Source organism: Rhinichthys klamathensis, unplaced genomic scaffold, assembly GCF_029890125.1.
Source record: "Rhinichthys klamathensis goyatoka isolate OS25496 unplaced genomic scaffold, OSU_Roscu_1.1 h1tg000074l_1, whole genome shotgun sequence".
In the NCBI taxonomy this organism is placed as follows: Eukaryota; Metazoa; Chordata; class Actinopteri; order Cypriniformes; family Leuciscidae; genus Rhinichthys; species Rhinichthys klamathensis.
Genome location: NW_026606617.1, coordinates 318969 through 463147, shown reverse-complemented (window position 1 = coordinate 463147; position 144179 = coordinate 318969). Strand labels below are relative to the sequence as shown.

Here is a 144179-nt window from a genome sequence, read left to right as displayed (position 1 = left end):
TCTAAATCTTTAATGATTCATTTTTATTTTATTTTATTTTTCAAGCAAGGTATTATAATATAATTGAGCAAAATCACACAAGCAAGCCTTCAACAGTATAATAATAATTAGAATGTTGCACTTTACAACAGTTCAATAAACAAGAAGTTCATATTGGCTAACTTATATTTATATTTTTTCATTTTTGCTGCACCAACAGGGACCAAAACTAAAAAAAACTACAACGCAGAAACATGATAAACTAAACAGAACGTAAACCTGACACATAGATGTTCTATATTATATATGGGTCCTTCGGCCCAAATGGACCCGAAGCATTTAAATAAAAAATTATTAAAAATCATAGCTTCATCGGAATGGTCTGACATTTGGTGACTTTGTTGGTACTTGGTATATGAACACCCCAAAATATTGGGGACAGGATTTGAATAGTCTAAGTGGTTGTAAAAAAAATAGTAACACTCAGGACTAGGGGTGTAATGATATTTGAACCGAACCGAAAAACCGCGATACACCACCCACGATACGTATCGCGATACTCTCATGGCGAACCGAACACGCCCCGCCCCCTGCTGCCCCGCCCAGCCCCGGCTCATTGCACCTCATGTGTTATGTGTACACAACGAATACAGGGCTGTTGCCTAACCACCATTAACCACATATAATCGCAATAAGCTCAGTGTTTTGTTACTTTTGATAATAAGCAAGGTGTAATCTTTCAAATTATGTCTATTTGATCACGAAATGCAAACAATAAATGCCGTTTTGGCGCTCTTAGATGTGGCGTGACAGATATCACTGTATGCATGCGGCAGCGCGGAGCGCGATCATCTCTTCCTCAGTTACAGAATAAACATGAATGGACACCCGAAGGTATGTTGAAAGATACAGTACTTACTGAAAGGCATCATAACTCGTGTAAACACTCAATCAGTGTTTCAACTGCGGAAATACGTCAATAACACGCTTAGTTTTTCACATAGCTTTATATTTACCTCAGGCAAGTCATTCAGTGTCCACTAGGGGTGGAACGGTACACAGAAGTCACGGTTCGGTTCATACCTCGGTTCAGACATCACGGTTCGGTACGATTTCGGTACAATGGAGGGAAAAGCAAAACAAAAATGCAGAAGGCATTGTATTTTTTAAATAAGTTTTATTAATAAAGGCATAGAACCAGTTTATTTGTAGTGCACTGACAATAGTTTTATATAGTTTATTAATTAAATTAATAAAAAGACAAAAAGACCTTGCGATATGTTTGGTAATTGTACCTGAATTAATTTAAAATTATTTTGCTATATTTCAGATCAATATATTTGTTATATATTTGTTTTCCTTAATTTTAATTAACATTATTAATTGACAATGTAACATTATTCTCATCTGAAATATAAATAATTGATTTCTGTATAAAATAATACTACCATTAAAGACACATTCGATTCTCTTTTTTTAATCAATGTAGAACGTGTAAGATTAGTGCTCCGAGGACAAGAAATGAAAACCAATGCAATATGATGAATGTCCAAAAGATGGAACACAGACTGTTTTAAAATGGAGTTGTATAAATATATTTTGCTTTTAAAACAGTGTGTGTGTGTGTGATTTTGGTTGGGTGACAGACAGTTGTAGGTTACAGTTTGACAAGAGTTTACAGTGTGACAAAAGCACAATGTTGTGTTTTATTGCGAGTGTACACAAATATAAGTAAACACTTTGCAGGTTTAATGATCTGTATGAACAAAATGACGGAGTATGTTTTTTATGTTTCCACTGTTCGATCGCGCCCGCGTCTCTCTCTCTCTCTCTCTCTCTCTCTCTCTCTCTCTCTCTCTCTCTCTCTCTCTCTCTCTCTCTCTCTCTCTCTCTCTCTCTCTCTCTCTCTCTCTCTCTCTCTCTCTCTCTCTCACACACACATACACACACACACACAGAGTTAGATCGCGCCCGCGGCTCTCTCTCTCTCTCTCGCGCGCGCACACACACACACACACACACACACACTCACTCCAGCATTGCAATCTTGACATCGCAGCCTGTTCATTGTGCGGTCACACCAAACGCGAATAGAGCGTCTAGTTCGACGCTAGTCCAAAGCGAATAGGACGCGCGTATAAAGCCAACGTTTGAAGTGAACGCGCGTCGCCGTTCATAGCTAAGCCGATGGTACAGATTATGTGTCCCTAAAGAACCCGGGTATCTAACAGTAGTTCCGCATTACATTAATTAATTTGCACGCGAGTTTTATTTATTTTTATACCGTGTATTCTCCGTGTAAATTCGTGCACCGAACCGTGACGCCCGTACCGTTTCGGTTCAATACGAATACATGTACCGTTCCACCCCTAGTGTCCACAGCTTGCTGGTTTGCTAACTCTTTCACTAAATAAATGCTATATATTAGCCTATATATTATATTTTACTTAACCTGTTTATGATATCTTGATTATTTAATGTATGTTTAAAATAGTTGTCATGAAAATAACAGCAACTGTGTAAATTATTATATAACAATAACAAATTAGAGTAAAAACATGTTAATGCAAAAATTGCCTCATGTGCAGTTTACATGTTTTCATAAAATTTGTTATTTGAGTGTTGATTATTATTATATAATTTAGGCTAAAAGTCTAGGCTCTGTTGTTAAGCTTTAATGTTATAGTAATGTGCAAGTAAGGGCTGTAGTTTACAGCATTAGCAGATAATTTTGTTATCCTTGAGAAACGTTTACTTGTAATTGAATTAATTTAAAGACAAGGACACAATTTGTTCATTAAAGCACTGTTTAATAAAAAATAAAAGCAATTTTAGCTTTCTAAACCCCCCCACCCCACCGAAATGAACCGAACCGAACCGAACCGAGACCTCAAAACCGTGGGACGAACCGAACCGTCAGGTTTGTGTATCGTTACACCCCTACTCAGGACCTTCGGGTCCAAATGGACCCCCATAGGAAATGAATGGGAAATTGTCAAAAATTTGAAAATACAGAGTTTTTTTGTGCGTACAATCTACAAATCAGCCACGATCCAGAAAAAAAGTACACAACAGTGAAGGGATGAATCTATAAAACATCAAGAGTGCAAAACAGACACATCCACACACACACAAACACACATACACACTAATAAATTCAGATTACACATATCTGTTTTGAAATTTTAAAATGCTCAGTGTGTCCACCAGATGGCATCCATCTCATTTCAAAAATTGCTTTCATGAGGCAAGGCTTGACTCTAAAATGAAATACAGCTTTAATAAAAAAAAATAAAAAAAAATAAAAATTATATTATATTCAGGGTTTGTTCAAAATGAACAAATCTTTTTCCGAGTCAATTCGTTCATTTCGGTTGTTAAATGAATCAAATGACTCGAAAAAAGATTTGTTCATTTTGATGAACGAGTTCGAACAGGAGAGTTACACAGAACAGAGAAAGGCGAGCATGTGAGCTTATAAAACTTAAACGTTGTTATTTATTTTTTAAATGAGCGATCGTTTCGCATGATAAGACCCTTATTCATCGTCTGGTGTCGTTTAAAGACATTTTAAGCTGCATCTGAAACTGTTATTAAAGGGATAGTTCGGCCAAAAATGATATTTAAACCATGCATTACTCACTCTCAAGCCGTTCGAGATGCATATGTCAATCTTGTTTCAGACGAACACATATTCAGTTATTTTAGAAAATGTCTTAGACCCTTCAGTGGATATAATGTGAACCAATGGGGTCCACCTCCTTCAAGTCCCAAAATGTGCATATATCCTTCACAAAAGTAATCCATCCGGCTCCAGGGGGATAAACGAAGGCCTTATGAGGGTAATCCGTGCGGTTTTGTCGTAAAAATATACATATTTAAAACTTTATAAATGAAAATATCTGACTTCCGGCAACGATCGACGCGCGTCCACGGGTGATGGAAGTCGGCATACGAGGTAGGACGTAGCGTCGTGACGTAGAACGAACGCGCCCGCGCAGCCAGAGAGCTATGCAGAGAGCAGAGCAAAACATCACCCGTGAACGCGCGTCGATCGTTGCCGGAAGTCAGATATTTTCATTTATAAAGTTTTAAATATGTATATTTTTACGACAAAACCGCACGGATTACCCTCATAAGGCCTTCGTTTATCCCCCTGGAGCCGGATGGATTACTTCTGTGACGGATATATGCACATTTTGGGACTTAAAGGAGGTGGACCCCATTGCTTTACATTATATCCATTGAAGGGTCTAAGACATTTTCTAAAATAACTGAAAATGTGTTCGTCTGAAACAAGATTGACATATGCATCTCGAACGGCTTGAGGGTGAGTAATGCATGGTTTAAATATCATTTTTGGCCGAACTATCCCTTTAACTGTATTTTGGACCTTGGACCGTATGGTTCCCATTTAAGTCCATTATATGGAGAAAAATCCTGGAATGTTTTCATCAAAAACCGTAATTTCTTTTCGACTGAGGAAAGAAAGACATAGGCATCTTGGATGACATGGGGATGAGTAAATTATCAGCAAAAGTTTTTTCAAAAGTGAACTACTCCTTTAAATGATATGTTGTGATTCATATTAAAATTAGAACTGAACTTATTTGCTTGTGCCCCAATGGCAGTTGGTTCTTAAACTGTACCATTTATGTATAGATTGAGAGTGGCTGATAATTTTTTAGGATTATGCATGTGTAACAATGCAAAAATCAATCTATCCTCTCTCCTTCGCTGCAACAACATCATCAACATTCATTTGAGCAGTGTTACATTTTGTTAAGGCAACAGTAACAAAAGTAGCATTGGTTAGAGTGATTAAACATCAAGGAGATTTGACTTCACAAATAAGGCACTTTAATTTTATTTTCCTTGCATTGAATTACTGAACTTAGGCATCATTAGTGCTAAAGGTAAACAAAGCAAAATGAATGCACGCTTTGGGATTCACTAAACAAACAAAGCCAAGACTTAACTCCATGGTGTCTATTTGAATACACAGACAACACAAAGCTTCTCTTTCAGCCGGTCTTTCAGTGTTAGACTCTTTTGGCACAAAACTTCTCCATAGCACGTGAGCATGCTGAAGGCATTGGGGTGTCAGGGGAGACTCTCAGGTTTGATATGCAGACCCAGCTCTCTGAAGCCAGGGGATTTCTCTGAGCTATCTCTCTGAAAGACAGTGATGGTAGAGGCACCAAACAGGTCTCAGCAGACCCTCTCTGAAGGGTGATGAACAGTGTTCTTTGGTTGAACTGGTAACAAAAACTGGTAAGGAAGTGAGTACCAACTCCACCCCACCTGTGAACCTTTAGGGCTTATGTTTCTCCAGCTAGTTTCAGACAGACTGATATTTGTCAAAAAAGGATGTTTCTCAATATTTCATTTTGTTTTCAGCCTTGTTTTATTCCCTATATTCCTCCCAACAGAAAAAAAAACCAGGACGGAGCTCATGAATCTAATAGTAAAATTAAAATTAAAATTTCTAAAATTAAAAGAACAATGCAGAAAAACATGTTGTTTTGTGAATAATCATTCTAGTATTCACAGCAGATTATTTCAGTCTTTGAAACAGCCTCTTTCATTTTGTGAGTATTATTTTTCATTCTCTGTTTGAAATCCCAAAAGCAAAGCTGCACAATCTGCTGTCTTTCCAAGAAGCCCTAAGCCCTTTTTGAATGGGACTAAGTTTCCCCGAGGAGGTGACGCAAATTCGAACTTCAGAAATCTACTTTGTGACTTTATTCCTTTCTGAATCTAATACATCACATTTTCCTTGCACAACCTTTGAAATTGAGGATAAGAATCTCTCTCTCTCTATTTCTCTCTCTCTCTCTCTCTTACATGGGAAAATACAAGTGTTTCCATATATATATACAGTATATATATATATATATATATATATATATATATATATATATATATATATACACACACACACACACACACATACTCTAGGCTACAGTACAGTATACATCAGTGGTCGCGTTTACTGGCCATCCGTCATTTTGACATTACACTGACAGTGATCTATTGTAACTTGTAACTGTAATTCCCATACCTGTCCAGTTGGTGGCGAGTGTGCAATTGTAAAGCGGTATTTTTACACCACCAAACCTGTCCCTAACCTTACCCATAGCCCACCTCAATGCCAAGTGTTTCCCAATATAAAATGAACGCAATAAGTACATTGTACTCAAAAACTATTATTATTATTGATGTAAGTATATAGTAGTTATATAAATGTGTGACCAACTTTATTTGTAGCATGTCACATGTACTTACAACAGTAATAATAGTAAATCATGCATAATTACAAGCAATTAACCAAACCAATACCCTAACCCCAGTTAGTACATGTAGTTGAATATAATTACTGAGCACTTGTGTAATTACACTGTAACAACTTCACCTGAAAATAAAGGGTTACACTTTGTTTTAAGGCGTCTTTGTTATAGTGTAATTATGCATTTAAGTACTATATAATAATAATTAACTACTTACTATATAGGCTTGGTTTAGTGTTAGTTGCATGTATAATTATGCATAAGGTATAGTTATTACTACAGTTACTACATGTAACAAGGACACTGTTAAATAAAGTGTTACCAAATAAAGTGTTACCTTGCATAATAACATTTTAGTATCACAATTAAATCAGTATATGACACGAAAGACATCCTAACTGTAACCCAAACTTTGTTAAGAAAATTAAATATTTCCTAATGTAGAGAAGTGGTCCAAGTCCCCTCCAAATGATAGCAGAGACAAAAAAACAGGGTTTATTACACTGGAGCAATGAGGGCTTGTAAAGTTGTGTGCTGCTGACACTGCTCTTTCTGATATCTCGTTGTCAGCCCTTTTTCAGTCAGTCTGGGAACATCCTCATTCCAGGGTTTATGTGAATGGATTTGTTTTATTGTGCTTATAAAACACCTTTTCACTTTCAGGCTAATTCATTTCGCTACTCCTTGTTGAATATTATTTTGGCCGGAACAGTCCTGCAAGTTTGGGAAAGCCATGTTAGAATGGCCTAGGCTGCCAGAATCGTTCAATAAACTCTGCTGCTGTCATGACATTTCAGATACAATTTGGAGACGGGCAATAACCATGACAGAGCTTGTAACAAAGGACTTTGACATCTCATTGAAGTCCTTATTGACGTCTAGCTAGAAACTTTGTAAAAAAAAAAAAACTAAAAACATGAACTACCGGTACTTGTGCCCTCTCTTAGAGAAAAATCAGTGATGAATACAATGTGAGTGAAGAGCCAAGTGGTTTCAATGATAGTGAGAAATCCTTGTTTTAAAACAAGATGCGACTGTGTCATGACGTTCTTCCCTTTAACAAGCAATCAAATTGGAGTGTGTTGCCGGCACTTCAGACATACTCCAAGAAGTGTGGAGAGGGGTAGGGTAGCAGGGTGTGCTAATTGAAGTAGAGAAGCCCTGCACCCTGTAAGTCTGCCGTAAACATGGATCTTGGATTAGAAGTACTGGGTAGGGACCGACATGGAAAAACTACAGCATTAAAAAGGTGATTGTCAATGTGAAGATCAGAGTGAATCATGGACTATGTCTGCAACTGAAGGCAGACGCCCGGCTGCCCATTTAGGCCCTATTTACACCTGGTATTAAAGGGATACTTCACCTCTGGAAAGATTAATGTGTATTTAAAATGGGTCATTTATGTAGAAGAAATATGAAATTATTTTTGAATTTGGAGCTTTCTAGACTGAGAAAAGCCAGAAAATGTATTTTTGGCTTATGTGGATGAAAGACAACAACTCCCAGAATGCACTTGCTTCGCTGCCCTAGGAGGCCACGCCTACCGGTAACAGAGCGCAGTCGTTAAACAACAAGTCTAGGCTACTAGTGAGTCTCCGTGATGAGTCTGCCCGGCATTTCGAGATCGCCCAAAATGTCCGGGATTCGGCTTTTGCGTTCTACAGTCGCAGAGGTGGGTAGAGTTTCCAAAAACTGTACTCAAGTAAAAGTACAAGTACTTATAGAAATATTTACTCAAAGTAAAAGTAAAAGTAATAATCTCAAAAGTTACTTGAGTAAGAGTAAAAAAGTATCCAATGAAAAAACTACTCAAGTAGTTAGTTACTAGTTACTTTGGATCACATAGGCATATATATATATATATATATATATATATATATATATATATATATAAATAATATAGCCTATATATCATGATGTTATTTAGATATTTTTTTCATTTAAATGACTATTATCATCATAATTAGATAAGCTATCTTTGCAACAAAAACAGAAGAGACAAACATTATTTCTGTATATCTGTATATTATAGCCCGAAAACCATTGCCTGTCCTTTGGTTTGTATAATAGTTTAGTAACTTATACAACTAGATTTGGAGTATTAGACAATGTCGGAATAAAGTGACTCTATGGAGTTTTGCATTCATAAAGGGGTGGGAACCATTGACACAGATTAGAAAGAGTTACAACTCTTCACATGGGCTCGCAGTCATTGCAACACAAACAACGATTAAATACACGGATCTTCTTCTGTCTGTTCTCCAAAATGTATTTAAATGAAGGCTATATTTATGAAAGCATCTTTAAACTGGTTAACTGAGTCTAATAAGGCGGGCAAAGGCATTCGTTTTCAAGTCGAGTTCGCACAACACTGCGCAATACACACACATTGTGTGTGTACACTACACACATTCATAAACTGAACGATGATAGCTTATTTAATGTATAAAGTAATGTATATGTCCAAAAAAAGGGTAATGCCATACTTTGTAGTAGTGCAATATGGCGTAATAATCTGTTTGGTTGTAAAATGTGTTACCTGAATGAAATGAAATCGAATCGTCGTGTGGAATAATTCATTCACAGACAGCTTACGAAGTAACATACGAAGATGTTCAACTAATAAAGATCTTCATCGCTGGCAAAAAATATGATGCATTTGCAGATTTACTTTCTAGACTGTACTGTAGACTGTGGACCGCCACTTCATACAACGCTCTTGATGTTCTTAAATCTTCCTGTTACGACTCCGAGATGATTCAGTGCGTGCAGGAAACTGAACAGATCATTCAAACTGATTCGCGAACCGATTTAGACAGATCTGCCCAACTTGTTTGATGAAGTCTTTGAACAGAATCGACTCAAAAGAGTGATTCATTTGTGAATTGAGCATCGCTCATGCCCAGAAAAAAGAGAGCGCGCGCTTAGAATAAACTACGCTTTTAACAACATAATTTGCATTAAAATAAAGCAACGAGAGGAACATCGCCCAACGTAACGAAGTAAAAGTACAGTTTTTTCATTAGAAATGTACTCGAGTTAAAGTAAAAGTACCCACAATTAAATCTACTCTTAAAAGTAAAAAATTTCCAAAAAACTACTCAAGTAAATGTAACGAAGTAAATGTACTTCGTTACTACCCACCTCTGTACAGTCGTCATTCATTATGTTTACTGTGGCGAGCAGGACGAGGCCGAGGGCGTGATTACTGATGAGAGACACCTGTGAGACGCACCGGTCTCGCATCTCTCACGGAGGAGCGGGAATTTTCTTAGCAATGTTATGCCGCGTTCCAGGCAACCTGTAACCCGTGTTTTTCCAACCATATACCCGTGAAAGTGCACAGGAACAGCAGTCAAACCCGTGACTTCCCACCCGTGAACTCGTACTAGATCGATGTACTCCCAGTTACGAGCTCTGACGTCAGCTAGCCCACGAAACCATAGAAAACAACAATGGTTTGTTTACATCTAGCTACCACAATTCCTTGCGCTCAGGTAGTTTGGCGTGACTGGCCTGGAACGCGACAAAGTCGTGATCACTTGTTTAGCGTTCATGTAAACACTACATTCAGATTCACCAATCGGAATGAATTCATTTAGATTGAAACAAAAGGTGTGCATGTAAACAATAAAGGGCGACTGTAGAAAGCAAAAGCTGAATCCCAGACATTTTGTATGATCTCGACGGTCGGACATGTCCGGGAAAAAGAGGATGTATGGTAACCCCTACTACTCAGCTTTCTCCTACTAAGTTACTCAGCTTTCTCCACAGAACAAGAGCCTGCTAGCTTAGCTTCCAAAAAAAGATGTCTGACACTATGTGTACATTCTGTGAGTGAGATCCCACCCTCTATGGGCGGGTTGAGAACATGCGGGACAGCTCCTTCTACTGACTGTAGTCTTTAGCCTCTGGCCAAAAAATCCACTGATGACGCAAAATGACGATTTTTGCGTCATCGGAGGATTTTTTCCAGACAAAAAATACATAAATCTCTCGTCTCAGGGGGATATGAGGGTGGAAAGCACGGTAATTTGAAAATACTACAGGTTTTCTACTAATACAAAGCTTAATGCTAAATCCTGAAGTATCCCTTTAAGGTGTGTTTTGGTCAATTGGATCACAAGTAGACGAGGGAGACGCATTCCTGTTTACACCTGGTGTCTCTTTTGTCCACTTTCAACCACTTCTGTCCTGATTTCTTCGAGGGGAGGGTCTATAGGCGGGTAAATGTATGGGCGTTTTCAGATCTTTCAATCTAATGGACAAAATAAGCTCACGCAATTTACATATGAACACGACCAGAGATGATGGAAAAACATACGGAGAGCAGCAGCTTTCGTTTCTGCTCTGACAGCCGCAAGACCAGCTGAACACTGTGAGTGTGAGTTAGATATCAGGAATGGTGAGAGAACATTGTGCTTTGTTGGTTTTTAATTTCAAACCAAACTTGGGTCTTCAGCTGACAGAGTTTAAATCCCATCTGTCTGGCACACTTCCCATAATGTTTAGGCATTAAGTCAGTAGACTGAGAGTAGACGGCCTTTTGTGGCTGTTTGAATTCAACATTCGACCACATGAGCGTTTACATTACGAAAGCAATCCGGTCGAGGTGTTTTCGACTACCTTTGGAAGTGGTTGAAAGTGGACAAGCTCAACATTTTTTAGACCCTGTTTACACCTGTATTTAGCGTTGTCCACTTGTGATCCGATAGACCAATATGCATCTTAATACCAGGTGTAAACAGGGCCTTAGTCACAGACATATACATAAGTGCCAAAACCAGCATTTTAATTATGCAATGTCACCTAACCAACTTCACATGCGGAAATACTGAAAACACAAGTGTAAGGACTGGGCGAGGGTGAATCTGAAAGGACTAAATACATCCTGCTAAAGACCCAAAAAGCCTGGAATGTAAATTTACACACACACACACACACCCACACACACACACACATCCCCCACAAGTGAAGCCTGCTCAGGACAGAGCGTGGTTTCCAGTTACGAGACACTTTTATGACTGACTTGGAATTTGATGTTCAAGAGAAGGAAACTTCTCTTTTTAAAAAGACATTTAACCAGATATATTCGATGTGTTTTTATGTGTGTCCATTTGCCCATGTCACATTGAATGTTCACAGAACTGTGGCTCTCTCTGAATTCTAACCAAGGAGGAGAAATGAATCCTGTATTCATATATATATATATATATTATTATATATCCACTTGAGAATTGCATGAACAATGTATCTAAGTTCCCTATTTCATGAATTGCCTTTCTGTGGTTTGGTCTATGTTTCTCGACAACTCTAATGGGATAATGTTTCAAACTTTGCCAACTAAGGTTTAACCAAATCCATTTGTGGCAAGTTTGGTCTCGATAAACTCCAATCTTCGTTCCCCATTTGTTAATTGACATTACATTTTGCTAAACTTTGTGACACATTAGTATTATAAGAATTGTGAAGATTCTTCTCTTAAACAACCGACGAAATTAGGGTTTCAAATGTCTCTCTCTGAGACAAAGAGCAATAAAACCCAAAGTCCCGCCTGTAAACTTCCAACCCTCTAATTGGCCAAGCCAACAGGAAGAGGCTGGATTTCTCCAAAAGTGATAAATGACGCTTCCCCCCTCCGCTCGCTCTCTTCCTCCCTTGTCCTCGTGTCATAATGTAACGTCTCGCCTCCGGGCGAGCTCTTCGCCTTTCTTTTGTTTGTTTCTAGTTTAGTTTGTGTTTTTCAGTTGTAGATAAGTCTCTGTGTTTAATTCCAATCGACGATTGAAAAGAAAATCCCGTGACATATCTCTTCAGCAAATCCATCTACAAGGGACCTTTAAACGAGCGCGCGCTCGCTTTGAAGGAGAAACACGCGCACGTGACCGCGTGGCGCGCCGGACCGAGCGACGCACGCGCTTCTTCACCAGCCATGCAAAGATGTAACGTTAACTCCGCGTGATTTCCCCGTAGAGATCTTTATTTCTTTTTTGTTAGTCAAAGTTTTGTTTTCCGTAGTTGACTCAGTTCACTTCCATGAAGTGAAACGAACTTAGCCGAACTATTTCCCTTTGGTAATGTTACCCCAAAGACTTTGAACCTCCGTTCAACACGCGCGCCAAGCAGCCCACGTGACGCTTCCTCACACACAAAGGACTCAGCTCACGCGGCCAGACAGGGCCGTACAGGAATGCCTCGACATACAGAGAGACCATAACATAACTTGTGCAAGTATAATCTCTTTATAGAGCTTCTAAGAAGCTTCAAGATGATGTTTCGTGTTGTAATCGGAGAGGTGAATGTCTTAGGTAAAATTCTGCCACTGTTCTCTCTCTCTCTCCCTCTCTCTCTCTCCCTCTCTCTCTCCCTCTTACTTGCTCACGCCTGTAAGTTATCCATTGTCCAAACTTTACGCATTTCTCGTTCATTGATGTCTTATCGTGTGTTGTTTGTTTATTATGTTTGTAAATACATATATATCCCGTGTAACCGTAGTAAATACATAAGTAGTCATGCCTCTATTAAATTAATTATATATTCATTTGATTGATGTACTGTCTCTTTGCTCAGTTTCAAGTCCCTTAAGTGCCAAAGATCTTATGCTACAAGCTTACTAAAATTAAATATACCTTAAAGAGTATGTTTATAGGGCGGGAAACCCAATTCTTCTGGCCAGAGAATTGCGTTTCCTGAAATCCTATAAAGTAAGATGATATTGTGGATCCCCACAAATATTATCCTGACAATTGAGCTAATTCATTTTACCTGTTTTGTGAAACGTGGTCCGTGTAATTAATTGCAATCAACTTGTGCACTGTAAAACCTGATGAGTTAGTTCAACTCAAACCGTTTGAGGAAACCGATTGCCTTAAATCATTTAAGTTTATTAACTCAAACAATTTAAGCTTAAAAAAATATTTGATTTGTGTTTAAGTAACTCAATAACTTATTGTTAAGATAACTTGGGTAAATAAAGTTAATAGTACTAATATAACTTAAATCTATGGAGTACATTGTAAACCCAAATAAGTTGGCAGAACTCAAAATACTTTTATTAGTATAAACTTAGTTAGCTTTAAAAAGCTAATCTGCTAACATAGTAAATGCTAACATATTAGCAATAGTATGTTATACAGAAACACTTGCTGTATGAGCACAGCAATATAAATGGATTATTTGCTCTCAAATCAATCTGCACGCACCACTTGTCACCATGATGGTAACTATCCTAAAGCCAACATTAACAGAAATTCTTCTAAATTAGCATAACAAAACATGAATCACTACTAAATCTCACATATAACATTAATCTTACACACAAAAAAACATTATATTACACTTAATTTTAGCATTTACTCTCCCTTTCGAGTGCCATCGGCAAAGCATGCTGGGAAATAGACATCCCAGCTGTTTCAGTTAAACTTAAGTTCGTCTAAATTAAAATAAATAATTTCATAAAACTCAAACCAATGAAACAGTTCAGTTTACTTAAAATATATCAGTTCAGTGAACTTGAAAGAAAAAGAAAGTGCTAAATACTCATAAAAGTTAATTTGACTGAACTAATTTGTTTAATTTAAGTTTGTCCTACTCAAACCAATTAATTATTTTGAGCATTAGGGTTTACAGTGTGGTTAATTTCAAGGATTCACCTGCATGCATGCAGGTAAAATGACAGATCCTCCCTTATCGAGAGATTTATTAATATGTAAGACTGATCTAATCCAAACATGCATGAATAATTATTAATTACCAATTATTAATTATGATATGCAAATTCCCCACGGATTAGATCCGCCCTTGAGTCTTTACACAAGGCTAACCAGGGAAATATGGGGATGCATAATCACCAATAGGGGGTTCTGCAGCTGCAAATAATTGCAGGAATAGAAGGGCACAATTAGTTGCACTCCCATGCATCACTGGTGGAGAGAGATGGAGAACAAGTCCTGAATAGCTTTTTCCTTAAGGCCTCGTGTTTTAACACATTGTTATGCAGTTGCTAGGATGTTGTGTGTGGATGCTAAAAAGACCACCACCAAGTCTCTGTGATATTCTGTTACCTAGAAATGGCTTGGGTTCCACTTCAATAGCTACATGTACTTGGACCCAAATAATTCATTTATAATCAGATTGATGGCTCAATCAGACTGAAAATCTTGATTGAGCTCGATCCAAATGAAATTTTGGTAGCTTTGAACACGGCGTCTGGGTTTTGTTTGGAATACATGTAATGCACATGTGAACTAATATGTTAATCAGATTGCAATGTTTAAGGTTCATGTATAGAGCACTTTCAGAATCTGAAATCTAATTGGATTCATTCCAATTGTTGAAATTTGTCCATAACTATTTGAGTCAATGGATTTTTTTCAACCATTTTCTTTAATGATCACTTAGAAAAGCAATAAGAAAAGTTCTCCTAAATAAGTTGCACTTGGGGGATGCACAATTTGGGGTATCATTCATGTTTGCAACACAGGACTCCAGTGCTTAATATTTAGCGTTTGGAGTTTATTCAAATCCCCAGTCCTAGAATTAGCAATAGTAAAAGTGATACTTACCTTAGCAATATGTTGGCTCGATGATATTCTAAGAATCTCCAGAATTTCATTTAGTCTTTTACTTGGTAATGTGCAGACATCTGTTGGAGCAGACGTTTTCCCTAAACTTCCTGCTTGGGAAGATATGACTGCAGAGAACAAATCCCAAAGGTGTCGCAAAACCCAGCTTGCATCCGGAACAAGAATATTGAGGGAAAACAACACTGGTTAATATATATTACATTGATGTATTTATCAGTTCTGTTTTACAAATAACCCAATCAATATGGCAGTTAGCATATTGATAAGTAAGGCAAACACACTGATATCCATGAACGATTCCACAGAGAAAACATTATTCAGAGTCTGTCGTGAGATTTTGTAACAATCCCACCATAAAATGTGAGCTTCAGCAATCCTTTTTCTCCTGTGATCTAAAATGGACTGGCTGACTATGGATTGACTATGATTGGACAAGCAATTGTAATCATATGTCAGCAAACCAATTGACTCAGTGGACATTATATTTAAAAACACATAAGGCTAGGCAGGGAAACACTGTCTTAAGGGAATAAAAAATCTCCAATGCTCTTTTTCTCGGGAGAAGGTTCTGCAACCGCAGATTATTGCAGGAGTAGCGAGGGAACCATTAGCTGTGAACTGTGCCTACACCCCCATGCATCACTGCAGGAGAGTGATGGAGAACTAAAAAAAAAGCCAGCCAGCAGAGATCTGGTTCTGATGAGAGCATACTGACCCCCTGCAAACATTCACCATACCTCACTGGAAATGGAACTTCGGGACGCTAAAATGTAAAACTTTTCAAAGGTGATCCTGGAATTGCTTCTGTGGACAGCTTTTTAAAAGAACCTAAGGCCTCTGAAAATTGCAAACAGGACTTTCTGTTTTGCTCCATCTCCATTAAGGACTGTTTTGTGCCTCTCCAAATGACCCATGCTGTGCATCATCAATGGGATGGAGTAAGACATATCTTTCCATTAGGATGGTGTTATTTTAATTACTCTAGAAATTACAGCAGATGGTCCATATTTGCCGGGAGCGGAAACAGAAGTCGAAGATGCAGTACATTGGAGAATTGTCTATTGAATAATGAATTAATTTGAGCTTCACACCTCCCTCCTTCGAGATTTGCCCATTTTGGAAGTGACAGGCTGGAGCTGCGTAATTAGATGCGGCTCTACAAATGGTGAATATCAAACATGCCGCATTCTCCTGATTTCTTCCCAAAGTGCCTGTGTATCTGACCTTTTGTAATACATTTGGAATGGTATGCTACCATACGCATATTTTTTGCTGATTTTGCACTGTGTCAACGTGGTACTTCAATTTCATTCAGCCACAACAAATAAATCCAAATACAATTCTTGGTGTAATTGTTGGTATCAGAGCTCTTTGCTACATGTATTCTGGGAAGCTTAACTCAAAAATGTCCCCTTGGAATAGTGGTGCAATTTACAGAAATGGCAATTTCACTAAATGGCTTTCTTTTATGTTTGCTGTTTAGAGGCACTTATCTTGCTGATTCATTTTTACTGTTCCCCTGGTTTTCTCCGGTCAGGACACTCTGTTCTGTTACCTTCCTGTGTTGTGATAAAAATAAAAAAGGACAATTACTGTACGTTGGTGAAGGTCATCAATCTGTGTAGTAGGGAAGGGACAGATTAATCTTCCCAAATGTCAATACAGCATCTAAGGCCACATGTAGCCATATCTTCTTATGCACCTGATGCAGTGTTGACTTGTGGTGTGTTATCTGGTGTTTTGCCAAATTTTTGTTATTCTAAGAAATTTTGGAACATTGTTTCTTGACAAGATGTTTTCTACAAGTCCATATTTCAACAAAGGTGAATCTGAACTGATTGATACTGCAGACGCATCTTTATGTTTTAAATCAACACACTCTGTATTAATTTCAGCTACACTATAGAGTGGTCATGTCCTAACAAGGTGCGGTGTAATAAGATTTGCACAACAAACCTGTTCTCACCAGATGTGACAAAATCAATCAAATCAGAAGAGCGTGGCCAGGCTCTCACTCGAAATGAATATGTACAATCTAATAAACAAATATTTTAAATTTTTTTTTTTTAAATGAATACAAATACTGAGTGACTGATACAATCTTTGTCATAGAATTGACTTGTTTGTTTACATCTAGAGTTCATAGTTTGAGCAATCTTGTTTCCTTTCATTTATTTTCAGGATCGGATGTAAAATATCTATTGTCACTCTGTTTACAGGTCAGGCAAAATTATATTTGAACTCACATTAAATACCCTTTTAACATAAAAAACACAATCAGAACCTGAGATTGTAATATGTTTGCATGTTCTTGTTGGTTAGGGCAAAAACTTAACATGATTAACATGGAAATCATAGGCCTTTATATTGCCGCAGGACATAGTGTTAGTGATCACATCTTCCCTCCCCTATCCATCTTAACAGAATCCTACAGGATCATGGATCATCCTACAGTGATGTTACGGTGTTAAGCTCAAGTTAAGCTCTATGGACCACATCTGAGACATGCTACCGATTACAAAAGAAAGAAAAAGGACTCATCCCTCAGTTTGTTAAAACAAGCTCAAATCACGTGTACTGTGATGCACTTGGAAATAAAAGTAAACTTTTTTAAAGGAGTGAATGCACTGCACGTTTGATTGCCTTCTTCAGAAGAAAGGTAGGGGATGATTTCACATCTCAGCTTATACAGTATGATCCATTTACTTGGTTCAGAGTTTAGAGTCTGGCTGAGTGGGTTGTTTTCCTGAGATAAGACTTAAAGGTAGGGTAGGAAATCTTAGAGTACTGGTTGAAACTCTCTTCACATCCTGATAGCAATCAATAAAAGGAGGAGACTAAATATTAAAACATGTACATATATCTTCTTTGAAAGATAAAAAAACATTCGTCCAAACAGTGCATTTGGTTCGAATGCAATGATACAATGTCCTACCTCCCTGTCAACATGTATGTCCATACCTCCACACACCTGCTCGCGCACACATCACACGTCATCAGTGTTTTCCGTAAGGCTATGCAGAGTTGTAGACAGACGTCAGTCACAGAGAGACACAAACAAACAGCAGCCACTTTTACAGTTCCTCCTGAACCAAAACAATGAGCTTATGCTGCGTTCATGCCATGTTGATTGTATGTATGCTGTAATAACGAGATGGCAACCTGTGCGGGTCTACTCTGAGCTGTTCCTCACGTCCTCAGATTTATGTGTTTCTATGTCAACACTATCAAAGCCGAAATGAATCTGCAGCAGTCAGGTGGTACAATTACAGCACTGCAAGTTGTTTACATTCATTAATATTGTAAAGTTATGTGCTTTGAGACATGAGGAAATTTAACGGTGTGTCTCTGGCAGACTCTGCTTCGAGTGTTCATGTGATTTGGAGGAGGCGTGGCTTTGGAGACTCTGAAGGGAGGGTGGGATCTCATGCTTTCAAAGCTAGATCGTCTAGCCTCTCCGAAATTGCCAACCCGACCTTTAATATGGTAAATGGACTGCATTCATTTAGCACTTTCACAGACCCAATGGCCACCAAAGCGCTTTACATTTTGCCTCGCATTCACCCATTCACTCACTCATTCATACACCGACGGTGGTGTCAGCCACAGGCATAACTATCGGTAAGCAGGGTACGCGGTTGCTTACGGGCCCGGACCAATCAGGGGCCCGCGCGTGACTGGAAGATATTGATTGACAGCCGGGCCCCAAACGCATTTTTACTACTTTTAGTCTGATCGCATTTTACTTTATCGCAAATTTATTTAAATAAATAATGGCAACAACATAGTGTACTGATCATTAGATACAAGTATGAAAAGACCAATGATGGATTTTGGTGTAATTTGTTTCGAATTGGGACTGGGGAATCCCCGGGTTGGTAAGTGAACATGCGTATTGCGTGCAAAACAGTAAAAACGATGAACTTGAGACAGACAATATCGACAGGCTACTCCTGATTTTGTCAGTCATCTCATCTCTTATATGCTGTGTCTCTATGATCATATTAGGCGCTTTCCGACCAAGTAGTTACAGGAACTTAGTTATAGGAACTGTCCACTTCTAAACAGTTCTAAGAACTACTCTCCCCCAAACTCGGTTTTGCTGTTTGCGTTCGCACTGGCCAAGTGGCTATAGGAACTGGTAGGAGGGGTAAGGGAGTGACGCAAGCACGGCGGCGGCGGCTCCACATACAACAACAACAAACCAGCATGGAGGAGGCTATCGGAATGTTCCTGTTCTGCCTTGCCGGGAGCTTAATAACTAGTACGAACGGCGGCGTTTAAAGACTATGCTTGAGTTCTGTACAGAGAAACAAAGAAGACGAAGGCTCCAGCGTAATATGATCTTAAGTAATATAATGGAAGAAGATAGAAGAGCAGAGCGCAGGAGACAAACAAAACGACGGGTAAGTTTAGCAAGCATAGCAATTAGCTGGTTGAATGCGTTATGTTATGAGTTAGCATAGCATACATAGGCGAATTGCAACAGACAGTGAATAAAATGTGTTGACACTGGACTTATAAGTTGAACCAATCAACGTAGACCTAGGAAAAAGGGAACTAAAAAAGTCCTCGCTCTAGACTAGGTACTGAAAGAGTTATAGGAACTACGGTCTGAGGAACTAAAAAATCCCCAACTTAGTCCGGTCGGAACACGCGAAAAAAAAGGGTTATAGGAACGTTAGGTTCTAGGAACTGCAAAAGTCCCTCCGGTCGGAAAGCGGCTATTGTCCCATTCATGGTAGCCTACTCGTGGACATTGCGTCATCATGTGCTGTAGGGGGGCCCGCCTTGATAATCCTGCATAAGGGCCCGGTGTTGGCTCGTTACGCCACTGGTGTCAGCCATCCAAGGCGCCATCCAGCTCGTCGGGAGCAGCTGGGGTTAGGTGTCTTGCTCATGGACACCTCGACACTTGGTCAGGTGGAACCGGGGATTGAACCACCAACCTTCCGGTTTGTAGACAACCTACATGAACCACTGCCGCCCCTCATGTCTTTCAGGTAATAATATTACCTGAAAGACATGCTCAGATCTTGGTCATGATCAAATTTTCTGGGCTGCTATTGTATATTTCGGTCTGTCTGTCTATCTGACAATTCTTCTACTGCAACAGGAGGCTAGACATCATTTTGGTCAGAAGAGTAAGATGTAAGCTGTCACTGTCTAGGAGCATGTGCTGTCTTGCAAGGTAAGAAATGCTTCAATCCTCTTAGCAAATACAAATACTGCAAAGACCTTTACAGACAAAAAAACACATTTATTGAATGCAGTGAAAATAAGAAAAAAGAAAGTATGAACAAATATTTCAGATATCTTATTTCCTTAAAAAATCAACCATTCTGGGGTGCGCTTCCCAAATCGTTAGGCAAATACTGTCGCAAGTTCCGTCGTTACCAACATAGTTGATAGATTTGCCGTTTCCCGTAACCGTAGTTCCAACAAACATTCTCAAACAGCTTCACAAATATAGCGTGGTTGGAACTACAGCTCTCGAGCTGCAGTCACAAGCTCAGTTTCTTGTTAAAATGATATGTTGACTTAAATAGTCATGGTCTTGGGCACAATAAGCAAGCTAACATTCAGTACATTCTATATCTTTCATCTTATTTAAATATAAATACATTTTAATCTATACATTTTAGCGTGTCAACTATCAACGCCGTTTTTGAGGAGTGCGCATGTGCATAAATGCATACGGGAACCCCACAGTATGACATATGAGGAAACCCGCGATAAATCCAACATTAAATAAAGCAAAACGAAAGGGATCAAAAACAGTGAAGTAGTCCTCGGTTAGTTACAGCAGCATGTCGAAAGATTTCCGTTGTGGAGAAAGCGGTATGCCAAATACTGCATGCTAATGTGATTAAAACAAAAAAAGAATGGCTTTATGTTGATTTTGAATAATAATTTTAAACACATTAACTGCAATTTATTACTCCACCATCAGCATGTGACGTCATTAATGACAATCCTATATTGTGAACTAACGTGGTTCAGACGACAGAGGTGCGAACGGTTTTGGGAAACAGTCGTGACTAGCTAATTAGTTCCAGCCCGTTCTCATCCTTTGGCGTCATACATGTGACGCTTTGTACATTTCGTTGAAATCCGACGCACATGACATCCTTTAGCATCAATATGAGACGCAGAACCCAAGGCGTCACACAGGTTACGCTCGTCTAAATCCGACGCACATGGCATCCTTTAGCATCAATATGAGACGCAGATCCCAAGGCGTCATAACCGTACCCTACCCCAGACCTAAACCTACCCATAACAGTGCGTGTTATATTGACGCTAAAGGATGCCATGTGCGTAAGATTTCGACGAAATGTCATATGGCGTCACCTATATGACGCCAAAGGATGAGAATGCGTTGTTAGTTCTAACAGAAAGACTCGGGAGCTATTCATTTATTAACAGCCCAGCAAGCAATTATTTATAAAGTTATTTTGTCCGTAGTCCATAATCCGAGGGGAGCGGATCTGCATTTCCTGCCTGAAGAAGAAGGCTTGAAGAAGAAGGTTTGGACAGGACCATCCTGCTGGTGGTGGTGAGGGTGGAGGTAATTGTTGCGTCAGCATCTGCGAACTCAAACATGTGTAAGTGCCGCTCTTTTATACAGCAAGAATTAGGACATGATTGGATAGATGTGAAGGTAATAAGTGATGTAGTAATTAAGTCTTCCGGGCAGAACTTAAAAGCTTTCATTTCTACAACGATGCAATGTACCATTTTGGTTAAACAGCAAGCTATGTCGATGTATGGGAAATGCACCCCGGGATGTTAGGAGTGCTAGTGTCTGAGAGTGGATATTTTAGGAACAGACAGAAAAGAAATGTTGTTATTCATATCAGTGCATCTGTATGCGATCTGAAAAGAAAGACACTGTAATTGGTATAATCAGAATTGGCCACACATGCAGCTTTACTCAGCCCCACGTTTTTCCAAAAAGTACTTTTCCATGTAATTGAAGTGTGTGGGGACTGGAAGAAAAAAAGGTAACCTGATTATGTGATAACGAGAGAACGAGTTTAAATGAGTTTTAATTTTTGACTGACTATTATTATTTAATTCAGACTGAACTCACTCTCTCAAGCCTTTATAGCCTTGTAACTTTTCTCAAATGTTTCCTGCAAGCAATTGTGCACATTTCTGTTAAATGCTCACACAGGGAACATTAAATTAAGACCAGAACATCAACAAACACAATCACTACAAGCCAAAGTGAGCAGTTAAATTGGATGAAAAGTAACTATTGATGCATATTTGCCTCTAGCTGCCATTACTGGCATTAACTTAATTTAATAAAAGTGAAGTGAATGGAAAGATGGCGAGGTCCGCGCCCCCGCGACCGGCTTTGGTTGATTGATAAAGAACACCTCGAGCGGGCATGTCGGAGAATAGCGCGGACACGCGTAAAAAACATACCGCGAGCGGGCATGTCGGAGTCGGAGAATAGCGTGGACACGCGCTACACGCCGCGAGCGGGCATGTCGGAGAATAACGCGGACACGAGCTACGTCGGAGAATAGCGCGGACACGAGCTACACACCGCGAGCGGGCATGTCGGAGAATAGCGCGGACACGCGAGCGGGCTGCGGGCACCCAACAGATTTTTTGACTATCAATAATCCCTCACATCACTAATTTTTTTAAATTATTGTATAGGTGAAAACTAGGGATGTCCCGATCCGATCACGCGATCGGAAATCGGGCCCGATCACGTGGTTTCAGACTCGATCGGAATCGGACGTTACCTCCCGATCAGGACTCGGATATGTGTAAATTAGGGGTGTAATAACGGTACATGTATTCGTAATTATTGAACCGTTTCGGTACGAGGCTTCCGGTTCGGTACGCATACAAACCGAACGATTCCTAGGACCATTTTTCCTGCAGACAAAATCCGCGCTGGCGCGATTACCACAACGTTGCGCAACATCAAATGGCAAACGTAATGAAAGCGGAACGAAACGGCGCTACTCATTATATTGTGCTTCACGGACCATTATCAGTTCGGACCAGCAACATCTGTGCAGCGCGAGATCAAGCGAAGAGATCCAGGGAAGAAAACATTTGAATTCGCCACTGAAGTAATAACATCGCTGCGAGATCTAGTGAGAAGCATTCACATTTCTCCGTTATTAACCGTAGATCTCTATTAGATCAAACAGCGCTGACGTGGGAACCAGGAGAAACATTGTGCCGTGAATGAACATGGATTTAATGTTGCACTTCAAAACTCAAATATTATATAAATATGTATTTAAATGTTATTTTTAATGTGATTACCAAAACATTATTTGTTCATCCTTCAAAGATTACCCCCATTTATAAACCTGAAAGTTTCAAGATGTAGGAAAACTCAAACTTATTTAAAAATAGTTTTTCTTTTAATGAATAGGACATTTCTCTGGCATTTCTTTCTTTTTGCTGTGTCGTATCGAACCGCAAACTTTGTGAACTGTTACACCCCTAATGTATATATTCTCATAATTTCTTTAGACACTTTTAAGACATTTTTATTTTTTGTTTACATGCCTGCCGGGTATTTTAAGTTGAGGTGCTATTTGTTTTTATATTAGACTTTTCCTATATTTACTGTTGCACTAAAGTCCAAAAGTGAAGATTTTATGTTATTTATTACTTGATTGTTCAAGCTACCTCACAGAAGTGCTCTGTTTGTTAACAGAGTTGTTAAATGTTAAAATAAGGTGAATTAAATAAAAAATAAGGAACATCCTGGATCTGTTTTTTCTCTCTTCTTTATTCTTTTTTTATGTATTATATAAGTATCGGATCGGGACTCGGTATCGGTAGATACTCAAAATCAAATGACTCGGACTCGGACTCGGACTCGAGGGCAAAAAAACCTGATCGGGACATCCCTAGTGAAAACAGACTTAAGGAACAGGCTCCAGGGGTATAGGCTACTATTTAGCAGCATATGCTCAGCATCAGGGGTGTTTGTTGTTTGGACAGACCTGCCCCCACTGCTAAAAAAAAATCCTCAAGGAAACACTGTAACTCTTCCCATTTGAACTTTTCTGAAACATTAACCAAGATGGCCTAGTATTGTTGTTGATAAGAGTCTGTGTTGTCTCGTTTTAATTCTTAAAGTTAAGATAATCTGACTGAGGAATCTTAGACAAGTAAATATTGTAACTGTGGTCAAATGTAAATTAACTGGTGCCTATTTAACTTTATTCAAAAATTATTATTTAATTCTGCAATTTTCCTTCATTAGCTATTATCATCAATTTGATTACACAGATATTAATTAAACTAAACAGCTAGACAATGGCATCTCTAAATTCAATAATGACATGCCTTTAACTGAAAATTGAATGTTTAATCTTATTATTATACACTGACTCTCTATCCTCCAATTTGATACTGTTAAGTGCTTTTTTGTTACAGTATATTTTAATCTTTGATAACAGTAGGTAATAAAAATACATCATGTTAGCTCTGGTCCAATTAAAAAATATAAACAAATAGAACTCAGGACATTTTTGTTCATGTAAAATATACCTCATTGTCATGTTCTAGACTTGTTATATTTAGCTTTAAATAAATAAATAAAACCTTAATATTGTGGCAGATTTTCTCCGTGGTATCGAAAATGGTATCGAATATTGATATTTTTCAAGGTATCGTATCGAAGTTAGAAATTCTAGTATCGTGACAACACTAGGACAGAGAGCAGCAGCTATTATTGCAGCAATTATCGGTAAGTATTGACGCATAATGTCCATTGCTTACGTTGCCACTAAAATGACTTGCATATAATAGCTTTTTTTTTCTGGGGAGTAGCCTAGCAGAAACACTGCATTAATACGTTTTTGTGTTTAATTTTGGAGGGAAATTGGCTGCTCCCATAACATAGAATATAGAATATATATATATATTTACAGTATATATATATATATATATATATATATATATATATATATATGTGTGTATGCGTGTGTGAATATATGTGTGAATATATGTGTGAATATATGTGTGTGTGTGTGTGTGTGTGTGTGTGTGTGTGTGTGTGTGTGTGTGTGTGTGTGTGTATGTGTGTATGTGTATGTATATATATATATATATATATATATATATTTACATTTAATGGCGTTGTGCAGGTTTATGTGAATGTATCATAACATTAAGATGTTAATAATTATGACCATAGGCGCTGGAGAAAAATATATACAGTAAATACTGTAAATGTTTTTATACCTTATGGGAACAGTCCCCTTCCCTCCAAAATTAAACTCACAAAAAATGAATTCAATTGAAATATATATATATATATATATATAACATTGAAATTAATTGTGGACTATGGGGAGACTCTTCACCCTCAGCTTGTGGAAGTGGAAGAAACATTGAAGAAACTGAATGCATACTTATAGTGTATGGTTTTTGTTCTCATCATTTACTTCCTAACCATGAGCATTTCCCTCATACATCATCATAAAGTACCGCTCACACCAAATTAGTATTATCTCGAATGCATTGTCCCCCAGTTATGTTCACCTCACAATTCCTACAAGGTTTCATGACTTAATTAAACAAATCAAGCTTATGAAGACCATAGTATTGGTGAGAGGAATTTGTTTAAATAAGCCAGAATAAATGGCTTAGTGTTTTGTTAGCCTTATCACAGGTTTGCAAGGTTTACAATTCAAAATGAGAAAATGGATGCATGTGAAAACATGTTAATATTTGTTCACCTGGGACTGTGAAACCGTTCCACTGAACAGGAAACAAAGGTAATTTTCAAAAGCAGACAAAGCCAGCATTAACAGTCATCAATTATGTCCACCAAAGCTACCTGAGATGAAGGAAGAGTAGTGTCATCACTAGTATTTTGAAAGGACGTACGAGGTATCGCTTAAGACTGTTACGGGTGTGGTGCAGGTTGAAGGAGAGGCAGCAGTCAGCAGATCAAATACAATAATCTTTACTAAATAACTCAGACCAGGAATCCAGAAAACACTAACACACCATATACAAACGTACATACGAACGAGAACCGACAAGGAGTGAGGGAGAACACAGGGTTTACATACACAGAGAACAGATTAGGGAAACAAGGCACAGCTGGGACAAATTAACTAAACACAGGTGAAGGAACTGAACACAAACAAGGAGCGGGAAAACTGGAACACAGGACTGAACCAAAAACACTAAGAACGGGGGAAACACAGGACATACATGTAACATTAGCCCCCCCTCCTGCAAGGCGCGTCCTCGCGCCGAGTAACATCAATAAGGGTGGGGGGGTGGGCGCCCTGGAGGCTGACGAGGGAGTGGCCTACCCGGAGCAGGAAGCCTCCAGGGCGGAGCAGGACGTGCAGGAGGCCAGGGCGGAGACTTTCCCTCGGGCGGCCAGGGTGGAGACTTTCCCTCGGGCGGCCAGGGTGGAGACTTTCCCTCGGGCGGCCAGGGTGGAGACTTTCCCTCGGGCGGCCAGGGTGGAGACTTTCCCTCGGGCGGCCAGGGTGGAGAGGCCACTTCAGGTGGCCAGGGTGGAGAGGCCACTTCAGGTGGCCAGGGTGGAGACTGTCCCTCGGGTGGCCATGGTGGAGAGGCCACTTCAGGTGGCCAGGGTGGAGAGGCCACTTCAGGTGGCCATGGTGGAGACGCACCTTCGGGCGGCCATGGCGGAGACGCACCTTCAGGTGGCCTATATCCCCCCCCCCAAAACTTTCTTGGGGGGAATCACAGGCTCTGGGACAGGCTCTGGGACGTGGACAGTCTCTGGGTGGGCAGACGGGACGTGGAAAGTCTCTGGCTGGGCTAGCAGTGAAGGCCCGGCTATGCTGGATGGAACCAGCGGTGAAGGCTCAGAAGGGCTGGACGGGACCAGCGGAGAAGGCTCTGAAGGGCTGGACGGGACCAGCGGAGAAGGCTCTGAAGGGCTTGACGGGACCAGCGGAGAAGGCTCTGAAGGGCTGGACGGGACCAGCGGAGAAGGCTCTGAAGGGCTGGACGGGACCAGCGGAGAAGGCTCTGAAGGGCTGGACGGGACCAGCGGAGAAGGCTCTGGTTCGGCCGGCATGACGCGAAGCTCCGGCCCGGCAGGCGTGACGCGAAACTCTGGCTCGGCAGGCGTGCAGGTAAGCTCAGGCTCGGCAGGCGTGCAGGTAAGCTCAGGCTCGGCAGGCGTGGAGGGAAGCTCAGGCTCGGCAGGCGTGGAGGGAAGCTCAGGCTCGGCAGGCGTGGAGGGAAGCTCAGGCTCGGCAGGCGTGCAGGGAAGCTCAGGCTCGGCAGGCGTGCAGGGAAGCTCAGGCTCGGCAGGCGTGCAGGGAAGCTCAGGCTCGGCAGGCGTGCAGGGAAGCTCAGGCTCGGCAGGCGTGCAGGGAAGCTCAGGCTCGGCAGGCGTGCAGGGAAGCTCAGGCTCGGCAGGCGTGCAGGGAAGCTCAGGCTCGGCAGGCGTGCAGGGAAGCTCAGGCTCGGCAGGGCTGCAGGGAAGCTCAGGCTCGGCAGGGCTGCAGTGGGGCTCAGGCTCGGCAGGGCTGCAGTGGGGCTCAGGCTCGGCAGGGCTGCAGTGGGGCTCAGGCTCGGCAGGGCTGCAGTGGGGCGCTGGCGGGCAGGCGACGTGAAGCTGCTGTGCAGGCTTGGCTGGGCTGGACGGAACCAGCGGTGAAGGCTTGGCTGGGCTGGACAGAACCAGTGGTGCAGGCTTGGCTGGGCTGGACGGAACCAGTGATGAAGGGTCGGCTGGGCTGGACGGAACCAGCGGTGAAGACTCGGCCATCTTGGGTGAAGTAAGGGACACGGAGTTCTTGGAGAGGTATGCAGCGGGTTCCGGATCGAGGTGAACTGGGGCGTCTACATACTTCCGGATGGGGACTGGACGATGATTTTGACTATCCTCTGCATAGTCAACGAGGAAATCAGAACCATGAAATTCTAGGACATAATTAATAAAGTCCGGGACAGATTTATAACAATTCTCCACGGAGATGAAATGGAATAAATTATCATCGTCCAGTCCCAACCGGAAGCAGCCGTTAATAGTGGAATCACCCCAGTTCACTAGATGGGAAACCTCCAGGAACTCCTCTACATACCTCTCCAACGAACGGCCATTCTGCTGCAAGTTGAAGAGTCTGTCTTCAGCCATCACGCTTGTCTTAGGTCGGTTCTTCTGTTACGGGTGTGGTGCAGGTTGAAGGAGAGGCAGCAGTCAGCAGATCAAATACAATAATCTTTACTAAATAACTCAGACCAGGAATCCAGAAAACACTAACACACCATATACAAACGTACATACGAACGAGAACCGACAAGGAGTGAGGGAGAACACAGGGTTTACATACACAGAGAACAGATTAGGGAAACAAGGCACAGCTGGGACAAATTAACTAAACACAGGTGAAGGAACTGAACACAAACAAGGAGCGGGAAAACTGGAACACAGGACTGAACCAAAAACACTAAGAACGGGGGAAACACAGGACATACATGTAACAAAGACACACTGATTGAAAAAATAAACTAAAAGACGGTCTTTTTGCATTGACTGAAGATTATCATAGATATTATATTTAGCGTGCAGACTGTAAATTGGCTTTTATGTAATTATAATACAAAAAAAATTCACATTTTATTACAATCAATTTATCAGCGTTGTTCAACTGCAGCAATGATAATTTCAGTTAAATGATGACAGATCTGTCAAACAATATTCATATCTATATTGTTTGTATTTGCAAAAAAAAAAAAAAAAAAAGATCGATGCACTGGGACTCGTTAATTGCATTGGGGAATCAACTGAGCACAGACATTTCCATATGTTTCGTTGAAGATTGTCTAAACACTGCAATGTTTGAGATGGGGTCATCAACCTATTTGCTGTGGCTAAAAAAAGAGTCATGATTGGCTGGAGAAGCAATGAAGCTTAAGCAGACCAAATAGCCAAGTTATTAAAAAATGAAATGCTTTTTGCTTGTCTGGTGAAATTCACATCTCACAACAGATACCTTAGTGGCTGTCAGTCCCTTGAGGCCCAAAATCCAATTTAATGGAAGTATTCACTCCATAAACGGCAACAGAAAAAAGGGTAGGCAAGGTCTGGGAAATTTAAATGAAAGGCTTAACCCTTTCTGGTCGTAATAGTGTTGATGGTAGACTCGAGTGAATTCAGGACTTCACAAAGAGGTTAAAATGTTCACTGGAGTTTGCAGTGCTATTGATAGATTTTAGTCATGAGACATACACTATGCATTTGCACAACTCAGAGTATTAACAGAGAATTGCTGGAACTGAAGATATTGTGTTGTCAAAAAACACATGTTCCAAAGAAAATTGTAAATATTGATTATGACTCACTGCTGAATGATCGATTGACTTACTTGATTTTGGCTCAAATATAAGCTGTGGAATTCTTTTGCAAAAAGAAAACACACATGCTGGAATGGATGGCTTTTTATCCATTGACCTAGAAGTGACCTACAAATTGAATTGAAATGCCTGGTTTTCCCCACAGGAAAATCCTTGTGTGCGTGTGTGCATGTGTGTGTGCGTACATGAATGTGAGTGAAAGCTGAAACATGACTGATGCATGTACATCTTGACTGCATTTTTAACGTGAAGCCGTTTCACCCAAACATGCAACGGCATTGATGTTTCAGCACTTTGGACAGGGACTGCACAGATCTTATTAAAAGCGACTAGGTGTGAAATGACTAAAATCCTCCTGCCAGATCCACCTGGAATTATAAGAGACTGAGGCTGTTCACTACTCAGCACACATGCACCACCGGCTCAAAAGCGTTGTCTAACATCCAAAGCAGACCTGATACCTGGAGAAAACATTGGACAAATGCTATTAGTCACCCGAACCCAGACACAAAACAAGGTGCGTTTACCTCTGGCGCTATAGCTCAACAAAATAGCTCGTGGGAATACACTCTATTTGGATGCCACAAAGACAATTGAGACCAGACCTAAATCTTTAGTCCACCAGCATTTGTCTCAACTACATAACAATTCATTATGTCTGCCACAGCAGTCAATAACAGCGATTTTTCTCCCTCCCCCTTGTCCTCGATCCAGGGGAAGTACCATTGACACAATTCACAGCGAGCCATTTATAATGACCGTTTCATCTCACCTGACCCTCCGCACACATTTTTCATTTCCTGGTTGGACAGGACAATCTCGAACCATCCAAGAGCATTTTGCGCATGATGATAAATCCCAGAGTTAAAGACAATAACACTTCCCTATTTCAAAGGTAGAGGCCGTATAGCGTGACAGCGGACAATAGTGAGATGGTTTATATGGAGAAATTAATAGATTGGTTTCGAAACCAGAATCTACAAATCATACATTACTTGTTTGCTGTTTTTAAACGAGAACTGTCAGCAAATAGTGCTGCCGAGGATGAGATAAATGCATTCTTGAGTTAAGTTTGCTCTGTTTTCCCAAACTTGTAAAGTATGGAACATGCTCAGAGTTTGCAAAAGTAAGATCTGCTTTCACATGAATGAAACCGCAGTCAGAGTTTAAAAGAACATATCAAAAGTCAGAAAATTGCTTATGCTAGCAAATTTCTGGAAAGTGTGACAACAAATCTTGGACCAAACAGCAATGGAAAAGATTGACATGATTTCTGACAGTTTAATACAGAGATTAGTATTTATGAAATGGCGTAAGGCATACTACCATAAATCATAGAAATATCATCAGCACACAATAAGTATTTTTGTTTGGGAATAGACAAACGCCATATGGCATGAATAAATTATACACCTTTTTCACTATGTGTTTGTTTATTTTGCTGTTGTAGTTTTTAGTATCATGTTAAGCTTATCTTTCTAAACAAAGAAGTTCTAAACAAATCACCACAAATGCAATGTAAACAGAATTACAAAACAGATTTCCCAAGATCCCAACAGTATTGTATTATTATTATCCTGCACAGCAGTTGTTGTTGTGTTGTGTGATGACCAAAAATTACCTAGCCAACTTAAGGGAAAGTTCACCCAAAAAAGAAAATTATCCCATAATTGAGTCACCCTCAAGCCTTCCTAGGTGTATATGGCTTTCTTCTTTCAGCCAAATACAATCAGAGTTATATTAAAAAAAATATCCTGGCTCTTCCAAGTTTTATAATGGCAGTGAATGGTACCATAGATTTTGAAGCTCATATAAGTGTATCCATCCATCATAAAAGTAATCCGTACGACTCCAGGGTCTTCTGAAGCGAAGCGATGGGTTTTTGTTAGAAAAACATCCATATTTATAACTTTATAAACTATAATCACTGGCTTCCGGTAACGGCTGTACACGAGTATAGTTCTGTCCAGAGTGACCTTTGACCCGACGAAATGAAAACAGAAAATAAGAAAATATAGAAATAAAAACTAATACAAAATATAAAGGAAAACTATAATAGTATCACAATTAAACAAAAATAACTGCTTTGACAAGGAAAATGTGTCTTCTAAAAATATGTTTTTAAAATGTGGTCAAGTTTCAAAACATTGCAATGCCTCTAAAAACCTTAAATCTAAAATATAATGACCAGAAAACACATGCTGTACCAAGCAGCTTAGAGTGTTTGGATTCTCCTCTTATTTGAATATGTAAATGAGCTGGATCAGAACGTTAAATAATCACATGAGCATTCACACTTAATTCACAGCATTAGCACATCTGTGAACATACATCACCTCATGTGGAATTATGTCAACATAATTTATCCATAATGTAGCTGCTTTGTATCTCCAAGGTTGTTCCCTCTTCATATAAATGATTTGATCAAAACAACTCTCTTACCCAGGGGGATCTTTAGCTCGGCTTGTGATGCATGTCTGAAACAGCCATGGTGTGAGTGCATTTAGCCTGCTCAACATTCAACTGGAGCCAGACTCTGGGGAACACTTCATTTGGAAGCACCACAGAAAAACGCCTGGGTCCTTGACCTAAAAAAAATGTACTCTCTTAGTCTCAGAGCTGAAGTGTCCCAGTGCCATTATATTCTGGTGACTGGTTCTGAAGTCCCAAGAGGTGAAATCGGTTTCTTCATGGTTTCTGTCAATGGAACTTTGCAACAGGGCCATTGCTGGCTGGTGGAAAGTTGGTGATGATGTAGGGGCCTTAGGCCCCCGCGATTTCATTTCATCCCCCAAAGTTTAACCATTATTGTTACGGAAGCAGACTCAAGAGATGGTTAACGAAGATTTAACAGGAGTTTTTTGACAACACAGAGCGGAGACATGTTGCAGGGAAGTGATATGAACAAATATACGTTGGAGAGCGGTGTGCAGGCGATGAGTGGAATAGTTCTTCTTACAGGTATGGAGATTGATCGTGTGTGAGACGGATGATGGAACGAAGAACACTGGAGACACACTGGAGAGACGAGACGCTGGAGATAATGGTCGTTTGGGGAATCAAGGTTTGTGATAGCAAGGTAGTCCTCTTCGATTAAACGAGACCGGACAGTGAACAGAGTGTGTCTTTATAGTGCTGGTGATGATGAGGTGCAGGTGTGTGTGATTAGAAGTCAGGTGAGGGAGTGCGCTGTGATTGGCTGGTGTGAGAGCCTGGCTAATCTGTAACAATTGGCTTTATGCACAGCTGCACTACATCCTGAACTTCAGCCAGCTCCTTTGTTTCCTGTCTGCCATTATTGGACAAACTGATTAATCGAGGTGTGCCTGGCCTCAGTAACAATAATCAGGCACACCTGGATTAATCAGTTTGTCCAATAATGGCAGACAGGAAACAAAGGAGCTGGCTGAAGTTCAGGAAGTAGTGAAGCTGTGCATAAAGCCTTTTATGGAGCGAAAGTTTAACCTTTACACGTGTTTTACGTCCTGTCCGTTTAAACATTAAAGCGATTTTAAACCATTTCATAGCAAGAAGACGCGAATTTCAATTCAGAACTAGCGGGCTGTTTTCTGTGTGTGAGTATACCAGTAAACACAGTCGCTTGTGGCTTACGTGAACGTAAACAATTGGGGGAAAAAACAGATGCGTATCATTATATTGGATCTGTGCATTCGGTCTTAAAGTGACAGCAGCCTAATATTCCTGTCGCTGCCTGTGTCATTAATGTAAATCAAACAACAAATACAAAGAGAATCACTTTTAGCTTTAACAACGATTAATTCTATTTAATTTATGCAGTGAAAACTACGCAGTGATTTTACATTTGATTATTCAATTTCTGTTCCAGAATACTGTTAGAATTAACTGAAAAACATAAAGCACTGTTTATTTTATTTGTATATTTGTTCTTTTGTATTTATCTATGCAGATTCACTCCTCTACAAAATCACCCCAATCATTCTAGAATGATTTTTTTTTTTTTTTCAAATAGATCTATTCAAGTCATCTGGTGAAATTGTTTTCATATTGCAATATATATCACAATGTCATTTTTTCCCAATATCGTGCAGCCTTAGCTCAGATCCAATTTTTGTTTGGCTGTTTACAATATTTTTTTTTAAATGTGGTCAATATCAGGTCCTGGTCACAGTCCTGAACTGACCCGCATGCATTAAAAAAAAATAATAATAACAAAGACATCAAGAGGCGTAAACATGGAGGCCACTGAAGTCAGCATTTATATGAGGTAGGAAATAGTGACTGAAATTTATTTTTTAGCAAGATCCCTGATCATTTCAGTCTGAACAGTGTGTGTGTGTGTGAATAATTTCAGTGCATATTGTTTTTGAAACTGCCACAATGTGATGCAAAGAAGCTGTTGTTGAAGGATGGGAGAGCCTCAACAATATTGCATTTGACAGCTAACTCGAAGCCAGTGAGTAAGCTTGGTTAAACTTCAGGAATTGTCATTTTAGAGCTATATGGTGATTTAGGATTGGTTCCACCAAACATATTCGAATAAAATGGCTCGTCGGCCTTCTACACCCAACCTGATAGCAATTTGTGAAAACCCCCCTTTCCCCACTAGTTGATGAATGCTGAGTGGAAATGTGGATGAAACCCATAGCTTCATTTCTAATGGCCCCTCGAAATTCTTCCAAGTGATATGAAAGTCATCCAATTACTCAGATAATTAAATCTGTGGAGTGGTGACAGTGGAGAGGAGCAGGTGGCCATCATGCCTCAGCGTTATACAATCCGGCCTGCAGTTAATGAGCAGCGAGCAGAGAAGTGCCTTTATGCGGATCTCAGGCTCTATATCGGATGGGATGCATTGCATACTGTCTTACACCCCTATTCTGATTGAGAAAATAAGATTGAACATTCAGAAAGAAACAGGGCAGAAAGAAATCAGAAGTTAAATTCCGTCAGTATTGACTCATCATTGCTGTTCCAAACCCGCATTCGGTTATTTTTTCCACGAAACATCAAAGTCTCTAACCAGGCACGACTATGGTGTGTTAATACAGGATTTGGAATCAAATATAATTTATAAATAACTTCATCAGATGATTTTCTTCTTTTTGCTGCAAAAAGCTTAACGTTGAAGCACATTGTTAGCGGCACCTCCCTCAACCCCACAGTTCTCAGTCCCCAAGAAATCTCACGAGCTTTACCAAATGTTAACCTTAAATGAACCAGAGAGGAAGAGAAGAGATTTCAGCCTCAGCTGACTAACCTTGTGGATTCATGAATATAAAATAGGATTTGCTCAGAGAAATGTCAGACCATAGTCATTAAGATAGTGTCCCTAAACAGTCTATTAGCAACCAAGGCTTTTAGCAATTAAAGCATATCGCTTTATTTAAAGGGAATTAATTAAATGAGGGTTGAATATTAACAGACTAATGATATAAATTGGGCAGTGCTGTTAACTCTTAAGGAATTATGTAATTACTGAACACCTAATTCCTCAACAATTAAGAGCTGGATTATAGAAATGTGATGAAATTGCTACTACTAAAAAGATCATCACTAATCATTTGCACAATAAGGAACAAGATAAAGTCAAGACATATTTGCTTCATTGCACCTCTAAACGTTGTCAGCTAGTTCAGCTAATATAACATTCATTTAAATTGTTATTGCAATATAATTTTACTTATTAATAAAGTGTGATCTAGACATTATATGTAAATTGTATTTTCCAGCCTGACACCCATGGGTTGTTACTGCAGAATAATGTGAAACTGAGAAAAATGTAGGTTCTGTTTTTTCCTCAGGACTGGATTACTGTAATGCTTTGATGTTTCTCTGGATCTCCGTATAAATTAGGCTACAGTTTATTATTAAAAACAGCCAAACTTTTCACTAAATTGTCAGAAAATGTATACACATCACGCTCATCTTTATGCGTCGTCATCATAAACTGACTGACTAAAAGCTCATTAGACTACAAAATTGTGCTTACAATACCTAAAAGATTTCCTAAAACTCCCAACCACGTCTGCTTTGATAACAGAACATGGTTCTGATAACCATATTTACAATAATAATCTATATATTATGTAAAGAACCTAACTGAACAAGTTTTTAATGACAATTAAAAGTACATCTGAAATGTGTGTCTTTCTGAAGTCCAAGTAAATGACATGACACTTGGATTTATCATTAAGCACAAAATAATAAATTAGGGAATTCCCTTCATTTCAATGCAGTTCTCGCTGCCAAAACTTTGCCGTGTGTATGTGATGATTGTCATGAGACATGCCAGTAACACATATGCATGCGGACTGACAACACTATACTCACAGTTATATACTCTTTAAGTGGACACAAAAAAAAAAATATGAAAATAAAATTCACATTATTTTAGACATGGAGGATCTACTTATTTAGGTCACAAAGGTACTAAATTTACTCATTAGGCAACACTATTGTCATTGTTTATTTTTATTTTTTTTAGAAATGGCAAAAAATGAGCTTGACTGCTCGGTAACACTTTATTTTACAGAGTCCTTGTTACATATGTTACATGTACTTACCATATTAATAACAGTAAATTATGCATAATTACATGCAACTAACCGTCAACCAAATCCTAATCCTACCCTATATAGTAAGTACATTCAGTACTTAAATATATAATTACACTGTAACAGCTGATACTGTGTACTAACATTCTTCTCCATCATTTGATCACGATGTTAGAAAATGTACACGCACATCTCTTTTAAATAAAATTGTTGTCGCATTGTATTGTGACCTTGTTAGAGTGTAATGAAACTGAAACAATGTGTTGATTAATTTATTAACAATGGTCAACTTTAGACATTCTACTGACTAAGTGACAACGTATTCTACTAACCCGAACCTTACAGTCTACTACTAATACTCTGAGTTAATTGACATGTAAGTTATAGTTAGATGAATGTATAACAGGTACCATCAAAATAAAGTGTAACCGTAACAAGGACACATAAAATTCAACAATGTACAGTACATACTATGTACTTTTTATAGTAATTGCAATAACTAGGTTAATAACTAGGTACTGACCCTGAACCTATACCCCTAAACCTAACCTTAACCCATGTAGTTACCTTATATTACCCAGTACTTTCTTAGGTAAGTGCCTGTACTGTAAAATGAAGTGCAACCTAAAGTCTACCTACCGCAGTTCGTAATAGCACACCAGTTAAACAGCGCTGAGTGTGTGAATAAGATATTCTAATATGAGCCTAAATTACATAGAAAGAAGTTGTGTTCATGCTGAAAGGTAAAACTTAATTTAAAGCACAACACTATTTCAGTACATTTAGATCCTCGGTAACCTGTCCTTGACTGCAGGAGGTGGTTAGTGAATAAGACTAGGAATTTTTACTGAAATACCATCTGTGGTGCAAATGGTTTAGTGGATTTATGTTTTCATTTTAACGTAACCCATGTTGTACATACAAACACACACACACAGAGATCCTCCTTCAGCTTTGAGTCAGAGTTTAAGAAAGCTCAGTCTCTTTTTATTCCCTCTTCAGGTGAGTAGACCAAGAGCTCAGAGTGGAAATAAAAGAGTGGGCAATTTCGGGTTTCGTTCCATCGTAAAATTTGACAGTAGCTGTTTGGTCAGGTCACAGGGTGGGCTTCGGCGTAATGCTTGTGGAGACCTGCACCCCGTTGCACTCGCACCTGTCATAATGGAGTGCCGTGTGCTACTGATCTTGACCCACATCGAATCCTAGACTTCCTGACTTACAGACCATGAACAAACCTCACAAACTGTCAGTATTGGTGTTCAATTCAGTTCAGTACAGTACAGTATTTAACAATGTCAGACACAATTTACACGTGTTAATTCATTTGTGCAGCCGAATGAAACCAAGACGCATGTTGAGTGTGATGTACAACTACTGTTATTCTGCTACCTTGGTATGTCCTTAAGGAAATGCAAATTTAGTTGTTTAGAAGTTAGAGGTTGAAATATTCAACACGTTCTTCATACATATTCATGGGTTCTTGGGGCTTCATATCATTTATGACCTGTCTTACAAATTGAATATCTCCCTTATGAATAAGCCACGACCAGCATTTCCTCAAAAGGGTGAAATCTGTGTGAAGACAGACATGCTCAGAGGGTTTGTGGATGTTTAGAAGCTGCTCCACCTCTGACAGGAAGGACCAACAGCTAGTTAAGACTGTACAGCATAGTATTGGGTCTAGTATTGATTGATGAAAGTCTCCACCCTTGGCCTATCTGCCCTTCCTCTTTCTAGGAAACAGCTCCACCGTGTTCATTGCAGAATCACTAGTCAAGCATAGTTTCTGCCCACAGGCTATCAGAGTATAGCTTTGCTCCCTACCTCTCAATCTGGAGATCATATAGGCACTGAGGAGACCATTTTTACTGTATTGCTGTGTAATATTATGCATCATTCTATTACGTTTTACAGTAAAAAAAAAAAAAAAAGTACACTCTAAAAAATGCTGGGTTGTTTCAACCCAAATTTGGGTCAAATATGGACAAACCCAAATGTTGGGTTAAAAAATAATTAAAAAATTTACAGTTGAAAGTGAAAGCTTAAGTTGGGTTAAAATTTGTAATTACATTTTTAACCCAACATTTGGGTTTGTCCATATTTTACCCAAATTTGGGTTAAAACAACCCAGCATTGTTTAGAGTGTATGCACAGTTTTGATTCTTACCATAAATTCAAAAGCATTCTGAGTTTCATCTCTTTCCTTTAAGAGTAAAAACCTCCTTCCAGTCATTGCCAAGGTGTGTTCAAAATTACTAGTGTGTGAGCCAGTCTTTGTGGCCTAATCTAATTGTATTAACACAATAAGATAAAAAAAAAATTGTATGAGAAATTCACATTTGTTCTAGGATATTCCCCTATTTAATAAATCAAATATGATGATACTTATTTAATAGGTAGGCATCAGCTATTTTCACTAAGCGTAAATAGTGATAGATGATATTTAGGCTAAAAAGCAACAAAAAGTATTTTTTGTACACTAAAGTGACACTAGTTCTTGTGTTTAGGACTACTTTCTTTTATGCATCTCATCCTACGCCTACTTTGCTAATACCAAAACGTCATTTTAGAGCTAGTAACAGAGGCTTGAACCATTGATAGCAGTCTAATGCAGTTATTAAAGCTGTTATTAAAGCAGTTATTAGAGAGAGAGCTTGTATGAATTACCTGAGTCTGTGCATCTCTCAACAGTGTTCAGCTTTAATAGTGAAACTATACGTTTATCTGCTTCAAGAACAGCGCCGGTATTACCTCGCTAGTGAGAAATGTCATGTAGCTTTTAAGTTGTTTTACTGATAAATTCATCAGAGCTGCTGACAACACGTTTCTGTGTGTGTCCGTACTGTATTTGACTGGGAAAGACAGCGGGAGAAAGAGAGTATGTGCTTTCCGTACATAATAAAATGTAATTTTGTCGCAAAAAACGTGGAAACGATTTGTCGGTTTTATCCTGTTATTTACTATATTTATTTGCTCGGTCAGTGTCATTGTGGGTTTTGGTTCTTTTGCTGTTGTCGGCTGTAAAAATCTTTTGGAGATAACTGAATTTTTTTAGCGAAGTAAAATGAAACTGTAATGCGGTCAAGACCTGCCTGAACTACTTTAGACAAACTACTTTTCCATGAAAATAATTGCACACCTTAGAATGTTTGTCAACCAATCAGATTCAAGCATTCAACACCCCCGTATAAAACCATTTAGTTAAACCTTAGTAAGTAATGTATAACATGGTTGCAAAATGATTATATATATATATGGTTGCAAAAATTATCTCATTTTAATATATATATATATATACAGTATATATAATGTGCTATATATATGTTTATACTACAGGGCTGTTGAATGCTTGATTCTGATTGGTTGAGAACGTTCTAAGGTGTGCAATTATTTTCAGGGAAACGCACGGCTAAAGTAGTTCCAGGCAGGTTTGACCGCATTACAGTTCCATATCACTGCGCATAGTTAACTGTCATAACGGAAAATAGGATACAATTCATAACAATAAAAAACATGCAGCCCATGCGCTTGATCTGCCATTTTCGATGTCTAACTTCACAATCAATGGACACATGCAGTTTAATTTGAATTAAAAAAAAGTATATAGTCCTATCTATAATCAATAGAAAATTAAACTGAATATATAAATAAATTGATCAGTCCTGCTGCTGCATGGGTTTTCGTAATTATTCCAGATAATATACAAATAAATAATTATTGATAGGCCTACTTATTAAAATGGCTTTGTGTTTATTTTATTAGGCTAGTCTACTGTCAATAATAGAAAAAAAAAGAATGACTGAATTAAAACGAATTGAATTAATAAATAAATAATAATATTGACGCACATGCTTTTCTGTCTCATTATTTGCAACATCTCTCATAACTGCATTAATACCTAGGCCACATAAAGCGGGGACACACTTATTGTAAGGCCGGTTATGAATGTAATTTGATACTTATGACTGATCATGCCCAAACGCGCGTTCAGCGCGTTCAGTCTGTGTTCACAGTCGGTGTTTGAACCTGAACCTGCTGCAGTCGATGGAAACAGTCAGTCTTCGGATGTTTCAGCAAGTCGTAAGTGTGTCCCCATCATTAGTCTGCTGTCTGTGGCTCAGACCTCCGTTACTAACTCTAAAATGACGTTTTGGAATTAGCAACGGAGGCATGGGATTAGATGCGTAAGAAATTAGTCCTTCATACAAGAGCGTTTTAATGACAAAAACTTGACAAACGTCTAGAATTACATCATCTGAACAATGTTTCGAGGTGTGGTAACTGTATTATAAGCGGAATAATTGACTCCGGGCCGTTGAATTATTAGAAAAATAATGCACACCCGAGGTGTAACGGCCATTCCGCTTCGCGTCGTGACCGCATTACCACCTCGGGTGTGCATTATTTCAACGCATTCAACGGCCCGTCGTCAATTATTCCTTACATATAATCTGCTTTTTTGCGCATAAATGGAAGTATTTTTCTATTTTGATTCATTGTTTTCAGTGTTGGGGAAGCTACTTTGAAACTGTAGTTTGACAAGCTACAAGCTACTCGTTAGTTAAAGTAGTTAAACTACAGTCAAGCTACCATTTTGGAAAAGTAGTTAGCTACACTACAAGTTACTATCAAAAAGTAGCTAGCTACATTGAAACTACTTTTGCTTTTTTTGAACAACATATATTATAAATAACTGAATAAGTGTCTGAGGAATGTTTTAAGTAAAATATTTAGTGTTTAAAACAATGCAATACAATTATGATTTTTATTGTTTTATTACACACAACACTCAAATATCTCAGACTGTTTGTCAAAAGTGCAAAATTGCAACAAATACAACATTGCAAGAACAAAATATACATCCAACGTAAATTGCATGTATAGACTTTTTCTCAAAAATACCGATTGTGACTGTGAGATGGTTGCATTTTGGCAAGAAAATACATTGAACAACCGCTCACATGTGGCACTGACAATGCACGTTAAACTCGCTCACATGCAGTGATGGAGCTCGCAGAATTTACTGTGAAAGAAGAACCTGAATCAAGCTGCTTGTGAGCACAGTTCGGTTCGCTCTGGATCCAGTCACAACAAATCTATACAGCAATTTAATTAGATCAAAGCCTTTGTCGTGCTATAAACAAACTAAGATTACATTTTTTGTTCAACTGAAACACGATGGCGCAAACTTTAGTTTAGTGGTCTTTTATGTTCATTACCAAACGCGGACAGATCATGGCGGTTCATTGTAATTAAATCAGAAATAGAAATTTGATGTAACATAGAGAGCAATAAAGCAGGATAATTAATACATTTTAAAATGGCCATTAATCACCTGTATGTGCGTCCTTAAATTTGTGCTTGAGGTCTTCTGTACGTCAGTGAACCGTTAACCGCAAGATGCGTAAATAAACAACAGGTGGCGGTAATGGCAAAACAAATTAGTTTGTAATCTAACAAGAAGAAGAATATCCTTGCATCGCGCTGATTCGCGCAGGCTCAACAAAACACAATGTAGCTTTTGCTCGCGCTACACCGCTACTTGCTGCAAAAAGTAGTTAGCTACTGGAAAAGCTACACTGTTTAAAAAGCAACTGAGCTACTGCCAAGCTACTGAAAAATGTAGTTAAGTTAGTAGCGTCGCTACTTGTAGTTAACTACTTCCCAACACTGCATGTTTTGTGGCACAGAGGTGCTATAAATGTATTTACGCAGGAATCATGATTGCAGGATTATTCTACTGCTCAAAAGATGATTGTTCATTCACGTACACAGCCTTGCTCTGATTGTCATGACAACTAGGTTTGTGCCTTTGAGAGAATATCATGGTCTTTGAAGTAAGCCTAAAAACATTCTGTCGGACACCATGACTTTGGAGGAATAAAGGCTTGTTAGCCATTACTCTAGTTTGAATTGAGCACTTACATTTATTAGTATGAGTTACCTTATTATCTAGCTAGCGGCTTCACAGTAACTTTAACCATCACTGTCCTATATTGCTGCTAATGTTTTGTATGGATTCAGGGTGTTTTGTAACTATCAAAGCATGATGCTCCTGTGGAGAGCCTATTTTACACAATTGTATAATGTAAACCAATTTTTTATTGCACTTTTTTTTTTCTCCCTGAGATACTCAGAAATTTTCTGAAGCATTTGGACTTTAGGGTTGATGCTTCCTGCAGGTTCAGACATTTCCACATGACGAATCTAATGAAGCCAAGAAAATATATATAATATTGGCTATTGATAATGTTTTGGGCATTTCAAAGCAAAAAGAAAAAAAATCCTCCTGACACTTTCCTTAGAACTCTTTCCCTGAATAGCCCACAACAGACACTTTCCTTGAAATGCTGCAACAGAATCTAGAATATTTCACAAGAGATACTTAAACAAGTGGCTGAAAATACCTCAAGGACCATACACTGTCAAACAGAACATGATTATTCGTGATGCTATCTTTTCAGTGAATGTATCAGAAAAGCTGTTGGCATCTAAAAACATAGCCACTACTTTAAAGCAACACCAAGGAACTTTTCCTCAGCGGTCGCCCTACAGGTTGGAAGCGGAATTGTCCATTACCGCTGTCGTAAATAATTTAGCCTACCGCAGCCTACTGTCGCACGCACACGCTCGTTGTTTATCCAGCACGGCTTTGGAATCAACAATGGCAGACATCCCAACCTGCAAGAAGTCATTTCAGGGAGGTATACACTCACCTAAAGGATTATTAGGAACACCATACTAATACTGCGTTTGACCCCCTTTCGCCTTCAGTACTGCCTTAATTCTACGTGGCATTGATTCAACAAGGTGCTGAAAGCATTCTTTAGAAATGTTGGCCCATATTGATAGGATAGCATCTTGCAGTTGATGGAGATTTGTGGGATGCACATCCAGGGCACGAAGCTCCCGTTCCACCACATCCCAAAGATGCTCTATTGGGTTGAGATCTGGTGACTGTTGGGGCCATTTTAGTACAGTGAACTCATTGTCATGTTCAAGAAACCAATTTGAAATGATACGAGCTTTGTGACATGGTGCATTATCCTGCTGGAAGTAGCCATCAGAGGATGGGTACATGGTGGCCATAAAGGGATGGACATGGTCAGAAACAATGCTCAGGTAGGCCGTGGCATTTAAACGATGCTCAATTGGCACTAAGGGGCCTAAAGTGTGCCAAGGAAACATCCCCCCCACCATTACACCACCACCACCAGCCTGCACAGTGGTAACAAGGCATGATGGATCCATGTTCTCATTCTGTTTACGCCAAATTCTGACTCTACCATCTGAATGTCTCAACAGAAATCGAGACTCATCAGACCAGGCAACATTTTTCCAGTCTTCAACTGTCCAATTTTGGTGAGCTCTTGCAAATTGTAGCCTCTTTTTCCTATTTGTAGTGGAGATGAGTGGTACCCGGTGGGGTCTTCTGCTGTTGTAGCCCATCCACCTCAAGGTTGTGCATGTTGTGGCTTCACAAATGCTTTGCTGCATACCTCGGTTGTAACGAGTGGTTATTTCAGTCAAAGTTGCTCTTCTATCAGCTTGAATCAGTCGGCCCATTCTCCTTTGACCTCTAGCATCAACAAGGCGTTTTCGCCCACAGGACTGCCGCATACTGGATGTTTTTCCCTTTTCACACCATTCTTTGTAAACCCTAGAAATGGTTGTGCGTGAAAATCCCAGTAACTGAGCAGATTGTGAAATACTCAGACCGGCCCATCTGGCACCAACAACCATGCCAAGCTAAAAATTGCTTATATCACCTTTCTTTCCCATTCTGACATTCAGTTTGGAGTTCAGGAGATTGTCTTGACCAGGACCACACCCCTAAATGCATTGAAGCAACTGCCATGTGATTGGTTGATTAGATATTTGCATTAATGAGAAATTGAACAGGTGTTCCTAATAATCCTTTAGGTGAGTGTATCTTGGTGACTGGATTGTTGACGGGGGTGGGGGGTGGCGGGTTGACTAGCTTTCGTGAGGTACACTCGCAAGGTCTCTCGCTCTCTCCCTCTCTGCCGTTCTCGCGCTATGTATGTTATGCGCGCAGTAGGGCTGGGCGATATGGAAAAATGTTTTATCACGATATGTTTTTCCATATTGATCGATCTCGATTCTTATCACGATATGTAGTTTTTGCAGATGTTGCCAGTGTAAGGGATATCCTGAAGCTTGAAGAAATAAGAGATTCACTGAAACTTTTGAATAAAGTTTAATAACATAAAAAATTAAACAATATACCTTCCAATAATGAGCACAAAACATTTTTGTTAAGGTCTTCATGCAGACCAAGGATTCACATTACCAGGGTTCATACACATTTTAACCAATACTTTTCCATGACTTTTTGGCAAATTTCCATGACTATGTATTCCTGAAAATGTAATTCACTTGTCAGAGTAAAAAAGTTGCTTGTCCGGATTTTTTTTGTGTGTGTGTTAATTTATTCTGAAGCAATATTCTCATCAGTGTTCAATCAGCTTTGATATTTAAATCGGCATATTGTAATATCTGCACCTTTAAAGGGCATCCCCTCCCCCAATATTGTTAAATGTATGCTTCATCTTTCATTTTAAAATTCCTAAATTTGATCAATAAATTCAATTATTTAGAATAATAAGACACTATGGCTGTTACCCTAGATAGGGCTGATCAAATTAAATAATTTACACTTACAAATTACATTTGCATAAAATAACGTTATGAAATTGATTTAAATATACATATAAGAAACGTTGGAATGAATGATACTACTTATAAACATAACACTAAACCGCCAGTGGGTGGCGGCAGGTGACCGTCTTAATGAGTGAGTCATTGATTCATTCAATCAAACGATTCGTTCAAACGGTTGATTCATTCAAGAATGAGACAGATGTTTATGAATGGGTCATTGAATCTTTGACTCAACCGATTCGTTCAAAATGCTGAATCATTCAGTAATGAAAACAGTGAGAGTTCCTGTGAGATGCGTCGTGGTTCTGCTGTTTTTGTTTAGAACTATTTTCGCTGCTGAAACAGAACAAAAACAGCCAATATTGCATCTAAAATGTAAGTGACTTAATTGTAACTGTTTATTGAACTGTTGTAGGAAATCAATGTCACATTTTCAATCATGATGGTATTCGGGAAAAATAATTGAGGCTGCTTAACATATGTTAAAAATATAAAAACTCCACATTTAGATGTTTTATTGGAAGTATGTTGTTAACAGTGTGTGTGTGCTGCGCTCATGTGTGTAAGTTAGATTTCTCCTCGAGAGGCTGCGCGAGCGTCAACAGCGCAACTTTACCGGCGTCAGTAATAACGTTACATTTATTATCCACAATCGATCGCAACTTACAATAAATGTAATAAAATCAGAATCATTCTCTCGGTTTAGTGATTCCCTGGTTATTTTTGTTTGTTATTGATGTCCTAATCAGGCTGATGTCCTTCTCTTTTACTTGTCCCTAGTTAAAAAAATCCACTTGTCTCCCGGTAAAGCGTTAATGTCGAGCCCTGTTAGAGATGTCAATTATCTAACATAGTACACATCTCGCTTTTATTATTGTTCCTGGTCGTTTTTGCCATATCCAAACCACGTCCACACAATTGACGTCGTGTTACCTTTTTTTGCAACAATGTATTCGGTCTTGAATGATGTAGTGATGTCGCCTTCATGTTCGGCATTATTTTCGCTGTCCTAAACTTCAGTTTCGCTCATTTTTTCTCCTTTTTCCAAAAATGTCTCCCTCTCTCTGTCTCCTTCTGTTTACTGTAGCCACGGCTGCTCGCTGAGAAGTGGGCGTGTCCTACCGGCATACGGCAGACTCTGATACTGTTGTTGTTGTTGCGCTTTTCATGTGATATCGAATAATATGTCCCAAGCATATTATCGAAATCGTTCATTATTTTATCGCGATCCTGTATCGAGATCGAATTATCGCCCAGCCCTAGCGCGCAGTGTGTTCTGTCTCGCACCCGCGCTCTAGATTCCGGCAGATTTGAACTGATTTGCGGGCATCAGGGAGACGCTATAGACTTGGGATGTCTGCAATGGCCATAGACAATTTGAGGAAGTGGTGGGGGAAGTGACGTATGCCGTAAAGCAGTCGAGTTTTGTAGTTCTTTTTGTGCTCGGGTTACTACCCGAAACCCAAAGTTACATAGTGCGAGTAAAAGCGATACAGACCACGTCAGGCTATGGCAGACGTGTCATTTAACCTATTGTAAGTCGATGTACCATCACAAGGGTCTTGGAAATATATTATGAAGGTTGAAAAGTTCCACAGTGTTGCTTTAAAAGAATAAAATTACTCAGTGTGACACTAGACTTTGCTTTACTAACAAAGCAATATGGCATTTCTACCAAATCGGCCTCACATGGTTTGTTATTTTCAATCTAAATGTTGGGGGCATATATCGCTTTGGTCATGTCACACACCTGCCAGCTGGAGTGTCGATGAAGGAACTGCTTCCGTCTCCTACGCTGCTATCCCATCATGAACTACACTTCCCATAACCCACTGCCTGGACTCATTATTTTCCCATTACTTCCACCTGTGTGTGATTAACTTTGCCTATATAAGCCCTGTGTGTTCTGTCATTCTTTGCGAAGTCTTGTAAGTGGCACACTGCATCTCTGAGCACTATTTCTGGTTTTTGATCTTCTGCTTGTCTCCCTGGATTCCCTGTGTCGTGGACTCTGTCAGTGTTTGTCCTGTGGTTTTGACCCTCGCCTGCTATATGGATTACGATTCTGGATTGCCCCAATAAAAGCTGCTATTGGATCCTCAACCCCAAGTCCTGGAGCAGTATGTAACGGCTCAGAATGGATCAATCATTAGAACGTAAAAATGATTATCAAGTGTCATAAATTAAAAATGTACCAAGAGGATAATGTTATTTCTCAGGCAATTTAACAGAGATTGCAGATGAACCAACTCAGTAGTTCCTTCTAAAATTCTCCAAGAACTAAAAATGGAAACAAACAAGACAATAATTAACATACAGTATGAGTGTAGAGCTGTCAAATGAATGTGGATAGGATATAATTTTACTAGAAATGTGGAATATTTGAGTGAAATCTATGTCTTCTAAGACTAAGAGTCCTAGACTTTGGTATCTTGACAAATGTGTGCACAGTTTGTGACATTGTTGAGATGTATACAATTATTAGGGTATTTTTCTCAGAAGAAACATCTGAGAAGCAGGAGACCCAAACATATTCCATGCAAATGTCTTTGTAATTGGTACAGTGCTCCAGTTCTTTAATGTATTATACATTGTGACCTCTCCATGAATAGTAAATCGGTATCTTGGCAGGCATTTAAAAATTCCAAGAGATTAATTTGGATTGTATCCATCATTTTAATTGTTCAAAACACACTCTATGGTTTGGGGACTTCACTACCTTTCAATGTAGAAGCAAAAGCGGTAACCATGGTTACGACTGATCAGCCTCGGCTGCTTCTTCTCCAGCCTAGAGAAGCAGGACGACTGAAAAACACAGAGAAACAGCCGGGTCCCTAGTCCTGTCACAATCCACAAGACTCTTCATTTGTCATTCATAATAAGCAAGCCATCAAATCATGAGGCTTTTTTCCCCCACTAGGAGTTTTTAGCTGTTACCTAATTATACAGTGTCATTAAAACACCCAAATAGAAACCAGACAATTGTGTTAAAAACTAAAGGGAATCTATAGTTTTTGCCCATTCTTATTGAATGATGAAATCTCTCATCTGTAAGCAATTTTAGTCCCTATATGTTGTCCACAGACACGTTTCAAACGAAACTAAGGTACTAAGGTTAATGGCGCAACGCAGGCTTGCTTTATTTCATTCATCAGTTAAATATCATACGGTGGTGCATTGCTGCCACATACAAATTTTTTTTTGCACTCAATTATGTCGTAATAAGGAGATGTTATGTTGTTTAAACAGCATTTTTCTCATTAAAATGATTTTTTTACGTACTGTACTAATGAGATCCGTCATTAGAATTATGTCTTTTTCGTAATAACGAGATAATGTGTAGTTAAAATGCTATATTTTCTCGTAATAATGACGTCATAAAAACTATGTTTTTATTGTTAATTTTTTTGTACGTGACACTGCCAGTGTCGCCACAGATCCACATAAACGAGGATCTGCACACTGCTCGAGTTATTTTATTTTTAATATTGTTTTTATTGTAGCGTCATATTTAAAAAAAAATGCAATGTGATTTAATTTAAATTACATTAAACTGACTTTTAAAAATTGAATACAAGTTGAATCTTGTATAACTTATCATTTTTTTTTAATTGCTTAACTTATTTTGTTAAAGTTAAACCAGTGCAAAGTTAAAGCAATGTAAAAGTTAAAGTTAAAGCAATGTAAAAACATATGTTGTCACAACTGACTGATCATATACATTTTTTAAAGTATGTTTAATATGACTAATCTCCAATCTGTCTACACTATAATGCTGTCCAATCATTGCACTCAAACCTGGTTATATTTTATTATTTTTACCCATTATTTTTTAATAATCGACTCCGTCACATGGAAAATATGTCGTTTTACTTATACAAGATCTCGTTATATCAGGAAAAGCTCATTGTTTTTATGACATGTTGTTATTATGAGAAAATATATTGTTTTAACCACATAACATCTGGTTGTTACGAGAAATGTAGTTTTAACATGGTTTATATAAGTCATTATATATAGTATATGTGACACAACACCTTGTTATTATGAGAAAATATATGGTTTAAACAGCATAACATATTGTTATTTCAACATAACTGAGTGGAAAAAATAATATGCGGCAGCAATGTGCCACCATACTGTCATATTTACATCCATTTAAATAAAGTTTGGGTTCACACACCTTCCACTGACATCCAATATTTACTATGCCCTGCCAGTTTTCCAGTATCCCACTCTTTCTGACCTATCAATTCCATCACCAGTGAACCTGTGCTCAAAAAATGGCATGAAACTCATGGACACGCCATAATGTCAGCGACAAAGGTGGAAGATGGAGAAAGAAAAAGAGATGTTCTGTGATCATCTGATCTGACCCACAGATATGTGCCCGTTACCTCTCACCCCTCTGCTCTAATGCACAGCTCTTTGTCCTTTCTAATAGACCTCTTGCACACAGAGTCCCATGCAGTCTATCCTGCTCAATGGTGACAAATCAAATATCCACCCCATGCAGGAATACTGGATCCAGTCTCTGTGCCAAAACTGTCAGCAGAATTTTGTCTGATACCCAAAATCAGTAACACTGTATTCTGCCTAACTAAAAATCTTCTATCAGTCTGAGATGTTGACAGAGGAAGAAGAAAGCAGGAGTCGATGATGATAAAAGGAGAGAACTTTCGTCTTGTACTTTGTCTGACTAGATACAAATCCAAAAGGAAAAGCAATAGAAAATGACTGCTTCACAAAATCACCCTGTGACGTTAAAAGCCTTGAGCTGGAGACATTCTCTTATCTCTAACCCGTGAAGACAAACATCCCTTCAAACCACACAATCATTGGATTAAACGACAATAAAAAGCACAGCAAACGCAAGGGAAATAAGCAAAATAATAAAAATGAATAAATGATTACACGAAATGATTAAACCATTATAAATGAATAAATGCCATTAGGTTGCCATTAAGAATCAGTAACACTTTAGTTTAGGGTCCAATTCTCACTTTCACAATTCTCATTAACTAGTTGCTTATTAGTATGTCATGCCTATTACTGGGATATTGGCTGTTTAATAGTACTTATAAAGCACATATTGATGGGTTAGTTAATGATATAGTTATTTGTCTCCAAATAAATGAGATTAAAATAATTTGTCTGTGCATTATGAATGGCAATTTAATGAAATGCTTGCTTTAGGGAAAATGTTACTTTAGCAATTTTGCATATTGTGATAATTAGTTAAAATATGTCTAATTTAAAAAAAAATAGTTTTGGAGTATTAGAATTTAAAATGTAAACTCTGAGCTCTTTTGACTCTTTCTGTTAAAGTGTTTTCATCTTTTTTTTTTAGTTCGTCTGCATTAACTTACCGCTCACAAACAAGCAAAGACGAGAAAATAATTCATGCACGGTGTCTTTTCTTTCATTAGAACCAAATAACATCTGACACACTGAATATTTCAATATTCAGACCCGAGTGTTATTTGCGAGGTAAAATTGCAAGGCGTGCGTTTCAATTATTCACTCTCGCCACAAAATATGAACAGCCAGAGAGATTTCAATGCAACGTACACTAGCGCTGTCTTGCTCTACTAATCACACTCACATAAAAGAAATCTTAAATCACTCAATTTACCCCAATGACTGAGCTAAGCTCAAAATGTCTGCGCTTCATGTCAAGCGGCCATTGAAAGGGATGAATTATCCATACTGCAAATGTAGTTTCACTTGAAAGACATTATTATTCTGTAGAGGTGGGGATTGACATGGATTTTTGAAGATCAGATTCAGGAGTGACTCTAAACACTTAGTTTTAAATGGAGGTAATCTATGGATCAGATAAAGAACTCTGTGCACGTTTTCTCACAGTAGGAGACCGAGTAATGTATTCAACTGAGCTGGAGGGAATCTTTTCATGTGAAAGGGCAAATCATACGGTTGTTATTCAGTGTTTGGCCAATTAAAGTGTTACTCGGGGTTGGGGGGTGTTAGGATTTGTACTAGAGCTTTGCGTAAATATGGAATCCTTCCATGTAATCGAGTATCGGGTCTTTAAGTTCATTGGGAAAATGATGAAAACTATAGTTGCTAAGCAAATCAAACCAACTGCAACTTCAGTGAGCAAGAAAACTGCCTTTGGACAAGGGTCATAATGGCCACATAAAATCAGCCATTTTAAATGAGAACTTTGGTGCAGATAAAAGTTCTTGCACACCAGCAACTTACTATTACTTTCCTGCAATTGTGATCATCTGTCTAGAAATAACAGCACTCAAAGTTACGGTGCACAGTTCATTGAGAAGGCAGAAATACTCAATGCAGTATGACCTTTTCAGCACAAACCAACGTTTCGCATATATTCTTTTAAAGGTTAACGTTTGTGATACTACCCTTCAAATAGAATAAAGCTCTACAAAAGAAGCCAATGAACACGTACACAAAGTGAGTTTAAAACCTTGGAGCAATTAAATACTAAGAGTGAAACATTAAGTTTGAAGTGTATACAGTGGTGTTGATGCTGAGACTAGCATACTAGTAAGCATCAGGTATTGAAACAATACAGAAATACTTCTACTGTTGGCTAAAAGAGACTAGACAACTATGTGATTGATTCTTAAAGCAATTATAAAAGCAATTAAACTTAAAGCAATTATCTTCTGGCTGGACTTCCATCATGTGCAACTAAACCTCTACAAATGATCCAGAATGCTGCAGCTCGTCTGGTCTTCAACGAGCCCAAAAGGGCCCACGTCACTCCTCTGTTCATCTCTCTGCACTGGCTACCACTCGCTGCTCGCATCAAGTTCAAGGCTTTGACGCTTGCTTACAGATTGACCACAGGTTCAGCTCCCTCCTTCTTCCACTCACTACTACAAGTCTACATCCCTACCAGAAGCCTACGATCGGTCAATGAGCGACGGCTCGTGGTACCATCACAGCGGGGCACAAAATCACTCTCCAGAACATTCTCATTCACGGTTCCATGCTGGTGGAATGATCTCCCCACCCTCATCCGGAATGCAGAATCCCTGACAACATTCAAAAGACAACTGAAAACTCATCTCTTCCGGGAGCACTTAACATAAAAAAAAAAAAATAAAAAAAAAAAAAATCATTTCCTCTAAATCCTCGCTTGCCTGGCTTATGCTACTCCGAGCTATGTCTGAACTTTGTATTTTGAGCACTTCTTGCGTTGCTTTTGCCTCTTCACGATGACTCGCTTGGTTTAGTCCTCAGTTGTAAGTCGCTTTGGATAAAAGCGTCTGCTAAATGACTAAATAAAAAAAATAAAAAATAAAAAAATAATAGAAACAATAACAACAGTATGTGGCTTTACTTACTGACATTACTTGGTAATTACACTTTTTGAATGTAATAGAAAGTTTTCCTGAAATTGAAGAGGAGAAAGTGTTTTAGACAAACTACCACTAGATAGTCAGTGTTTACACTCTTTGGAGAAAATCATCTTACAAATGGCTTACCTGCACTGAACAAAATTATAAACGCAACACTTTTGTTTTTGCCCCAATTTTTCATGAGCTGAACTCAAAGATCTAAGACTTTTCTTATTTCTCTCAAATATTGTTCACAAATCTGTCTAAATCTGTGTTAGTGAGCACTTCTCCTTTGCCGAGATAATCCATCCACCTCACAGGTGTGGCATATCAAGATGCTGATTAGACAGCATGATTATTGCACAGGTGTGCCTTAGGCTGGCCACAATAAAAGGCCACTCTAAAATGTGCAGTTTTACTGTATTGGGGGGTCCTGGGAGTTGATTGTTTGTGGCCTGTGGGAAGTTGCTGGATATTGGCAGGACCTGGAACACGCCGATCCAGAGCATCCCAAACATGCTCAATGGGAGACATGTCCGGTGAGGATGCTGGCCATGCAAGAACTGGGATATAATTTTTTTTTCTTTTGTGTCCATAGAAAAAGTCTTAGAGTTCAGCTCATGAAAAATGGAGGCAAAAACAAAAGTGTTGCGTTTATAATTTTGTTCAGTGTATATGTTAGGATAGGAAAAAGTCATTTAACATCAAAAAATGCACATACAAAACTTCTAAAGGTCCAAAGAGATGACTATGACAATGTTGATGTATTTCCAATTGAAACAGGAACATATGGGGAGGAACATTTCAAAGAATTAAGGCCCATTCACTCCAAGAATGATAACTATAAAAATAACTAATAGGCCTAATTATACTCTAGCGGACAATAACGTTCTGTTTTTTATAAGCGCGCACTGCAGTTATGTCATCTCTCACTTTAAATGATCAGCTTTTTAAAACCGGGTGCAATCTGATTGGCTGTCAATGTTTTTATTGTTCATCAGCATGGAAAAAAAATCGTTCTGAAAGTTATTCCAATGATTTTGTTCCTCGATGTCATCATTATAGTTGTAGTGTGGACTCTGCCATTCTTTTAAAGGTAGACTCTATTCATTTACATTACAGAACTGCAAAACCGAGTATTTTAGTATTTTACGAGGTGGCAATTTCGTATGCATTTGTATGATGTGATTCATCCAAAAAAAAATTTAGAGAAAAAAGTGAATGAAAATTCATACAAATTAAGCCGGGTGCACACTGTGCGATTTATAATAGTAGGCCTACCTAACCCTGACTGTTGCTTGTCTTCAAGTGCCCCTATTATTTCAAATATTCCCTTTCATGCAGTGTGTAATATAGCTGTCTGTGTGTGAATGTAAACGTTGTAAAGTCGAAAGTGCATGATAACTCCCAAAAGGAAGAATCGACTCTGAACTGCTTAAACGAGTCGTCAGGAATTCCAGTCTCACTTCCGTGTCCTGCATACGTAAAGCAATAACTAATTTGCATAATGCCCGCCTATGGTCTCATTGGCTGCCCGTGAACAACACCTACTTTGATCCGCCCTCAAACACTGTATCTGGTTCGTGTCAGAGCCATAGAGAGAAAGAGTTGCGACACGCTTTGATGTCGCCGCGACGGCTGTCACGTGGTTTATGTAAGCCCCAATAGTTACACAACATACGCGGGCTGTCATGTTCTTCTATGGACAGACAGCAGCGATTGCATTATTAAACGGTAAATATGAAATAAAACACACACCCAAGTACTTTTTAAGCTGTTATTGCATTTTGTTAATGTCAGTTTTGCATTTGGAGAGGCAGGGTGACAACTTAGATAAGTTTTAGGCTATATTTTTGGAGGGAAAAGCTTAGTGTTCATGTTCGCATGGGTAGTACCACTGGCTTTAGCGGCTCTAACTTAACTTTTCCATGTCATTCATCTGATGATGGACGTCTCATTTCATTTATTTTAGCACAACTGGGCTGTATTAGGCTATTGATTCCCGTGATCTTGCTTATAAATTCCGATTCAGCCATTAGCCTACCTTCATGATCATGCAAAGAGGTCTGCAGTCCGTTCAGAACTCCAACCAACATAAAATATAAATAATTACGCACGCTGTGCATGTACAAATGAATGATTTAGGAGGGAAATATAGACTGCTCCCATAACGTAGAAAGCAACGACTATATACAGCAATGTTCGGTAAATATTCAACCGAAAAATATTCTTCATAAAATTAAACCGGAGAGATAGTTAATGAGTGAATTAACTATGTTCCTAAATACATATAAGCACATGCATGACCCCAGGGCTGGACTGGCCATCGGGCATACCGGGCATTTGCCCGGTGGGCCGACGTGCTTTGTGGGCCGATACATCTCATACTTAAATTTTTTTTTTTTTTTTTTGTCTGAACGGCCCATAAAACTCGTACATCGGCGGCCCATTGCGTTTAGTTTTGTTTAATTGGCGGCTCTGGGATCTTTGTGCCGGTGTAATGCATTGGACAAAAAAGTCAGCGTAGGTTTTTCTTTTTCTCACAGACCGGCGCATGATGAAACGCGTAAATCAGCAGCCCATTGGTTATTTTCTTGATTGACACTGGGCTGGTCCAATCACATCTTTAAACTCCTCCCCCTTTGAGCTCTGAGTGAGCGAGCAGTGTCAGTGTGTATCTGTCAAAATAGTCAGAGCGATGGAGAAGAAACGCAAGGAATGTGCAGAGAAATAGCGTGAAAAAGAAACTTCAAAGGCCCTTCAAGTGTCTGATGAGGATAGCGAGGAGGATAAGGAGAGAGATGAGTGAGTGTAGAGAACTGTGGTAAGCAGAACTAGGCTACTGTCACAACACTTATGGTGTGTTCACACCGAACGCGAATAGAGCGTCGAACACGCGTCTATCGCGTTTAGTTAGACGCTTGAACATTCGCTCCAGTTCAAATTTTTCAACTTGCGCGGAGGACATTCGCGGCAAACGCATCGCCCAATTCGCGTCATTCGCAACGCCCGGCGCGTCCAATTCGCGTCGTTGCATGGACTTTGTATGTAATCTACTCGCCCAAATAATTAAATTCGCGTTCGGTGTGAACACACCATTAGGCTATGTAGGAACCCACTACCCAGTTACGCATTATTTACACATCTGCATATTTGACGATTACGCATTTTATTAGAATTGTAATGAGACAATAATGAGTAATGAGTCTGTAAACCATATTTTTCTTCAAAATAAAAGCTTGATGCCGTTTCCGTCAAAATAAAAGATCATGTGCTTATCTCTGTATAGAAATTAGTACGAAACTAATTATGAAAGTTGCTTTTATTTTTCAGTGCATTTGTTTTACAACATATGGCTATTACTGTCATGGGATTAATATTATAACTATTATTATGTAGTAGTGTAATGTAGACAGACACTATATCACAACTAAAAGAGTTTTGAGTTTTTCTTTGTTTAATTTGCACACTGAAATATGGGTTGGAGCTCTTTATTTTTAACTCTCAAAGTGCACCAGATTGATGAATTTAACATTAAAAAGCACAAAATTTTCTTACGGGGGAGCATGCCCCCCTAGAGGGACAGAGGTGCACACACACACCACAGATTTCCCAAAAACCTGTGGGAAAAACCGGTATTGCTATCCCAGCTTATAGCTTTCTTTAGGATTCATAACTGTGGAGTATAGTTCAACTTAGTAGATATTTCATCGGTTAACTCTTACTCGCTCCTATTCACTTATGGCATTAGTGGTTTTAATAGGAGTTGGTATACATATTCAAGGGCGTGCAAAGTTCGGTTGTGTTATATAGTGGGCTAGTCTGGGCCAAAATGCCCGGGCCGATTTTTTGTCCCAGTCCAGCCCTGCATGACCCTAACCCATTTAAATAAATGAATTGTGTGTGTGTGTGTGTGTGTGTGTGTTACATGTGTGTCCTGAGTTTTCCCCCGTCATTGTGTATTTGGTTTATTCCTGTGTCTCAGTTTTCCCTCTCCTCGTTAGTTCTCAGTTCCTTCACCTGTGTCTAGTTCATTTGCCCCAGCTGTGTCTTGTTCCCCTATCTGTTCTCTGTGTATGTAAACCCTGTGTTCTCCTTCACTCCTTGTCGGTTCTCGTTTGTATATGGTGCGTTTATAAAGTAGTGTGTGTTTATGCTCCTGAGATTTTGTTCATTAAATCCTGTTTTCCTGGTATCCTCGTCTCCTCGTGCTTCCAGCCATACACCACCTGTAACAGAAGAACCGACCACCCTAAAATGGACGATAGGGTAAGAATGGTCGTCCTGGCCGAGGAGAGCCAAAATCTCCCAGCCTATACCCATGGACGTTCGTTTGAGGGAACCCGTCTGGCCAGATTTCGTGGGATCCGTGGAGGCCGCAGTAGTGGCGGTGGTCGAGAGGAGTCCCAACACCACTCTCCACTCTGGCTCCTCTTCGATCCAGGGCTGGTTCCGCTCAGCTCAAAGCCCTCTTCACAGCTGGTTCCGCCCAGCTCGAAGCCCTCTTCACCGCTGGTTCCGCCCAGCTCAAAGCCCTCTTCACAGCTGGTTCCGCCCAGCTCGAAGCCCTCTTCACCGCTGGTTCCGTCCAGCTCGAAGCCCTCTTCACCGCTGGTTCCGCCCAGCTCAAAGCCCTCTTCACAGCTGGTTCCGCCCAGCTCGAAGCCCTCTTCACCGCTGGTTCCGCCCAGCTCAAAGCCCTCTTCACAGCTGGTTCCGCCCAGCTCGAAGCCCTCTTCACCGCTGGTTCCGCCCAGCTCGAAGCCCATTTCACCGCTGGTTCCGCCCAGCTCGAAGACCTCTTCACCGCTGGTTCCGCCTAGCCCGAAGCCCTCTTCACCGCTGGTTCCGCCCAGCTCAAAGCCCTCTTCACCGCTGGTTCCGCCCAGCTCGAAGCCCTCTTCACCGCTGGTTCCGCCCAGCTCAAAGCCCTCTTCACCGCTGGTTCCGCCCAGCTCGAAGCCCTCTTCACCGCTGGTTCCGCCCAGCTCGAAGCCCATTTCACCGCTGGTTCCGCCCAGCTCGAAGACCTCTTCACCGCTGGTTCCGCCTAGCCCGAAGCCCTCTTCACCACTGGTTCCGCCCAGCTCAAAGCCCTCTTCACCGCTGGTTCCGCCCAGCTCAAAGCCCTCTTCACCGCTGGTCCTGCCCAGCTCAAAGCCTTCTTCACTGCTGGTCCTGCCCAGCTCAAAGCCTTCTTCACCGCTGGTCCCGTCCAGCCCAGATACCCCTTCACAACTGGTCCCATCCAGCACAGAGCCCGTCGCCTGCCCGCCAGAGCCTGAGCCCGTCGCCTGCCCGCCAGAGCCTGAGCCCGTCGCCTGCCCGTTAGAGACTGAGCACACCGTACGTGAGTACATCCAAGAGGACACTGCGCTGATTGTAATGTCTGCGGCGATCCTGTATGTGTGGGCTACACGAACATCAGCTACAGCCCATGAACTCAGCCCCGAGTTTCCCAAACCACTAGTTCCGTCCAGCCCAGCCGAGCCCTCACCGCTGGTTCCGTCCAGCCCAGCCGAGCCCTCACCGCTGGTTCCGTCCAGCCCAGCCGAGCCCGCGCCGCTGGTTCCGTCTAGCCCAGCCGAGCCCTCACCGCTGGTTCCGTCCAGCCCAGCCTAGCCCGCACCGCTGGTTCCGTCCAGCCACGTCCAGCCAGAGCTTCACGTCACGCCTGCCGAGCCAGAGCTTCAAGTCAGCCCTACAGAGCCTTCTCCGCTGGTCCCGTCCAGTCCTCCCGAGCCTTCTTCGCTGGTCCCGTCCAGTCCTTCCAAGCCTGTCCTGGAGCACGTCCCTGAGCCTGGCAATCCCCCCCAAGAAAATTTTGGGGGGGGGGATATAGGCCGCCCGAAGGTGCGTCTCCGCCATGGCCGCCCGAAGGTGCGTCTCCGCCATGGCCGCCCAATGGTGCGTCTCCGCCATGGCCGCCCGAAGGTGCGTCTCCGCCATGGCCGCCCGAAGGTGCGTCTCCGCCATGGCCGCCCGAAGGGGATTTTCCGCCATGGCCGCCCGAAGGGGATTCTCCGCCAGGACCGCCCGAGGGGTGGTCTCCTACTCCGCCATGGCCCCCTGACCAGCCTGCTCCGCCCTATTGAAGTTATACGGCGCGAGGACGCGCCTTTTTGGAGGGGGCGTTATGTTACATGTGTCCTGAGTTTCCCCCCGCCATTGTGTATTTGGTTTATTCCTGTGTCTCAGTTTTCCCTCTCCTCGTTAGTTCTCAGTTCCTTCACCTGTGTCTAGTTCATTTGCCCCAGCTGTGTCTTGTTCCCCTATCTGTTCTCTGTGTATGTAAACCAGGGGTCTCAAACTCAACTTAACTGTATCAAGTATTCCACAAAAAATAGTATTCAAGTATTCCAAAAAAGGAGTACAACTGATCCAATCTTCTCAATATTTATTATTAGCGTTTCTTCTGAACTGTTCCTCTGAATTTGAACATTCCTTTCTTTACATGATTGGTTCTTCATGAGCTGTCCTTCTGACAGTTGAAGTTCATTTTACAAACTTTCTTTGTCTATAACACACATTTGTGATATTTATATTTGCTTATGTGCTTTTTATTTTCTTTATACAACACATTAATGATATTGAATGTTTTTTTGGAAGGCACATTTCCTTTTATTATACTTAGAAAAACAATTATTGCTTTAGAAATACAAATATTTGCAGTCATGTCTGCCTGTATTATTGAATTCTTTTTACACATGTATAGTGTCTCAAATTACTGACTGCACAAATCAAAGCAAACCTTCTTATCAACCTGTTGGACACATATTACAAGCTCAAAATGATTATTCTCACATTGTTTTAGAGCAGGGTCTCTCTCCAACACGTCGCTCGCGAGCTGCCAGTAGCTCGTGGCCTGATTGGTGGTAGCTCGCCAAGGGGCCGTTCACACATCGCGCTCACATATTTTGCGCGCTTAAGTTCGTTATTTCAAATGTAGGCGCGCGGCAAGCGAGCTCATAATTGAAGCGACGCGCTCATTTTTTCCAGGCGCAGTATGTTTGTACTTCGCGGTTGTCTATGACAACTATTGACAACAAACCCACCGTAAGCTGTCACGAGACTATCTATGGTAGCCCGTAAGGGATAAAAAAATAAATAATTTTTAAAACGCGGCACACGCAACGACGGGCCGCACTAACATTAAACTTTAATGTCAAGTAGGGGGCCACAAAATATCACCACGCGGGCCGCAAATGGCCCGCGGGCCGCGAGTTTGAGACCACTGATGTAAACCCTGTGTTCTCCTTCACTCCTTGTCGGTTCTCGTTTGTATATGGTGCGTTTATATAGTAGTGTGTGTTTATGCTCCTGAGATTTTGTTCATTAAATCCTGTTTTCCTGGTATCCTCGTCTCCTCGTGCTTCCAGCCATACACCACCTGTAACAGTGTGTGTGTATGTATAATATTATATATAGGCTATATATATATATATATACATATAAAATATTATTAAAAATATTATATATTATATACAATACATCAGGTTACCAGTTAGCTAACGTTAGTGAAGTGTTGGTCACGTAAGCTATCGCTGCAATTAACCTATTATCTTCCAATAAACATTTACTAAAACTGGCTACATAAAATATAACTACAGACTAGATTCACGAGAGGTCGGCTAATGTGTGTAAAAGTAAAAAAAATACAGTAATTTCATTAATTTACCAGCGAGCGTACTTCGGGAGCACTGAAAATGAATGGGTTTCAATGCTGGAACTATCAGTGTTTGGAACTATTGGCTGCTCCACGACACGCGTTACTTCCGCATTCCAAAGTTCCTATGGCGGTCTATGGGAGTGTCGCAACTCTTTCTCTCTATGGCTCTGGTTCGTGTTGTGTACATGTTGAGGAGACGCTGTTTTCTGCTCTGCAAAAGCGAAATCTCTTTGTAAGCACTTCCAAATAATGAGGATGTGAAGAGGTTAAAATGAAGGTCTTCCCACATGTGCACCGCAATAAATTAGAAATATACACATGGGTTTGTTGATGAACATACACTTGTTAAGGCTGATGCTGAGGAATTATAGTTGCAACATCTCATAATGTACCTAAAAAACAGCGAATCTCTGAGAAACGTCCTGCTCGAGTCGCCCTTGCGATGGAGGTTCGGGTTGAATAACTAGTTCTTCCAGTGTTTCATCATCGGACTCGCGCTCGGATTGATATGGTAAAATATATATTATACATTTTGATACAATGAAGGCCATGTAACTAAAGCAGCTCAAGAAATCACAAGGAAAACTAAAGCATATGCTAGTCACGATCTGTAGTATTGTTGCTTTATCTAAATTAATAATAGAACAGATCATAAGAGTCCATTGAGATCTGATGTTTGGGAAACAGCTAACCATATAAAGGAGATTTCTGCTGTCCTATTCAGCCCAGCTCTCGAATAACCTTCCTCAAATTCCCCTTCCTATATAACACTATAGCCTACTGGTTGTGAAAAAGTAAGAGAACTTGAAACATTTGTAAACCTGAATCATTTGCAACCCTGAACATGTAACGTTACATGAATGGTGTAAATTCAACTACAAAGATGGAATATTCCTGACTGGTGTGTAGAAGTTTGCTGACAGCAGGACGTATGACATCTTCCACAACACTGAAATTACCGTTGCTCCCTTTTAAGCCACACTTAACGCTACTCTACACTTCACTTCACTCACAAACATATATATTTGTAAGCATCTTCAAGCCTCGTGGGTATAATTACCTGCCGGAGTTCTGAACATGTTTCTATTTAGTGAAAGTACTTACTGCCACTGGAGGTGTGTAAAACAGAGAAGTCTCTCAGGCTCAAACAGAGCAGGACGCTCAATAAAAGCAGACCCAGTCCAGTGGAATACCGAACAGCTGGAATGAGGATGTAAATGTGACGGTGTGATGCAGGACTGCCCTCTGCTGGTTCTGTCACCATAACAGATCCTGGTGGCAACAACATCCAATTAAACTGGATATGAAGCTGGGATAAAGAAAGGTCTTTGGAGACGAACCTAATGAGCACAAGGACGGGAAACAATTCTTTTTTTAGTTGGCCTGGAGTTTACAAAGAAGATGAGAAGAAAATGCAGAAACATTACAAAATGCACAAATTCTTCACACTAACAGTGTTTTATATATTACAAAACGATGGCCTGGTTTCACAGACGGGGCTTATTTTAAGCCAGGATTAGGCCTTCAAGTAGCTTTTATAAGCCTGCCTTAGAAAAAAAAAACATTATTGGTGTGAATATTGAGACAAAACAATGGCACTGACATATTTTAAGAGCTGTCAGTGCAAGTTGCTTTCAGTCAAAACAGCTCAAACATGTATTGGGATTAGTTTAAGCCTCGTATGTGAAACTATAGCTGTGTAAATAATCGATTTTAAAACTTTTAAAGATAGCTTCTTGTTTATTTAGAAGGCTGCACAGTCCAACAAAATACATTTTAGTTTGATAAATTGTGACATTTTGTTCAGAACATCCTCGCCAATTTCCATTACCATAATTGCCATGATGTTTGTGTTTTCAGTGTGCTTTAGTTCCAAAAAACACTACTTAAAATGTGTCTGCAAGATGATTTTAAACTCCAGATTAGGGGTGGCTCATATGATCATTATGTGAACAATTATACCGCAAGTACTGCAGATACTGTATTTTAGTAAAAAAATAAAAAACATTAATTACAATGATGAAAATCTAATGAGAAGTACAAATAAACTCAAAATTAGAATGTCCGTGCGCATTAAAATAACCACAATTTGGGGGTAAAACATGAAAATAATGTCACAATGTATCTACAAATAGAACTCTGTGGCTTCCTATTAATTTTGGGGTGAATATGACCCGTGTATGATTTTGTGAAATATGCTTCTAAGACCCTTTAAAACGATGTACTGACAGATGTCGTATCTTATGTGTGAACTCAAGATTCACTTTTTTTTTTTTTTGCCTAACTGAAATGAAACGTCCTTGAAGTGGCCACTGGAAGCTCACACTAATTAATTTATGGAAGCTGTGTGATTGCTATCAAGTTATAGTTCCTTTCGATCGAGTCTCAGAGCATTGTTACCTGGCGAGGGTGAGAAGCTAAATTTACACTCAACCAGAATGTTTTGGCGCAGGTGGCTCGAAAACAATACCTCCACGGTGTCGCCTGGGAGTGTGCATGTAATGAAATGGCCTGCGTATTTAACATGCAGATGTATCCATGCTGTAATTAATTTGCCATTACTCCTTGATTGATATCCCTGTGTGTTTTGAAGCAGACATCAGGCTATAATTACTCCCCATGTTGTGCTCCCTCCATTGTTTCGTTACAATAAACAGATGCTAATTTTACCATGGCAAACAAGTAATTGTCCTGCTCAATAATTGGGTAAAACAGTGACCGTCTGCCATTTGCTGGGGGAGAATTCAAACACGCACGTTATTTGTCTCTTTCGTTTAATTTCACTGAAAACTTCCATTCAAAGCCAAAACATGTAATCCCAAAAGAAGGCATCACAATGACTGTGGAGGTGCTTTCAGTCTCTTTATTTAGACGATAAAACCACTATACTTTTCTCATCCGTTTCTTTGGCCGCTGGGTGAAAGGCGATGTGCCCATGAGAGAATCTGGTGAATGGGACATGTAACTTCCCTCTGAACCTCCAGGAGATGGAGGGATGCCAGCCTCACTCATGGTGGACATGGGACCCTCTTCAAAGACGTCGCTGCCCAGAACTCCATGACCTGACACCTGGCCCTCCTCACTGTCCTGGGGCTCCATCTTCACCTGGGCTAGATGCCACAAGGGGGAGCTGTTCCCTGCTGCTACTGTTGAAGACACAAAACAAACAAACACTGGATTCATCTGCAGTATTAACAAACTTTTCCAATGTCCATGTCTTTAATTCTATCCTTGCTGTTTCCCTTAAAGATGCCATATTATGCTCTTTTACAAAGCCTTCCAGTGCGTCCCAAATCGGGTACTGTTTGAGTAGGTACTAATGTACGTTTGAATTTGATCTTACTTTGTGACCGTTAAAAAAATATGCTCTATCGGGTACTGTTTGAGTAGGTACTAATGTACGTTTGAATTTGATCTTACTTTGTGACCGTTAAAAAAATATGCTCTATATAGTATGAATATGGGTAGTAATATGAATGAAATTCAGACATACTACATCCACAATGTTGTTACTGTCACGTGACCTTCCAGTATCAGTTGCGTCGCTTCACTTCCATTCACGAATCCTCTCCCATGGCCTCATGGGATAGTAAAGTGTCCATCGAATGCGCACTTCAGAATCTCTGTGGGAGGAGTAGGTCATCCAGGGACTTTTTGCCTACTGTTTTTCGAATACTACACTATAAACCCGAATAAGTTGACAAAACTCAATAAATTTGAGGTAATCAGTTACATCCAAAACTTTTCTTAAACTTAAAAATCTTAACTTAAAAATTAAGTAAGCAGAACTTGCATATTTTTATTTTGTACTCAGACATTTTAATTGCTCTTAACATGAACTATTTGAGTAAGCTAATTCATTCATTCATTTAACTTAAAATTATCATGTAATCTCAAACTTAAATTTTTTAGCAGAAGAAACTTGGCTAGCTTTAACGAGCTAATTCGGTAAAAGCTAAAATCCCAGCCCAGTTCAATTTAACTTTGACTAAATTAAAAGAAAGCTACAAGTTCATAAAACTCAAAAGAAAAATAAATTTCTAAAAACTCATTAAAGTTAATTTGATTGAACTAATTTCTTTAATTTAAGTTTACCCTACTTAAACTTAAAATCACTTAAAAATTCTGATTAATTGAAAGATTTACAATGTATGAATTTGGAAATACTACACTTTTGACATACTGTTTTTCACATATTACATGTAGTGTAGTATTCGATTTCGGATGGGATTTTGTTTTTGGGGTCTACTAGAATAGGTTTTCATGCTTATTTTCCCCATATTTCACATTGTTACATGTGTCATTAAACATGACACTGAACAAAACAAACTGATTAGTTGCTTTACATGTCAGTCAGACAGCCTCTGGGTGTTTCTTGGGCAATGAAAGCTGAGATGGAGTCCAGACCTTCTGCCATCTATAAAGACGAACTATAATGTATTTAATAAATCGAAGCTCAATATAGATATGAATATCATTAATGGTTGAAACACACTGGTAAGAATGAGGTCTGCAGTGACTGCTGCATGCTCGTGTAAAAATCATTATTTATTATTCAGGTACTACATTTGGAAAGGAAAATATGTTTTCATATGCAAATTTTACCCAATTCAAAATTTGAGATAAATGGCTTTACGCTTAACAGCCCTAAAATAATTCTCTGCTGATGTGCTGAATGCGGTACCAGGAACGCCTGATCCATAATAAGTAGAATGCCGAAGTAGTTGCGCGGACAGTTTTGCTTCAACTCATCCTCTTTAAAGTACTATCTCAACAGCCGCTTGTGTAACAAACTCGATGCCTTCAACAATAAATTTCAAAGACAATCACGGTCGGACGTCAAATCGCCTGCAGTGAGCAAAGTTCCTGTTATTATGCAGAATCCACATGTTGATTTGTGAGGTGTTGTTGACAGATTAAAGGACAGTATTTCTCTAAAGTCTGTTGTTGATGCTTTATACTGTGCTGCTAGCTCCCGAGTGTCTGTCAGAACAGACAGATTATAAAATATTTGCAGTAGGAAAAAAAGGATAACACACAGCTGGGCTTCAATTAGATGTTTTCCATGCAATTTTTCTAGTCTAACAATTAAGAATTTATCAATGCAGAGTAAGAATCAGCTTCTGAGTCCAAACACCCAGATTGTATTAAAACTCTTTATGATTATATGTGGGCTTTGAAATAGTAATTTAGACCAAGGGCCAGATTTACTAAACAGGGTAAATTAGCGTGAGAGCACAATCCCATAAAAGTGCAGATGGGAGTGTAAAGTTCTGTGAATGATCTACTGACAACATGGAAATGAAAGAACACAGACCCAGCCGGATCATTTCCATAATGACCAACACAATCTACCAAGAGCAGAGCAAATTAGCGTCTGGTTTAAGACATGCTTTTTAGGAGGTAAATAATGGCACAAATAGCAGTAAACTGACGAGCGCAAACCTTAGTTAATCACCTTGCGTGATTCATTTAAATACTCTCCTATACATTTTGCGTCTGAAAGGGAAACTCCTACAAATGCATATGCACTAAGGTCAGCTGCAAAAATAACCCTGTCCACTCCTTTACAGCGCTCCTTTTTCACTGCGTGTCTTTAATAAATCCTGACAGTAGTTCAAACTGACCCAGCATGCTATGATTTGTTAACATTTTTAGACTTTTTATTTTATTTGATATTCCATGAATTCTTCAAAAAAACGTGTTTCTAACCTGCATTAATGTCATTTTAATATTCTTGATCACAACAGTTTTGTATCACTACCCCAAGAATGCATAAAGTGGGTCAAATTGACCCGTATTCATTTCCTATGGAATTTTGACTCAACACAGTACTTTTGGATACATTTTTGTCAATAATAATATTTATTTTCTTTCAACTTTATGGTTATGACTAACCTAAAAAACGGAAAAAAAAGCCAAGAATTTGCCTCAGAAACCAACCCCGTGTCTGAATACGCATATCTGCATTATACTATACTATATAGTAGTGTGTGAAATGAGTATTATCAGTTACAGTTTCAGTTTATTGTCCCCTAAGGGAAACTTGTCTTGCAGCCAGGTAAACATACAGATGACACACAGGTAAACACCACATACACATACCAATAAATGTCAAAATTATGTCAAAAAATACGCGGATGACCTACTACAGTGTAGACAGCCTCAAGTAGCTGTGGCGCATGTTAAAAAATGCTCTGGGTGCAGATATGTTGAATGAGTTTGTTATAAGCGAGACACTCGTATTTTCTCCAGAGAGAGTGGATTCCGTCTATTCAATTGCTTACTCACAGTCTACTCACAGCAACCTAGACTTTTTATTGAAACTAGCTTACTTTTACCTGGTGAGACATGCTTTCATAAACACCAAAAATTGTGATTTATGACCATTTAAACATGTCTTAATTAAGCACTAATAAGGATCCTTCAGGTACCTGATGTGTGAGGGGAATGTCCTTCCTCCAGTACTCCAGCCAGTCTTTCACTGGATGTTCCCAGCACACCGATGGGCAGGGCCTGGTCACCTGAGGCCAGATCCGCTTCCGGCTCCTCGCTCAAAGGAAACGCAATGTCACTCACCGGCTCCTCTTTAACCTTTAAGGGTTTGGAATCCTCCAGAGCCTTTTCTGGATTCACGAGTCTCTCGTACTCTTCTGAGAGCTCCTTACTGACCTGCAGTCAAAGGGATGTCAATAAAAGCTGCATCATGTACAGTCATGTAGGTACTGAAGCTGAAATAACATTGGAGATATCTCACCTGCAGCATGTAGCTGTGGTAATCTTTGATGCGGACCTGCCAGAAGCGCTGGAGCGCCAGGACGCTGCCAATGCCCACCTCATGAAACACCTGTTCCACCACATCAGGGAAAGGTGTAGAGCCCCGACAGGCCTCTCGATCAACAGCCACGCGCAGCAACTTGGTGAGCCGCAGGTAGTGTTCGTGAACCATATCGGTCAAAGTCTCCAACACGCTCTCATTGGCCGACTCGAATCCAGCGTGAGCGAGCACTGTGGCGACCGACTGGTACAGAAGCTGCCGGCAGGACAGCCAGCTCAACTCAGTGACTGGCTCACCTTTACCTCTAAAAGGAGAGAGGACAAGACATCTAATTAGGAATCACAGGACAATAAAGTTGGTTTCAAAAGAGTTTTGTTTTTTTGAATAGCTGATGATACCTAGAGAATAGTTTCATCAAGACAAATGTAAATGTGGGCTTTGAGATTGTAATAATAATAATAATTCATTACATTTATATAGCGCTTTTCTCTGCACTCAAAGCGCTTCACATAGAAGGGGGGATCTCCTCAACCACCACCAATGTGCAGCATCCACCTGGATGATGCGACGGCAGCCATATTGCGCCAGAACGCCCACCACACACCAGCTTACTGGTGGAGAGGAGACATAGTGATGAAGCCAATTGGTATATATATATATATGGGGATGATTAGGAGGCCATGATGGACAGAGGCCACTGGGCAAATTTGGCCAGGATACCGGGGTTACACCCCTACTCTTTCGAAAGACATCCTGGGATTTTTTGTGACCACAGAGAGTCAGGACCTCGGTTTAACGTCTCATCCGAAGGACGGTGCTCTTTGACAGTATAGTGTCCCCATTACCATACTGGGGCGTTAGGACCCACACAGACCACAGGGTGAGCACCCCCTGCTGGCCTCACTAACAGGCCTTACAGACAGACTAGGCTTGCCGCGATAGACGGTGTTGACGGTGTTACCGGTTTTAAGCCCCATCACCGGTGACATCACTTTCCCACCGTGACACCGCGATGTCTTGACTTTTTTAAAGTATTCGTTTTTGCTAAAAACTTACACACGCAAGGTCTCTCGCTCGCTTTCCCTCTCCCCCGTACGCGCGCGCTACGCGTTTGAAGCACAATCTCTGTCTCGCGTGCGCGCTCGCTCTAGATTCCAGGAGATTTTAACTATTTTGCGGTATAATTAGTCGATCACGAGTTGCTCAACAGGCAGATATATAGATAAACTCATCTTCCAGGCATTTGACCGACCAGGTTGACACTTCATGCCTGAGAAATCGGGAGTGTGGCGTGAGAGCGTGTGAAAGCAATCAAATGCGTGTGTCTCGCGGCCAATGCGTGAGAGTTGGCAGCTCTGTAAAAGCTTTTTAACCCCCCCGCCCCGCCCCCCACGGTCACACCGGGATTACCGGTGTTGTCAAACGTCGATTAACCGGTGGGAAATGTTCCTCACCGCGGCAACCCTAAGACAGACAAGGGTCAAGAATGTATAACAGTGTTGACGATTTTTAATAAAATCTAGTTCAGAATATAAGTCAAATTCTAAGAAATGTTTGTTGTATTCATGTTGGTTTAATATGCATTTGGTAAACTATTTTTTTTAGTCTAAAAATATCATGTGGTGCAAGTAACCAGGGCCTAAAATGAACACAGTGGTGAAACGGTGTCACTCTTTTGTGTCTTATGGCGCTTTTCCACTGCATGGAACGGTACGGTTCGGTTCGGTATGGCACGCTTTGGCGCTTTTCCACTGCATGGTACAGTACGGTACGGCTCGCTTCGGCTCGCTTTAAATGGTACCTGCTCTGTTGAGGTTCCAAGCGTACCGTACCGATACTAAAATCTGACGTGAAAACACAACAGATCACTGATTGGTCAGAGAGACAGAATCGTCACTATCAGCGTCATTGTATTTGCGACACGAGACACTAAACTCACTAGATTTAAATAGCCAGTAGACAACAGCCACCACTGTAGCACCTGTTTTAAAACTACTTGCTTGAAGAAAAAAGAAAGAAAGAAAACTTCCATAAAAAAGAAATGGCTGAATCGTGGTCAGTGGACGAAGTGCAGACGTTCGTCTCGTTGGTTGCCGAGGAGCGGATAAACTATAACGGTCCGACTATAATCCCACCCACTTTGAAGCGGTACTAACTGCAGTGGAAAAGCAAACCGAGCTAAAGCGAGCCGAGCCGTGCCGTGCCGAGCCGAGTCGTACCAAGCAGTGGAAAAGCGAAGCGAGCCGAACCGTGACGCGCCGAGCCGAACCGTACTGAGCCGTACCAGCAGTGGAAAAGCGCCATTAAGGTCCGAAATTTTTGCACGTTAAAAAATAAATACGACCTCACGTTGTGTCAATCACGTTTACACACTGCCTCCTTCAGAGCAACCGAATACGAAAATTTCGAACTCCGTGTGCAAGGACCTTTATTGTGCTTAAATTGTCAAATACACATAAACACGGTCTTTTCTACCTTAAGTGGATGTAAACGGATGCATGTCAGTATATTAGATACGTGCATGAGCTCTTAAAGTGACAGCAGCCTAATATACCTGCTGTTGTCTGTGTCATTAATGTTAATCAAACTATGAAAGACAGAGCAAATCACTCACTGCTCTTGACTGAATAACTTCTGTAGCTTTAAGAATCAGTGTATATTTAATTCATACAGTGAAGTCTATGTAATCTTTTATTTTTACATTTGTTTATTCAATTTCCTACTTGAATGCTACTGTTACAGTAAATGTACCTACTGTGGCTGAAAATATTAATGCACTGTTTATTTCATTGGTATCTTGTATCGTATGTGTCCAATTATTTGTTATTTGCATCTTTGTTCTTATTTTTAATAAGATTTTATTTTGGATGATTTTGGACTTATCGCCCACCCCTACTTTGGCCTAAATGGTCTGTCATTCTTTTGTCTTTTGTTGCCTTGTAAGGCTACATTTTTAAAATAGGGAAGTTGGAGTGCTGTGACTTGCAACATAGTCTTAAAAACCAAAATGAAAAATAACCATGATAAGATTGTGGATCGTGATCCTGTCTGAAAAGAATCGTGATATATGTTTGCTATATTTTGCCCAATATAAAAGGTAAAGGGATTTTTTTAAGACATTATGAATTTTTATTGAACTCTAAATAAATAAATTAATATTAGTTTCTGGGTAGTTGCATCACATGAGATTTTACAAGCTGAACTAACCTTGCCTTATAAAAATGAAAAAAGTTACAATTAACTGTTGCAGTTACTATAAAAAGTTACAATTAACTGATATTTTAAGAGACTTATTGACCTGGACACTCTCTATGAAATCATTTCCTGTTTTAAGTTTTGCTACATAATTTGTTTTCTAAGAAATAATACAATTCTGCATAATAAGGTTCTCATTTAATGAATTTCATTCTTTTAATGAGGCTTTTTACTTCATTACGATGGCAGGGCAGTTGCATCACCCTGACATTAATACTTTATGCACCCATCAAATATCATTCAAAGTTAATTTCAATGCAGATGTGTTACTGTTCACCCTACAAGAGTTGCAAGTATGAGTTTAATTTTAATGGATCTTTAACATATTTTTAGAAAAAAACAATGACTTTCATGATGATCTACTGACGTACTTGTAGAAGTCGCTCTCTGGGTCACTATGGCGTAGCTGGAATGGATGTCGTGGAGCTTTACTATCCAGTGGAAGCAGATCATCAGGTACAGTGGGTGTGACAGGGCGAGGAGGTAGAGCATCCACATCCTCAGGTTTGAAGACACCCTGGGCATCTAGTAATGTGGGCAGAGGCTGCTGGCCCTGCTGGGCAGCAGCAATGAGACCCCGGAGGCGACGGGCATGCTGGCTCAGCTGCACGGTGTGGATTGTGAGGCTGCAGGGCTCTGAGGGGATGTCCAGCATGGTGGTGGGACGTGGACGCTGGGCAGAGGGTTGGTGCAGGGGAGGGTCCTGCATCTCCACCTGCCGGAACTCGCGCTGCAGAAGGTCAAAAGAACTGCGGCCCGAGGGAGCCGAAGCCACTGGGAGCTCACCCCAATAACGCATCATCTTCACACAGTGCTGCTTTTGGCAGTGGCACAATTCTTGAGGACAATCTGAAACGCAAGTGAGCAAGCAATTTTATTTTATAGCACAATTTCAAACAACAGACGTTGTTACAACAACGATGACATTAAAACCAACCGTTATTGATATACAAATATGTATACATCATTGTAGTGTTTGTTGCACTGCTTTTATTTTATGCAAGTTGTAAAAAAAAAAAAAAAAGTATCTTGAAACCATCTATGGTTCTCATTAGATTGTCAGACAGTCACAAACAAGCTCAAAAGTAAAAGAACAAAATATATAAGTTAATGGTCCTAAAAAATATGAATAATTTTACTTTATGATTTTTTCTTTTGGACATGTTCTTCATGAGATTCCCTTTCAGTACTAAAAGATTACAGTAATTTCAATACTGATATACTATAATATGCACATAAAACGTTGTATTTATTTATTTTTACAAACTTTCATGTATTTAAAGACTTTTTGAATTGACACTACACAACAATGATTAGACGCCATGTAGACTCTAATGTTTCATGTAATAATTATAAAGCCTAAACATCAGAAAACAAACTGCTTGCTTTACCTTTTATGAGCAGATGATCATCGTAACGATGAAAAATAGCAAAATAGTGCAATATATATCATTTATTTTCAGTTTCGACAAAAACAACATATAACATATAACCGACTAGCGGCTGCCAGGTACAACACTAAAATATTTCCGTGGAAAATGTAAATAGTTCCTAGGCATTGGAGATAACAGATAAGAATTTAAGATGTTAAATTGAACATATATATGACAGATAATTATTATACATCCACATTAACATATTCTGATACATTTATTGTTATGAACAAAATAAGAATTTTTAATAAGAATAATATTAATTCAATAGTACAGGAACGGAATCATTAAAGTGTTACACCAAACACACCATGTCGGTTACTGAACACACGATGGAGTCTGAACGCAGCGGGCAAATAGAAAATAATCAAACTGAAATAGAAACAGAAAAGAGTTCGGACCCCACTTGTGATACCAAACAGCACATCACCAGCAATAATGAAAACACAGATGATCCTTTTAAGAAACCGGTTATTTTCGCGGCTCCATCTCTCACGGCGAGGAAACCAGGAGGATCAAACTCAACCAAGAAACTCACTGAAGAATCAAGATCAGAGAATAACGACACACATCTTAATACTAAACACCAGCCGACAGACACTCAAACAGACCCATCCGATCATCCATCATCCGAGAAAGCTGAGGCACAGAAGGTGGGTCATTGACATACAAATCATTTACAATGTGTTTAAACCCGTTTTTGTTGTTAAATAACATTTCAAAGTGTTTAAATTCATATTTTGACTATTTTTATGTCAGGCGGTACAACCAATATTTGCATGTATGTATACTGTTAGTTGTACCATCTGACATATAACGTTAAAGTGTATCTTACCAACCTTCCCATACTTGAATTGGGCAGTTTTTACCAGGATTTGAGAGAGATGTACTAACCTTTTCACTCTGCCACAAGGATTATTTGGGCTCCTCTGGATGATGCGTTATCATGTTTACTGTTATTATTACCTTGTCAAATCATAATAAGAGCCATTGCAGTTGTGTCACCCTGACATTTGAGAACATACAAATTGCTGGACAAAAAGCTGTTCAATTATCTCAACAGATTTAATACTACTGATATTTCAAAAAATGTGTTTATGAAAGGTTTCAAACCTAAAATAATGCTATAGCGTTTAGTTAACATTTATTATTAACATTTTTTGTTATTAGGACACCATATCTTAAATAGTTTTCTGAATCTGTTCATTTGTTCGGACAGTTGCACCACCTGACATATTGGGGTTTTAAGGTAACGATTAATGAAAATATGTATTATATACTAAAATGAATTCAAACTACCGGTAAATAGGTTTTATAGAAAAAAGTGATATACAGTACCGGTCAAAAGTTTTTAATGTTTTTGAAAGAAGTATCTTATGCTCATCAAGGATGCATTTATTTGATCTCAAATACAGAAGAAAAACAGTAATATTGTGAAATATTCTTACAATTTCAAATAATGGTTTTCAATTTTAATGTACTTTATATAATTTATTTCTGTGATGCAAATCTGAATTTTCATTAGCCATTACTCCATTCTTCAGTGTCACATGATCCTTCAGAAATCATTCTAATATGCTGATTTATTATCAATGTTGTAAACAGTTTATAAAATTAGTTTAAAAGGAAATAATGCTCTTGGACACAAAAAGATGCATGTCATGTCATTGACCCAGGTCCAGCCCAAACCAAAAGACATCAGACCCAAGATCACTGCCAAACTACCTCCGCCGGGCAAGTTTCCTCCTGTCCCGTACACCGAGCCCCCGTGGGGATCTGTTCCTGACATCAGCTACTCGTTCGAGCTGCTGAAAAACGGGGCGATACTAGACGCGGTCCCGCTGACCCAGAGGAGTTACTTCGTGGTGGGTCGGCTGCCGGTGTGTGACGTGTCTCTGGAGCATCCGTCCATCTCCCGCTATCACGCTGTGGTTCAGTACCGGGGCACAGCCGGGCAGGACGGGGGCCTGGGAGAGGACATGGGCTTCTATGCCTATGATCTGGGCAGCACTCATGGGACTTTTGTGAATAAGAACAAAATACCCCCTAAAACATACATAAGGCTCCGAGTGGGACATGTTTTAAAGTTCGGGGGAAGCACAAGACTCTTTATTCTGCAGGTATGTATTTCTTAAAGGGATTGTTCACCCAAGAAGGAAAATCATTTACTCACCCTCAAGTTGTTCCAAACCTGTAAGAGTTTCTTTCTTCTGCTGAACACAAAAGAAGATATTTTGATGAATGTCAGTAACCAGACAGATGATGGTAGCCATGAAAAAAAAAGAAAATGCTATTGAAATCAATGGGGCATCAATTGTTTGGGATAGCTACAAAATATTTGAAAAGCTTCTTACACTGTTTAAAAGAAATCACTTTACTACTTTAATATGATACTGAATGATTAGCAGATTAATTCACCAAGGTATTGACATCTTACTTGTTCATAATGGTATTTTTTGTGGCTTTACAATAGTAACAAAGCTGTAGTAACTACGGTTCCACCAGAAACTGTAGTTACCAATATTATGTTATATTTTTGTAACTAAAAGTCAAGCAGGTAATGAAGTTCTGAAATTATTTTTTTATTTAAATGTACACTAACTAATTATCGGTTGACCTGATAATTATTATATTGTTTTATTTCTATTATTTTTAGTTAAGCAAATAACATGTTACCAATATTCATAATAGATTTATCCCATGCTCATATTGCTTGAACATCAATTATACCAGATTACGTGTTTTCTCAGGGTCCAGAGTTTGACGAAGAAGCAGAATCTGAACTGACGGTGACAGAGCTCAGAGAACGTGCTAGAAAACAGAAAGAAGCGCTGGAGAAGAGGATGCTGGGTGATGGCTCAGATGAGGAGGAAGAGAAAGAGGAGAGTGAATCCAGTGCTACAACGAGAAGCTCCTCAGAAGATACTGGCTGCTCGTGGGGAATGGGTAACAATGATTCTCAATCCATTATAACTGCCTTCCTGTTTGTTGTGAACTTACACTGTCTTTGTTATTTTTTTTTAGATGAAGAGGCAGTGCCAGAAGAGGATGAGAATGAGGAGAATCCATTTGCCACAGAATTCCAGGAGGATCAGGAAGCGGCTTACTTAAAAGATCCTAAAAAGGCCTTACAGGGCTTCTATGATAGAGAAGGTAAAATATTAACTTAAAGGTATAGCGGAGGATTTTCTTTTTCTGGGTGGGTAGTCTATACTATTGGTCCACCTAAGTGTCAATCATTCTGGTGATATGTTTACGTAAGGCCGTCGTACGTGCTCGTCCCTATGTAGTTTTCTGCGCATGCACACTTTCAGTTGTATTATGTGTGATGAGTTACGGTTTCAGCCATTCCTTTGAAAATGGCTGAGGGTCGAAAGAGAAAAAATGTATACGAAGTGTATGATAAGAAGAGAAAAGCCGCAGAATATAGAAACAAGACCAGAGTGATTTTGGGTGAATATTTCACACGCTGGCGTGCGCTAAAAGCACATGTTGGGCTTCCCACTGATGCCGCAGTCGCGAAGATTCTACTAGACAGGTAAAGTTTGTCATGCTATTTGGAGAAATCCATTTAAAATCACTGCTAGTAAAAGTTAATGTATTAAGCTATGATTAGCGATGCTAGCCCTGGCACAAGTCATGCAAATAGAGTGTTGCGCATGTGCATTTTTTAAAAAATTGGAGAGGGCGGGTCTTCTCTAAAATTCGGAAAGATCCTCCGCTATACCTTTAAGTTAGACTGACGCCGGGCACGCCCCTTGAAGCGGCAGTTTCGGCGTCTGGTCTATTTTTTCCGCGAGCCGCGAGTGATCCGCGTCAATTCCAGCAGGAAGTTACACCAAGAAACACTCGACCATCCGGTCAATTGTCAAAATATAAGCAATTTTCAAATTAAAATACCCTATAATACCCTATAATCAAAAGATTTAGGGCAAGGGCTCTCCTCTTGTCTACTCGCACTGGGAAATTTGAAGAGAGGATGTATATTTCAACGGTATATACACTACTATAACTGTCTACCATATTCTCTCTCTGGCTGCGTGTGTGTCTCGACAACGGATTAATAAAAGAAGTGTACAAACTTCTTGGTTACAGAAACATGGTGTATTTATATTATGAGGTTGTACTTACCCATGATGTAAAAAAATAGCTCTGAATAAACAACAAATGAGCAGAAGCGCTTGTCGACCCTTCGCGAAGAATACGCGTCTGGTGTGGACAGGCAGGCGCCGGACCGTGCGTGATTTTCCGTTCCGCGTCGCTTCAGCGTCCGGTGTGAACCCGGCGTAACAGCACGTTCCCTTATCGAGTCGGTCTCTCGACATTACGTATGGGGAAATCCATTTTCCTCGAATCATGAAGTCTGATAGAATAACTCTTTTGCTTGCAAATAGCCAATGGCGGTCCCGCCATCACCTGATTGGCTGACACTGCTCAATATAGGTGACGGCGGGCGCCAAAAACCTCAGAATCTTTTTTCTTCACTCGAGTCTGTTTTCACCGTTGATGTACGCATTCAGAGCGGAGTATATTAAGGAGTTTTAATTCCCCTCTCGCGTTCCGGTGGATTATATTATGTCTCTTTGTCGCCCGTGTGGTGGACCCATTGAATCCCCGGACGCACACAACTTGTGTGCTGTGCCTGGGTCGGGACCACGCAGAGGCGGCACTCGAGGGATCGGGATGTCCCGCCTGTGAGGAGCTTCCCATCAGATCCTTCGTGCAAGGCTGGCCGTTACACGTAGCGACGACCTTTTGTCTCCTGCCTCTCCCCAGTCTGCCGCCGTCGAGCCGCGGACCGGGAGACGGCAGAGATCTCCATTCGCGGGTTCTGTTGAGGCGCTGACGTCGGCCCAAGGTCCACGCCATCCTCACGTGGCTGAGCCCGTGAGTTACTCTTGAGGCCATTTACCGCCCTCTTGAGGAAGCACGGGAATTATCTCGTTCGGTTACGACGATGACGACGCCAATGGTCCGAGTCTCCGTCTGAAGGCGCCCTCGCCTCTTTGGATGCGGAGCTTATGGCCATTCTCACTGAGGCGGTGGCAGATATGGTGCTGGAGTGGACAGCGCCCAAAGGAGCTGCCGTCGGAAAGGTGGCCTCAGCGCGGGCCGTAAAGCTGAAGCCAGAGGCAGTTCAGGAAGTCGCTAAAAAAAAAAAAAAAAAAAAAAACAGCGCTCCTGATGGGAGGAAAGAGCGCGGGACGTGTTCGTCGGACTGGTGCGAAGAGGGCGTGTTCCCGCCCAGAGTTCGACGAGAATGTGTTGTTTCCGAAACCGCTGTGTTCTGTTTCAATAACAAGGTACATTACATGTCTCAGCAAAAGAGCTTCTCTCCCCAACATTATTACCCGCCTCATAGATGGGAGACGCATCGCAGAGCGGAAGCTCGGGGAAACCCGAGGAGATGGCTATCTATGTCCCCGTGCATGATGCCGCGGACGAGCTATACCATTTCATATAGCAGTCAATGCTTTCCCGGTGGCTGGCGCCCAGCCCCCGCCGCAGCATTCATTGCCCTGTATGGCGATTCTGATTATTACACAGTGTGTATTCACAGTTGTTGCGGGATGCAACTGACGCTGTGTTACGTACACACCACACTGTTATGTGTAAGGAGGATTTATGCCATTATATATTGCCCTGTGTCCTTCAGTGCAATGGCTATTCTGATTACTGCAAGTACGTGTTCACAGTTGTTGCGCGATGCAACTGACGCTGTGTTACGTACTCACTACACACTGTTATGTGTAAGGATTTATGCCATTATATATTGCCCTGTGTCCTTCAGTGCAATGGCTATGCTGATTACTACAAGTACGTGTTCACAGTTGTTGTGCGATGCAACTGACGCTGTGTTACGTACTCACTACACACTGTTATGTGTAAGGAGGATTTATGCCATTATATATTGCCCTGTGTCCTTCAGTGCAATGGCTATTCTGATTACTACACCGTAAGTATTCACAGTTGTTGCGCGATGTAACTGACGCTGCGTTACGTACTCACTACACACATTTATGCCATATATTGCCCTGTGTCCTTCAGTGCAATGGCTATTCTGGTTACTACGCAGTACGTATTCACAGTTGTTGCGCGATGCAACTGACACTGTGTTTATGTACACACTACACACTATATTAATTTGCCGTTGTATATTGCCCTGTATCCTTCAGTGCTATGGCTATTCTAGTTACTACGCAGTACGTATTCACAGTTGTTGCGCGATGCAACTGACACTGTGTTTATGTACACACTACACACTATATGAATTTGCCGTTGTATATTGCCCTGTATCCTTCAGTGGAATGGCTATTCTGATTACTACGCAGTACGTATTCACAGTTATCGTGCGATGCAACCGACGCTGTACACACTGCACACTGATATGTGTAATGATTTATGCCTTATATATTGCCCTGTGTCATTCAGTGCAAATGGCTATTCTGATTACTACGTATTCACAGTTCGTGCGCGATGCATCTGACGCTGTGTTACGTACACACCGCACTCTGTTATGTGTAATGTTTTATGCCATTATATATTGCCCTGTGTCATTCAGTGCAAATGGCTATCCTGATTACTACGCAGTGCGTATTCATAGTTGTCGTGCGATGCAACTAACGCTGTGTTTGTGCACACTACACACTGATATGTGTTATGATCTATGCCGTCATATTTTGCCCTATCCTTCAGTGCAAATGGCTATTCTGATCACTACGTATTCACAATTGTTGTACGATGCAACTGACGCTGTCGCTGTGTACACACAACGCACTGATATGTGTAGCTATTACGCCGCTATATATTGCCCTGTATCCTTCAGTGCAACTGGCTACTCTTTTACTGTGTAGTCACAGTTGTTGCGCGATGCCACAGACGCTGTGTTATGTACATTGATATGTGTCTATGATTTATGCCGTTATATGTTGCCCTGTATCCTCAGTGCAGCCGGCTATTCCGATTAACTACGTATTTACAGTCGATGTCGCTATGCCTCTGACGCTGTGTTTTTTTTACACAAAAATGTAACTATGCTTGTGCATAGTCTCAGTCGTCGCTACGGCGACTTGCATTGCATCTGTGTAGATATTGAAGCGTTATGCTGCCCTTCAATGTAATGGACCATTGTGTACGCATATTCATGCAGTTTCGGTCGCTTCAGCAACTTGAGCTGCATTATACACACAGATGTTTAAAATGTGCACACTGATGTGGTATGCTGTTATGTTGCCCTCTATCATTCAGTGCAACAACCAGCTATCCTATCTAACTGCATATTCAGTTTGTCGCTACAGCGACTACACTGCACTTATGTACGTATAAGGACGCGTGTTGCTATTTTGTTGCTCTGTTTCTTTCAGTGCAAAACTAGCTATCTTAATCTACTGTGCATACTCACAGTTTCTGAATGTATGTACATACACGGATGTGCAATTTACCACATTATGTTATGCTGTAATGCTGCCCCGTTTCCGTGCAGCTAGCCATCCTGGTCGAACTGTACATCTCAGTTTCTGTCTCTACGCAGTTCTGTCGCTACGGCGACTTATGCTGCGTTATGTACATGCATGGATGCGCTACAGCGACCGATGCTGTTACGTACATGTGCTATGCTGTTATGTTGCCCCGTTTCCTTCAGTACAACTGGCTATTCTGTGCTAACTCGTCTACTCACAGTTGTAGCTACGGCTATGTGTTTGTTGTTTACTGAGGTGCTATGCTATTATGGGGCTATTATCTACTGCGTAAATTCATCAGAGCCCAGGTGGTTGCAATTCCAGCATTTTGCCCGGATGAGGTCCATTGTTTCAGAGTCTCAGAAGTACGCTTGTGCCCCATGCGTGCCCTGCGTGCTTATGTGAACAGAACTAGCCAGTTTCGAACTTCAGAGCAGCTCTTCGTCTGCTACGCGGGTGCTAAGAGGCGGCGCGCTGTCGAAACGGAGGCTATCTCACTGGATAGTGGAGGCTGTGCACTGGCTGGCTTATGCTTCACGGGAAGCCGTTTCCCTATAGGGGTGCACGCCCACTCCACTAGGAGTTTGGCGTCATCATGGGCGTGGGCGAAAGGCATGTCTATTCAAGACATTTGTTTCACGGCAGGTTGGTCGTCTCGTAATACCTTCGCGAGATTCTATAACTTGAATATCCCTTCATTCGCACCACATGTCTGTCAGTGCAGGGAGAGAAAGCTGAGCTGTCGTTGGACTAGGCTAGACTGCCCCGATGGCGCGCGCTCTAGCCACGGTTCGACTAGTCGTCAGACAGTGCGAGTTATTATTAGCATAGCTATCATGTTCACTATATTGTGCCCTTTGTTATGTCCGCATTCATAGCCGGCAGTATTTTCCTAAGCACCAATCACTTGCTGCAATCTCCCTCCATTCAGTTCAGCGTGCTTAGCTTGATGCAGTGTTAATTTCGTTGACGAAAATAACGACGAAAATTATTCTTCAACGACATTTTTTCACAGACGAAAACGAGACGATAACTAAATAAAACCTAGTTTTGAATGACAAAGACTATGACGAAAATCTATTGACACTTTCGTCAACGAATAAAAACTAGACGAAAATGTTAGATAGTGACGATTTGGGAAGCGATCCGTCAGAACTGATGTCCTGCGTGTGTGGTAGATGCGCACATTTGTAGGCTACTGTAACGTGATCTACCCCGCGGTCATAAAACGTTAAAAAATGTGAACGTCTGGGAGAATGAGTAGAGCAGACATATAGATCTCTGAATAAGAGTGACGATGCAAAAAAGAGCTCTATTCGGTGCGGTTTTCTGTGCGCACACACCTAACCCGAAGCGTGCAGTCATGCACAATACACCTACAGCGCGCGAGTAGGCTACTGAATTGAGCTCTCTTTCGTGTCTGAATGGAGAAATACACAACAGTATGTCTAAATGTCCTTTTTGGAGAGTATTCATGTAAACTATGCTGGTTATGTCTTAAACTGTGAGTGTGTCGGATGTGCATCAGTGCAATTGTATCCGCATGTCATTGGACATGATCCGACGTCTTAAAGTGACAGTGGCAATAAACCTAATGCCGTGTCCTTAATTTTGATCAAGCAACAAAAGAAAAAGAGAAAAGCATTCACTGTTTGTTAATAGCTTTAATAAGGATTAATTATATTTAATTCATACAAATAAATATGTCTGCTTGAAAGAATAAAGAATGATGTGTAAGTAGTTATAAGGAATGAATATATCATTCATTGTAAAGAAGACTGTGTTGTACTTTAGGAAAAGTGGTTTTATTTCATTTTAAGATATTTTTTAAGTAACAGCAGTTAAATATGTATCTGTATTGCATGTTCAAACTTAAAAATCATTCATATTAATAGGTTAATAGATGTTTTCTCCGGGAGTATATGGGTTTGGAAATTTTAGAGAAATTCTAAATTAACGCATTACAATTGAACTAAACCCATTATATTTTAGTCGACTAAATCTACTGTAGATTTAGTCGACTAAAACTAGACTAAAACTAAAACAATTCAGATGACTAAAATATGACTAAAACTAAATGGCATTTTAGTCAAAAGACTAAGACTAAAACTAAATCAAAATTTGCTGACAAAATTAACACTGGCTTGATGGGAGGGGCCTTCGTTGGTGCAGATGCCGAGTTGGCTCTGTGCCAATAGATGTTTCAACCAGGTCCGGTGTCTGTTCCTGAGAGCTGGGCGGGGTTTCTCTCACGCGGCGGGGGTTTTATTGTTCCCCATACGTAATGTCGAGAGACCGACTCGATAAGGGAACGTCTCTGGTTACTCACGTAACCGTAGTTCCCTGAGAGGAGGGAACGAGACATTACGTAACCTGCCGTGTGGGAGGGACTCTCAGTCTCCTTACTCTCGTTCAGCTAAGATTCTGAGGTTTTTGGCGCCCGCCGTCACCTATATTGAGCAGTGTCAGCCAATCAGGTGATGGCGGGACCGCCATTGGCTATTTGCAAGCAAAAGAGTTATTCTATCAGACTTCATGATTCGAGGAAAATGGATTTCCCCATACGTAATGTCTCGTTCCCTCCTCTCAGGGAACTACGGTTACGTGAGTAACCAGAGACGACTTTCAACTTAAAACAGAAAACCGTTCGTTTTCACGACAGCCACGTTTTGCAGGCCTGGGACGAGTTGCAAGTAGGGCTGCACGATATTGAAGAAAAATGCGATATGTGATGGCATTCTACGTGTTTCACATTCTTTTTGTGACAAGAAACATCCCTACAACTTCTGGAAGTGAACATTGGTGTTTTACTGTAGCATAAGAAGTGCTATTTTAACATCAGTGTAAACCACGGGGTTCAGGGTTTCAGGTTATCCTACATTAGGTTTATTTAACAACAGAAACTTCTGTATGAACTTCTGTATGTTTTCACTGTATGAATTAAAGATATACAGATTCTTATTAGAGCTAGAAAAGTTATTCAGCCAATAGCAGTGAGTGATTTTCTATTTCTTTTGTTCATGCAAGCAAGTTATTGCAAGCCGTTGCGATATATACACTACCGTTCAAAAGTTTGGGGTCAGTGAGAATTTTTTTTTTTTTTTTGGAGGAAAGAAATCAATACTTTTATTTATCAAGGAATAATTAATTTGATCGAAAGTGACAGTAAAGACATTTATAATGTTACAAAAGTCTTTTGAACTTCCTATTCATCAAAGAATCCAAAAAAAAAAAAAAAAACTGTACAACTGACAGACCAACAACTGTTTCAACATTGATAATAATAATAAATGTTTCTTAAGCATCAAATCCTCATATTATACTGATTTGTGAAGGATCATTTGACACTGAAGACACTGACACTGGTGATGCTGAAAATTCAGCTTTGATCACAGGAATAAATTACACTTTACTATATATTCACACAGAAAACAGCTGATTTACACTGGAATAATATTTAATACTATAACTGATTTTTGTTGTATTTTTAATCAAATAAGCGCAGCCATGGTTAGCAGAAGAGAATTCTTTTAAAAGTATTTAAAATCGTACCGACCCCAAACTTTTGAACGGTAGTGTATATATTTGCGATATTTCGATCATTTCGATATATTGTGCAGCCCTAGTTGCAAGTTTTTGAAAACGATACCATTATCGTCTCTGTGTAAACTACAAAATGTATGCGTATTACGTGTTCAGGCTATAGATGCGTAGTGTTTCTTTACAAAGTGAAATTGCCAACAACTGGCCTGGCAGCAGAATACAGCGTTTTTAGTCGTTTCCGTGGATCCGCGTGAACAGGGATTGTTTTGACAACGTTGTCGTTTGTACTCAAAAACACGCAAAGGAAAACCTTTTTTTAGTGCATCGTTGTTGTGTAAATGTACCCTTAAATGTAATACATTTCTGTACCACACACATCCGTGAAGTCACATACATGGATTTAACGGTTTATTTTCATTGCAGGAGAAGAACTAGAGTTTGAATATGAAGAGAAAGGCCATGGCTCCTGGCTCTGCAGAATTAAGTAATCACTTCATCTCTATTTGTAGCCAAACCACATTTACACCAGCTCAGTGTTCAGTGGCTATACAATTTCCACTTATTAATAAATGATACGTGATCATTTATTTTGGATATTGATATTTTATTTGTGTGTGTTTTAGGTTGCCGGTGGATGATGCCATGGGCAGGCAGCTGATGTCTGAGGTGACGCACACAGGGAAGAAGAAAGACGCTGCCGTCCAGTGCTGTTTAGAGGCCTGCCGGATCCTGGAGGCTCGAGGTCTTCTCAGACAGGAAGCAGGTACGCATCGCCAAAGCAGGTTCATGACTGGGATCAGACTCATGGAGCTGTCAAATCAACCATATGTTAAAAAAATGACCATGTTAGTTGGTCATTTTCTGTCATTTTATTATCATCATTTTTAGGGAATCACGCGATCGGAAATCGGCCCGATCACGTGGTTTCAGACTCGATCGGAATCGGACATTACCTCCCGATCAGGACTCGGATATATGTAAATTAGGGGTGTAACGGTACATGTATTCGTAATTATTGAACCGTTTCGGTACGAGGCTTCCGGTTCGGTACACATACAAACCGAACGATTCCTAGGACCATTTTTCCTGCAGACAAAATCCGCGCTGGCGCGATCACCACAACGTTGCGCAACATCAAATGGCAAACGTAATGAAAGCGGAACGAAACGGCGCTACTCATTATATTGTGCTTAACGGGCCATTTATCAGTTCGGACCAGCAACATCTGTGCAGCGCGAGATCAAGCGAAGAGATCCAGGGAAGAAAACATTTGAATTCGCCACTGAAGTATTAACATTGCTGCGAGATCTAGTGAGAAGCATTCACATTTCTCCGTTATTAACCGTAGATCTCTATTAGATCAAACAGCGCTGACGTGGGAACCAGGAGAAACATTGTGCCGTGAATGAACATGGATTTAATGTTGCACTTCAAAACTCAAATATTATATAAATATATATTTAAATGTTATTTTTAATGTGATTACCAAAACATTATTTGTTCATCCTTCAAAGATTACCCCCATTTATAAACCTGAAAGTTTCAAGATGTAGGAAAACTCAAACTTATTTAAAAATAGTTTTTCTTTTAATAAATAGGAAATTTCTATGGCATTTCTTTCTTTTTGCTGTATCGTATCGAACCGCAAACTTTGTGAATGGTTACACCCCTAATGTATATATATTCTCATTTTTTTTTTTTATACACTTTTAAAACATTTTTATTTTTTGTTTACATGCCTGCCGGCTATTTTAAGTTGAGGCGCTATTTGTTTTTATATTAGACTTTTTCTATATTCTATATTTACTGTTGCACTAAAGTCCAAAAGTGAAGATGTTATGTTATTTATTACTTGATTGTTCAAGCTACCTCACAGAAGTGCTCTGTTAACAGAGTTGTTGAATGTTAAAATAAGGTGAATTAAATAAAAAATAAGGAACATCCTGGATCTGTTTTTTCTCTCTTCTTTATTCTTTTTTTTTATGTATTATATAAGTATCAGATCGGGACTCGGTATCGGTAGATACTCAAAATCAAATGACTCGGACTCGAGGGCAAAAAAACCTGATCGGGACATCCCTAAATTTGATTAGATTTATTCTATGATTTTGTATTTTGAATGAAATTTTTGTAAGAAATACCTGGATTTTAGAATGTAGTTTTGCAATATGAGATTTTAGATTAGTAATTTGTATATTTTAAATTTGACCCTTTTAAAAGTTTGTCGGTTTTGAATTGTTGGTCTATTTAATAAAAATGTTTTGTTGTAATAATTCAGTGTTTTAATGACAGTTCAATCATGCCAGCTCTCTGAATAGTTGTAGCATGTTATTGAGTAATGGTAATGTTAATGTATTTGGTCTTGGAGGACTAGATCTGTAACTGTTGATATTTGCTGCTGCTGCAGAGTAAATATGGGCAAGTGTGGGAATCGATACTGAAATATCTATACGGTTATTATACTCAATTTATGCTGTATGGATACGATACCAGCTGCTCTTTCTTGCTCTCTTCTCTCTGACAGCGAGTTGACACACACCTGCCTCTCGTGTCATTCACTCTGGTTGAATAATGCTGGTGTTATGCTGGTTTGCCGTGGGATTGTGGAGATTGCGCATAATTTTACACACTCTGCGTGTGAGACCGCACATAAAGCCGCCTCTCAAACAGCTCGCGAGAACCATATTAAGCTCTTTTTCACGGCTTATTGCGCTTAAATGGTCAATTACACACAATTGACAAAATGCCCGTCTTGGCAAGTATTCACACAAACACAGTCGGTTTGTCTTTAGTAAACGATGTAAACAGTTGAGAAGGAAAACATGTCTATCAATTTAGATCAGTGCAGGAGCTCTTAAAGTGACAGCAATCTAATATACCTGTTGCTGTCTGTGTCATTAATGTTAATCAATCAACAAAAGACAAAAAGAAAATCCCTCACTGCTCTTAACTGAATAACTGTAATTTTAATTGTAAGGATTAATCTGTATTTAATTTTTACATTGAAGACCTATTCAATTGCTGTAGTATTTCTTACCTGAATACTACTGTTAGTCCTACCTGAAAAAATGAGCACGGTTTATTTCATTTGTGTCTTTATTCTATTCTATTTATTTGTGCTATCATTTGTAATTTGTTTATTTGTTCTTATTTTATTACTGACTGTTTACATTTCCAAAGTATGAAATCAAGCTCCTTGCAACAAAATTCCCCCGTTGTAAAAACACAAATACATTGAGTGAGCAAACATTTAGGAGAGATAATTGTAAGGGTAATTGATCTATGTTTATATGTGAATAAATTAAAATCTATGTAATGCGATAATGTCTCTTCATAAAACTTGGATTAAACCGCTCCATTCATTACTGTTACGATGTAAAACTAAAAGCTTGAAAATATTGATTACCTAGACTTTCAGTGGATGGACAAAAAATGATGAGATCATTTGAAAATGGTATCATATTGATATTTTTCAAGGTATTGTATCGAAATGAGACATTCCAGTATTGTGATAACACTACGCTTGCAGACCGCATGTAAAGGACCTCTCAGCCTGCGCTCTATAATACAGTTTCATGACTGAACTAGATATGTGTCTGTATAATGCTGACAGGTCAAAAGACTTGTTTACCTCATGTTACCCACTCACAAACGTTCTATTTGTATCTCTTTACAGTGTCCCGCAAACGCAAGAAGAAGAACTGGGAAGATGAAGATTTTTATGACAGTGATGATGACACATTCCTTGACCGGACAGGAGTGGTGGAGAAGAAGAGGAAGGAGCGCATGAAGAAGGCCGGAAAGATTCAGGAGCGTCCTGATACGTATGAATCGCTGGTAAAGAGTATTTCTTCTGTGATTATTATTACCCATTAGGGGTGGAACGGTACACAGAAGTCACGGTTCGGTTCATACCTCGGTTCAGACATCACGGTTCGGTACGATTTCGGTACAATGGAGGGAAAAGCAAAACAAAAATGCAGAAGGCATTGTATTTTTTAAATAAGTTTTATTAATAAAGGCATAGAACCAGTTTATTTGTAGTGCACTGACAATAGTTTTATATAATTAGTTTATTAATTAAATTAATAAAAAGACAAAAAGACCTTGCGATATGTTTGGTAATTGTACCTGAATTAATTTAAAATTATTTTGCTATATTTCAGATCAATCTATTTGTTTTCCTTAATTTTAATTAACATTATTAATTAACAATGTAACATTATTCTCATCTGAATTATAAATAATTGATTTCTGTATAAAATAATACTACCATTAAAAACACATTCGATTTTCTTTTTTAATCAATGTAGAACGTGTAAGATTAGTGCTCTGAGGACAAGAAATGAAAACCAATGCAATATGATGAATGTCCAAAAGATGGAATCCACAGACTGTTTTGAAATGGAGTTGGATAAATATGTTTTCCAGTGTGTGTGTGTGTGTGATTTTGGTTGGGTGACAGTTGTAGGTTACAGTTTGACAAGAGTTTACAGTGTGACAAAAGCACAATGTTGTGTATTATTGCGAGTGTACACAAATATAAGTAAACACTTTGCAGGTTTAATGATCTGAATGAACAAAATGACGGAGTATGTTTTTTATGTTTCCACTGTTCGATCGCGCCCGCGCCTCTCTCTCTCTCTCTCTCTCTCTCTCTCTCTCTCTCTCTCTCTCTCTCTCTCACACACACACACACACTCCAGCATTGCAATCTTGACATCGCAGCCTGTTCATTATGCGGTCACACCAAACACGAATAGAGCGTCAAATTCACGTCTATGGCGTCTAGTTCGACGCTAGTCCAAAGCGAATAGGACGCGCGTATAAAGCCAACGTTTGAAGTGAACGCGCGTTCAGAGCTAAGCCGATGGTACAGATTATGTGTCCCTAAAGAACCCGCGTATCTAACAGTAGTTCCGCATTACATTAATTAATTTGCACGCGAGTTTTATTTATTTTTATACCGTGTATTCTCCGTGTAAATTCGTGCACCGAACCGTGACGCCCGTACCGTTTCGGTTCATTACGAATACATGTACCGTTCCACCCCATTACCCATGTCCTGTGTGTGCTGTACCTGGTATTGATGTAATATGTATTCTTTCTTAGCTAGCCAAACTGGCCAAGGTTGAAAAAGAGCTGGCTGACACTGAGAAAAGGCTCAGTTCTTCTGGGAAAGGTGAGGTGGTGAAAGTCTGTTTTTCCTCCATATTTCGTCATGTGTGAGGTTACACTTCCTGTGTTTGTTGTCCTCGTTCAGGAGGCTCCAGCTCTTCCACAGAGGATTCTCTGGATGCTTTCATGAGCGCAGTCCGGAGTGAGGTGGCTCTGGATGGGGTGGAGAGGAAGAAGCTTCATTTACACGTAGCTGAGCTGAAGAAGGAAGGTCAGAGACTGCGCAAGCTAGCGGATCTGGCTAAACCGACCCAGATGCCCTCATTACAGCCCGGCGGGTGAGCTGTGTTCCCTCCAGATCATCTGCGCATTTCAATATCTACTATGTATTCGGACACGCTACTCTGTTGGCGTACTGTTTTTCGCATACTATATAGTAGGGAAGTATTGTATTTCTGGCGCAGCGATAGTGTTCCTATAATTATCTGTGTGGAAGTTTTGTGTGTTTTGTAGGGCCCTTTTATTTCCGCAAAAAACGGCAATGGAATCGCAGAATCCAGTCATAATTTAATTTACTGTATAACTCAGAATGTCTCAAAATTTGGATAAAGAAATCAAAAGTAGTGCTGTATGCTTAACCAAATCGCAATATGGACTAGTGTCTGAATCAAAAGTGTCTGTTCTCATAGTAAATGAGCGGCACCGTTTCGTCAACCACACGTTTAACTGTCTAACTACAAGAGGACACTCCACAACGTGACAACAAGAGCTGCTCAGAGTTCACTTCACAAGCGTTTCATTTGATACAACTATTGTCAAAATACACGGAAACTCAAAGGTCTTCACTTCAACCCAACAAAATAAAAGTTTGTTTTAACTTGATGAAAATCCTGAAAGAGATATATTACTTTTTTACAGCAGAATGTACATCTCAAAGTGATAATAACAATAAAAGATTTAAAAGATTAATTAAATTGTTCGTTTATTCATGTATGGGATTGCCACTGTTTTTGTTAATACATTTGTATTATATCAAAACAAAAGAATCCAGAAAAATTAAAACAGACAAAGAATTTCTGGAGAAAATAGAAGGAAAACACTTTTCAGAGGGCAGTAGTATTGTTCATTTTAATTGATTACACATCCTTTAATTAAACCGTTAATACGGAAAAATTAAAACGTAACATTTTTAATAGCATAACAAAAAAACACGTAATTTGAGGAAAAATCAAACTGATTTCATAGGGCCCCAAATGTGTGAATATTTTTATTTATTTTATAATTTTTTTTACAGTAGTCAGTCCACGGACTCTGAGAAACCGAAGAAGTTATCTCTACCTATGTTTGGAGCCATGAAAGGAGGGAATAAATTCAAACTGAAGACTGGAACAATAGGAGTGAGTCTTTCCAAATTGAAAAAAACAATAGATGGGCAATTACCTTCAAATGAGTCAAATGACTTAAATGTGACACACTCTCTCTCTTTCTCTCTCCCTCCCTAAATGAGCAGACTTTACCCCCAAAGCGAGCCAATCTGCCTCCTGAGCTCTTCAATATGAAGGAACTGCCCCCTGGTGGTGAGAAAGAGGAAGAAGAAGAAGAGGAGGAGGAAGAAAACAACAAGACTGAGGCTGGTATCACAGATGGTGTCATGGAGGTTATTCAGTCTGCAGAGACGGCCAGCTCAGACAGCGCACACCACACTAATGGTTAGACCTTGACCAACGTAACTTCCCTCTGCCTTAACACTGGGTACTTAGGAATGTGCTCGAAATTTCTAAATTACTAATGCTAGATTCGCAGTGTAGAGTGTATAGTGTAATTCTATATCTGACCACAAGTAGGCAGTGTTATGTTACTCAAAATGAGTTAAATGTGTGTTATTTGTTGTCTACCTTTAAGATTTGTTCACATAATTTAACTCAACTAACACATTGGACAAAATCTAAGTTAACCTGTAATCCATAGGTTCATAGCTAATATGTATTTACTAAAATATTTCTATTTGTGTGTCTAGAGAAAGAAGACCATGAGGACCAGCCTGCTAAGAAAGTTACATTTCATGTAAAAGAAAAAAACAAGTCATCCAATCTTCAAAAAAACAAAAGTGACTCTGCTCCAAAAGGTAGAAAATAACACATAAATGTGAAGCTTCTTCCATTGGTCCATTGATTGCAGTTGCATTTGGTGCTTCTAAGTTCACCTTTAAGTGAATAATAATGGTTGACAGTTATCTGATCCACTAAATTATGATTCATATCCCAGCAGAAGGAGTAGACCATGATGTATCAAATGATCAGAGTACAAAGACAAGTACAAAGAAGAAAGCTATTGGCCCAAGCAGGGTAAGTATTTATGTAGATGACTCAACTCAAGACATAAGATATGCATCCAAAGATTATTTAAAGGTAGGGTATGTAGAAATGTATGTAGCTGTGTTTATTACAGCCCTGAGAGCACTACAGACACTCGATTTTTATAATTTATTTTCCAGAGTACTTAGATTTTAATTATGCATTGATATATAAAGACAGCATAAACAAATGTGGAAAAAATTTTTGGGGGAAATTTCTACATACCCTACCTTTAACTAAAGTGATAAATAAACCATAAAAGGTTTGTACCTACAGTGGCCCCAAAATATCAAAGTGGCATTTATTTTCAAAGAAACAAACAGAAGAACACTTTTCAAGCCAAACATTTTACAAAAAATATTAGATATTAACTCATAAAACTACTAATATACTGTTATAAATGAAGAAAAAAAGCATTTGAACATGTTAATTTTGTCAGACAAGATGTTCATGGTTAATATTATTAATTATGTGGTCACTATGCAAGCTAGAATAGCTTTTGAACTTTATATTCTTTGAAGAATCCTGAAAAAAGAAATGTATATGGTTTCAACAAAAACATTAAAGGGGTCATATAATGCCATTTTTGTACAAGTTAATATGATTCTTTAGGGTCTAAATTAAAAGTTTGTAATATACTGTAATTAAAAATTCTCATTAGTATTGTAAGAAAACAGTTATTTTACCTGGTCAAAAACAGCTCTGTTTTCAGCACGCCGTTTCAGTGCATATAACTTTAAATGATAATGAGCTTTGCTCACCCCGCCTCTCTGTTCTGTGTGTACACCGTTTGTAACACAATAACCATAACGCGTTGTTCATTATAAACGTGGGATTATGAATTATATTGAGAACGTCGTACATAGAAAACATGCCGTAATGTACCCTAAGTGTAAATCTTAGACGCATTCATTGTGAAGCGTGCAGCTAGCGATTTGCAAAGATATAAATATTAATATAAAGGTTCATAAAACGTTACACTCACTTCAGTTGTTCTAGAGGTTCAGCAGGAACACGAATAGCTGGTACCGATCCTTTATTCAGGAAGCTTCTTAGCAAAACCAGCTTTATACTGACCCTCCTTATAAAGCAGTCTGGTGAGAAATGATTCGCGCAAACATGAGAGCATTGACGTTGCTCGTGGGGAATATTCCCTTCGAAAACAAACTCAGCCACTGCGTCTTCAGCGGTTCGGATTTAGGAACATTAAAATGACTGTGTTCGTTATTACACCCAAGAACAGAACACCACAATCGCTTAGACGCCATTCTGCTCATAGACAGTGCTCCAGCATATCACCAATGACCGCGCCGCGCAGACTATGATTGACAGCTGGCTCACGAGCGAGAGCGGTTCTGTGTTGAAACGCTGCTGTCATTCAACAATCGTGGGAGGGGCTTCCGAGCGTGTGACGTCACATGGTCGAACGGCTCGATTTGAGGCAGGGGAAAACATATAAGGAGATTAAAACAAAAACACTGGATGGATTTTTATCATTATATGATGGTTGTGTACAGACACTGCCAACACACATTTCAGTACAATCAACTTGAAAAAGTGCATGTACCATTATATGACCCCTTTAAGAACAACTGTTTTGCTAAAAACAAGAAATGTTTCCTGAGCAGCCAAATCATCATATTATAATGATTTCTGAAGGATCATGTGACACTAAAGACTGGAGTAATGATGCTGAAAATTCAGCTTTGCGTCACTTGAATAAATTACACTTTAAAAAATATATTAATATAGAAAACTGTTTATATATATATATATATATATATATATATTACTGATTTAACATGATCCCTGCTAGCTGGAACATCTGTGTGAACATTAAGTGTGCAAATACTTTTTGGATCCACTGTATGGCTGAGTCTGAACTTGTAAAAACTGTCTGTAGCTTACAGTAGCTATGTTTCCATCCACCTATTTTTATGCGCATTTTGGGATATCGCAAAAAAATTTTTTGGGTTTGATCGTTCTGAAATGCCCGAGTCAAAGCCCGAGACTGTCATCAGAATGATTTGCCATAATGACGTTCATAAACACCAACATCTGAACGCTAGAGAACACGACAGCGTTTATTGCTTTTCTTCTGCCGCTCTGAGACGCAAGTCATTTATGATGGAGGAAAAGAGAGCCACAGTTTCTTCCCGATCGCAGCAACTTCCTTTTTATTTTTACAAATATTTTGCGACAATTTCCCAAGAAGTGACGATTTTGTTCTCTTGAACACATGGGAAGGAAACGCTGCTCCAATTGTGTCCATAAGTTGAATTCACAACATTGGATTAAAAGGTGTTTTTCTTGTGCCCTGATATTTCTATATGTCTAGCCTCCTGTGACCATGTCCAAGCAGTACCCAGAGGACGACCCTGACTACTGCGTGTGGCTTCCTCCATCAGGTACAAAGCTTCCCTTCTTCATCCCTGTAGGCTGTGATATCATTAAGTCATATGAAACCATACATAGAAATCAAGAAAATCAAGCATTCTTTAATCTCAATTTACAGGCACTCGCTGAATACTAAATTATGTTCAGCGATTATTAGCTTTTTTGATCTTAGGACATTTCAAACACAGTTCTAACATTTCAGAGGATTAGAGACTTTGCATTGTGGGAAAACACATTAATACCTGGCCAAAGAGTTTACTTTAAAGTCACAGGGTTATTACAAGATAAGGTTCTCTTTATTTCTTCAATAAAATGTATTTCCAGTGTCTGTCAGAATCCCCTTTTATTCAGCAAGGACACATACATTTCTTTCTTTTTTTTAAAGGGACCGTACAATATCCTTTGTTATATTCCATTATCGTTTGTGTGTGAATCCTTTGTTGTTGACAGAATATTATAATAATATTAGAATATTACATTTTATTTACATTTTCAGAATGTCAATAGGAAAAATTTCAGATTCTGAAAATCTGAAATTTATCTATTTACATTCTTGATAAATGTCCCTAATGGATAGAAATAAGGGTAACACTTTACAATATAAGGTTCATTAGCTAACGAATTAATTAACATTTAACTAATAATGAGCTATACATTTTCTTTACAGCATTTATTCATCTTTGATCATCTTAGTTAATAAAAATACAGCTGTTCACTGTTAGTTCATGTTAGATCAGGTCCATTAAATAATATAATCTATTGTAAATGTTAAAATTAACATCAATTAATATTAATGAATACAATTGCATTGTTAGATCATGTTAACGAATATACAGGTAACAAATGTTAACAAAATAACCTTATTGTAAAGCAAATACAGTCCTGTCCTACATTAGTTTGCTTTAAATTATGAAAGTTAAATGCATTGCAAATGCCATTTCATTTGGCCAGTGGTGGAGGAAGTACTGAATCTCAGTACTTAAAGGAACACTCCGACTTTTTGGGACTTTAGCCTATTCACCTTATCCCCCAGAGTTAGATAAGTTCATACATACCTTTTTCATCTCCGTGCGTGCTATAAGTCTGTTTGACGCACCCACCGCTAGCCTAGCTTAGCACAAAGACTGGATGTAAAAGGCGAAGGCGAAGCACTGCTACTTGGGCGGAGTGATAACCGCAGCACCTGAGACGTGCCGTGGTGAGGAGCAGAGAGTTCGTTCAGAGTTTGGGTACGGTACGTCTCAGGTGCTGCGGTTATCACTCCGCCCAAGTAGCAGTGCTTCGCCTTCAGAGAATATAGTTCCCAGTATTTATACGGTTAAAATATGTCTGTGTCTCATGTGACTTTGTTTTTTGTACACTCTGTGACTATACAAATCACAACATGTAAATAGGAAAATGTTTGCGTTATTTTGTCACTTATTTGGATTAGTATGCTAGCTGCAACCATTTACATCCAGTCTTTGTGCTAAGCTAGGCTAGCGGTGGGTGCGTCAAACAGACTTACAGCACGCACGGAGATGACAAAGGTATGTATGAACTTATCTAACTCTGGGGGATAAGGTGAATAGGCTAAAGTCCCAAAAAGTCGGAGTGTTCCTTTAAGTAAAAGTACATATAACCAGAGACATATTCACTTTAGTGAAAGTAGAACTATCACAATGACAACCCTACTTAAGTAATAAGTAAAAAGTACCTGATTTTAAATGTACTTTAAGTTTTAAAAGTAAAAGTACTTGCATAACAATTTATTCTCTTAATGTCTATATTCTAATGATTAATAAAATAGTTAATTCTAACTCATTCAACCTAATACTCCTATTATGATGTTCAATAATGATGGAAAAGCCGTTATTTTTAAAGTTTTTGTCACCATTTCTGAACAAGCTTGCAATTAGGCAATATACATCACATCAAGCTTAATGTGACGGGGTTTGGCGGAAACGCGATTCATTTATGGCGTAATTCTGAACCTCTTGGCTTGCCATACTAATCCTAACCAAACGTAGAATACACACGCACCCCACACCACTACTAAATCTACCCTAACCTACCCATGCGTATCCTATGCACATAAAAAACAAATTTCCGTGTATAAATTGCACGATAAACACACACTGCGTGCTATAGAGACGCATTTAGTGTGACCGGGTTGATATGGCAACCAAACTTCACTGGTGAGACAGAAACGTGCGACGAACGGACGGTCAGGATGACGTTTTGGCAGGGGAAAAATTATCAGAAAATGTAACAGAACGTTGTAGAAATGTAGTGGAGTAGAAAGTATAATAATTGCTGCAAAATGTAACGAAGTAAAAGTAATAAGTATGCACTATTGATTCTACTTAAGTAAAGTAAAGTAAAGATATGTGAAAAATGTACTTAAGTTAAGTAACAAAGTATTTGTACTTCGTTACATTCCACCACTGTTCATTTCAATGACTAGACATTTAAGACATGATTGTGTCTGTGTTGAACAGGTCAGACTGGCGACGGGCAGACACATCTGAACGAGAAGTACGGATACTAAATACAGAGTGAAGACTTCCTCACTAAAATGGAATCAGCCCAACCGTTCATCTTAGTCTTTGGGAGTGGGCAGATCGATCATTTTCTCTCTGTGTCCTTTCTCCCAACTTTATACTTCATCTGCAAACAGGGAACGTTGTGACTCGAGTGGCTCAGATGAGCTGAGATGTTTCTAGCACTTTGTAATGGAAACAGCTTAGCCTTGTGACGGATTTTCACTTCCCTTCGCCCAATTTTCATTCAAATGCAATCGTTTTCCACGCGTGCTTTGGGGCCCAAGTTGCCCAGTATAGTTTTGAAGTGGAGACTGCTTAAGGTTTGGGGAAGGATCTGTTTTCATAGGCACTTACTGACTGGTTCTTCTCCACGCTAGCATGACAAACTATTTTAGTGGTCTAGAAAATGAATCGTTTCTCTGCTTTACCAGTTGGAATATATTGGTTTTGACATTGCATTTGCTTCAAATGCATCATGCCAGTCACTTATGTTTAAGCACTGCTGTTGTTGACAAATCTCTCTCCACGGCTTGCTGTTCTGGGATCATTTCACCAGCCTTAAGCGAGCTCGGTAAACACTCGATCCGCCGTTCTGGGTCACTCTCTGAGTAACGGCGGACTCCCTCTTCAGTTTGGCTCCGTATGGCGAGCGAGCGCTCCTGTTGGATGCGGTTCTGTTGAGAGAGAGCCGGCTTTACCAGCCATCTGGACACTTGCTTGGCATTCTAGGATTGGGAGCAAGCTGTTAATGAATCAGTCTGTGTGTGTGATTTGTGTGTGTGTATTCGCTTCTCTTGATATTAATGAAGAGTGACTCAGTGTTGGTGATGTGTTGGCGTGTCCAAGGAAGGATTAGGCCCCCCACGTTCGCTACTACGTGCTGGTCTCTCCCTCGGTTTATCCAACTCTTTTAATGCTCTTGAGTTCTCCATTGTTTGAAAAGCATGGTTAGTCGCATACAATATGTGTATTTTGTTACGTATATTTTGTAAAATAAACAATTTTTCCTGTGTCTCGCCAACATGGGGGCTTGTGTTGAATGTTTGGGTCATAAAGTTGTAATCAAGTAAATGATCATCATGATCAACTTTTACACAATCTGCTACATGCCTTCTGGAATCTGATTGATAGTTTATACATTTTTAGCAAGTAAAAGGCCTTTTAGTATGATTCGAAACACGTGGTATTCAGGGCTTGACATTAACTCTTTTGCTCCGCAGCCACTGTGGCGAGTGGTTTTCCAAAGTTACTAGCCACTCAGCATTTTCACTGGCCACAAATTTGACATCAATACCATTGGGAAAGACTGCCATATAGGTATTTTTAATAATATCTTATAATTTGGCAGCAGGCGTATTAGGCTGCTGTCACTTTAAAACAGTCTGACACTGATCCATTATACCAATTTTATTCTCAACGTTTACATTCTCTTAAAACATAACCGACTGTGTTTACATGAATACTCACCAAGACTGGCATTTTGACGTTATTTTGTGTGTATTTGACTGTTTAAGCGTACTAATCAATGAAATAAACTCAATTTAACACTGAGAGGTGGCTTTATGTGCGTGCACTTTGGGTGTTTGAGCATAATCTGTGAGAATGAGTAAAATTGTCGGAGAGATGAGAGAGTGAAAAAGCGCTGCTGGTGTCGTATATCTAATCTGCAGAAAATGAGTATTAGAAGCGTTTCAGATATTTCAGTGTCAATATGTATCGCATAAATCAATATTTTTGACAACAGTAAATTGCACTTAGTTTATTATTTTAGATGCCTTTTTAAAGAACTACAATTGAGAAATGCATTTTAAATTCTAACTCGCCAAAGTGGCTAGTAGTAGGAGTGACTTGGTTACACGCCACTGCTGAAATCCATCCGCATTTATTGTCAATCCCTGATTGTTAGTAATATTTCAAGATGAACACTTACTGGACAGAAGCAACTTAGGTTTGCTTGATTATCCATACAAATGTTTTTAGAAAAATCAAATGTGAGTATCAAAGTTGATGCATCTTTTGTTTATTTGTGCATTTTATAAGATCTCATTGATTTACATCACATGATATCAGAATTTCATCTTACTTTTTGGCCATATCATTTTCAGCAACTACACCAAATTGCATGTTTTGGCTCAGTTTGGGCCTCGAATAAAATGTTGTTGTTTTTTTCTCTCTTCGAGTGTGAGCTCCATATTCTCATTCTTATATCATATATAAGCCAAAAGCCTAATGTAGCAAATATGATACTCAACATTTTTTTTTTAGATCATTGAAGAGTTCACTAAACTGTTTCTGTTTATTTTTTCATATGCCAGGCTTTACAGGGTTAATCTGTTCAAGGCATGTTCAGGCATGTCTCTGGTTACACTCACTGGAAAATGATCAAGCACCAAACCCCCCAAAATACTGATGAACTGTTTCTGTTCACATTTTTAAAATATTATTGATAATCTTTTTAAGTAATGTTAAAGGTTCAATAAAAGTTATGCTTACCAAAATAAAATAGACAGTGGCTATTTGCACTAAGTGCAAATAGAATCCATCGCTATTTAGTTTTTGTTACCGCTATTTACACTAAGTGAAAATGGCAGTATTTTAAATAGTAGATGCTATATATGTAGTACAAATATTGACAGATACTGTTTGCACCTCTGTGTAGTGTAATATTATTATAAAACAGTATGTAGTAATATATTCAGTAGGCCTATATGATCTATTACTTCTGTTACAGACTGAATATATATTTATTAAAATCTTTAACGGATGCTGTTTTATTGGGAACATATTTGTCTTAACAAATAAGTTATTTGTCTTAACCCTACACTTTAAACACTTTAGTGTTTAAGTCCCAATGCAAAATACATGTTAGGCTATTTATTTCCACTTTTTGTATATTTTCTCCTAGCTGATATGCGATGGGAAAAGAACAAGTTTGGAAAAAGGTAGATTCAACCTCGGGTCAGTCGCATCAAAAGCAAAGCGCCTGACTCCACACACCACAGCACAGTTCTTTCATAACTTTATCTGGCTCGATCAGACAATGCTGGGCGGATTTAATGAAAATAGCATCCGCAGGTTATTTGCACTTGAAATAGACACTCCGATAAAATAAAATAAATAACTTTCGACTCGACATTCTGGAGGGTGTTGAGAAGAAATGCAATATTTGTTAAAGCACTTATAATAAATCTTCTGTACAAAAATGTGTGATTTGAGATATTAAACAAATTACAACCAGATGAACTTCCAGTTATCACTGTAATTCGTGTAGGTGGAGTGGCACCATGTTAGCAGTGCTTTGTGGAGAGTCACGTCACATAAGCTTGTGGAGAAAATGTACCAGGTTAAACCAGCGTGGTCCTGACATGAGTTCAAAGATTGCATTGTGTGCACACAAATAAAATATGAAATACAAAACGAAACATTTCCTTAGGCCGTGCTGCTTACAACATATATCGCTGTATGGGCAGACAAAGTTATAAAGCATTTTATCACACTATATTTAAAGAGGTTTAAAGGTTGTAGCTATACTTGTAAAACTGTCTTTTAATGTTTATCCCTGTGCAATTCCTACCTTCAAGTCATGATAGTGCCATACACTATTTCATTTTGACTCCTTTTTGCAACACAACTGCTTTAGATCACTTTGCACAAGCTAGGTTTCACAAATTGCTAATCAACTGAATGCATTCCTAACTCTAAACGGAGTGTGTACATTCTGCGTATCCTACAGGAAACTGCGTTTGATAGGCATCAGATTGAGCCGTATTATTGTAGAGTATCTTCTGATCAGGCCGCACACACCCATCTTGATGTCTCGATTCCTGGCTCACTTCCTTCAGCCCCTCGTCGTAGCCGAGCACTGACGTCACTCTCTGGTTCCCTGTACACACCTTTTTTTACAGTCTATGGTACACACACACACACTCAACTTATTGCTCTGTTTGGGATCTAGCACGGATAGGCCTGTGGAATCAGCCCACGCTGAAATGAGAATGCTTCTTTATGGTGGATAAGGAACCTGCAATGTTGACAGACTTGCTTATCGCAACACACACATGCAAACACAGCAAAAAATGACACAAACACCTTGCCGTAGAGCTTCGGCTGTGTGTGAATATGGTTCGCAGCACTTGTGAACACGTGAGCTTTGTTTGAAATCGCCCCCTATGACCTCATTCACTATTTCCTACATTACTCCACTAATATAGTCCACTTGAAGGAGTGAACTCGTCGATAACGTCCACTATGGTTTCGGACGCCACTACAAATGGCTGTCCCATCAAATAGGGCCCTATTTAAGGGATAGCACAAGTCTATTTCATGTGATGTTTACATCTGGAAGACGTATTTTTAAGAGTGTTTGCTCATCTGCAATACGTCTATAGGACGTTTCCTGTCAGATGTCAACTAGACGTTTAGAAGATGTCTTTAAGATGTAATGATTTAGAATGCATGTTAAACTGACATCATCTAAACGTCTATTTGATATCTGACAGGAAACGTCCTATAGACGTATTGCAGATGAGCAAACACTCTTAAAAATACGTCTTCCAGATGTAAACATCACATCAAATAGACTTGTGCTATCTGGGGGACGATTTCGGTCACAGCAGATGGAAATAGAAAAATGATGTCATCTGAGCATGCAAGTGCAATGCTTTATGCTGTTGTTTTGACAAATTGAAAACACTGATATTTTTTAATTTATGACAATTAAATCCCTCAGTTCTCGCCATCTCTGAAAAGCCAATCAAATGTTGATTCTTGTTTTATTATGATATCGGTCACGCTCTGTTTTCGCCAGGAGACTCTCCTCTGTTCGGCGGCTTGTTTTAAACGTGCGATTCCCCGGAGGTTCGTGATTTAGCTGATCCATGTCAAACTTTCTTCACAACTAACTAGAGATGCACCGATTGATCGGCTGGTGACCGGAATTGGCCGATTTTCACGTGATCAGCCATGACCCGCGACCGGCCGGTCAGTCTGACATATGCCAATTTTATGCCGGTCAAAATACACTCGGGCGCCGCATGATTAACATGCGCAACATCAGCATCACACGTGCACATGTAGGAAACCTTGTGAATTACGGCCGTTTCACACCGCAAGCGTGAGCGGCGCGCATTAATTTCGGCGTGCGTGTTAATCAACGAGTGCATTCACACCGGGAGCAGGAGCGGCGCGTGAGCAGCGGTGAAGCGGGTTCGGCACCCGAGTCTATTTTTGCTGCGCTGCTCACGCTCAATTAAAGTGAACGCACACTTTTGATGGACAAAATAAATATGATTTCACACAAAAAGTGCACAGAATGTGCATGTCTAGTGTGTTTTAACAAGAACTGGATTAGGCTATGTCAGAAATTAAAATGAAGACTCTTTATAGAAAATATTTATAGAAAATGTACCCATTTAAACTTGTTTTTATTATTCAGTTTGGGTAAAAGTATATGGTGTTTTATTAATAAAAAAATATATAGAAAATAAATATTTGTGTTATTGAAAATAAAAAAGTGGTTAGAAAAAATAAAATCGGAATCGGCTAAAATCGGTATCGGCAGGTCAAACTCAATGGAAATCGGATTCGGCCTAGAAAATTGGAATCGGTGCATCTCTATAACTAACCTTTTAACAAAATTTTCTCTATTTACGGATATGACATGACACACAAGGTAGAGTGATGCATGTACGCAATTTCCTGCAAAAACCATCCTGACAGATCTTAAATATAAACACTCTCCCATAGTGAATCAGGGTAAGACAAAAACACAAATGATGATGTATTGAATCATTATTTAGTTCATTTTGTACAAAAAAGTTAGTGTACCTTTAAATCAAAAGTAACAAATTTATTTTTAAAAAAGGCTGCAAAATTAATCAAAATAAATCTGAAATCGCAGTATAGATCAGTGCGATTCTCAAATCATAGGCTGCGAAGTCAGTTTAATATAATTTACATTTAAGAAATGTAATAAAAATTTAAGGCAGCTGCAACAGATCTTAGTTGAAATAGCTGGATTTTTTTTTTTTTTTTTTTTACCATGTAAAAGCAGGGGGTACTTCAAGTAAATATTTGACATCGTTTGGCTGACAAAAGGCCTGTGTTCTGGTATTCTAGAATCTCAAGAAGCTCCTAAGGATATGTCAACAACTGTCTCAACTCCTCTAGGGAACACTGGGGGCACAGGTTGGGGTAATTACCCCAAAAAGTGACAACATCTGTTCTACACATGCCTGTAAGAGCTTCACCAAACATACTTTGCAATAAGAAAAAGCATTTGAAGTGAATTAACAAGACACAAACTGGGAAGAAACGTTTATTCGCCTCATTTGAGGCATAGAGACAGAAAAGGACAACTTGTCACGTTGCAAGCATGTACTGTACTATATGTCCATATAGCTGTAATTTAAAAAATATTGTATTTGTTTCAGATAGATACACATAACACCTAGGTGAAACTTTTGCAACAACTATGAATAATTGTCCTTATTGATCACCCGCCGGTTGGCCTAGCTTATTGACCCTTACACGGGTTACAACTGCAGTTTACATTCAGGAAAAAGTATTAAAGTATGCCGCTAAGTACATTACATCCACCGTCAAAATCCTCAGAAGGATTGTTTCTGAAATATACTGCATGGATAGGATTGGTGTTGTCCATATTTAAAATGAGTCCTGTAATGTTCTACACGTCAGAAGAATAACACATAGGCTATGTTCGGAATAGCAAACTAGCATACTCGTGTTACTATTTCTACAGTATGTTGTATTTCTGGAGAATACTACTGTATATCCCACAGTACACTGTTCAACTTGACCTTTCATTTCAAGTTTCATAAATGAACTAGAAGACATTTTGTTTTGTTTTTTAAATTAATTAATGCGAACAAACATTCCAAAATAAACAACATACCTTTTGAAACATTTATTGCAAATATAATGTATCCTGTTTCACATTCTGTATCCTATTTTTTTTAAATAGTAAACAGTATACAGTGTGTATTTTGCAGTATGCTAATATTTTATTCTGAACAACAACTGTGTGATAAGGGCTATGATTTAATCCCTGGTGTGTGTTCAAACAGTGTCAAAACATTCATAAACTAGATATTGATGGTAAAAGTCATTGTATTTAGGTACATAGTACTGAGTATGCTACATAGTAAGGCGCATGTTTAATATATGATGTTGAAAGACTCTAGTATAGCGTTGTGTTGTTTCCCCCCCACCCCCTCCCGTTCTTCACTTAAGATGTAATTACTTTGGAATACACATCAGATAATCAGTAATGTGATTACTGACACATTGAAGCTGAACAATGGCTTGGAATGTCTAGCCTGTGCTATCATTATATCTGATTGTTAGTTTTCCGGTTTACCCTGGTTATAGAGCGAAAAGCTTCATTTTATTACAAACCGGTTTTATTAATTAAGGCCCATTCTGGCATCAAACTGATTGTCTCTCATTACATTTCCCTGTCTAAACAACCAAACTGCCTTAAACCGAAATTGTCTTGCATGTTACCTTCAACCCAGTGGTCTCAACACAACCATGTGGCCCAATCGTCAGACGTTATCAACAAACCGTTGACCAATCTCTGCACAGAACCCATCACAGAAACCAAACCACTTGGTTGTGGCATTATAGATAGCGCAGTGGTCATGGCCTTGTCATTAAAATAAGTTCTAATTGGGTTTTCCTGAGAGATGGAGAGGATGAGACGGCTAAAGGCGAAAGGTTGCGTCTCCTCATTCCTCTCATACATTCTGGCCCTGATCACATTTCCTGTTTTGTCCACAGGCCTTATCGCGGGGCCTTTGCCTCTTATTTTGCAGGATATTAGTGTGAACAATGCAAACATACATTGTCTTTATGTTGGGAATTTTTGGTCCACAAGTGATGTTTCGTCTCTGCAAAGGTCCAGTCATGCACACGGAGGTTCCTCAGCGGGGATCAGGGGACTGCAGGGAGGAGCGCTGCTCAGAGGCCGGAAGGCGAAGATGGATGGATCGTAGGAGTATCGGGGTGCGTGACGGCCGCCACTCAGGTTCTGTGAGGGAAAAACATTAACAAGAAAAAAAAGATGAAGTGGGAAGTAACTGGGTTTGGTTTATTAGTCAAGTCAAGTCACCTTTAATTCCATAGCGTTTTATACAACACAGATTATTTCAAAGCAGCCTCATTATTCAGCTCAAGTCAGTTTAGTGTTAGTGCACTTTTTTTCCAATAACTGTAAAATTCTAGCCTGGCTAGACCACATGTTCATTTTCTCGTATTTGAGGCGTGGTTTACGAATGCCCAGAGCCGTTTATTGGGTGCTACGAATGTCTATCAAATGCGCCTGTACGTAGCTCATAGCCAATCGTTTCAATTATACCAGATGACGTATGTAGAGCGACAGAAATTAGACAAGGAAGAAGACGATGGGTCAGAGATTTATTTGTACACGATGGCGTGTATCTAACGGCCGTTTCACACCGCATGCGTGAGCGACGCGTATTTTTTTCGGCGTGCATGTTAATCAATGAGTGCATTCACACCGGGAGCGTCGAGCAGGAGCGGCGCGTGAGCAGCGGTGAAGCGGGGGTTTCGGCGTCGAATCTGTTTTTGCTGCACTGCTCACACTCAATTAAAGTGAAAGCACACTTTTGATGGACAAAAATAAATAAGATTTCACACAAAAAGTGCCCAAAATGCACAGAATAAGCTTGTTTAGTGAGTTTTAACAAGAACTTGAGTTGGCAAATAAAAGAAAATAAAGATTTATAGAAGATTTAGGCTACCCGGTAAAAACTTGTTTTTAATTATTCAGTTTGGGTGAAAGTTGTGTATTATATATAAAAAAAAACTAAAGTAAACTAGCCAGAAAATATTATATATAAACGTTCTTTTAGTTTATGTAACACACAGACAGCTACATAAGTTAGCTAGCACAACCCAAATCAAACCCGAGTGTGTGGTTTATTTGTGTGTTTTGTTTTTTATCCGCGGAGTTGCAGTCTTGTAAACATATCGAATGACTGAAACTAATAGATTGGAGCCATTTTCTGGGTTGTTTTGTTGTTTAACATTTATATGCGAATGTTGTACACCTCCTCATAACAAACTTTCAAGACTATCAATGTTATAAATGACCAACTTCTAAAAGCAAATGTATAGTTGTCTTTGTAAAGAATTACTCGCTTATATATGTAGCTTTGGAGCCGCTGCTGTGACACAGTACAAACGCTTCCAGTGTGAATACTCTCGCGCAGCTGCAGTAAACGGTGTAGTTACGCTGACGCGCTGCTCAAGTGCCGCTCACGCTTGCGGCTAGAAACGGACGGCCGTAAGGCTGCATGGAAAGGTAACTTCGCGTCTGCTGCCATGTTTGATCCATAGGTATAAACAAACTGCTTCGGTGTGTCGCATAGACGTCGTCATCGTCTTGCTGCTGCCTCCCCGTTCTGTGATTGGTTCCCTAGATGAGGCGAAAATCTGGTCCATGGTATCCAGACTGCCTAGCAGCGTGAATAAAATCACGCTGCGGCAAGGCAGCATGGGGAAACCCAGGGTAGTAAAATTCAACAATTATGAAACAAGTTCAATTCAGCTACAAGCAGCTCGACAGAAGGCTTTAGTCTCATTATTAAGCTTGAGTTAGTTCAAGTCCCCCTCTGTCCGTTACACGACATAGAACTCATGTTTAAAGGTGCAGTAAGCTATTTCTGAGAAACGCTGTTGAAAATGGGTCGGATAAAGCAGCACAACACACTTGTAGCCAATCAGCAGTGGGGGGCGTGTTCACTCATGATGGGGGAGGAGAGAGAGTGAGATTTGAAGAAAGACTGTAGAAAGAGAGATGGCTGAGAGACATTACAAAAGAGAAAAGTTCAGAGGAATATCACTGGATAAAGAAGGGTTACGATCAGGCAAGAGCTTTAGGACCCGCGTTAATATTAGAAAAGCTTTCCAGCGCTGGACAAACCTAAGCGAGAAGGCCTGGAAACAGGCTAAAGTTGCGTTGTTTCTGCTCCATACGCGAGTAACATTGTTTTTAGTCGCCAACAGCAGTAGGCCACCAGCTCCAGACAAACAATAGGCGTGTTTCCATTACAGATTTGTGCAAAACTTTTTCGATATTTTCTAAATGTCGATAAAAAACTATTGCGAAATGACGGCGTTTCCATTAACTGATGTTATGCGACTAAAGTGTCTTTTTTTCCTCTCGCGATAAGTCATTCCAAAAATCATGGCAACGGACGTTGGTAGGTTTATAGATAGCCTAGCTATATCAGAGCCACCGCACTAGACATTATTATTATTAATGGAAGGAGACGTGGTGTGTTATCCAAGCATTAATGGCAGGGAATGACACGAAGTTCCTGGGTGTTTCTCCCTTGTTTTTGCTCCGAGGTCTTGATTGTGGCATTTCTTTGAGGTTTATAGTCCAGTATAGGCTATTCCTGTAATTATTGTTTCTTTTATGAATTTAATAAAGAACTCTGTCTCGTACGTCCAAACGGTCAGTGTAGGCTACTTTTGTGTCCATTCGTTTTCCCTTATTTAACCCGTAATTGCAAAACAAAAAAATGAACGGTTGTTGTATTTTTAAAACGCAAAATTGAACACCAAAATTTTAATTTGAACTGTAGGCTACACCAAATGCTGCGCAAAAAAATAAATATATATATATATATATATATCGACGAATTATCAGATATTAGTTTATGACTTTTTGCCCCTTTATTAAACATTTAAAATATTCACAAATTAATATGGAAAAAAATGTAGATTTTACTGGTTTTCAAAGGCCAAATTAGAACCTAGAAACTACATTTTTCCCGCAGTGCTGGAAAAGAGTTAGCCTATAGGCTATGGTAAATGTGTCTGAAAAAATAACGAGGCATTTTAATTGTTTAGTAATAAACTATTGTTTTCCTAAATCAGTGTCGGCTAAAAAACATATCTCCATCTCCAACCCGAGAAATGCACCTTTCATATGGATTACGTAATCAGAAGGTATTAGCTTTAGATTCGAATTTGTTCGTTTTAAAGTGGACATTTCGAGCTTTAGCCAGGCGATATTTTGTTTCAGTTCTCGAGCTCCAGTTCACGGAGACCATGAAAGCGCGCCTGATTGTTTTATTTTATTTTACAAAAGCACAACGTTTTCTTGTTATTGTGAGTTTACGCAAATAAAAGTAGTTGCGAATAATGTATGGCCAGAAATAATAGAGTATTTTACGTTGTTTCCACTGTTGATAGGAAAATGCAAGTGTTCGCGCCTGTGCCTCCCTGCCATGCAGTGCGCGCTTCACACTTCGCACAAACACTTGGATATGCGTCAAAATCTTGTTTATTTGTGATAATCTTAGCCCTATTATTATTGTCCACCCTGTATTATGAATGAGATGTGACGAATTGCTTGGTTTCTTTTTTGGATAAAAGCGTCTTCTACATATGTTGCCTGATAAATGTTATAATAATGATGATAATTATAATTATTATTATTTGCGGACACGGACCCCAAACACACCGCGTCTTCTAAGTCAGGTGACTGTAAATGCGCAAAACCCGTTTCCATTGCAGTTTTGCGAAATATTCCTTTTTCGAATTGCCTGAAAAACCACCTCATGCGAGCGTAAAAACTTTTTTGCGATAAACGGGAGTTTTTGCGAAATGGACGTGTTTCCATTGAGCGTATTTTCAATTCGCAATTTCAATTTGCGCAATTTGAAGGGTAATGGAAACGCGGCTAATGACTCTCAAAACCAATTTACTCTTATGTACTGTATGTTCATTTTTTGTTCTTCCTTGTCATTCCTCCTCATCTTCGCTCTATTTTTCGCTAAGCATTATCTTGCTTTGCTTTTGAGAGAGACATCCACTATTGCATTGCATGTTTGTGCATTTTGGGGGCGGAGCAATGAAGGGTTTGTTTTGGGTTGATTTAAAATTTCAAGTATTCAACAACGGTTTTGAGAAATGACATACTGCAACTTTAATGTGATAGTTTCATCCTTTAATTCTACTATACTATAATTTACTGCTAATCCCAATATCCTTCACATCAAAGAATAAACATTTGTCCGTATTAATGTTTGTTATGTCCTAATGGTCTGGTGGTAGAATTTTTGTCCAAAGACGTTCATCAGTGATTTTATGTCAAGAGCGGGGACACGTTTGTGTGCATTGTGTTTTGTGATTTCACCGGAACGAATAGAGTCTCCGCGATGGAATGAAGCGATAGATTGAAGTGCCAGATTGCCTCTTATTTAACAAACAAACAAAATAAATACTCTGCTAGTCAAGTGGATAAAAAAAGAGAAAGATGCCAGTGACTTCTGGGGTATTTAATAATTTATTGTATTATTAATATTTTTTTATAAATAGTGGCATATGATTTATAAATAAAAATCTTTAGTATTTATATTTATGTATGCATATTTCCTTATTTTGTTATCAAGGATGCTGAAGTTCTAGATCTTCTGTACTGTTTTTGTTACAATTTTAATATGCTGTGTAGGGAGTTAAAAGCTATTTAAAATAAAGAGATTAAATTCGCCTAATCATACACTTGGGATAGAGTAACCAAAGAACAGATTAATATTAAGTAAATCAGTAAGTAACTAAGGGTACGTTTACACAACAATGAAAAAAAAAAAAGTGTTTTTGAAAAGTTATACAGACAACCTTATAATAAGGATCCCCGTTCACACGGATCTGCGAAAACAACTAAAGATTCTGTATAGTTCATGCCAGGCCAGTAGTTGGCGACGTCACTTTGTAACACATTATACGTGTCACCATTTTCACAAATCCGTGTTGTTGGTGTTTACATGGAGGCGATAACGGTATCGTTTTCAAAAACTTGCAACTTTCGAAAACAGTTTTCAGTTTTTAGTTGAAAAAAGTGTGTAAACATCCCCTTTTCTTTCAATATTCATCTGTCAAAATCTATCCAACTTTAACTTGCAAGTTGTTTAGTAGATACGCTACGGAAACATGCTGAACTTTGTCGAAAACCTCGAGTGTGTTGTCACTGGCTTACATGACCAAGATTATCTTTAAAACAAAACCTGAGTAAAACCAAATGAGCAAAAAACCTGAAAACCCCCAGAGAAAGGAGGGGTTCCTGTCCTGGGGAATGAAAGAAGTAGTTAATATGTTTCACATATGGTCAGCTAAATCTAGCCTGGCTTAAAATGCACAACTCAAAAAGATATACATGCGTATACCACAAGGTTAAGCTCTTTTCCTGTCAAATAGCCACTCTGTTTGAGGTTTTCAAATCCATCATGGGGCCAGATCAACACTTCATCAAAATAAAAAGAGTAGGCCTCAGGGTTTCATTGGATGCTACATGATCCCATTTACTTTCTACAAGCAGCTGTTTTCCATGAATCTCCCTCCAGGAAACAATGTTCTCAGTTTAATCAATTTAAACTGGTTTCATCCATGTATTGCTAACAGCAAATGACAAACCATCAAATGCTATTCTCTTTTTTGAGTTGTTAAGAGTTCAACAGGCCTTTAGACTGACAAATACCTGCAACTGTAGGAAGAGTAATTACATTATGACAAACAGCTCAGGCTTTTGTTTCCTGGTACATTTTACGAGTACATAATGCTTTTAAAACCTTACACTACACACCATACTGCGTATACATGGGAACGAATTAACCCCTCAACCCCTAACATATGTCTTGTCAACAAGTTTGGACCATCTAGGCGATGAGACGGTTTGTGTTCTCTGGCTTCATCCACCAATGACTTTCTTATCCCTCCTCCCTCCTTCTTTGGTTTCATTTCTTTCTCGTTTCTGAGCCCTCGTTCTCTCTGGTCTTGTCCCAGACCTCAAACCCCCATGATGGTTTTCTCTCTTCCCTAACTGGCCCCCTGATAGCCGCTTCCCACTCCATCTCGAGCTTTACCTGGAGCGTGGCCAGCAGAGACGGGGCCCGGAGATAAAGCCAGGGGCCCAAACACTACATACATGAGCAGAAGACCAGAGGGAATGGGAGAAGCAGGGAAAACCAAAAGAAAAATGAAATACATTTTCACAAACTGAAATACAAGAGAAACTCTAAACTAAAAATGTGTGCGTATGGCTTAAGGGTTTAACAGAAAAGGAATATATTCAGTAATAGTATCGATTTATTCGCGACGATCGGATCAACTGGATATTGTAACCATTTTTGCAAAATCAACAGTTATTGAACTGAACTGAATTTACATTGAGCTGAATAATGACAGTATTGTCTTCTTAAGAGCTGCTTTGAAACAATCGGTATTGTATAAGATTTTCTGGTCTATTTGTCTGTTTGGGAGAATACATCCCGCCTGTAGATGGCGATATAGCGAGAAACATGTAAGGTTGCCGATACTAGAGCTGCGTCTCAAATCGTCTGAGTACGCTGATTTCACTCAGCCGTTATTTTGAAATCGAAAGCGAGGCTCCGGTGGGAAGTAAACCGGAAGTGCCGCCTTTAATCATAGGAGAGTCGCGAATGCGATGGCGTATTGTTGTGTTTAATGTAGAAATTACATTAAGTTAATTCTAAAACAGTTATTCTAAAACAGTACATACATTTCTTTCATACTTTAGACTATATACTACGGAAGCCCTGAACCACAACGTAAGATAAAAAAAAATCTGTAAAAAATAAAATAAAAATTCTAATTAAATTTCGACTTTAACCTCGAAATGTTTCGACTTTAACCTCGAAATGTTTCGACTTTAACCTCGAAATGTTTCGACTTTAACCTCGAAATGTTTCGACTTTAACCTCGAAATGTTTCGACTTTAACCTCGAAATGTTTCGACTTTAACCTCGAAATGTTTCGACTTTAACCTCGAAATGTTTCGACTTTAACCTCGAAATGTTTCGACTTTAACCTCGAAATGTTTCGACTTTAACCTCGAAATGTTTCGACTTTAACCTCGAAATGTTTCGACTTTAACCTCGAAATGCTAGATTTTTTTTTTTTTTTTTTTTTTTTTTTTTTTTTTTTTGCGGTTCAGGGCTTCCGTAAAATACAGTGAAATTCATTTATAAATAAAATTATTTTTTATATATAATTCAGAACGTAAAAAAAACGCAGGAACGAACTATATACATGTCCTAGATTGGATATTAACATCCAATAGTGTAAATCGCGGCAGCAGCTTCATGTTGGTAGTCCGAGGCACTGTTGTCTATCTGTACTTCCGGGGTTCTTCCCACCGGAGCCTCGCTTTCCATTTCAAAATGGCGGCTGCGTGAAATCAGCGTGTAGGGCTGTGCTTAAATCCAACTTTTATGCCCTTCTCTTGCTAACTTCCCTCCGTCTCGTTCACTCGGATGTACGTCTTTGCCATTGGAGGAACACTTGAAATGTGTTTAAATGGAACACCTTAAGCTCTTGATAACTGGAGTCTGCAATGGAGCTGATTATTTATTTACAGTTATTTTCCTTATGAATTTGTTTTATGCACAATTCTAAAGGCCTGTATGTATGCTTGGAATGTTGAAGAAAATATATTTAAAATTACACAAGCAAAAATAACAATACCATAAACTAGAACTGTTTAGAAAAAACAGTCAGCTTAAGGTAGCTACAAGTATTAAATGCAGTTCAAATGTAAAAATAACTCCAATATCATACACTAGATGTGTGCGGGCTGTAATAAAATATGGCAATATTTTATAAAATATGTTACAAATAAAGATTAAATATGAGTCAACGATCAAGGACAAAAGGTAAAGGAAAGTGGGGAAGCAAAGAGAGAGTGGGAAGAGCGAAAGGAAGTTGAAAACGACAACAAGGCGGAGGAGTGAAACGAAGAACATCTTTCTCTCTGACTGTAGATCCTGCAACAGCCGGCACTCTATAAATGGAAAATGACTTCATCCTAACACACACACACACACTTCCTTCTCCCTCTCCCTTTTCATCCCTTGCTCCTCTCCTCACCTCTTTCCATTAATCTAATAAAATGGTCATCCAATCTCCTGCAGATGAAATGGAGGTTTCTGGATGTTCATTGGAGAGAAAGACCATTATGCATCAATTCTTTTGCAGTCTACAAGAGGAAAACCTGCATTTCTGGAAGCTAAAAGAAGGTTTTTTTTGTCGTTTTTTATTTATTTTGAATCATAACATTTCAGCACTGCAAAATTTGGACACTCAATATATTGGACATTTTGGTCACTTTAGATTAGGATCCAATTCTCACTATTAACTATGATTTTTGCCTCAATAAACTCCTAATTACTGCTTATTAATAGTTATTAAGGTGGTTAAATTTAGGTATTGGGTAGGATTAAGGGGATAAAGATTATGGTCATGCAGAATAAGGCATTAATACATGCTTTATAAATACTAATAAACAGCCAATATCCTAGTAGACTTTAGACTTAGACTTTACTTTACCGACATTTTTCTATTTTCATGCGTTATGCCAATTAACGTACACTTGCATCACTGGTAGTTCCTGTTGTGTTGGGTTAGACCCTACTCTGAAGTAGGAGCTTATTTTGATTTTTAAAGGTGTTCCTGTGACTAAAATCGTTCCCAGTTCCTGAGGTGTGAACACGCCAAAAAGCGGGAACTTCCACCAGTAGTTATATGAACTATGAAAACGTTCCTCCGGTGTGAAAGCCCCTTATATGGTTCATCTCCCTCTTTTAATGCAAGTCAATAGGATGTTTTTGCCCACTGGTGTAACGTGGTCATTGTGCTGCTTGATTATCATATTCATATACTGTGGTATTAACCCTGTAAAGCATATTTGATACATAAGGCCTCTAAATAATCAATATGATCAAAACATTGCCTTAAACATGTTGTACATGCCTTCTGTCATCTGACTGATAGTTTATACTTTTTTATCAAGTTAAAAGACTTTAAGTATAATTACTTAAATTACCCCTTTTTTGCTGTGAAATCATCACTGATTTTTATAAAGTAAACATAAGAATAACTTAGATATCGTTAGTAATATTTAGGTTTACTTGGTTGTCCATACATAATTTTATAGAAATGTTAAAATGTAAGTATCAAGTAAAATGTAAGATGAAATCTAAAAAAATTCTATATGGATATTAATCAAGTAATCCTAAGTGGCTTCAGTCCAGTAAGTTCATCGTGAAATATAACTAACGATATCAAAGTTATTCTTATGTTTACTTTATAAAAATCAGTGATGATCAGCATGCTTTTGAGGAATGTTTATTTGTACATTTCTCAATTGCAAGCACAGAGCTTTTATCATAGAACTAAGCTTTTAAATATCATCTTACTAAGACATATTATTGGAAGATGTAGAGTGACAACTAATATTTATATGCACTTTTTGTAAGTATCTGATTTATTTACATCAAGCTATCAAAATTTCATGTAACCTTTTGGCCATATAAATATCAGCAACCGTGCCATATTGCATATTTTTGCTCAGTTTGGGGCTGTTTTTTTTCCTCCTCAAGAATGAGCTCCATATTCACTATATCATAAAATTCTGATGTATCAAATACGATTTTTATCAAAAGTCAAATATTACTTTTTTTTTATTAATAATTTGCCTAAAGGTTCAATAAACTGTTCCATTAAAAAAAAAAAGATTTTTCTGACTATTACTACTAATAAAAACTATTCATTTATTTGTATTATTCTGACCTTCACAGGGTTAAATGTTACCGAAAGGTATTCCAAAGAATCTGGTAAGGGGCCCCTGCGAGATGAGACAGATTGTGTTTGTAATTCCAGCGGGCTGGTCTGCAGCCAGTGTTTCCCATGAGTGTTCCAGTTCCTGTGCCATGCAAGCGGGAGTCACTGTTCTGCAGTCCAAAAGGTGGCGAGCTCCTGATGACGTCACACACTGGCATCGCTCAGCTCGGGCCTTCTGGAGCAGTCTGAGGAGTGCCAAAGACACAGCCGGGGTCCAGGGCCATGGCTATGAGGGTCAGCGGGTGCGCTTCGGCCCGGCTCCAGCGCACCGTGCTCACGGGTCAGGCTTTTAGAAACCAATCCAAACACTCGCATTCAAAGCATTCATGCTACTGTATTGACCTGATCCAAGACCAGGATTACAAAAACATTTACAAATAATTTAAATTTAACTATTTGAAAAATGCCAGAAAAGAAGAATATATATATATATATATATTAGTGCTGTCAAACGATTAAAATATTTAATCACGATTAATCGCATTAATGTCATAGTTAACTCGCGATTAATCGCACATTTTTATCTATTCTAAATGTCTCTTGATTTCTTTTTGTCTCAGTATTTTTTCTCATTTTAAAGCTCTTATCAACATGGAAAAGTGGATCGGCTTGCTTTGTGCAAATGTTTTTTATTGAAAACAACATTGGCATATACGGTGTTCAATTTCACACTAACATTCTCACTTGGAGCAAATAATCTCTCACACAATGTAACACTGTCCATCAATGAAAGGGTGAAAGAAATACTGAAGAGGTCCTGATATTGACGAGGGGGCGGAGAATTCGCATGTGTGTGTGTGTGTGCTTGGCCATCAAGTGGTATTTCAGACTGGACGTGCTGCGATGATGATAGCTCAGTTCACAACGACAAAACACACAGATCACTTTGGTCTTGTCAATGGAACCATTTGGCAACTTTTTAAAAGTAAACTTTCCATTCAGAATCTTATTGGCATCCATTTCGGCGTCTCGCGCTCGTCATCCACTCAAAACGTAACGTTAACCTACTATTTGGCCGGCTCGCAAGCCCAAACGAGTGTATGCGGCGTCGTGCCTGTTGTTGTTTCCGGTCTAGCTAGATCCGGTTGCGCTTTGGTCGACGAAGCAACAAAACGTCCTCGCGCGGCGCAAGCCATTGAAATAAATGGGTTTCATAGCGCAGCGCCGCGCCGTGCATGCCGCGTCCTGTTGCAAAAGCATGTGAAAAAAAAATACAAAGTTTGCTAGGCCAAAAAGACCGTTAATCGAGCGATAAAACAATTGACGCCGTTAAAATGGGTTTGCGTTAACGCCGTTAATAACACGTTTTACATAAGCAATGCTTCTATCGCTTGTTTCTGCTTCTTTACCTGTGTTTTGATCAGGAGATTCTGTTCTCTTTCAGAAGATGTGTAATAGCACCCCCTACACGTATAACAGTGAAAACACGGATTGCGGGAAAACTCAATGGCGGGGAAAGAGTTAACGTGTTCTGTAAGTGTGCTTTAAGTGTCTGAATTCTTTTGTTTTGTTTTGTTTGGGTCACTGTATGAAAAAAAACAGTTTGTTTGTTTTCTTTTGAAACACTCACCCGAATCTTGATAGTCCTCGTTTTCCCTCCACAGTTCTTTTTTAGAAGCATTTTCTGAAGCAAAGAGCAGAAAGGAGAAAATATGGTTAAAAGGAATGACATAAACCTTCCATAAGTCTCACATGTTGTCTATGCACAGCCGAACTCCACACACCAGCTTCAACACACACACACCGAGGAACGAGTTTCCATATTGTCAGTGTAAACATTTACTGCTTTTTTGCCCTTGAGCTGTTCTGGAAGATCCCTGGAAGCTCTGGGCCACTGTGGCTACCCAAACTAATGGGTCTTTTATGTAACAGAGCAAAACATCCTGTGGGCCGCCCTTTCAGGACAAACGTGGAACTCAGTTTAGCACTAACAGTAGAGTTCTGGGTAAAGAAAGCAAACAGAGGCAGCGTGACTCAATAATAGCAGAGGTTAACTCGGATTCTTTTCAGGACAAAGTCTAAGCGGTTCATTACAGTACTTCTGCTTAAAGATTACAATACATTTATGATTTTAAAAAAAACTACAGGCAATGATAAAGGAATAATTTGGCCAAAATTAAAATACCCTCATTTCAAACCATGTGACTTTCTTTTTTGTGTGGAACAAAACAAGGAGATATTTAGAAGAATGTCCAGACTGCACAGGGACCGAGACTGTGAAGCACAAAAACTGACAAACGTGCAGTTCATAAAAAGTAATCCAAATGACTCTTTGGATTAAATGATATTCCGAGTCTTTAACTAGAGATGCTCCAGTCACCCGGCCATCGATCGGAACCGGACGCTTTTTCTCCAAACATACGTTTTTGGTTTTATTTTGGCCGATCTCTGTTCCAGACTTGCAGACAAACTGCATTGCAATCATTTCCCAAAATGTCATTTGTGTGGATTTTTATGAATGTATCTGTCTTCAGAAAAGTTTCAATGGCATTTTCTTTTCCCCTGACCTCCGTATAAAGCAGTGTTTTATAAGCGCAGAGCTGCTAACCCTTTCAGAAGCGCCACCTACTGTCACAGACTGAATTAGCATTTTCTTTCAGCCTGTCTGCTGTTTTTGTTTTGTGCAGGTATGTGTTTTATGTAGCAATTTCATAAAGCTAAAATGAGACTATTCTCCCTGTGCTTTAAATATCGTTTCAATAGAATTTAAATCAAAAACAACTGCTCAATTGTGACAGCGGTTGCCTCAAATGTCAAATGGCTACAGCTATTTGTTTGTTTGTTTAAGGCCAGTTTGGCCTGTAGTAGAGCACAAACAACAAATACATTTGCTTAAAGAAGAAAAAACCCACAACCGGTATCGGAACCCATTTGCTTGTAAAAATTAAATAAAGAATTTTCTTTAAAAAACCAGCAATAGGAATTGGCCATGAAAATTATGATTGGTGCATCCCTATCTTTAAGTCATTAATCACTGAACATATACACTCACCGGCCACTTTATTAGGTACACCTGTCCAACTGCTCGTTAACACTTAATTTCTAAGCAGCCAATCACATGGCGGCAACTCAGTGCATTTAGGCATGTAGACATGGTCAAGACAATCTCCTGCAGTTCAAACCGAGCATCAGTATGGGGAAGAAAGGTGATTTGAGTGACTTTGAACGTGGCATGATTGTTGGTGCCAGAAGGGCTGGTCTGAGTATTTCAGAAACTGCTAATCTACTGGGATTTTCACGCACAACCATCTCTAGGGTTTACAGAGAATGGTCCGAAAAAGAAAAAACATCCAGTGAGCGGCAGTTCTGTGGGCGGAAATGCCTTGTTGATGCCAGAGGTCAGAGGAGAATGGCCAGACTGGTTCGAGCTGATAGAAGGGCAACAGTGACTGAAATAACCACTCGTTACAACCGAGGTATGCAGCAAAGCATTTGTGAAGCCACAACACGCACAACCTTGAGGCGGATGGGCTACAACAGCAGAAGACTCCACCGGGTACCACTCATCTCCACTACAAATAGGAAAAAGAGGCTACAATTTGCAAGAGCTCACCAAAATTGAACAGTTGAAGACTGGAAAAATGTTGCCTGGTCTGATGAGTCTCGATTTCTGTTGAGACATTCAGATGTTAGAGTCAGAATTTGGCGTAAACAGAATGAGAACATGGAACCATCATGCCTTGTTACCACTGTGCAGGCTGGTGGTGGTGGTGTAATGGTGTGGGGGATGTTTTCCTGGCACACTTTAGGCCCCTTAGTGCCAATTGGGCATCGTTTAAATGCCACGGCCTACCTGAGCATTGTTTCTGACCATGTCCATCCCTTTATGGCCACCATGTACCCATCCTCTGATGGCTACTTCCACCATGTCACAAAGCTCTAATCATTTCAAATTGGTTTCTTGAACATGACAATGAGTTCACTGTACTAAAATGGCCTCCACAGTCACCAGATCTCAACCCAATAGAGCATCTTTGGGATGTGGTGGAACGGGAGATTCGCATCATGGATGTGCAGCCGACAAATCTGCGGCAACTGTGTGATGCCATCATGTCAATATGGACCAAACTCCCTGAGGAATGCTTCCAGCACCTTGTTGAATCTATGCCACGAAGAATTGAGGCAGTTCTGAAGGCAAAAGGGGGTCCAACCCGTTACTAGCATGGGGTACCTAATAAAGTGGCCGGTGAGTGTATATACATACATACACGTCATGCGTCTATGACAACACACCATAAATGACAACAGAAATAGGTATAATGCCCCTTTTTACAATATGTAAACAACTACTCTTCCTCTTCTCAACAGGGACTGTGTGTTCCCGGGGGCGGGGTTTATGTACATTTTAGGGTTAGTGATGTCACTAACCCGGGAGGAATGTCGACATTTGTTGTAGTCCTTAAAAAAACGATTTCTTTAAAAGCAAATATCTTCCTTTGAGCGTTGTAACTTTGCAGATGTTGTTTATCCTCAAACAGCAACATTACACACTAACTAAAGTTAGAAAAGTGAAATCATAATCAACCACCCCTTTAACTTAGAGAGCATTAAAAAACATTAAGGACAGGGTTTTTCATTAAGGTAAAAACAACCAGCTTCAAAGTTTATATATTATAATAAATTCATGGCAAAAACCTATAGGCAATGACAGATTAATGCACATTTCAAGCAGTCTCTTTGTTCTACAAGGGAAACTCCCAGGAATTGTCAAATTTGTCCAGATCTGCGTGACTGGAAGGCAGCCATGGTTAAAGCCCGGGTGAAGTCTGAAATGAGCTCGGCCTCATTTCAAAGTTCCCAAAAAAGGAGATAATGTTTGTCAAGCTCACTCAACCATGGCGGGCAGCATTTAGACATCTGTCAGACAGACCATTCATTTCGCTTGAACAATAGCTGGACCCCTGCGTTTGAGATTTAAGCAACTGCATATGTGCAGGAATGGATTAGTTGGTAAGGATTAATAATGAAAAACTAACACGACTGTCGCCCAAATGTGGCTCAACGTATTAACATAACAGCTGCCGTATATAATTAAATGTGTGATGCATAGTAGAGTGAGGCTGGACATGGATTATTTCATGTTTAGTACTAAAGGCAATAATGACGACTTATTACGTTTGATTTAAAGTGCTTTTTTGAATATTACCTTTCATGCAGTGTGTAATATAGTTGTTGGTGAATGTAAAATGTCTGGCAAAGTTTTAAAGATCAAAGCGCACGACAAATAACCGCATTGTCTCCTATAAGAAATAATTGATTCTGAACCGCCGTAACGAGTCGTCAGCAATTCCAGTCTCACTTCCTGTTACAAACCTACGTAACAATGTAACAAATTTGCATAAAGCCAGCCTGTGGTCTTCATTGGCTGCCTGCAAATGTCTACTTTGCCCCGCCCTCAAACACTGTAGTTGTAGCTGAGACTGGAAGAGTTAATACAGAAAAAACAACGCCAACGTTACTGTTCGTTTCGAACAGGAGCCAAAATTCAGATATGATAATGGCCGTTTAGTTTCCGAAACGCGCTGTAAGCGGTAGACCAATCAAAACAGACTGGGCCGTTTAACCAATCAGAGCAGAGCGGGCTCACGGAAAAGAGGGGTTTAGAGAGACTGAATCTTCAAACTAACAGTTTTCAGACTCTTTGAGAAATGAGGTAGTGTGCAATGTATTTTATGAGAAAATTAAAGTTTTTTTTTTACCTTGGATGCGTGTAAAACTATTGTAGGAGACTGAAAATGAAATAGGAACCTTTAAAATAGCATATTGGGGCACTTTAACAGAGTTGAAGCAAAATGAGCTTTTAGCAGTTAACTTGAGTAGTCTCCCACATTTTGTTTTTCCATCACCACCTCCCATTCCACTTGACCGAGCACACACACACAGTGGACTCAGAGAGTCATATGGTCCTCACAGGCCTCTTCTCTCTCTGTACTCGTCTTTTGGCTCTTTACTTCTCCACGTGTCCTTTGTTTTAACCTGGCACAATCTGGCCTGTATATTTGAACACCTGAAGACAAAACTACTAGGTTAAAACTACAAGGTTTTTTCCCACTTTGCCGTTTCATTCACTCAGAGATTCAGGCTTTTGTTCAGAGTGAGGGAGGGGGGCTGACATCTGTCATCCTCTCTTTCTCTCTGGAGGTGGCGGGCACAAAGCCCTGGAGCACATGGACTTGTCTGAGTAAGTGTAGTTTCGTGCATTTGTCTTGCATTGTTTTCAAATTCAGCCATTGAGTTGACAAGGACTGTTGGTCTGGAACGAAGAGATTTTACATCAGAAAGTATTCCAAGAGGTTCTTTTGGGGGGAAATATAGTAACTTCACTTTTCAGAGACTAAGGTTTTTTGCTGGCTATATAAAGTCAGTTCAGTTCCCCTCAAGTTTACACAGGTGTCCTAGCATAGTGACCACAGTTTCCCCTACTTTTTGAGAACCAGAAAGTTTCCAAATACTTTTGTCCTAATTGAACAATATCCATTGTTAAAACCTAACCTTTTGTGAATGTTTTGCTTGATAAGTGAGCTCGCACATTTTTTTTCTTTGAAGTAAATTCCACTTGATCTAATATTTTGTTTCTAGTGCAATGATATTCACATGTTTTCAAGTGTTATTTAAGTTTCAAAATATTTTTTGGGCCACTGTTTAAATGGCTGTGAGTAATAAAAAGACTGCATTGATACAGTGATACAATGGTGCATCTGATCATGGACACAATGGATTTTTAAAAAAGCAGAAGACAATGATGAAAACCGAAAATTCAAAGAAGAAAGACCAAAAAGGCTCATTCCTTAAGGGGTGCTGACACTGATAAGTAGGGCTTTAGATTTGGGGGGGGAAATCAAATTGCAATGTTTCAGAGAAAAATTACATTCTTGTTGACTGTGATTTTGCTAATAATGCTTTCCTGGATGTACACTCACCTAAAGGATTATTAGGAACACCTGTTCAATTTCTCATTAATGCCAATATCTAATCAACCAATCACATGGCAGTTGCTTCAATGCATTTAGGGGTGTGGTCCTGGTCAAGACAATCTCCTGAACTCCAAACTGAATGTCAGAATGGGAAAGAAATGTGATTTAAGCAATTTTGAGCGTGGCATGGTTGTCGGTGCCAGACGGGCCGGTCTGAGTATTTCACAATCTGCTCAGTTACTGGGATTTTTACGCACAACCATTTCTAGGGTTTACAAAGAATGGTGTGAAAAGGGAAAAACGTCCAGTATGCGGCAGTCCTGTGGGCGAAAATGCCTTGTTGATGCCAGAGGTCAGAGGAGAATGGGCCGACTGATTCAAGCTGATAGAAGAGCAACTTTGACTGAAATAACCACTCGTTACAACCGAGGTATGCAGCAAAGCATTTGTGAAGCCACAACACGCACAACCTTGAGGCGGATGGGCTACAACAGCAGAAGACCCCACCGGGTACCACTCATCTCCACTACAAATAGGAAAAAGAGGCTACAATTTGCAAGAGCTCACCAAAATTGGACAGTTGAAGACTGGAAAAATGTTGCCTGGTCTGATGAGTCTCGATTTCTGTTGAGACATTCAGATGGTAGAGTCAGAATTTGGCGTAAACAGAATTAGAACATGGATCCATCATGCCTTGTTACCACTGTGCAGGCTGGTGGTGGTGGTGTAATGGTGTGGGGGATGTTTTCTTGGCACACTTTAGGCCCCTTAGTGCCAATTGGGCATCATTTAAATGCCACGGCCTACCTGAGCATTGTTTCTGACCATGTCCATCCCTTTATGGCCACCATGTACCCATCCTCTGATGGCTACTTCCAGCAGGATAATGCACCATGTCACAAAGCTCCAATCATTTCAAATTGGTTTCTTGAACATGACAATGAGTTCACTGTACTAAAATGGCCCCCACAGTCACCAGATCTCAACCCAATAGAGCATCTTTGGGATGTGGTGGAAAGGGAGCTTCGTGCCCTGGATGTGCATCCCACAAATCTCCATCAACTGCAAGATGCTATCCTATCAATATGGGCCAACATTTCTAAAGAATGCTTCCAGCACCTTGTTGAATCAATGCCACGTAGAATTAAGACAGTTCTGAAGGCGAAAGGGGGTCAAACACAGTATTAGTATGGTGTTCCTAATAATCCTTTAGGAGAGTGTATATACTAGTTGGTCCTGAAACAACAGCCCTATATCAATCAATTAGATCATAGGGTTAGGGGTTTCTCCTACATTCTTATCTATCCATCATATTTCCCTCTGATTTGAAGAGAATGTTAAGCATAGGGTTAAGACTACAGTTGTTGGATAGGTCTAACCATAGATGCTGATGTCCTCCCTTGCAAAACCACCCAAGTTCGTTCTTAGCCAGATGTTGAGTTAAAATGAGTGTCTCTTACCTGCTGCATTTTCTCCAGGTCTAGGCTGGGGCGACCAGGTTCTCCTGTGTAATTGGGCCGGTGGCGCCAGTAAGGCATGGAAGGTTGTTCAAAGTGGCTGAGAATGATGGGCCGGACAGGGAGGCGGGCCGGCGTGTGTGAAGGCTTGAGCGCTCGAGGAGGAGAGGAGCTGAAGAGGACAGGACTGGGAGATGTGGCGCTCAAGCGGGCCCCGGTCGACGGTTCGTTCGGCCCACACAGGTCCTTCACCTCCTCGTCACTAGAGGCGCTGCTCATGTCTCCATGTCTGTGCCACTTCCGGCCCCCCTCTGCTCCCGGGGCTCCTGCGATGCGCTCCAGCTCCTCTTCTGAACTGTGGCGGTCCAGGGTCGGGTCCAGGAGTAAACGGAGACGGCGTAAGTGAGCCGGAGAGAGAATGCCCTGGTTGTGCTGTTGACTGGTGGCTAGAGGAGTCAAGGCACAATTCCGCCGGCGCTCTGGAAATGGGCGAAATATAGCAGAAGGTTATCAATCAGCAGAGCCTTTTTCTTCATACAGGGACAATCCAACACAGGCTCATTGGAAAAACTTTCCTGTGGCAAATTTTTTGCAAAACACGTACCAATACGTACATATCACTGCAGTTTCTAAAACAAATAAACACTAGAGGCAGTAACACAGCTAACACTTTTAATCATTTTCACACACAATTATGATTACAGAGGCAGATTATGGATTAATAAACACATATTTTCACACGGCTCCTTGAACAGGAGGGTTATCATATGTTGATGGCTATCATAGGGTAATCATATGTTATCAAAACACACTTTTTACCATAGTGCATGGCGTGTCAACTAATATATCTTGGAGTTTGCATCACTTAACCAGCTCCATATGTTCAGTTTTACTCACTTATTAAGCTTGCTCAGTAGCTCGGCTGGTACAGAACTGCACTTGTGATGCGGAGAGCTCGGGTACGAACCCCGTGAAAGACGAGTCACGATATATGAGAGCTCAAAGTTCAAAAACAAGCTAAAATGCCATGGTTTCGATTATATTTTTATGTCGCATTTGCTTTTGTTAACACTATCTGGTAGGTTTAGGGTATAGAGTAGGCGTACGTTATTTTAAAGCGTGATGGAGCATTAATCTTTTAGCGTCACTCACCGGACATTTCAATTCAGAACTGCAGTGATACGTACAAACTCCGGAAAAAAAAAACTTAACACACTTTTAGCGCCACTCACTGGACATTTCACTTTGAAACTGTCGCGAAACGTGCACGACGCAACATATTTTGCTTTTTGCTAAAATGTTGCCACAGGTACGTTTTTCGAAAGAGCCTGGGCTGGGACAATCCCATTAAGCATTCCAGGTTTGCTGTGCTTGTTTGTAAGTGCAATCAATATGGCTATAAAATATTATTAGTATTATTGCTAAATAAAAATACAAAAAAATAAAATAAGAAATATAACTATTGTAATATTTCACTGTTTACAGCCCTTTATGGGAAACTACCTCACACCACTCCATATTAGATCATCACACCAAACCATTTCTCATCGCTCTTAGCTTCTGTTATGACAGGAAGCACAGAAAGGTGTGATTAAAATGCATATGTTGTTTAGATTTTAGACTCCAGATAAAGTTTATGGTTTGGAGTTTCTAACCTAGAACCAAGTGCATGTATGTGACAGACTATTAAGGGTTCAACTAATAACTACTTTGATAATAGTTTAATCTGTAAAAACAATTCTGATTATTCTATTTATCAGATACTTTCCTTCAATGTGCAAGATGAAATATGTTGATGTGTGAAAGTGTAGAATGTTCTGGAGACACAGATTCCCTACTGTGAACATAGTAATGTTCACTTCATTTTTCAGTAATCCCATTACTGTAGATATCAAAATAGCATAGTTACATTGAATATAGGGTTTTAATTTGTTTCATTTAAAATTGTATTTTATGTTTAACAACAAATACTGTTCTCTGCTAAATGAACACTTCAACTTGCTTTCAAGAGAGAATTTTGCAAAACTGAAAAGCTTGATTTATAAGAAAATAACAGTAACTTAAAGGGGTGGTTCAGGATTTTGGACATCGGGCCTCATTTCCAAGTTAGCGAACCAAGCGAGTGTTATTTATCAGTGGAGACAGTTTTCAAAAAATGTCATCCAGTCGTTCCAGTTGCATAGTTCGCCGGTGCTAGGCTAGCGCGAGTCAACAGTAACTGCTAGCCTGCCATTAAAAACAGTTTTACCCACTCCACAGTACACCAAAAGCAAATAAATTATAACGCCAGACTATCGATGTAAATGTCTGTTGAGAGAATAATGTTAGAAATCAAACTACCCTTTCATTGCATTGCAATAGTTATACTTTGTTCCCTGTATTTATTAGCACAGTCTACAGCAGCGGCGGAGTGATATGTAGTTATCTAGGCAACCGAGAGAGGTAGGTAGAGAGAGGTAGAGAGAGGTGGTCCCGACTGTAGTGCGCTTCGGTTCTGTGTTTACTTTTCGGCGCAGTGCTACTAACCGGAGCAAAGTAAAATTCCGCCGCTGCTGAGAAACTAGTTCCTGTAAATGTATTGCGATGACTGAGATGCAAGAGTAGTTTCATTTTTAACATTATTCTCACATCTCACAGACATTTACATCGATAGTCTGGCGTTATAATTTATTTGCTTTTGGTGTACTGTGGAGTGGGTAAAACTGTTTTTAATGGCAGACTAGCAGTTACCGTTGACTCGCGCTAGCCTAGCACCGGCGAACTATGCAACTGGAACGACCGGATGACATTTTTTGAAAACTGTCTCCATTGATAAATAACACTAAGGCTAACTTGGAAATGAGGCCCGATGTCCAAAATCCTGAACCACCCCTTTAATAAATGTACTTTTCTATGTATCATATTTGATTTAATCAATTAGTTGTTGAAGCCCTCTATGCAATAGGCAAAATTAAATTAAATAAAAATACACACCTCTGTCGATCTGTGCCAACTCTTGGTTTTCGCCTTCTGAGTCTTCACTCTCCCCCCCTTCCTCACTGCCATGGTAGGAAATCTGTTTCAAAAGCAAAGCAAAGGTCAGACAAACCTGAATCGCCATGATACAAACAAGTAAACTCAGACAGTCACGTCCCACAGCTCACACAAACAAAATGGAAAGGGTTATTCGTGCATCTGTATTGGCATAAAAGTCTTGCTTATCATTTGCTATCACAACAAGAACAAGACCAGTGACTAACACTTGGGCAACTTCTTAAGAATCCTTCTATACCAAAGGGAGAGATAAACGTATGCTGTAAGTGCTGAATGTTTATTGCAAACAAACCAACCTAAACAAAGGGATTATCCATTTACTAAGAAACTCCTAATGAAAATGTGCATGGCGATCACCCATGCAAAAGTTGCCCTCATTATGCAAGGGTGTTATGGGTGGTTGCCAGACGTTGCTATGTGGTTCCTAAGGTATTCGGAGTTGTTTTTAGCAAGTTGTGCTGCGGTTTCTTGCATGTTACAAGTGGCCCCAGTGATAAAAGCACAAATCTCCATGAGAATCTGTTCACTAGATGTGCACGTCTATGGGACTTTTAGCCCATTTTGTCATCTTCCTGCTGAAAATCTTAAGACTGATTGTTTAAAAAAGTAATAGTCAATAATCTGCATGATTCATGTCACACATGGCACAAATAATGTGTGATGTTTAATACCCAGTTCAAATCTCTAACCCAAAGTATGAGCAATATTTACACTAACGATTCACAGATTTACACCTTAACTGAGATAAGAGAAGGTGTGATTAGATTATAATATGTGGTAAAGCAGAAAAGATGTGCTCACTTGTCAAATGAAACCTATTTCAATTTAACTTCAGTGTATGCATTTCTTTGTTTCCTTGTATGAGTAAAGATACGAAAGTGAGAAAAGAAGAAACAGAGCGTGAGGTTAAGAGAAGTAAAAACAACAGGCACACCCAATATTCCACAACACCAATTGCTGTGAAACTTTAGCTATGTCCCAAGTGTGTTGGTTCATTTAGAGTAGACAAGATTATTTTAAGAGCAAATCGGTTTCGAAGTCTATCAGAGAACGAAAGTATGGAACAGGGATAAAACCCAACAGATTGCACCAGTAAGGAGTTAAGTAACACAGTGCATGGTAATTACCTTGTCCAAGCCCAGCTAACCAGCTGCCATCTGTTCTCAAGTACACACACACACACACAGCCCACTTCTCTTCTCATCTCTTTCGCCTTTCACTAAGCAAACAGTGAGAGAAACTGAATGACTCAAATGTGTCACTCTTTCTCACAGGCACTAGGATCTCACGGCAGCTCAGGGCCCCCAGAAGAGCCATTTCCACTCGCTGAAATCCAGTCTCTCTCCAATCTCAAAGCCACCACAAATTACCATTCCTCTCCACCAGAACCCCTGCCAGACAGTGTCTCCGGCTGTACAAAGACACGCAATTTTCTTTTAATATATTCGAATGTATTTGGAAACTTCTGCCTATTACACGTTTCATTCTGGTGTACTACACCCCACCCTAACGATTTATGAGAAAAACTGTTTAAAGTGGATCGGACAGAGCACCATAACACACTTGTAGCCAATCAGCAGTAGGGGGCGTGTCATGGTTATGCAGTAGAAATGTGAAAAAGATTAAACGAGAGAAAAAAAATGGGCTGTTGGGTTCCATTTTGCCAAAAACACCCATAATGCACTGTAGATTTTGACACCACCCCCTTGTCGAGCCGACTGTAGTTTAATCTGTAGTTTTAACTAAAAGACCTGGAGCAGTCAAAAGTCTATCGTGTGATGCAAAATGATGCAGTTGGTGTCATCCGGGAACTTTTGCTGACAAATAAACAGGAAAATATGGAGCAGGTAACACAGAGAAAGAGTACATATTGTTAATTTACCGGCATTGTAACAATACAAACAAAGATGGTTGAAAATTTGGCGAACCTATCATTTACGAACTGGAGCTCAATGTGCACTAATATTTCTATTCGACATAAAAACTGAGAACTAGCTGAGAATATAAAACTGTCCTAACTAGGAAACAAGTTTCCAGCAAAACACAATTTGAATCCCCTTCAAGTTTTTAAACCAATTTGGCTGTTCCAAAAATGTATACTTGGTTAGGACTACAACTTCAAGGGCCTATGATAAAAGAGATGGAAACAAGGTACGCCATTCCCTCAAACAATTTTAAACTAACACTGAGGTCCATATTGTCAACACTATTTCTGTATGGCTCTGCAATGATAGCAGGAAACTGCCCAAATCCCAAAGCCAAATGACGAATGAGAAACAATTAAGTGAAGGATCATAATATATCTGTATTGACAACAAAAAAGGGATCACTGGAAAGAAAATGCCAACCGGAAATGCTTATAAACATTCCGTATAGCATTTGCAAACCTGTTTTTTTTTTATGTAATTAAGTACAAATGTATACACTCACCTAAAGGATTATTAGGAACACCTGTTCAATTTCTCATTAATGCAATTATCTAATCAACCAATCACATGGCAGTTGCTTCAATGCATTTAGGGGTGTGGTCCTGGTCAAGACAATCTCCTGAACTCCAAACTGAATGTCAGAATGGGAAAGAAAGGTGATTTAAGCAATTTTGAGCGTGGCATGGTTGTTGGTGCCAGGCGGGCCGGTCTGAGTATTTCACAATCTGCTCAGTTACTGGGATTTTCACGCACAACCATTTCTAGGGTTTACAAAGAATGGTGTGAAAAGGGAAAAACATTCAGTATGCGGCAGTCCTGTGGGCGAAAATGCCTTGTTGATGCTAGAGGTCAGAGGAGAATGGGCCGACTGATTCAAGCTGATAGAAGAGCAACTTTGACTGAAATAACCACTCGTTACAACCGAGGTATGCAGCAAAGCATTTGTGAAGCCACAACACGCACAACCTTGAGGCGGATGGGCTACAACAACAGAAGACCCCGCCGGGTACCACTCATCTCCACTACAAATAGGAAAAAAAGAGGCTACAAATTGCAAGAGCTCACCAAAATTGGACAGTTGAAGACTGGAAAAATGTTGCCTGGTCTGATGAGTCTCGATTTCTGTTGAGACATTCAGATGTTAGAGTCAGAATTTGGCGTAAACAGAATGAGAACATGGATCCATCATGCCTTGTTACCACTGTGCAGGCAGGTGGTGGTGGTGTAATGGTGTGGGGGATGTTTTCTTGGCACACTTTAGGCCCCTTAGTGCCAATTGGGCATCGTTTAAATGCCACGGCCTACCTGAGCATTGTTTCTGACCATGTCCATCCCTTTATGGCCACCATGTACCCATCATCTGATGGCTACTTCCAGCAGGATAATGCACCATGTCACAAAGCTCGAATCATTTCAAATTGGTTTCTTGAACCTGACAATGAGTTCACTGTACTAAAATGGCCCCCACAGTCACCAGATCTCAACCCAATAGAGCATCTTTGGGATGTGGTGGAACGGGAGCTTCGTGCCCTGGATGTGCATCCCACAAATCTCCATCAATATGGGCCAACATTTCTAAAGAATGCTTTCAGCACCTTGTTGAATCAATGCCACGTATAATTAAGGCAGTTCTGAAGGCGAAATGGGCTCAAACACAGTATTAGTATGGTGTTCCTAATAATCCTTTAGGTGAGTGTACATTTATATTAGGTATGATGTACATTCAACCTGTAAATATTGAAAAATAAACCTTGACATTGAGCACTTGAGTCACTCTGACAGCGTTTACTTTGTGATATGTTACATTACTGATGGTACAGTACAAGTGTTAATTAATGGCTTGGTTATGTAAAGCTGTTTTACCATGCCAATAAAGCAAATATGACTAGGAACTAAAAGCTATAGCTAACGTGTGCCTTTACTGTGCACACCGGGCCTCTTTGTGTCGTAGCTCTCTCAAGTAGGCAGAGGGTGAAACAATGCCAGCGCTACAAGCCTTGAACAACATGCTGGCAAGTGACCTTGACTTAATGGTGACAGCCAATCAATAGACCCTCAGTTTCATTATACATCCAGCCTCGCTCGAACTCACTTCAGTGTTGAGAGAAAACACCACTGATACCAAGTTGACTTGGTGGCTCTTTGCCTGCACTGAAAAAGCTCTGCAGACACAAAAGCTGCTGAAAAAGGAAACAGCAGTTCCAGTAGTACACAACAGGAAAAACAGGTCCTGTATCACTGATGGGCCAAAACATTATGACTGGTCACAGGTGAAGTGAATATCATTGAAAATCTCCTAACAAGGACACATTTTAAGCTCTGGGTAGATTAGTCAATCAGTTCTTATAATCAACATGTTGGATGCAGGAGAAATGAGCAGGAATAAAGATCTGAGTGACTTTGACAAGGGCCAAATTGTTTTGGCGAGGCGACTGGATCAGAGTATCTCTGAAACGGGTGTTGAGCACCCAAGGCTCATTGACGCACAAGGACAACAAAGGCTGTCTGGTCTGAGCCAACAGAAGGTCTACTGTGGCACAAGTCACACACAATTTTAATGATGCTTATGGAAGGAATGTGCACTCTGCTGCGTATGGAGCTGCAGACCAATCAGAGTGCCTAATGACCCCGGTCCACTGTCGAAACCACCTACAATGGGCACACAAGCGTCAGAACTGGACCTTGGAGCAGTCAAAGGTCGCCAGTCCCATTTTCTTTTACATCACGTAGACAGTCGTGAATGTGTGCACCGTTTTCCTGGGGAAGAGATGCACTGTGGAAACGGCAACAAGCCTGTGGAGGGAGTGTGAAGCTCTGGACAATGTTCTTCTGGAAAAAACCCTGGGTCCGGCCATTCATGTGGACGTAAATTTGACACGTGCCACCTACTACCTAAACACTAGCCGCTTTCCGACCGGAGGGACTTTTGCAGTTCCTAGAACCTAACGTTCCTATAACCCTTTTTTCCGCGTGTTCCGACCGGACTAAGTTGGGGATTTTTTAGTTCCTCAGACCGTAGTTCCTATAACTCTTTCAGTACCTAGTCTCGAGCGAGGACTTTTTTAGTTCCCTTTCCCTAGGTCTACGTTGATGGGTTTAACTTATAAGTCACGCCCACTGTCAACACATTTTCTTCACTGTCTGTTGCAATTCGCCTATGTATGCTATGCTAACTCATAATGTAAGACAAACATAACGCATTCAACCAGCTAATTGCTAATGCTTGCTAAACTTACCCGTCATTTTGTTTGCCTCCTGCGCTCTGCTCTTCTATCTTCTTCCATTATATATCTTGATCATATTACGCTGGAGCCTTCTTCTTCTGTGTTTCTCTGTACAGAACTCAAGCATAGTCTTTAAACACCGCCGTTCGTACTCGTTATTAAGGTCCCGGCAAGGCAGAACAGGAACATTCCGATAGCCTCCTCCATGCTGGTTTGTTGTTGTTGTATGTGGCGCCGCCGCCGCCGTGCTTGCGTCACTCCCTTACCCCTCCTACCAGTTCCTATGGCCACTTGGCCAGTGTGAACACAAACAGCAAAACCGAGTTTGGGGGAAGAGTAGTTCTTAGAACTGTTTAGAAGTGGACAGTTCCTATAACTAAGTTCCTGTAACTACTTGGTCGGAAAGCGTTTAATGTTGCAGGCCAGGTACAGCCCTTCATGTTCACAGGTGGAAGTGTCCTCTTTCAGCAGGATAATCACCCTGTCACAATGCACACATTATTCAAGAATGGTTTAAGGAAAATAATGAAGAGTTCAAGGTGTTGCTCTGCCCTCCAAACTCCCCAGATCTCAATCTAATCGGTCCACAGTTCGGTCCACAGCGCCTCAAAATCACAACCTACAGGACTTGAAGGATCTGCAGCAAACGTCTTGGTGCCAGATCCCACAGGAAACCTTCAGGAGTCTTGTAGAGTCCGTGCCTTGGCGGGTCGGCGCCGTTTTGGCAGCAAGCGAAGGACCAACAGCATAATAGGGAGGTGGTCATAATGTTTTGGCCAATTGGTGTATATGTTACTGCCGGTCTGTTCAACTCTTATGTTGATTGATGGCATAGAGATAATGTATTGTATGGTAAAAGACGATTGACTTATTATTTTGGCTAGTACTGGAACCGTACGCACAAACACACACACTGCTGAGTGACTGGACTAAATTCGGCAGCACAGCATGAGGCCTGTTACCCAGGAAACCATCCCCAGATGGGATGACAACATCTTCACATGAGATTATTCCATGCATGTGTTTAAGTGAAGATATGTTGACAGAGGTATTGTCAAAATCATCAGCATCAGGGTCAAATTACCCATCAAGCTATTCACTATGGTTTTGGACCGAAATGAAAGCACAGCCTGTTTTTCCTCAAATAATTGTTTAGGCAGTATCTTCCCTTACGCTTATAAAAAAAAAAAAGTGGTTCAAAGCAGTGCTCACATACCACTGTCTTTGAAGATAGCCATCAACATTTTTCTCATACTATGACAATATGTTCGTTTTTGAAATCCTTTAAATGCTATTCACAGTATGCTTTTCAGTTGCAGTTACAAAAGAGGTAGGTTTCAATGAAACGCTCTCAAATTAAAGCATTACAGAACCTTAATATAAAAATAAGAAAAAAATGTGTCTCTTAAAATAAAAGTGCCATGGGCAATACCATGGCACAGTGATATATTACATGGTAATATGACATATTGTTAGTGACTTTTACCGTGCTAGGCAAGAAAGATGCACCAACAAACATGTACTACTTGCAATACTTAACCCAAGGAAGTACTGGTAATATAAGGTAACTACATAGGTTAAGGTTAGGCTTAGAGGTAGGTTCAGGGTTAGTACCTAGTTATAACCCAGTTATTGCAATTGCCATATTAAATAAGTATAGTATGTACATGCGGAACGGGTCTGTAAAATAAAGTGCTACCAACATCTCTTTCACCAAGCATTTAATACAGAATTCAACTGATGTGGGGTCACATATTTCCTCATTTAATGTTTTTATTGAAAGTGACTAACAAATGTGAGTAATACAAGCGCCTGTGTGTATAGTATCTACAGTATTTTAATATCCTATCTATCAAGAACTATGCTATTTTCCAGATTTTTGGATGTAAAGCAAGCTGAAAGTATACATTTGAATAGGAAAATATACAACAATTTTCTATCATGGTTACTATTTAACTTTGTCATAGCATGACTTAAATTCAACAGGCAGCACATTCATTCAGAAACGGATTATTCATCTGAATAACTGACATACAAATGTAGTCGGGCAGGTAAGCGACACAGGAATGTGGATGTGCTTCAATGTTTCTCTTTGTAACTGTACATGATAAGAGCGCCACAGCGCAGGGCCGCAGTTTTGCTTGAGGTCAGTTAGCATGCATTTGTAGCAGTTCTTTCTAATGTACATTGAAACATTATCATACGGTTAAATCAAACCAACATAGACAGCACTGATGCGTGACTTTCTGCAGGGCAGGGGAGCTGTACTCATGTAGGTGTGAATCACACGGTTGGTGGTTTATCGCCCAGCCCATTCCCTCTGTATTTGCATGTCTAGGCCCCATCCACACTACTACGTTTTAGATTAGAAACGGAGACCTTTGCTACGTTTGCACCTCCCATCCAGACTAAAACGGCAAAAACGAAGACCTAAAATGGAGAAGTTTAGAAACGCTGCCGACCCCGTTTTGCGTTTTGAAACTACAGAGGGCGTTTTAGTGAAGACGGGTCAAAACGGAGGACTTTAGAAACGATGACGCGGAGGCTCACGCTCGGCTCTCTGGTTGGGTGTCATAAGTCATGGCAAGCGTTTCTGACTTTGATGTCTTTGCTAGCAGCTGTTGTGAAAGTAAATTCTGCCTTTTTTCAATGCTATAACTGTGTACATGCGCCGGAGGCAAGCTATTATTCGAGCGATCTGTGACAATTCCCGTGTGCAGCGGCGGTATCGAACGTACATGGAGCGACGCTCTTTGCAGAGGTAATTTAGCTACTTTCTTCTTCGTCAAATCTGAGGAATAGTCCATCTGTTTCCGGTTTACACCGGCACGCGCATGCCCAGTGTAGGTGAATGGTCACGTGATCCGTGTTTTCAGTCGTTTTAATGTGGACGGATATCAATCGTATTCGTTTTAATTCTCCGTTTCTTAACTAAAACGCAGTAGTGTGGATGGGGCCTTAAGTAGTGGACCTGAACGGATTTGCTTACACATGGATTACATATTTTCTTCATCTTGGGGAATAATTTTCACCAATATGAAGTGCAATTCGGGATTCTCAGGAAAGAACAAACCGTTACAAATAAGCATCATATCAGGGATGTTATCAGATGGTCATACCATGGTGCTTAATTAATGGTACTGAATGAATACCGTATTTACATGATATACTTCAAAGAATACCATAATAAAATATGTCATTAAATTAAATTAAAATGACAAAAACAACTTCCCATAAGAAATATTTTTCTTGGCTTCAGGCCCGTTCGCATCAAGGACTATACCTATAATGATAACCACAAAGATATCGTTTTAAAAATCGTTCTGAATATAAAAGAATAGAAGAGTCCACAAGACAGCACAGAGAAACAATATCGCTGGAATCACTTTCAGAATTATTTTGTTCCAGCTGATGAACAATAAAAACATTGACAGCCAATCAGAATTCATCCTGTGTTCAGAGCTCGAGCATTTAAAACGGCAAGTAACAGAACCACAGCGCACGCTTAGAATAAACAGAGCGATATTGTGCGCTGGTGTGGATCCTAATATAGTTCTCCTTATAGTTACCTTTACATTTATCGTTCTAACAGGCCTTTTGAGTTCAGTAATCCCTTAAAGATGTCTAGGATTTAAGTATAATATAAAAGCTTTCTTGGTAACCCTGACAGTTAATGCTAGAGTTTATCCGGTTTAAAACCAATCCCAGACATTTTCTACAACATAAACTAGCACAACCCATTTGCATTAACATATGCAACATAACAGCATTTGCATGCGGGTTTGATGCGGACTACAATGCACTGCTCTTGCTGTTTGCATAGCTTATGGTTCACTCTGTGTCCTCCAGCCTTGTTTGAGCTCGTAAATTGTAGGGTTGTCAATGTGTTTGTATATGTAACATAATCAGCTGCCCTGTAGCCTCAGGTCTACAGTGCCATCCTGCAAAGCACTGTGGGAACGAGAGAGACAGGGAGGTGTCACTGCTGTCACGGCCTGCTGGATTAGCATTGGCTGAATGTGTAGGGTAGATTAGGGTCAGTGATGATGATGGTCATGGATTACAGGCTTTGGAGAGGGTGTGTGTGAATATGATATCAGCTCAGAAAGCTGTTGGCACACAAGTGAGTTGTTAGTGTGATAATGCTCAAAGTTGAATCATGTGACAGTCTTAACGTCTTTATGAGGGCAGCATATGTCCTAAAACAGACGAAACAAACGCAGTAATATGTAACAGTGCTCTGAATTATATCCATCATGTGTCCTGTAACACGTCCTGATTTTGCAGTGGCCTGTAATGAGTGGTAATCGGTTACAGTTGACCTTTATTACAGTTGCTAAAGGTGAAATGTCATTTATTTTTAATAAAATACTATGTTAACACTTTTCGATCGTCCACTTTAGATATTCTTCTAAGTAGGGATGCACCGAAATTTCATTTACCGGTTTCGGGCCGAAATGGTTTTAGAGGACCGAAATCAGTGACCGAAACAGACGTTTAATTAGCGCTTCTCTGATGATTGTATTTAGCGTCTATCTAGTGCACACAACGTGGATAAGCTACAACAGTTAAACATGTCAGCTGTGTGGACACTAGCACTGAACGGACAATATTAATCGGTTATGATATAGTTTCTTGAATCTAAAATATTTTGGGTGTGCGGTTTTCTGTTGATGCAACGCGTGAACAAAACTTCACTTAACATTTGCAGCACATCCAATTACTTTCAATATGAAGCAACTCAACTTTAAAAAAATCGGTCGATTTTATTACAAAATTCAAACAATAAATGGCGTGACAGATCGTTGGAGCAGCAGCACGGATCTCATCGCATCTTTATTACTAGTTACAGTACGAAATAAGCATGGGTGAACACCAGAAGGTATGTTGAAAAAGACATTACAACTTAGCGAAATGAATCCTGCCTCATGTAATCGCTCAAATCAGTGTTTCAACCGGGGAAAGAGAGACATCAATAAAACAGCTTTAGGCTATATTTAACGTTACATTTACCTCAAGAAAGTTATAATGTCTATAAACTCATTTAGCTAGAAAAAAAAAGCACTTTTTAGTTATTTTGCTAAATATATACACTGTATCATTATATTTTTACTTAACCTGTTAGCGATGTCTTCATTATTTAACGAATGTTTTAATAAATCTGTCATGAGGACAAGCTATTACAGTTTATTTTCATTCAAGCTGAAGTAGAAACAATTCTGTTATTAAAAAGTTGAAAGAAATTCATACAGGTTTGGATCAACTTGAGGCTGAGTAAATCATTTTAAAATCTTCATTTTTGGGTGAACTTTTAAGTCATTTAAATAATCCCTTTAAGTCACAAAAGAATGCACTGCGGCATCAAAGTTGGTCCCCATCTGAATAAGACAAATTGACAAACTGTAAACCCTACAGAGATGTAAAAGTGTTCTATCAAGTGCGTCATTTTGGGACAGGGCCCAGATCTCTCATTATGCTGCAAAAGAGTTAAAACCATGAAAATCTCGTAATGTTGATGGCCTAATCAATGGATTAAAAAAGTCCTAAAGCACTTTCCCTCGGAGAGAGTCCCTCTCAGAGTGTAATGGTGTCTGTGATGTCAGTATGCTGTGTAGTGGGCGGTAGGTGAGTTGCATGCTGGGCGTCAACACGTGTGTCACAGCCATGAGTTCTAGCTACGCCATCTGCTCAACAGTTTAGGAGGGTGGTTAGTCCTGTAATCATGGCCAGTGTCGGTGTCTGTCTGCAGATCATGTGTGTTTCACAGATAGCAAAGGACTAAGTCTGGCCACTGTAACATGCTACCCTGCTCCTTCCATACCCTTTACAATTAAACACTTATATGCATGCAAACACAACAGTCTCGTGAATCTACTGAAACATTTCAGATGGAAATATCCCAATTCACAGACTTAATATAAATCACACTAAAAAATGTACTTCTATGATTCCACATACTACACCAGAGACCAGATTACATTTGGTTTTAAATTTTAAAAAAAGTTTCAAAACTTTGCATTACTTCATACATGAATTAATAGACCGTCATGACCCTAAAAAGATTTTTTTAAAGGGAATTGTAAAAAAAACATCTCTTGAACTTTCACCTATGGGTTGTGGGAAATATAAGCAAACATGCGGATGTTTAAAAATCTACTGAAAATAATATAGCTTACTGTCTATGCACCTTTGACCTTTTTTAATGTATTAAGCCTTGAAATCCACTATTTATAATCTTGTATATTATTTAATATTAGTATTACATAAAAGAGAATCAGCTACTGAAAAGGCAGAAAAATGCCTCCATTGTTCAATGCCATATGAAACATTTCTGCTCGTTCTCAATTGATTCACAAGCTATTAGAGATAGTCCACCTAAAAATGAGAATCAATCATTTACCCACCCTCATGTCATTCCAAACCTATAACTTTAGTAGATATTTTGAAGAATTCTGGGTACCACTGACTTCCAATGTATGGACAAAAAAAAAACTGTGACATTTCTCAAAAAAAATCTTCAATGTTCAATTAGCCTGGAAAAAACCCAGACAACTTCCGGCAAATTTAGATTTGCTCTGAAAGTTAGTCTGGCAAAGAGCTCATTCAAGCCCATTTCCAATCCGTCGAAATCGCGGCACCAATCAGAAACGTTGGGGCGGGCTTTACACGATGACGACAGCGCTGGGATTTTGAAGCAGATTTTGTAGCCTACATTACAAAGATGGATGCCGCCGTCGAACATCACTCGTTCGAATCAGCTATCGCGTCTGTTTTAAGCGATTTGAACGTTTCCTTTTAGTTAAAAACCGAGCAAAGAACAACACTCGGAGATGTTTCTCCGCCGCTCTGCATACGTCATCTCCTTCATCGCTCTGATTGGGTTTAGGTCTATCCGCGACGTCCGTTGGTGACGCCCCTCTGGAAATGATTTGTCTATGACGCTTTGCCAGACCATAACTCAGTTACAACTGAGAATGGTCTGGTTTTAACCAGGCTAATGTTCAATTAGAAGAACAGCTTTTTAAACAGCATGAGAGAGAGTCAATGACAGAATTTTCATTTCATTCATCTTTAACAGATATTTTCTGGTAAAATTCTCAAACATAACCCTTCTTAAACAGCAGCTTTTAATGTGCTTTGAGCTCTAACACTTAGTGAGGGTTTCACATGTCTCAGCATTCACTGATGATATATTTATGACCAACCACAGCTGAATGTAGACCAACTTGCTAACAATGTCCAGCCGAAAGTGCCTAATCACTACCAGCCACAACCCTGCGTGTTTCGCATTTACAAAACAGCAGATCTATCAGTGTTAAAAATTAAGTTGTTGCAATTAGAGAATTAACAGAAGGAAACAATGAGACGATTAAACTAATGACTTGACAAATATATGTGATAATGCTTTTCTAATTACAGTGACACGCGTGCTTACTAGCAGACCTACAGTGAGCTGCCAATTATCTAAGAGGCCTATAAAATCTACTAAAGCCCAAAAAGCCAAAGTGCATTTGTATTTCTGTCTTTAGCTAACCTCTTGGCTTTTACTTTATATTGCCAAATACTTTTTTTTTTCTAAAACCATTACGAGTATCCAACTTTCTGTAGACTGGCTGCGCCTGCTAGATTAAGTGCTTGGCCAACAACATGTAAATGACATTGGGCTAGAATTTCCAGTATTTTCCCTTCTGGCTAATAGAAACACAAACATTTCACAAACTGTTCATGGTTTGGCAGTAGGATTTACGTGAGTGTGTGAATCCAGCCAACTGCCCTTACATAAAGTTTCATGACATTTTACATTAAACCTGCACAACTGACACTCGCGTGTAAACATAAAACAAAGAGTCTTGAAAGACTCGCAAAGGCAGGTTTGTAACATGGAGCAGTCTGCTAACCATGGGAGTGTTTAGGCTAAGTCCTCTGCGGTCAATTTAAGATCACACAAAGAAGAAAAAAAACAGCCACACACACTCGCAGCTGCGTTTTTCAATTTCTACACCAGTGCACAAGAACAAACCCATCAAAAGTGGGATCAAGTAAAAGGCAACGACACTATTAAACTCAAACACAGGAAAGACACACAATAAACAGTGTTTCAAGACTCAAACAAACATACAGTGTGTGTGTGTGTGTGTTCATGCATGAAAGAGACTCTATCTTCAGGGTTAGCAGGTTCATTGTTTATGTATCCAAACATACTAGTATTTCTGTACTCATCATCATCTAATAAGGCCCTTCCACGTGACTTGTGTCAAACTTCCCCAATGCGCTAAACTCAGCACGCAAGCAGGTCAAAAGTTGCAACACAAAGCTCAAAGTTCAATATCAACATGCAATATTAAAGTGCAAAATGTCACATGGTGTGACATTTAGTGGATAGTTATTATATTACACACGTTGAATGTCCTTTTGTGGCTCTATCTGCAATGCTTTTCATGTGGAGGTCGAAGCTGTGCATGATACTTGTGTGGCGAGGTGCATTTAAGCCCTGATGCTCATCGTGTGAAAGGGCATCATGTGTCATTTTACTTCTGGCTTGTGTCTGCAGAAAAACTCCCACGAGGAACTTCTTCCAAAGCTTCCCAGTGCTCTACTAAATCTACTCAAACATGACACACACGGACACGTATACACACACAGCTTCTGTCAGCAACCCAGCAGTCTCAAAGACGTTTCTGGCAGAAGGCCGCACTCCAACCACCGTAATTGTATTTATTAGTGTAAGCCATAGGGTCAAGCTGAGATCAGCACATGTGTCCACTGGTACAGGAATAACAGTCTTTGGCAATGAGTAGTCACCGACGTGACTACCGTACTTTGAACATCTCTAGATCTTGTAAAAAAAAAAAAAAGTTTTTTGGTGTTAATTTGTAATTTTGTAGTGAAGTCATTTATTTCAACCCTTGGTCTGGACGTAGATTTTAGAGAGTTAAGGCGATCAAAATGTAGCTTTACAAAACCGCCGTCCAGCTACGATTCCCAGTATGCAAATGCCATACAAACTTAAAATCAACATGAAACGGAAGTCACAAGCCATATTACTTTCATAATTTCGAGAGTAAAACAAGATATCCGCTGAGCAAGGGTGTTGGGAGTTAGCCTGGCTCCGCCCTCCTACGCACTTCCGCTCAATTTTATTTTCCTTCAGTACTACGTCTGGGATTGTGCTGTAGACTTTGGTTTCCAGAAATAATTTTTTTACCGGTCCAATCAGCGAACAGAGGGAGTGGCTGAGAACGATGACGTTGATGTACTAGCGCGTCAGTTTGAGTTGGAGTTCAGTAATGGCAGCGGAGAAAGACGTGAGAAAATCTATTCGGTCCGTTGTTGCAAAACTGCCGAATATCCAGAAGTTAAAGCCCGAGCAAGATCAATGTTTGCTAAGTGTTGTTGGTGGCCATGATTCGGGAAAAGTTTAATTTTCCAGCTCACTCCGCTAGTGGTGAATGAGTTAGCTAAGGCGAACGATAGGATGCAAAGCCGATAGTTGTTGTCGTCTCTTCTTGTTGCACTAATGGAGGACCAAGTGAGGGAGGCAGAAAGGTTAGGAGTTGGTGCTGGGCAGCTCGGCGTGCACGATGATCACTGTAACGTTACAGCATTTGCGGCAGATCCGAAACGACCGCAGCGGCGTATTGTTAATGATTACACCCAGCTTCGACAGTTGATTGAATACATCACTGTCCTTAGTGTCAAATATACATTTAGAATTTAGAATTGTTCCTTGAACTCTTAAATTCGATGAACAAAACATGCAGCTCTCGTTGACAGACATCTTATTCTAAACATAATCCTCTGATCATTCGGACTTGTTTTTTTTTATTGCTTAAAACAATACACAAGTAATAACAGAAAACATAATACAAAAACAAACAAAAAATAATAATAAAAACAAAACAAAAATAAAACAGTAGGGGGATAATATAAAATAAACATGAACAAGTTAAGAGAATTACATGACACTGAAAAAAGGAAAATAATTACAAACAGATAATGTTTTTAAGGCTTTTTTTGTTCTCAGACAACTTAATTGAAAAGAGGTATTTTTAAAATTCTTTCACAAATATAAGAAAGAGAGGTTTAGCATTTAGATATTTAGATTTATGAATATGGAATTCGGACTTGTTCTTTCCAGCCGGTTTCGGCGCATGACATACGTCACGACCACACGTTAGCGATTGGCTATGGCAGATCCTGAGTGACGCTGGGCAGATCCAATAGTTTTGAACTTTAACAGAGAACCCGCCTACAAGGAAGTAAACGTTTCTCAATGGAGCGAGGCCAGACTCTCTGTACAAATGAAATGTACGAGAGTCTGGTAGAACCAGGCTAGTTGGGAGTAGGGATGTGCCCGAAGCTGAATATCTTATTCGGAAAGGTACGGAAAATGAATATTGCATTCTACGGTGCCCAATAAGAGACATGCTGTGGTTTTCCATTACATCAGATTTCACTTGTCACGTGACGAGAGTAAGGAGCGATAACTGACAGGACGATGGCGGAGGATTTGGTGCGCAACAGATCCTGACTGTCATTGACAAATATCTTATCTATAATGTGCAGTCAGTACCGCCGCTCCCTAAACACAGTGTTCACGAAAAAGCGAGCACGCATTCAAAAGCAATTTTAATACCACGCATATTAACAGCTGCTCCCTGATTCCCGCAAATTATATACAATATAATCACCCAACTATATTATTGCAAGAAAACACAAAAGCATTGAAATATATGTTTTCCTCCGATCTCATATACATCTCATTTCTATCACTAGGTCCCTTTTAGGGCACCCTAGAATGTGTCATTTTCTTTCCGAATAAGGTATTCGGCTTCAGGCACAACCCTAGTTGGAAGGGACTTTGTTTTATCCATTAGGAATGGATTGGATCATAAAAGGTGGCAATTAAATACCAGAATACTGTCAATTAAGACTACATCCATATTAATCTGAATAGACTTAAAAAATGCATCTTTTAATCTAGGTTTTGGCCTTCTGTCAACACTGAGGTGTCATTTTTGACCATTGAAAATGTTTTTCGAAGATGCTCTCCCAAGTGGATAAATTTGAAAACTCAGTGAGAATTGAGGTACTTGAAAACGATGATGCATGTTTAGTCGTGTGTTACATATTGTATACATATATCTATCTGTGGTTGTACTGGAATTGTTGTGTCTGCTATTCACGTTCATAGACTTATTAAAGATCAATTTTACTTGGTACAATCTTCATATAACAGTCCTAAAATATGGACAATTGCATTTTAGACCCTGAATGGCGATTTTGAGTGTGACCTGGGAACCAGTAAGTGGTGGGAAATTTTGCTAATGAAATTATCGTGCCAGAAGCATGGTGTGAGTAATTTATTATGTCTGATCTGATCTCTCAATATTATCTCAGTGAGCTTTTATTCTGTTTTAAACATCCACAGTATGGAGACTGGAAAGTAGGGGCTTTTGCACTGGAGGAACATTTTCATAGTTCTTATTATAACTATTGGCAGAAGTTCCCACATTTTGCCGTGTTCACACCTCAGGAACTGGGAACGGTTTTAGTTACAGGAACACCTTTTGAGGGGACAAACTTCAGAGTAGGGTCTAACCCAACACAACAGGAACTACCAGTGATGTGTAAATTGATTGGCTGAACGCATGCCATATGAAACACAGACACTCGCCATTTTTAACAAGCTGTGTTAACACAGAGTTTACATGAACTAACTCCACGTACATGGAAAACAGCGATATGGGCCGACTCAGAAGTCCAAGCGCTTCTCAACTTCTACGCTACTGAGTTGTTGAATGCGGCTGTCGGCCGGCTTACGTCACTTCAGAGTGCCTAATGACGGTATGAATGCAACCAGTAAAACGGCCCCGGGGGATCATTCAGTTCTCGGGGGACCGCCCTGGTGACTAGTTCCTATAACTGAGTTCCTGCAACTACCTGGTGTGAAAGTCCCTAATGTGGACAGGCAACTTCAGGAAAGGCTTGAAAATGCTAGTGTGGACAGAGACCGTTGTTTCGAAATGAAAACGCCAGTTTCAGATATATCCGGATTAATGTGGACGTAGCCTAATGAGCATTAGTCCCCTTCTAAAACACTGACACACACTTTTAAGGAGGTTTTTGACTGGGATTTGAAGGTTGAAGTCAAGTTCACCAAGGTCATCTCATCCTATCCCAACGGTAACTCTTCTTTTTCTAATCTGCCCTTATTATTGCCTAAATCTTTATTACATTAACATTACTAAGCATTAAATGAGCATGTCAACGATTGGCAAGGCTGCATTACCTACTAAAGTGAACTATAACTACGCCTAAATAGCTATGTCAACTGGTTAGCAGCATAAAACAAATAGACCAAACCCACGTGGCCTAGTGGACATCAGCCAAAAAGAAAATCCTTTCAGAGGCACAGCAAGTTACTTTTTCTTTGGAAGCTTGATAATGAATCTTGCACAATAAGACCAGAATCATGTATTAAAGGGATGGTTCGCGCAAAAAAACATTTACTCAGAAATGAAGTCACACAGGTTAGGAACGACATACAGTGCATTTCGTGTATGCTAGGTGTGTGTACTACTTTATAGCCTACATATATTTCCCCCATCTTCTTCTTTCTTCCTCATAACCAAGACAAGCTGGTCATAGTGGCCTCTCCAATTTCATTCATTACTCATCAGTTTTAAAGTAGCTTTCCATTCTGTTATTGCCACAGTTAGTGCCTCCCTTTGAGGAGTATAACGACTCCTCACCAGGAAGGAGCTCAAACATGTGGCTGAAGGGCACACCTCTCATGACAAATAATGAAACTGGAACAAGCAGTTGGTCAGATCAATCAACTATGGCCCCTGGTATTAAGATGCATTTTGGTCAATGAGATCACAAGTGGACGACGCTAAATACAGGTGTTAACGGGGCCTAACATTTTTTGAGCGTGTCGTCTTTCGACCACTTCCAGAGGTAATCAAAAACGCATTAGAACGTATTGCTCATGTGGTCGAATGCGTTCAAACAGCCACAAAAGACCGTCTACTCTCCGTCTACTGACCTAGGCCTAATGCGTGAACATTATGGGAAGCACACTAGCCAGACTGGATTTAAACTTTGTCAGCTGTAGACAAAAAGTGTAGTTTTTAAGACGAAAAACGTACCAAGCACGATGTTCCCTCACCATTCCTGATTTATAACACGCATTCACAGCGGTCACCATAGTCTTGTGACTATCAGAGCAGAAACGAAAGCTGCTGCTCTCTGTGTTTATTTCATCCATTAGATTGAAAGATCTGAAAAAGCCCATACATTTACCTGACCATAGACCCTCCCCTTAAAGAAATCAGGACAGAAGTGGTTGAAAGTGGTCAAAAGAGACAGATTAAAGCAGCAGGTGTAAACGGGAATGCGTCTCCCTCGTCTACTTGTGATCCGATCAACCAAAACGCATCTTATACCAGGTGTAAATCAGGCCTAAGAGTCTAATAAGGAATATGTGAAAACTGCCATGAGGAATGGACTCATACAGTTCAGGCTACATCTTTGTGGAACATCAAATCATGCGCTCAAAAAGTTGGTGTGGTGGATTTATGAACAATTCATAACTTTATAACAATGCAGCATCAGCAGAGAGCCAGCATTGGGTTCAGTATGTCAAGTATTTATGGATTCCAGAAAGGTGTTGTATTACTTTGAGACTGTTCTTCAAGATGGCGTAAGCCAGATGCCATCATGATTTCTTCTGCTAAAACTTTTAACTCATAACTTCTTTGGTTTATTTCTTCGACTAATGGGTTTTCCATTGCCTCTGAGGGCATCTTTTCATTTTGTTTTTAAAGTTTCAGCTTCAAGTGTGTGTGTGTGTGTGTGTGTGTGTGTGTGTGTGTGTGTGTGTGTGTGTGTGTGTGTGTGTGTGTGTGTGTGTGTGTGTGTGTGTGTGTTTGAGTAAATATGCACAGGAGTCTGAACGAGTGGGTAAATTATAAAACTAGTCTTAGTAACAAATCCACATTGAGCTTAAACATTTTGTAGTACAAGCTGGGACATCATCAATAGGAAGCTTCCGTATTTAAGTGGAATAAAGCAGCAGTAATAAAACAAAGTGCTTTACTGTAACACTTTGCATTACAGTGTTTATTATTCACTGCTTATGTATGTACAGTAACACTGTATTGTAAAGTGTGGTCAGTTATTTGAAATCTACAATGTTGGCATAAGAATGTAGGCTAACTTACATAGCTTCGTGCATCTTGGTCTACAAGGGTACGTTGTATTATTGGTTAAAGACAACTTACATACATATTTGTATTTAATATAGTTATTTACTGACTTACCTTTAGTTGAAACGGATGGATCTCATTTAGAGAGTGTCTTCTGAGTTTTTTAGTGAGGGTCTTCAGCATTCTGCCCTTCTTTGATTGTTCTCAGCTTTAAGATCACTTCTTCAAATTACAGATTCCTATCGGATTCATAATTGGATCGATCAGCTCTTTCTAAGAACAGTCAATGCGTGTATTCAGAGATGTTCAGCTCCATGCAAACAAACTGATGCTGAAACACAAATAAACAACGATCATGAGTTCCCAGAGGCAGAACAACAGCAGATCTCCGGCAGGAGGGACCCGGTCTGGTTTTAAAATTAAGTCTCATAACTTGGTCTAAACATCCATCACTCTGATGAAGGTAAATTCTTTAAATCGAACTATTTATGTCCTGTATGGTGTTGAATTGATCAGCGGCAGTGACACTCGTCATCAAAAACGTTTTTAAAATCCAGATGGGTAAAAACAATGTTAATCTTACTCCAAACGGCAGATGGACGATGAAGCTAGTGTGTGTGTGTAATTTAAAAAAACAAAGTCTCTATAGAATTTCAATCGCACTCATACACGCACACACTCGCACTCACACATACACACACACACACACACGTATGCGCACTACACATGCAACTCGCGCTAGCTCATGCTCATCGCGCTCTCTCATTGGTTGCTTAAACCGATGATGTCATTGCGTTCTGAAAAAGAGGCAGGACAATAACATCTTAAAGGGATAGGAAGAGCTTTCATGGCCTGGGTCAAGTGAGATGCGTTTCCATCTATCTATCTATCTATCTATCTATCTATCTATCTATCTATCTATCTATCTATCTATCTATCTATCTATCTATCTATCTATCTATCTATCTATCTATCCATCTATCTATCTATCTATCTATCTATCTATCTATTTAGATAGACACCATCTATCTATCTATCTATCTATCTATCTATCTATCTATCTATCTATCTATTAGCAAGAATTGGATGCTGTATATAGACACACACACACACACACACACACACACACACACACACACACACATGTTGGGTTTCCATGTTGTATCGGGACTCTCCATTTATTCTGTACAAACTGTATATTCTGTCCCCCTACACTAACCCCTAACCCTTAACCCTACCCATCACACAAAACTGCATTTTTACATTTCCAAAAAACACCACTTAGTATGATTTATAAACTGTTTCCTCATGGGGACCAAAAAACGTCCCCACAAGGACAAGGATATTTGCATTTGTGTTTATGTTTTGTGTTTGTTTTTTATGTATTTATTTCCCCAAAAAGCTTTGTAACTAAAATAAATAA

General features: G+C 39.7%; 3 protein-coding genes across 5 annotated transcripts; 1 reads left to right on the top strand and 2 right to left on the bottom strand.

Annotated features, from left to right (window-relative positions):
* Positions 1-62310: 62310 nt before the first annotated feature.
* supt7l (SPT7 like, STAGA complex subunit gamma) lies at positions 62311-70973 on the bottom strand. Its single transcript, XM_056250757.1, has 5 exons — positions 70858-70973; positions 69838-70315; positions 66191-66515; positions 65868-66105; positions 62311-62579 (listed from the first exon to the last, which is right to left on the bottom strand). Exons 2-5 carry the CDS (start codon positions 70266-70268, stop codon positions 62317-62319), a joined length of 1257 nt encoding a protein of 418 aa, XP_056106732.1. The 5' UTR covers positions 70269-70315; positions 70858-70973; the 3' UTR covers positions 62311-62316.
* A 219-nt stretch (positions 70974-71192) lies between these two features.
* On the top strand, positions 71193-94415 carry slc4a1ap (solute carrier family 4 member 1 adaptor protein). 3 transcript variants are annotated; one of them, XM_056250755.1, is made up of 15 exons: positions 71193-71552; positions 72576-73019; positions 73650-73845; positions 73924-74052; positions 82326-82386; positions 82526-82665; positions 85579-85739; positions 87015-87084; positions 87166-87358; positions 88318-88417; positions 88531-88729; positions 89038-89145; positions 89286-89365; positions 91713-91782; positions 94252-94415. In XM_056250755.1, exons 1-15 carry the CDS (start codon positions 71211-71213, stop codon positions 94299-94301), a joined length of 2343 nt encoding a protein of 780 aa, XP_056106730.1. In that variant the 5' UTR covers positions 71193-71210; the 3' UTR covers positions 94302-94415. The 3 variants fall into 3 exon arrangements, with proteins under 3 accessions (XP_056106730.1, XP_056106731.1, XP_056106729.1); XM_056250756.1 differs by having other exon boundaries at positions 88315-88417; positions 89289-89365; positions 94252-94414; XM_056250754.1 differs by having other exon boundaries at positions 88315-88417; positions 94252-94414.
* A 7736-nt stretch (positions 94416-102151) lies between these two features.
* si:dkey-16j16.4 (uncharacterized) lies at positions 102152-143473 on the bottom strand. Its single transcript, XM_056250752.1, has 5 exons — positions 142871-143473; positions 123332-123413; positions 120362-120837; positions 113558-113611; positions 102152-102346 (listed from the first exon to the last, which is right to left on the bottom strand). The coding sequence occupies exons 1-5, from the start codon at positions 142937-142939 to the stop codon at positions 102221-102223; spliced, it is 807 nt and encodes a 268-aa protein (XP_056106727.1). The 5' UTR covers positions 142940-143473; the 3' UTR covers positions 102152-102220.
* Between the last annotated feature and the right edge of the window lie 706 nt (positions 143474-144179).

Excerpts from the sequence above, each read along its gene's own strand:
- si:dkey-16j16.4 (XM_056250752.1), bottom strand. The coding sequence starts at position 142,939 with ATGCTGAAGACCCTCACTAAAAAACTCAGAAGACACTCTCTAAATGAG. Across the intron at positions 113,612-120,361 it reads ACCTGGAGAAAATGCAGCAG|AAAATGCTTCTAAAAAAGAA; the intron begins GTAAGAGACACT and ends TCTTTGCTTCAG. Across the intron at positions 102,347-113,557 it reads CGAGGACTATCAAGATTCGG|AACCTGAGTGGCGGCCGTCA; the intron begins GTGAGTGTTTCA and ends TTTCCCTCACAG.
- slc4a1ap (XM_056250754.1), top strand. The coding sequence starts at position 71,211 with ATGTCGGTTACTGAACACACGATGGAGTCTGAACGCAGCGGGCAAATA. Across the intron at positions 87,359-88,314 it reads CCCTCATTACAGCCCGGCGG|TAGTCAGTCCACGGACTCTG; the intron begins GTGAGCTGTGTT and ends TTTTTTTTACAG. Across the intron at positions 89,366-91,712 it reads AAGCTATTGGCCCAAGCAGG|CCTCCTGTGACCATGTCCAA; the intron begins GTAAGTATTTAT and ends CTATATGTCTAG.
- supt7l (XM_056250757.1), bottom strand. The coding sequence starts at position 70,268 with ATGATGCGTTATTGGGGTGAGCTCCCAGTGGCTTCGGCTCCCTCGGGC. Across the intron at positions 66,106-66,190 it reads ACCACAGCTACATGCTGCAG|GTCAGTAAGGAGCTCTCAGA; the intron begins GTGAGATATCTC and ends CTTTGACTGCAG. Across the intron at positions 62,580-65,867 it reads ACATTCCCCTCACACATCAG|TAGCAGCAGGGAACAGCTCC; the intron begins GTACCTGAAGGA and ends TGTCTTCAACAG.